Source organism: Hypanus sabinus, chromosome X1 (assembly GCF_030144855.1).
Source record: "Hypanus sabinus isolate sHypSab1 chromosome X1, sHypSab1.hap1, whole genome shotgun sequence".
Taxonomy (NCBI): domain Eukaryota; kingdom Metazoa; phylum Chordata; class Chondrichthyes; order Myliobatiformes; family Dasyatidae; genus Hypanus; species Hypanus sabinus.
The window spans coordinates 53,211,008-53,355,186 of NC_082738.1; the positions used below are offsets into that span (position 1 = coordinate 53,211,008).

General features: G+C 39.5%; 2 protein-coding genes across 4 annotated transcripts; one reads left to right on the forward strand and one right to left on the reverse strand.

Annotated features, from left to right (window-relative positions):
- Positions 1-7,734: 7,734 nt before the first annotated feature.
- On the reverse strand, positions 7,735-104,359 carry kat7b (K(lysine) acetyltransferase 7b). Of its 3 annotated transcripts, XM_059956600.1 has the most exons (17): positions 103,948-104,359; positions 89,485-89,548; positions 75,058-75,205; positions 66,463-66,639; positions 52,551-52,643; positions 48,550-48,789; positions 42,137-42,219; positions 38,937-39,026; positions 37,572-37,670; positions 36,539-36,649; positions 35,194-35,385; positions 22,774-22,863; positions 16,029-16,169; positions 13,026-13,119; positions 12,020-12,166; positions 11,005-11,111; positions 7,735-9,261 (listed from the first exon to the last, which is right to left on the reverse strand). In XM_059956600.1, the coding sequence occupies exons 2-17, from the start codon at positions 89,506-89,508 to the stop codon at positions 9,160-9,162; spliced, it is 1,938 nt and encodes a 645-aa protein (XP_059812583.1). In that variant the 5' UTR covers positions 89,509-89,548; positions 103,948-104,359; the 3' UTR covers positions 7,735-9,159. The 3 variants fall into 3 exon arrangements, with proteins under 3 accessions (XP_059812583.1, XP_059812584.1, XP_059812585.1); XM_059956601.1 differs by lacking the exon at positions 89,485-89,548; XM_059956602.1 differs by lacking the exon at positions 52,551-52,643 and having other exon boundaries at positions 103,948-104,353.
- Positions 104,360-129,427: 25,068 nt separating this feature from the next.
- On the forward strand, positions 129,428-137,505 carry LOC132384518 (glycoprotein-N-acetylgalactosamine 3-beta-galactosyltransferase 1-like). Its single transcript, XM_059955666.1, has 3 exons — positions 129,428-129,617; positions 131,534-132,201; positions 137,317-137,505. The coding sequence occupies exons 1-3, from the start codon at positions 129,428-129,430 to the stop codon at positions 137,503-137,505; spliced, it is 1,047 nt and encodes a 348-aa protein (XP_059811649.1).
- The last annotated feature ends 6,674 nt before the right edge of the window (positions 137,506-144,179 follow it).

The window sequence follows — 144,179 nt, forward strand, 5'->3', positions numbered from 1 at the left end:
GCACAGTAGCATTGTGGTTCGCATAACAGCACCAACGACCTGGGTTCAATTCACACTGCCATCTGTGAGGAGTCCGTACATTCTCCTCTCGGCCACAGGTGCTCCGGTTCTGCCCCCCCCCCCAACCTTTCAAAGATATATGGGCTTGTGGGTTAATTGGTCACATGGGTGTAATTGGGCAGTGCAGGCTCGTTGAGCTGAAAGGACCTGTTACCATGCTGTATCTCTAAATTAAATAAAATAAAATGTCATTGCAATTTACAAAGAATGGTGAACTACATAATTGAAAGGACAAGATAATGATTTAGCATTATTCAGTACTTTGAATGGCATATTATTTAATACAGCAGGGGTTCATCTCTAATCTCTTATTCTGTATCTTAAAGGATCTGAAACCTTTTATGTACCAGATTGATGGGTAGACTAGAGCTTTTTGGGTAACTCCTGCAGCCAAAGGTCACAGATCACCTTAGCTAATGGAAAGATCACATGATAATCACAGCTGAGAAAGGTTATTTGGCAAATCCATTCAGAATGACAGTATACATAGTTCTCTGTTAAAACATCATCTTGCTCTTCAGTGATTCCATTGCTTGCATTTTTACCAAATCTAAGAATTCATTTCATCTGCTATTGATCTTTGGAAATTTATTTTTAATTAGTTTGAACATAATATCCGCTATGTTCCACCATCAAGTTAATTTTCTGGATTTATTTTTCCACTCCATTTGCAATATTGTACATGCCTTTAAATTTATTTTTGAGAAGACTATTCAAGATTAGAATCAGAATTTCTCCAGTTCTTCCTCAGAATTCAAAACTCAAAGCTATGAATCAGGTTTTGATGCATTTTTCAATGAGCATGACTAAAATATAATTCAATGATGTTGAATTTAATCTCCATATATCCTTCCTCAGTACCTGACAGCCTTCTAACTCCACTCCCACACATCTCCTACCTAGTACTATTTGCCTGTCATCTTTCATCCCTCCACAGTACACCTTGAAATCCTTCCTTGCCACTCCCCTTCTCTTCTCTTTGCTGGTGATATCACTCTCTCAGTCCTAACGTAAGGTTTCAAGCCAAAATACCAGTTTCCTTCTTTGGTGGGAACATCAAGTCCCACAACCCCAGGTTCAAGAACAGTTACTACCCCTCAGCCAACAAGCTCTTAAACCAGAGGAGATAACTTCACTCACCCCAACACTGAACTGATTCCACAACCTATTGATTCACTTTTAAGGACTCTTCATCTCAAGTCCTCTATATTTATTGCTTGTTTATTTACTAGACAATAAGACATAGAAGCAGAATTAGACCATACAGCCTATCAAGTCTGATCTGCCATTCCATCATGGCTAATTTATTATTCCTCTCACCCCCAATCTCCTGATATCTCCCAGCAACTTTTAATGTCTTGACTGATCAGGAATCTATCAGTCTCCACTTTCAATATACCCAATGATTCTGCCTCAACAGCTGACTGTGGCAATTCCATAGATTCACTACTCTCTGGGCTAAAGAATTTCTTCCTCATCTCTGTTCTAAATGATGTTCTTCTATTCTGAGGCTGTGCTCTCTGGTCTCAGACTATACCACTAGACAAAACATTTTCTCCACCTCCACTCTATCTAGGCCTTTCAATATTTAGTAGGCTTCTATTAAATCCTCCTCATTCTTCTAAACTCCAGCAAGTACAGGCCCACAGTCTTCAAACACTCCTCATATGTTAACCTTTGCATTCCCAGAATCATTCTTGTGAACCTCTTCTGGACTCTCTCCAATGCCAGCCTTTATTGTCTATACCTTTATTCCTTCTACTAATGTGCATGACCATGTACTTCCTTCACTATATTTGATCTGCCACTTCCTTCCCCATTCTCCCAACCTGTCTAAATCCTTCTGCATACTCCCTGCTTCGTCAACAGTACTTGCCCCTCCACCTAGTATCTTCGTATCGCCCGCAAACCTGAACACAAATCCATCAATTTCATCATCCAAATCATTGACATCTAACATAAAAAGAAGCTGTCCCAACACCGACCCCTGCGGAACACCACTAGTCACGGAAGCCAAGCAGAAAAGGTTCCCTTTATTCCCACTCTTTGCCTCCAGTCAGTCAATCTTTTATCCATGCTAGTACCTTTCCTGTAATACCATGGGCTCTATCTTGTTAAGCAGCCTCATGTATGGCACCTTGTCAAAGGCCTTTCAAAAATCTAAGTAAACAACGTCACTGACTCTCCTTTCTCTATCCTGCTTGTTATTTCCAACATAATATTATTTTGTTTTTGTTGTTTATTTGTATTTCCAGTTTGCTGTCTTTTGCACATTGGTTGTTTGTTTGTCATTGTTGTGTGCAGTTTTTCATTGATTATATTAAGCTTCTTTATATTCACTGTGAATACCATGAGAAAATAAATCTCAGGGTACTATATGGTGACAATAGCCTGATAATAAATTTACATTGAACTTGCTACAAATGATGTTTGACCCACTGAGCTCTCCAGCAGATTGTTGTTGCTCCGAATTCCAGCATCTGCAGTCTGTGTCTCTATTGTACTAGTCCACTTCAAGGCATGCCAATTTGGAATGTGTTTTCTTTGCCTCACCTATGGGAGTTCAGTGAGACTCTCTTTCACTGATCCCTATCTATTTTAACTGCTCTGACCATATTCTTACCAAGACATGCTACTGTAGTCATGTATCCTTCCTCAGTACCCAAAAGTCTTCACATTCCTGACTAGGCACTACTTGCCTATAACATTATACTTCTCCTCAGTTCAATAATTACCTTGGAATCCTTTCTTGCCATTCTCCTTCCCCTCTATGCTAGTTATCTAACTTCTGCCCTGATGCAAGGTTGCCCCAAAAATGCCAACAATTTCCTTCTTCCCACAAATGTTGTTTGACCTGATTTCCTTCTGCAGATTACTTTTGTTCCGGATTCCAGCATCTTGCCGATAAAATTTAATATTCTGATTTATAACTACACTTCTGAATTAGCTAAATAATTGGAAACTGAAGATTATTAGATTTTTCAATGATTCTTCACTATTTCAGTATCTCAGAGGTACATTAGAACAGTACCGCACGGAATAGCCCTTCAGATCAACCTAACTCTTCCATCTTACATAGCCCTCCATTTTTTCTTACAACCAGGTGCCTATTTAAGTCTCTTAAATGATCCTAATGCATCTGCTTCTACCATCACCCACAGCAGTACATTCATGCATTTACCACTCTGTCTAAAATCCTACCTTTGGCATCCTCCCTACACTTTTCTCCAATCACCTTAAAATTATGCCCTTGTGTATTAGCCATTGACATCCTGAGAAAAAAGGTGCTACCTGTCTACTCTATCTATGCCTCTTATACAAGTCAGCCCTCATCCTCTATCACTTTAAAGAATAAAGCCCCAGCTTTCTCAACCTTTCCTCATACAACATGCAAATCCAGGCAGCATCCCGGTAAATCTCCTCTGCACCCTCTCGGAAACTTCCACATCCTTCCTATAATAAGGCATCCAGAACTGAACACATGCTTAGAAATTTTATCCAACACAAATTCAAAGTATATTTATTAAAGTACATCTAGGTCACCATATACAACCCTGAGATTTATTTCCTTATGTGTATACTCAACAAATCCATAGAATAATAACCACAACAGAATCAATTAAAGACCACACGAGTGAATCTGCAGATGCTGGAAATAAATAAAAACACAAAATGCTGGCAGAACTCAGCGGGCCAGACAGCATCTATGGGAGGAGGTAGTGATGACGTTTCGGGCTGAAACCCTTCATCAGGATATACTGCAACTAAAATGTAATTATTCATGAACAGGGTTCAAAAGAAATAAATTGTAAGGTTTGAATGTCTGTTTTCCCAGCGTGCTTGTAGGAATAGTTAAAAGTAAAATGAGGTATTGTTTGTAATCATTGTAAGCTTGCTGGGATACAGAGGGGCAATGGTAAATTAAATATCATTTTAGTGTGATGAACTCCACATGGCCAATACAATTTGTTATATCAGGGGTTCCCACCTTGGGTCCATGGACCCTCCTGATGAAGGGTTTCGGCCTGAAACGTCATCACTACCTCCTCCCATAGATGCTGTCTGGCCTGCTGAGTTCTGCCAGCATTTTGTGTTTTTCAGTTAAAGACCACACTAACTTGGGCTTTCAGTATGCAAAAGACAAACTGTGCAAATACAAAAGGAAAGTAATAATAATTAACGAGCAATAAATATCAAGAACATGAGATGAAGAGTCCTTGAAAGTGAGTCAGTGAAAATTAGTCCATAGGTTGTGGGAACAGTTCAGTGTTGGGTTGAGTGAAGTTATCCCCTCTGACCTGGTGGTGTGGGTCCTGAGGCTCCTGTACTCTCTTCATGGTGGCAGCAGTGAGAAGAGAGCATGTCCTGGATGGTGGGGTCCCTAATGATGGGTGCTGCTTTCTTGTGTCAGTGTTCTAAGTAGATGTATTCAATGTTGGGGAGGGCTTGTAATTGCACTTGCATTTTGGGCCCAGGACAGGTCCTCCTAAATAATAACAGAGGAATTTAAAGTTGCTGACCCTCTCCACCTAATTTGCCAATGAGGAATGGCTCAAGGACATCTTGTTTCCTTCTCCTGAAGTCAATAATCATCTGAAATTGAGTAAGAGGTTGTTATTATGGCACCAGTCAGATTTTCAATCTCCCTTCTATATGCTGAGTCATCGCCATCTTTGATTCAGCCTTCTTACAATGGTGTCATCAGCAAACTTGAATATGACATTAGAGCTTTGCTTAGCCACAGTCATAAGTGCAACGTCAGTAAAGCTAAGTACACAGATTGTCCATTGTCCTGTCCAATAATTTCACTGTCATTTGTAATTTACCTAATTGTTAATATCTCTGAATTTAATGAATAATCTAACGTGCCTAACAATTAAAAGTCTTCAATTTTTTTTAAAATTATAGAGCCATACAGTACAGAAACAGGCTCTTTGGCTCAACTGATCCATGCCAACTTGTAGTCTTGCCATGCCAAGCAAGGTATGGTTTACTCAAAGAAATCAAGGCTGGTGAACCAGTATCATTATCTTCTGAACTAGTGCAAATTAACACATTTAGAAACAACTTAATATTACTTAAGGTTCCCAACCTTTTTTTAAAAAAATGCCGTGGACCCCAAGGTGGGAACTCCTGACATAACAAGTTGTATTGGCCATGTAGAGTTCATCACACTAAAATGATATTTACCATTGCCTCTCTGTATCCCAGCAAGCTTACAATGATTACAAACAATACCTCATTTTACTTTTAACTATTCCTTCAAGCACACTGGGAAAACAGACATTTAAACCCTACAATTTATTACCTTTGAACCCTGTTTATGAATACATTTTAGTTGCAGTATATCCATTAATTTTGCAACAAAGTGATAACATCACACAAACTTTTGATTTGTACATTTGTCTCCTCTTTCAATGCCATTAATATACATTATAGCTGTTAAAATACTGCTGAATATGACAGTAACTAAACTCGCATTATTTCATATCTTTAATTTTGTTCAATTTTCTTAACATTTGCATGTTTTTATGTACCCAAATGAACCTCATTCCTATTTTTAATACAGGAATCAAAGAATATTTTTTCTACCTATTAATTTAAAACATTACTCTATTTAGAGCTCTGCCAGCTCATTCCCTCACTCAGCTGGAAGAAAACTAAACCCTGCAAATAACTCACTGGATTCTACCTCAGTAGCTATTAAGCATTAAGTGTTAACAAACCTATTTGAGACTGATGAAATGTCATGGCTGGACTTCAAATGTAAACACACGACTTTCACTCTACATCATACAGAAGTACCCAAATCTCAAAAAAACTTATGGGATTGCATGCAACAATTCATATTATGGATATAACTGCATAATTATGTATTTTATCAACTTACCCAAAAGCATAATAGTTCCAATAAATGAAGGGGTTTGTTAATTTACAGTGACTTATTGTTCCAAGATTCTATTTTAAACAAATCCTCAATACACACAGCAACCAGTTAAGTTCACTTAATGCCAATATCCTCACCTCTCTAGCTAATCAATTAAATACAAGTTATCTTGCATAATATTTCCATCCATCATCCTTTGCTCCTCTGTGATTGAACTATTGCTTGGGTGCTATTCAATCTGCTTCTATTTTTTCCACGACTTTCTATACGCTTCTTTCCTATGGCATTTTGTCTCCATATAATAAATCGTGTGACTGAATTCGTTAGCTAGACATGGGGAGGGAGGGGTGGAAATCGCATATTTACTGACAACTCAGCCACTCTAAATCATGTCTGAGGCACAGGGGTCTAGTAGGGAAACTGGTAACTGGTCAGGCGAAGCTGGGCTTTTTCCCTTCACCCCGCTCCAACAACGCCCAGGGCACAAACACAGACACAAACTGGCCCAGAAAGAGGTGCAAGCAGCTGTTGAGGATGTACTTATCACCAGGATGCACTGAAGCAGAACTGGTCCAACATCTGGCATGCAGAACTTCAGGTTGTGTATGGTATCTTGCCTTGCCTGGTGAATCTTTTTGCTTGGGGGCAAAAGTAAGGCACCATCATATCCTCTCTGCCTTGGCAGAGGCATCCTAGAACATATCCTCAGTGGCTGTGCAAAAGCCCTAGAAGGGTGCCAATGATCAAGTGCTGAAGGCAGTGGTAGCAAGCATCTCCACAGCCATTAACAGTAAACACATCCGCAAACCCAGAAAGCCCATAGCCTTTGTCAAAGCTGAACACAAACCACAGCCTGTGCCCAGATTTCCAAGGTTTGCTTGCCATGGTGTCTGACTGGCAACTGAAAGTCAATCTTAGCAATTAAAAGTTCTCTGACTTCATCCCATCATCACCAAGGCCTGACATGGTCATTCTGTCAAAAACTTGAAGCAGGCTGTCATAGCAAGACCAGGTTGAGGTGTTAGAGCATAAGAAAGTCAAAGACCAGTAGCTGATAGAGCAGTTCCAGAGACAGGGTTGGGGGGCATGATGCGAGCCTATAGAGGTGAGGTGTACAAGTTTTGCTGGCTGCTTACTGTGCAGAACCTATTCTCTTGGCATTACAGAAACTGCAAAGAAGAGAGCCTTCAGGACCATTGGATCCTGCTCAGCAAACCTTCAGATGGCTATGGATCAGACCTGTGACCCATGGATCAATGCTGCTGGGACCTGATCAACCCTGGCCGGGTCGTCAGGGTGAAGGTGTCTGATGCTGAAAGGCCCAGAACACCCAATAACCCCAGGTTATATCACTGATGATTTGTCCCAGTACATCCTGGGATGTATCTCAGCATAATGTTCCTTCTTTTGTCCTGGTTGGTAGCTATTTCCTTCTGCCTTCATTTATGGCTTTCAAGCTGTTTTAATGCAATGTATTCCTGCTGTTACCTGTAAAGTTTGCATGTTCTCCTGTAACTGTGTGGGTTTCCTTTGAGTGCTCCAGTTTCCTCCCACAATCAAGAGACAGTTAGTAGGTTAATTGGTCAATATAAATTGTCCCATGATCAGGCTAGGATTTTTGTAAATTGGGGTATTTTTGGGCGGCACAGTTTGAAGGACCGGAAGGAAGGGCAGCCACTAAATATTTGAATCAATCTGTTGAAAACTAGTGAACTTGGCAATAACATCTTTCATTTCAATTTATAGGTTATTTCCATACAACATAAAGTCATTAACTCTTGAAAACACACTGTACAACATGCTTTATTTATAAGCAGGTACAGAAGGCATTACATCACATTTGGTACAACAAGTAATTAAGCAATGTTCCTCAACTCTAACTTTGGCACAGCAATGTCAGCTGACTAATTGCGTACCCTGGTTCAATTCTAAAGGGCAAAACAGGTTCCCTTCTATTCACACCAAACAAGGCTCCATTTACAAAGATGTCAAGCTTTTGTTTAGAGCTAAGTTAGCTGCCAGTGATATAACTTTTAAAGAGTGTTAAGACACCACGTGACAACTGTGCGTACTACATACCAAATACAGCTTCACTTGAAAGTTTATATCTTTTAAGAGTAAAATGGGCCAGTTTTATTGAAATCATGAACCATTCAATACCTTCACCAGCAAAGTATTATTGTCTGCAACAATATTTTTCCATTATAAAGTTTCACATATATAACATGCATTCCCTCATTTGGATTAAGATTTGTTTTCATTACTTAAAGATTTTAATATACATATTCAAGTAAGGAACCATGATTTTTTTTTAAACAATAGCCAACCTTTCAATTTTTCTTTCCTTCCCATGGATGTTAAGATGACCACTCTGGTATTGCATCAGTTTACCAAGGGCTTTGAAAGAGTCGAATTATTCAGGTGTTTGAGTTTTGAACACAAAGTTATTAAATTGTGCTTTTTACTGTAATATGATACAAGGCAAATTTTGGGGGAAATTAGTAAGTACAGTTCCCACCTTGAAAACATGATTTTACTTTACAATTCAAATAATTGAAAATAAACAATTTGACAAGTAGCCTCCATACAAATTTGAATGATATTTACAGTACATCAGTTGAAGGTGAGAGCCATGTTGATGTAGCTCCTCTGGTTGATGAAAGGAGTGAACATTATTGTTTTCCAACCATTCAGAAATGTACCAATTCATGAAACCCATTATTTTTTAAACAGCAATCCAAACTTTTAAAACAGACAGCAAATTAAGAACATTTTTATTTAAAATCCTAGTAAAAACTTGGTGACACAGACACTCTCTCAAAATCCAAAAAGGGATTGCACCACTCTTATTTATTCACCTTTGACATAAAAATCATTTACTTCCATCATTAAAGCTGAACATTTCAGAGAAAACTTTAAAAACACCAACGTTTAAACAAACAGAACTGATTGTTTTGATACATTTCAGATTGTACAACTAAAAAATTCAAGCCCATTTGTTTCTCCTAACATGAGTCAAGCTGCATTGTTGGAAGTGCTACCACAAACAACAAATAGGAAAAAAAGCACAATTCTATATTTGCTGGGGTAGTACGCTTTACTATGCCCTCTGCAGGATAAACAGAGGTAAGGCTAAAGATTTGCTATTGGATCTTCTGCTTTGCATTCACTAGCTGTTAGGTGCCTTTTGCTGAGTTAGAACTAATATCCAACTAAGTTCCTTTCGGTGGTGTCCACTTCAAACAGCTGGAGTCTATGGTTTTGTTTCCATTCGTTCGCTTTGCTTCCTTGGCCAGCCATTCATCTATTAGATCCTAAAGTGAAACAAAAAAATGTGAAAACTGAAGCAGCAATTATTATCAGAGGGTTGTTGTATGGCAAGCAACAAGTCAAAAAAAATTAATTATTATGAAAATCAAGTATACTGCACAGTTATCTGCATCCAAAATTCTCACCTAGCAAGCCTAGAGCACACAAAGTGACTAGATATTGCTCTTCTTCAAATTGAAAATGTGCTGCTTGGGACTCAGTTCAGGTCTTTTGGTGCTCCTGGGGAAGACAGCAAGGCAAGAGATAGGGAGGGTGGCCAAGGAATTGAAGACCAGCAGGGTTTTAAGACTAAGACCAGTAGTTTTTTTTTTGGGGGGGGGGGGGGGGGGAATTCTAGGCAACAGATTAACCTCACCAACATTCTTGGCACAACCATGCTACCACCATGGTTTATATATCATTGGTGTCTGTTCCCAAATATGTTAAGTTAAAGTTCATTCAAAAATGCTTCAAAATAAAACTTTTGATATTAAAAAAGGTATCAAGTGCACAAGGATGTGCCCAGGTGCTGAGAGTGATGTTAATTACTGGGAAATGTTTGTTATTACATTTTCCAATATTTCAACATTGTAAACAATGTGCAATGCAATTAAAACCACAGACATCTATGCTTAATAGTATTCCATTGGGCATTTTAAAGGTTTGCTCAAAAAAAAACTAGAAAAATTAACATTATGCAGAATAAAATATGAAACCTATCATTTTGGCATCACTCTAGAAATCCAACTTAGCATTAGTGCAGCAAATCATATAATACATCATTCAGCCGACAAGGCCCTCTGTTAAGCAAAGTAGCTAAACTCGGGTCACCTTGGTTGAGGAACCACAATTGTTGGGGATTAATGATTTAGATTTTAGTAATATAATACTAGATTGGAACTGTTGTAAAGCAATTCCTCCCCACACCATCACCCACTCCCTTTATTACACAGAACACTGTTGTCGTTGATGCCACCCCAAACCTAAAAAGACCAAGGCTTGCGCCCATTCCCATTCCCTTCCCCAGTTATACCAAGAACTTTTCTCAAACCTCAGACATTGCTCACACTTGGAATAGTGGGCACGCGACAAAAACCAATGGCCAAATATTTTACTCGCTTGAAGATTTTTTTTGTCTAAGTTTGTTTTGGGCTGGATTCTGAATCAGAATATTGAGTTCAACACCATTCTATAACCGGGTCACCCAAGCCCATGCAATACCATTCCTGAATTAACCTTTCAAACAAAACTTTAAATTATGGATCCCATTTAACAAATTAAGCAAATCTTAGACAAAACACAATATTTAAGAAAACTGTAGGGGCATTCTTTTGATCTCTTGGCCAACAAATCTAATTAAAAATAAAAGTTTAACAGAAAACCATTATCTCACTGCTCTTTACAGGAAATCGACTGCTATATTCGCTTACAATGAAGTGTTTACTTTGGGGCATCTGCAAAAGGCACAAAATAAATGCAAATTCAATCTTTCCTGATAAGCATTTTAACATTAAATATTAATATAAAGTACTTAATTTGCTATCAGGGTTTACTCTAATGAGAAGCAGAGAAGAGGTAGAGTGAGTTACCAAATCATAAATTTGTTAATATCCATCATTTATGTTCAATTAAAATTTAGTCTGCTGTTTATCAAAATATCAGTGATAAAAATGCCATATTTCAGCATTGCAATTGATAAGAAAAAAACTAAGATGAATGTATTCTATTAAAAGAACTTCTTTAATTACCTGCCGTTTTAAAACCAAATGTTTTCCTTTCCAGTACTTCAGCATCTGTAATGCCTGAAGGGTGCTGACAATGTCCACAGGATTGACAGCTGTTTCTTGACTTATTTCTGGAAGAATATAGTTTAGCAATTAGAGTAAATCATTGCATTATAAAAGTGGTACTTTTACAATGTATAAACCTTGTTGTATAGATTGTGTGCAAGTTCAATGTAACCTGCTGAAAGAAAATGCTACTCTAATAGCATCTGCCAGCAGCTACACCTTCCAGATGTGTCTTTGTGCTCTGCAATGAAAACAGATTTGCATTGACTCAATACTTAACTTGCCAAGGTAAATTAACTTGCATTGAATATGTATTTTAAGTGCATGATTATTTACATTAGCAAATCTCTGTTCAGTTTTTTGAGAATGCAGTACTTCAGGGTATATTACATGAAGCTCTATTCACTGAGACAAAAACAAAATATTACAGACATTGAAATCTGAAGCAAAACAGAAAATGCTAGAAATATTCACATCATACAGAAAACATTTGAGGTTCTGCAGTGTTTTCTATCTTCAAAGATGTTGCCTCTTCACTGAAAACTGTTTCACTAATCTGAAATGAAACGTCTACCTTTATCAAATATATTTTCTAAAAAAAAATTCACATTTTAAGCTTTACACAAACAAAATTCCTGAAGAACATAGACAATTCAACACATCCAAAAAATGGACAAAGGCAATAAAACAATTGCAAATATACTGCCTATTCATAAGTTTCTAAGTTTCCCTTATTGATAAAGGGCCAGTCAATGAATCATATTTGATATCAATGTAAATCAGTTAGCTAACTGCAAGTAAGGAACTACAATTATCTGCAGTGTTGCTGGACTAAGTATGGATCCAGATGGGGGCAGTTGTGTCACAAGGCACCAAGAAAATTATTTTGTTGTCTTCAGCAGAAAAAAGGAAACAAGACCTAAAACAACAAAACACAATATCCTGTTTAAAAATGTCCACAGATAATATTCACCTTTGATAGAAATTTCTTTGCCCTGGAAGTTATGCAAATAACGTAGTAACACTTCCTTCCAATAGCTGCGGTAGCTGATGAGTCCCAGGTCCGACAGTGGGCGCTCAGGGGAACCAACCTTTTCTTCTACCTTAGACAACAAATAGCCTTTTTCATGAAAGAAAAATATAAATGAATTAAAAGGATGCATTCATTTTGTAAAATGTGCAGTACTTTTCAAATTCACATGCATTGTACCACGAGTAATTAATCCTCACCTCATATTTAAAGAATCAATGTTATTTAATAACAATGACTGGCATTAAAAAGTCATGTATCCTTAAAAGCAAGTTTATTTTTGTTATGTATGTGCATAAAACATGTGGAACTTTTGACAATCTAAGGAATTGTCAGCCTCTACCACATGATGAAACATAATCTGAATTCATTTCTGATTTCACTGAAAAAAAATCATCCTTGAAATAAACAAGAGAATGATTCAGATACTTCATCCAGAAAAATCAAAGGTATATCTCCAATCTCGCAATGGAAAGGGGAAATCAGGACCAAAATACCTGGCTCATATATTGCAACCAATCTATAATAACTTGCACAACATATTCTAATGTCACAACAAAAAAAAGCATTTCCCCACTTTAGAGTCAACATTCGTTGGACATAATGGTTGAGTCAACCAATACAGCACGAAGTACATCAAATCACTGAACTTTTGAAGAATTTACAGTAAGCACTATGCGCTTAGGAAGAAATCCATGAAATAATTCAATACTACTTGCAGTTATTGGCATATTGGTACAAAGGAAAATAGTAGAAATGAACTGAGCCTGCAACTAAACAATTTATTCCCTACTCCAGAGGTGAGTGTGCTCATTGTAGTCACAAAGCTAGATAAAATATCAATTTACATTAAGCTTTTGCATCAAACAATGCATCTATAATTGGAATATAAATCAGAACATTTAACTAATAGTCCAAATAGTTATTGTTATTATACTTCAATACATACTGAAGTCAATAAGCATTTTTCCAAATCCTTGTCTCATATACTGTGGCATTGTCAAAATGCATGACACATTATAGTTGAGGAATGAGTTCTTCTCCTGAAATGAAAATCAAACACACCAGATACTGGTTACTTGAATATTTTCATAGCAGTATTCTTCCAACTTCAATCTGTTAATGGGAACATGTGTGAAAACAACCAATTTAATGATTCAACACTACAGCAAAATTGTTTCCTTTTATCAATATCTCATTCAGATATATGGTATTGATGAATCTTTCTTTTGGCAGCTTAATAGTTTTTAAATTTTAAGAGCAGCAGAACCGACTAAAGCTCTTGCCTTTTTTTGAAAGTGTATTTCATACTCATGGTAAAAAAAAAACACCATCTCTACCAAGTTTCTGGTTATTGAATTCAGCACAAGAATAACTGTAGTCCCAGATACCTGTAGTGTTGCAGATCAAGACTTCCTGGAAAAAGGCTAGCATGAATTGAAAAAATAACTGCAACTTTCTGATAAAATAGCATGGTTGGAAGGCAGCCCTAAAACATGGTAAGCTTTATGAAATGAAAATCTTGAAACAAAAGCAGAGATTGGAGATATCAGGAGGTCAGGCAGAATTGCTTGAGAGAGTAAGAGTTTCAAGTCAATAACCCTTAATGGATAAAACCTTGACGGGGTAGATGCAGGACTCATTTCTCCTGGCTGGGACCTCAGTAACAATAGTTATTTTCTTAAGAATGGCATCAGCCATTTTGTACAAACATGAAAAGAAATGTCTTCTCTCAGTGTGGTGAACTTTTGGAATTCACTAACCAAGATAACAATGGAGGTTGTTGTTTACTATATTCAAGATAGTTTGGTATTGAGATACTGGGAGAATCTATGGATATAGATTGAACATAGTAAAGTAATGCTGAGGCAAAAGAGCAGCCACAATGGTATAAAATGAAAGAACAGCACAAAGGGTTGAATGGCCTATTCCTGGTACTATTTGTTATGTCTTTACTGCATCAATTATCCTGAGAATGCAAATCTAAATCCCACTGAAGCTACTAAATAAGTACTTTTTCATGTAAATAGTGCCATTAATAATGACAAAGCTACTGGATTGCAAGTAATAATTTCTTCTTTATCCAGTTAGCCAATATATGACTACAGCTCCATAACACAGATGACTTTTAGCTGCCTTTTAAATCATGTCCAGCAAGATACTCAGTTACACAAAAAGAAACAAGACTACAGCCCAGCATAATTCCAACAGCACAGCAAGAGTTATGCAATCATTCCATTCTTCCCATTTTCGAGAAAGAGTTCTTAAAGCTGTCAGATCTTCAACAGTCCAGATGTATTCAAAATAATGCAATAAATTTATGAAGGATACTCAAACAAAAATACATTTGTTACAATGACAGAACTAAGATAATTGATGGATGAACTATGATAAGCAGGACTTCCTGCTCTTTATTCCTTTCTTCAGAAATTTCAAAGCTGAAATAAACCACTATTTTTGCTGTCAGTGATGAGAGTAAAAATAATGCACTGGATTCTTTCAGAATACAAAGCCTATACTGGCTTTAGGCATAACATTCATGCTATTATTTCCCAAATGGCTTGAATAAAATGTGCAGAATCCATTCATGTGAAATGTTTACTCAATTTGCACAAGGTCTCCTGGGTTAGATGTGCTCTGTATGAATCCCCTGATTATGAATCTGAGATACTGTGAATGCATTGACAACAAAAAAAAACATCTCTGAATGAGCTTGGATAGATTTATTCAACATAAATTAAATTCTCTTAGAGATCCTTAAGCTCAACTGTCCTGAGGGGGTTTGACAGTTGTTTCAATTGCTTATGAATTCTATGCTAATATTACAAACACTAAAAACTATTTGAATATATCAAAATGCTTATTTAGATGCTCCCTTGGTAAATAAACCTATTATGCTTGGATATCTTATCTTCCAAATTGCAGATTAATTTTATTATTTATTGTGAAAGCTGGGTAAGATGCAGTAAAGAAACAAAATGAGTTATGAGGCAGTATAATTTCCTCACACACATCACCACATAGTACATTTTTTAGATAGTTATATAATCTAGGTAGCAGATGCTTTAATATCGATATAATATTAATCTACCTAGTGCGTTCTTCAGCCCAAGATCCATCAATATTCATGTATAACCATAAACATTGCATCAATAACCAAACTTAAGTGAAAGGCTGGCATTAAAATAATGCACAGAAACAACACATCTTACAAACATTTCCTGGAAGGAAGCATTACATGGCTGTCTGATTAGATTCCCCCCCCCTCCCCCCATCGCTTAAACATTTAGTTGCTTAAATTACTGAGAATGAGCTCACAGCAGGGAAAGTGGATTCAGAAGCAACATTAGGGCCAATAGTCTCAGTGATAGAATTAAAAGATGGAAAAGAATCAGAACTGTATTATGAGACAGAAACAGAAATAAAGGGAGTCGGTGAACGAGATTGTGATTTTAAAAGGATATAAAGAAAATATGCACATTAAAAAAGAGAAATTCTGAAAATCTCCAAGACTAACATGATACATAATGGAATGAAATAGAACAAGTTTCAATAGCACCCCTATGCTAGAAAGATCAAGTGGCATTGCTGATACACTGTAGAAGTCTTGATTTACATAAGTAGCATTATAACTTATTACAGGTCATTTCATGTGTTTTATTTCATTAAACATAGGGAGATTGATCTGAAGGTGTCACTTTCATGAGGTCAGCAACTAAGCAATTTGGAACAATTTATGATTTATGGGGTGCTTCTGTTTTGTCTCGAAGACTTGAATGATTTTATGCATTAATAATGATATGGAGATTCAAACTCATCATTGATCACTACCAAATTTCCAGCACATTATTTATCCAATATTTCATTAGCAGTATGCCCAAATCTTCAACATTTTCTGCAAGTTCATTCAAATTGATAAAATAAAGACACAAAAACTATTAACATCCTTTACCTTGGAGAAATATCCAACAAGATGACATCCTGTATTATCAGCTTCTGTCATCACATAAAACAAGAAAGGTTCTACATCATAATATAATGTCTTGTGGTCCAAAAATAGCTTCGCCAGAAGGCACAGGTTCTGGCAGTAGATCTAGAATAGAGAAAAAAAATCATTATAACATTTCATTTAAAATTCAAAAAGGCCTACAAGAGACCAAAACTTTCTTCAGCAAGACAGCAATAAGTAAGTTTACTTAGAGGAAGTTCACTGTAGAGGAATTAAAAGCAGATCACTTTAAGTTAAAGGAAATGAAGACAAATGCAGGGATCCTACTATTATCAGATCATTCAAAACTTGCAATCTTTCATACAGGACTTTGCCTTTGCCCAAAGAGCAGTTATGAAGAGAGAACACATTAATTTTTTGAAATTTTTATTGGATGGAAAGAAAGGTTTAAAGTTCCAACAAGAAAAATACTTACACTCTTACCAGCTCCTAATCAAAGTAAAATTTATTTTATTTTTATTTTATTCAAAGAAAGATGTTCAACTGTAAAAATATCATAGTGTAGCGGTGTGCTACACGCAGCGCTAAAATTATGACACGGAGTTGGTAACTGCAGTCGAAGGAAAAAACTTTATTCGAAATCTTCAGCCTCACTTTTAAGCCTCCCTCAACCTGCCCCCCATGGCGCAGAGGCTCCAAAGCTCTGTGCTCGCAAACCCCCGTAGGCTATCTAATTGTGAGTCGGTTCGGATGTGCCAGGAAATGGGTCGCCACATAACCCCCCCCCCCCCCCAGAACCGGCAATACACCCCCCAATGTCCACAGTCTGGGCCAGAACCTGCTTGGGAGGTCGGCCTCTGCGCCGAGGTGCCGGAAACTCGGCCGGTTGCACCAGGTCCACATGGGCCGGTTTGAGGCGGTCCACCGTGAAAACCTCCTCTTTCCCCCCAACGTCCAGCACAAACGTGGACCCGTTGTTCCGGAGTACCATAAACGGCCCCTCGTATGGCCGCTGCAGCGGTGGCCGATGCCCGCCCCTTCGTACAAACACAAACTTACAGTTCTGTAGGTCTTTGGGTACGCAGGTCGGGTGCCGCCCGTGCTGTGAAGTGGGTATGGGGGCCAGGTTACCGAGCTTCTCGCGTAGTCTGCCCAGGACTGCTGCGGGATCTTCCTCTTGCCCCCTTGGGGCTGGTAGGAACTCCCCGGGGACGACCAGGGGCGCGCCGTATACCAACTCGGCCGACGAGGCGTGCAGGTCGTCCTTGGGCGCTGTGCGGATGCCGAGTAGGACCCAGGGAAGCTCGTCCGCCCAGTTGGCTCCTCGCAGGCGGGCCATGAGGGCCGACTTCAGGTGACGGTGGAAACGCTCCACTAGCTAGTCGACTGTGGGTGGTAGGCAGTGGTGTGGTGCAGCTGAGTCCCCAAAAGGCTGGCCATAGCTGACCACAGGCTGGAGGTGAACTGGGCGCCTCTGTCGGAGGTAATGTGGGCTGGTACACCAAAGCAAGATATCCAGGTGGCGATCAGGGCTCGGGCGCAAGATTCGGAGGTGGTGTCGATGAGCGGGACCGCCTCTGGCCATCTTGTGAACCGGTCCACAATAGTCAGGAGGTGCCGCGCTCCGCGCGACACTGGCAGGGAGCCCACAATATCCACATGAATGTGGTCGAAACGCCGGTGGGCGGGATGGAACTGCTGCAGTGGGGCTTTGGTGTGCCGCTGCACCTTGGCCGTCTGGCAGTGCATGCACGTTTTGGCCCATTCACTGACCTGTTTGCGGAGTCCATGCCAAACGAAACTGCTGGAAACCATCCGGACAGTTGTCCGGATGGAGGGATGCGCCAAGTTATGAATGGAGTCGAAAACGCGGCGCCGCCAGGCTGTCGGGACGACGGGACGGGGCTGGCCGGTGGCGACGTCACAGAGTAGGGTCCTCTCACCCGGGCCCACGGGGAGGTCCTGGAGCTGCAAACCGGAGACTGCGGTTCTGTAACTCGGAATCTCCTCATCCGCCTGCTGCGCCTCTGCCAGTGCCTCAAAGTCTACCCCTTGGGAAAGGGCATGAACGGTAGGGAGAGAGAGCGCATCCGCCACGACATTGTCCTTACCCGAGACGTGCCGGACATCCGTCGTGTATTCAGAGATGTAGGACAGGTGGCGTTGCTGGCGGGACGACCAGGGGTCGGACGCTTTCGTAAACGCAAAGGTAAGCGGTTTGTGGTCCGTGAACGCGGTGAAGGGCCGACCTTCTAGGAAGTACCTGAAATGCCGGATTGCCAGGTAGTGCGCCAACAGTTCCCGGTCGAAAGCACTGTGTTTGAGCTCGGGTGGTCGCAGGTGTTTGCTGAAAAACGCCAGGGGTTGCCAGCGACCTGCGATGAGTTGCTCCAGCACCCCACCGACTGCCGTGTTTGATGCGTCCACTGTGAGGGCGGTAGGGGCGTCCATTCTGGGATGTACTAGCATTGCGGCATTCGCCAAAGCTTCCTTCGTTTGAACGAAAGCGGCGGCGGACTCCTCATCCCAGGTAATGTCCTTGCTCGGACCCGACATCAGGGCGCACAGGGGGCGCATGATCCGGGCAGCTGAAGGGAGGAAGCGGCGGTAGAAATTGACCATACCTACGAATTCCTGAAGGCCTTTGATCGTGGTGGGTCGGGGAAAGAGGCGGACCGCATCTACCTTAGCGGGCAGAGGGGTTGCCCCGTCTTTAGTAATCCTGTGGCCCAGGAAGTCAATGGTATCGAGTCCGAACTGGCATTTGGCAGGGTTGATTGTAAGACCGTACTCACTCAGTCGGGCGCAGAGTTGACGGAGGTGGGACAGATGCTCCTGATGACTGCTGCTGGCTATGAGGATGTCATCCAAATAGATGAACGCGAAGTCCAGGTCCCGTCCCACCACGTCCATTAACCGCTGGAACGTCTGTGCGGCATTCTTTTTTTTTTAATAATTTTTTATTGCATTTTTAAATGATTACAAAGTATGAAAAAACAATGTATATAACCCATACCCCCTCCCCTTAACCCCTCCCCCCTAACTGCCCCATAGAAAAAAAAAGAAAGAAAGAAAGAAAGAAAGAATGCCTGGTGGTTGGAAGATCTCCACATGCTCCATGGAGTTCGTAATAATTTTAATATGTATATTTATTTCTTTCCCCTAATAACCAATTGTTTCATCTTAAAAGCATCTATATATTTAATCCTATCTTTTGTAAATAAGGGCTCCAAATTTTCAAAAATGTTTCATATTTATCTCTTAAATTATAAGTAATTTTTTCTAAAGGAATACAACCATAGATTTCTTTCTTCCAAGAATCTATACTTAAATGTGTATCCGATTTCCAAGTAACTGCAATAGCTTTTTTGGCTACTGCCAGTGCAATTTTTATAAATTCTTTCTGATACTTATTTAGTTTGAGTTTCGGTTTTATCCCTTCAATATCACCTAGTAAAAATAATATTGGATTATGAGGAAATTGTGTTCCTGTAATTTGTTCCAGTAAAAATCTTAAATTTGTCCAATTATTAACCAAAATTGCAACTCCTCTTGCCTTTGAGTTAAATGAAGCTGCAATAACATTTCCAACCCAGTCTCTTTTTAATTTCTGATGTTCTATATCCGTTAAATGAGTTTCTTGTAAGAAAGCTATATCTATTTTCATTTTTTTAATGTATGTTAAAATTCTTTTTCTTTTTATTGGTCCATTAAGCCCATTAACATTAAAACTTAAAAAATTCAATAAATTAGTCATTATTTTTATTTATGTTACTCCAATCTATAATAATACCTAATCTTTCAACTCTCATTATATCCTGGGAAATCTTTTTAGAAGTCTCCATGTTGCTATGTGTGTCCCCACCAATCATCCAGGCAAAAGAATAGAAGAAAAATAGAAAATAAAGAAAAAAACAAAATACCCCCCTACTAATGTTGTGAAAAAAAAGAAACACAACATTACCCCCCTCTATTGTACGGGTCATGGCAATCGCCATGATTACACACGTGAATCCCGTAGTAACCGATTCAAAGCTCCCCAGCCCCCCCGCAACATGAAAAATATATATATATAAAAAAAAACATACTATTCTCAATTAATATTTCTAAAATATTACTTTTCTCCCTTATATCGTCCTTAAATGTCCATCAGTTCCATTTACTTTCTCTGTCTTCGTCTTTAACCATTACATTTAGAAATCTCCACTTTTAATCAACAAATAGATGGAAGTCTTTGTGCAAACACCTCCGCATCTTGATAATCAGAAAAAAATCTTTTTCCTTCCTTCAAAAAAATTATCAGTGTTGCTGGGTGACGCATTGAAAACTTATAACCTTTTTCCCACAAAACCTTTTTAGCTGGGTTAAATTCTTTCTTTCTCTTCAAAAGGTTATAACTTATATCAGGATAAAAAAGAACTGGTTTCTCAGCTATCATCAACGGACCTTGTCTTCTTTTAGCACCCTGGGCAGCCGCCCTCAAAATCTTTTCTTTATCCTGGTATCTTAAACATCTTATCAAAATTGATCGCGGATTTTGATCATCTTGAGATCTTGGTCTTAAAGCTCTGTGCACCCTTTCAATCTCAATTAAAGCTTCTTCTCCCATTTCCAATTTTTCAGGAATCCATTTTTGAAAAAAATTTATTGGGTCTTCTCCTTCGGTACCTTCTTTAAGTCCAACAATTTTAATATTGTTGCGTCTACTAAAATTTTCAAGTTTATCAATTTTTCCCACGAGTTGTTTTCTTTCTGATGTCCAGGCGTCATTATCATCTTCCATCCTCTTCATTCTTCCCTCCATTTCTTCCATTCTGACGTCCAAATCTATAATTTTCTTTTCCATTTTTTCCTGTTTCTTTGTCATTTTATCAAACATAGCCTCCATATTTGTTATTTTTTCTGTCATTACTTTTTGGTTACTTTTAATTACTTTTAATGCCTTTAATTTATGCATTATTTGCCTCAAAGTCTTTTTTGTACTTTCAGAGGAACTTTCGTCTTCTCCATCTTCATCTGATTTTTCCAGAGAGTCCGTCTCTGGACTGGTTTGCTGCCGGGAGCGTGGCTGGGAGATCTGTGCGATGGACGCCCCGCTCACCTTTTTGGCGTTCCACAGCAAGTCCGCCCGGGCTGCCACCTTCCGGGGGTCACTGAAATCCGCGTCGGACAGCAGCAGGCGTATGTCCTCGGGCAGCTGCTCCAGGAATGCCTGCTCAAACATGAGGCCTGTGTGTCCGTCGGCTAGAGACAACATCTCATTCATTAAAGCCGATGGAGGTCTGTCGCCCAAGCCATCCAGGTGCAGTAAACGGGCAGCCCGCTCGCGCCGTGAGAGTCCGAAAGTCCTGAGGAGCAGGGCTTTGAATTCTGTGTACTTGCCGTCTGCCGGGGACGACTGTACGAACTCCGCGACCTGGGCCGCTGTGTCCTGGTCGAGGGAGCTCACCACGTAGTAGTAGCGGGAGTCTTCTGAGGTGATCTGGCGAACGTGGAATTGAGCTTCGGCTTGCTGGAACCATAGGTTCGGGCGCTGTGTCCAGAAACCCGGCAGTTTCAACGAAACCGCATGAACAGAGGCGGCGTCGGTCATTTCTGGTCCAAAAATCGTTTGGACTGTCTGGGTCACCAATTGTAGCGGTGTGCTACACGCAGCGCTAAAATTACGACACGGAGTCGGTAACTGCAGTCGAAGGAAAAAACTTTATTTGAAATCTTCAGCCTCACTTTTAAGCCTCCCTCAACCTGTCCCCCATGGCGCAGAGGCTCCAAAGCTCTGTGCTCGCAAACCCCCGTAGGCTATCTAATTGTGAGTCAGTTCGGATGTGCCAGGAAATGGGTCGCCAACAATAGGCTTGAAACTACATTTTGCCCAAACAATCAAGAGCAAAAAGGCGAGTTTGTGGGCTAAAAGAAAAAAAGTGATTTTCTTTCAATGCATGTTGTAAAAGGGAATACAGATCAAGTGATAATTCATATCTGATCTGACAACTGAAGGCTGTGAGCTGTGTTGTTATTACTGGAGTTTTTGTTCCCCCCGGTGCAGAAAAGCCAAAAGAAGATGCATCAACAATGTTGCTGGGTTGGTCTTGTGAAGGGCCTGGTGCTGCTCTTAAAATTTAAAAACTATTAAGCTGCTATGGAATTCCCACAAAATTCCAAAGAAATCATTACCTGGTCCCTAGGTGAGTCAAACAAAAATGTTTTTCATTGGATGTTGAGACATAGTAAAACTAGAAGGTGCATAGGTTATATAGCAAAAACATGATTTGTTGATAATTAGCTGAATGAAGTTATTTGTCATCGTTTGATAAAGTATCACGTAATAGGCTCATACGCAAGGTTGAAGCCCCTAGCACAAAAGCAATAGGAGGAGGAGTAGTAGGGATAAGAAATTGGCTTAGTTACAGAACATGGTAAATAGTTTTTTATGGATTGAAAATAAATAGTGGCGTTCTGTAAGAATCAGCTCTGAAAAGAAATACTGGTGTACATCCATCTCCAGGATTTGGGCACAATTTCAACATTTGCAGTCAGCACAAAACATGTATACATAATTGCTGCGATTGCTCCAAATAGTATACATCAATTACCAATAGTTTTTGAAATTAATACTTGGTTGTTGTAAAATAATTTGAAATATTACTTGGTAGAAAAAGTTTTCAATAGATTCAAATATGAAGTAAAATGAACACAATCATTCACTTGCTGAAACTTTCATTTTATTTTTTAAAAAAAAGCACAGTACCTTATTTTTCTTTCCATCCACTTCAAACACTGATATATTTCCTTTTCTATAGATTTCATCCCCTGGAGGATGCTTCCATACACATTTTGCCTGGAAGAAATATAAAAAAGAGCAATTAAGGCTAGACACAGAATAATATATTTTTCCAGAGAGAAATGAATTAATTTTATATTTTTAAATACTTTCTGCCTAACACAAAACCCAATGTGAAATTCGATGCTTAGAGACCAGGATTCAAACCTACTTTCATTTTCAGTAATATTCAGAGTATATAACTTTCCCAAAATGAATGAAGTAAATATTTGCAGAATAGAGTACAATTCACCAGAAGTGTTCATAACTACTCAAAATTTGGCTACATAAAGCTACAGGCATTTGTGGAAAGATTGCATAGTTCTACAGACAGATGCATAAAAAAAGTAGTAAAATCATCCAGAAAAAGGCTGACAACTTTAACTTAATTGAAATATGATGCCCCATGACAGACTTAAAAATAAAATTCAAGAACCAAGTTCCTTTTGTTCAAGGGTAAAATATTAGGACAGGTAAAGTTCAAGATACTTTAAAATAATTAAAATAAAACTCAATGACAGACCACACCACGGAAGCAAGTGCAAGAGCAACCAAGAGCAAAGTTGTACAGCACAGAACAGACCCCTCAAACAACCATCAAGCACTCAGATTACATTAATCCTATTTAATTTTCCCTACACTCCATCAACATCCACCAATTTCCATCATTCATCTACACAATGGAGGCAATTTACGGTTAACAACTGATACACCAATCTGCACATTATTAATATGTGGGAAGAAACTGGAGTAGTCAGAAATCCATGTAATTACAGGGATAGTGTACAAAACCCACACAAATGCAGCAAAGAGATCGGAACTGAGTCTGGGTAAATGGAATTGTGAGGCAACAACTATACTAGTTATATCACTCTTGCAGCTAAACAAGAACAGAAGAGCAGTAGGCCTCAGGCTCTTCAAGCTTGCTCACCATTTAACACTATAATGGCAAATCTATGCTGACCTCAACTACACTTCTGTGCCATTTCTCCATAACCCTCTATTCCATGGGTCCTCAACATTTTTTGCACCGCGGTTTAATATTAACAATAAGATTAAGATTATTAAGGGATTGGACATGCTATAGGCAGGAAACATGTTCCCGATGTTGGGGAGTCCAGAACCAGAGGCCACAGTTTAAGAATAAGGAGTAGGCCATTTAGAACGGAGTTGAGGAAAAATCTTTTCACCCAGAGTTGTGGATCTATGGAATGCTCTGCCTCAGAAGGCAGTGGAGGCCAATTCTCTGGATGCTCTCAAGAAAGAGTTAGAGCTCTTAAAGATAGCAGAGTCAAGGGACATGGGGAGAAGGCAGAAATGTGGATTGTGGATGATCAGCCATGATCACACTGAATGGCGGTGCTGGCTCGAAGGGCTGAAAGGCCTACTCCTGCACCTATTATCTATAATATTATTGCGGACCGGCCGACAGGGGCCGACCGGGGGGGCGGGTTAATCACGACCGGAATATAGGTGATAAGTCAACTACAAGTGGATAATACAATTTCGTTTCTAAAAGGGCTTATCTAACAAATTTAATATTAAACACACAGCGCATATTTTCCTTGCATGAATATAGTGATCAGTCAATTCTACGTCACTTATAAGTCAATAGCATAACATTTTAAGTAACGTTTGGATATTAAACACAGCGCATATTTTGAACATATGAAATCATTGCAACACACCAATGTAGCTGAATCAGTGGGAGCCCTGGGCAAGACAGTCCCATTGAGGGGTGATGGGAGACAGCAATACTCGAAGGGAGTTCCTTATGTCCAGTCTATTCCGCAATTTAGTTTTTGTTGCATTCATTGCAGAAAACCCCGCTTCGCAGAGATATGATGTTGGAAATGGAAGCAATGTTTTCAGTGCTTTCGTGGCTATCTCAGGATATTCAGCCTCGACTTTGATCCAGAATGCCGGCAGAGATGTTATGTCAAACATACTTTTCAGCCCACAATCATTTGCAAGCTCGAGGAGTTGATCTTCTTCCCGCGCTGACATGGATGATTCACCAGGGACATTCACAAATGGGTCACAGACCCATTCCTTTGCACGTCTTGAGTCATTTGCAGTTGGGAGGTAACGCTTGAATTCTGTCGACGGCGAAGATAGGTGATCACGCACCAGCTGTGAGAAGGACGGTGCAGCCTCAGTCTCTCCCAAACTCCCAGCTAACGTTGGGAACATGTCAAATATGCCCCCGTCCACTCGCTGTCCCCACAGTTCCAGTTTGGCTTTGAAAGCAGACACCTTATCTGCCAACTTGAAGACAGTTGTCATTCTCCCCTGAAGTGACAAATTGAGTTCATTGAGCAGGTTGAAGGTGCCACATAGATAAGCGAGTTTTGCTATCCACTCCTCGTCACATGGTGACTCGTTAAGCCGTTCTAAAAGCTGTGCTTCGATGTCCTCTGCTATGTCATCGATTGTCCTTGAAACTGCGGTAGGTGAAAGAGAAACCTGTGCCATCTTGTTAGCTGCAGTTTCTCCCAACAGTTCACGGCACATGTCCTTGGCAGCAAGCAGAATCAATTCTTCACCAACAGTGAAAGGCTTCTTAGCCTTAGCAATACAGCTAGTCACTAAGTACGACGCTCTCAGAGCAGCAGCATTTGTGGAGGTGGTGGCTCTCAGCACTTGCTTCTGTCCCACTTGCTATATCCAGAGATACCGGCCACGTGACAGATGCGCTGCCACCCGGCTGGTCGGAAGACACACCACATGCCAATCAACATTTGGTCCCTCCCAACTAATCAATGCACACCTAAATTATTGGTTACCTTAATTGGGTTATCGCGCACAGCCCCATGCTATAAAAGGTGAGACTTGTCCCTGGCTCGCTCTTTCTTACAGACCACCTCACTGATGGTAAGTGCATTGATTTATGTTTGGGAAGGTCTATTGCTTGTAAGGGAGCCGCAGCTATCCAAGGTCAGGGGGATAGCTGTTGTAGTGCTTTTCCCTTGTTCTTTGTTTGTGTAACTGTACCCTGTCCCCACACTGCTTCCTGCGTATTGTAGTTGCTTGTGTTGACCCGACTTCCCCTTGTAAATAAATTCCTTATTATTAAAACTGTGTGTGTCCAGGCCTCTACTGTTGAGACTCAAAGAACCAGTTATTTTCCATCACAACACTTGCTCACGTTTTTTTCCGCTCAAAAAAACTCAACAGGCTTTTCTTTAAATGCAGTGTGCTTGGACTCAAGGTGCTAAAGCAGTTTTGAGGGCTTCATTGCCCCATTAGACAGCTTGTCTCCACATATCACACACAGGGGGCTTGGAATGTGAGAGTCACCGGTTGCATTAAAGCCATATTTTATGTATGACTCATCACATTTCCTGTTGAAGGAAGCTTTCTTTTTTTTTGCAGTCTCGGCCTCAGCTGTCTCTGCGTTATCATCATCATTAGGCCTTTTATATCCCTTACCACCTCTTCCAAAGAAACTCTCAAGAGACGTTTGTTTTTTACTCATTGAGTGTAGCTGTAGGTTAATGACCGACTGATGACCTCGCATGCATTCAAGTTCAACTGTGGGTGCAACAGGGAATGAGGAAAAGTGCAGCTGACTCACATCGTTTCATATAACCAAATCATATCATTCCCTCGCGGCCCGGTAGCACATGATTTGCGGCCTGGTACCAGTCCGTGGCCCGGTGCTTGGGGACCACCGCTCTATTCCTCTCTGAAAAATTTATCCAAATCCACTTTAAATACTGCTAATAATTCAGCTTCCATCATTCATTCCAACACAACCCATTTTCAAGTTAATTTAAAATTTAAGAAAGTATTTAAGATAATTTTCTATTTATTTCTACTAGCAGTCAATTGTGAAATATATTCTACAAAAGAATAAACTCTTCTCGGGCTTTGAGTTTATTTGTCATACATGCCAGGGAAGCACTTGATCCGTTTTCATATTCTGCAGAATATAAAATGAAATAAATTCCTAAGGTTCAACTTCGTACATTACAACTCTACTTCCTTTACTGATGTTTAATTCAACACGAACTTTTTATGACAGATGAACAAATGCAAAACTTAACTGTTTCTCTTTCCCTAGATGCTGACTGACTTGCAAGGTGTTTTCAGCATTTTCAGTTATTATTTCACATTTCCAATTTGCTATTTTAAATTTTCATTTACTGTTGAATTACTGCTACTTCTCTTCTAGGAAAGACAACCTTTCAGAAGTTTTGCTCTGCTCTGCTGGGATTTCCATCTGTCCAGTTCATTTTGTGTTCTTAAGGTTCACAGACTAAGATAATGACCATCTCTTTTCACGGATGCTGCCCGATCTGCTGAGTCCTTTCAACATTTCGGTTTATTTTATATTAAGTGTTTCTTTTTTTTGTAATTTATTTTTTTATTGCAGTTCATCAAACAAACATTTCCATAAGATGCATTTCAGACATTGTACATATATATCATATAAATCACAAAATCTCCACTAAGTATTTATCTGGGGTATATACTTATAGGAAAGAGTGGAAAGAAAAAACAAGCAAAAGGAAAGAACTATGTACAAGTAGGGAGTGATCCTTTTTTTTTAACAACAGATTCATTGATTTGTGAGAATAAAATCAGGTCTATGAAGCATTATGTAGTTAAACCATTCTTCCCAGTATGAATCAAATTGTTCCAGCTTATGATTAACAGATGCTGTTATCTTCTCCATTTTGTAAATGTCCATTGTAATTTCCATCCATGTATTTAAAGTTGGGCTCTCCTGTGATAACCATTTCCTATTAAGTCTTTTTACCAGCCACCAACAGTATATTCATTAAATATTTATCCCTTTTCAACCATTCTTGAGGTATATCTCCAAAATACATGGTCTTACTCTCCAAGGGTACTTCACATTTAAAGATGTCTTGTAGGGCATTGTGTATCCCCCTCCAATAGTTTTTGATAACAGGGCAGTCCCAAAAAATATGATAATGATTTGCATTTTGATTTCCACAATTTCTCCAGCAAACAGGGAGGTTACTATCATAATGGGATTTCTGAGAGGGTGTAATAAAATATCTTATCAAGTTTTTCCATCCAAACTCCCTCCATTTCTGTGAATTGGTACACTTCCATTGATATCTCCATATTGTTGTCCATTCTTCCTCAGATATAATTATCCCTCCTTCCTTCTCCCATTTTGTTTTAATGTATGAAGTCGAACGTGTTTTAAGATTTGACAACCCCTTATACATGCTTGAAATGATTCTACTACCATTATCTGAATTATATGCTTTTCTAAAGAGCTCTATCAAGCATGTATTACACTTTTAAGTCTTATTAACATATTGTCACATCTGTAAATACCGATAAAAATCTTGTTTTTCTAATAAGTGTTTCTCTTTAAGCATTTCAAAACTGATCAGTGTTCCTTCTTTCAATATGTTGCAAAGAACTGCTATTCCTTTAACTGTCCAGTCCTTAAATCTAGCATCCAATTTATTTGGTGTAAAATCAGAGTCATATGCACACCATTTAAGAATTGCAATATCTTCCTCTAGATTATATTCTTTTATAGTGGTTTTCCATATTTTGAGAGTCAATTTCACCCATGGGTTATCAATAGTATTTATGTACCTTTGCAGGTTGTTATCAGCCAAAATTGCTTGTATGGGGATGGGAAGTACCCGCTCCTCAATGTTTTTCCATTGAGCGTCATATGATGGGTTGCACCAACATATCACAGCTCTCAACTGTGCTGCAAAATAATAATCTCTAAGAGAAGGCAAGCCCCATCCTCCCCTTTTCCTTTGCTAATTGCAAAGTTTTGAGACAAACTCTAGGCCTTTTACCCTGCCAAATATACCTTGATAGCATCTTGTTCCATTCATTGAATTGATTTTGATTAATCTCTATCGGAAGGGGTCTGAAAGAGATATAACAGTCTATTCATTTTAATAGACTCAATCCTTGAACTAAGTCTGAAAAAAGGAATCAGGCTCCATCTTGCCACATCTTCCTTAATTGTTTTATATAGAGGCTGATAATTACATTCTGATAATTTTGCCAAATCTTTTGGCATAATGATGCCCAAATATTTGAAAGACTCCGTGTGCCACGCCCAGGAGTATCGACTTTCAATTTCTCTTGGTGGGCTATAGTAATATGAAAGTAATTAGGTTTTATCTATGTTGATCTTGTATCCTGATAATTGACCATATTGTTCAAAGGATTGCATCAATTTAGGTAAAGAGCATGTTGGTTGCCCTAGATAGATCAAAATGTCGTCCGCATAACAAGCCAATTTATGCTCTGTCCCTTTAATAGTAATTCCCCTGATATCTTCATTTTGTCTGATGTATTGAGCTAATGGTTCCAGATATAGCACGAAGAGTAGTAGTGACCATGCACAACACTGTCTCGTGCCCCTTTCTAGGGTAAGACTATTTGATAAATATCCATTGATTTTAATCCTAGCAGTAGGATTGTCATATAGTGTCTGTATATTTTTAATAATTGTGTCTTGGAAACCAAATCTATGTAAAACTCCGTAAAGAAAATTCCAATTTACTGAATCAAATGCTTTTTCAGCATCCACGCTTATCACTATTGCTTCGATTTTATTTTTTTGTATATGATCCATAATGTGAAGTGTCCTTCGTATATTGTCTTGAGTCTGGTGTTGTCGTATAAAACCTGTCTGATCATTACGTATCAATATGGGTAGAAACTCCTCTAATTGTTTGGCCACGATGGAGGTAAATAACCTATAATCTACATTAAGAACGGATATTGGTCTAAATGACCTGCATTCCATTTTATCCTTGCCTTCTTTGGTATAGCTGAGATTATCGCTTCCTTCCAACTGGGTGGCATTTGTGCCTTTTTTTTAAGAGCCCAGTTCAGTGTGGGGAGTAAAACAGGAATTAACTCATTTTTAAATTCTTTGTACCACTCTGCTGTATACCCATCTGATCCTGGTGATTTGCTTAATTTAAGCCTACTAATTGCAGCTTTTAATTCAACTTCAGTTATGTCAGTAGTAATCCTTCTATTTTGTTCTTCGCTTAAAGTGAGTAACTCTACAGAATTCAAGGTGGTGTCAATTTGGGTTATGCTTCCCCCTGGAACTTTGGAATATAGAGTTTTGTAAAACACTTCAAAAGCTTCTTGAATTTCACTTAGCTTATTTTTTATCATTTTCGTTCTTGGGCCCCCAATTCTATGAATTGTATTTTCTATCTTTTTTTTCCCCAGTTTCCACGCCAGTATTTTCATAGATTTCAATCCACTTTCATAATGTCTCTGTTTTAAGTTTTTCCTGATTTCTTGCGTAGCCAAATTATTTATTTCATTCCTAATTCTTTTAATTTCCCCTAATGTATCCTGTGCCAAATTCAATTTTTATATTAAGTGTTTCATGTGTCTTTTCTATGCTTTGCCAACTGTAAACAGCAAGATCCATATTTATAAGATGTCAAAATTACAGCAGGTTCAGACACTCCAGTTAACTTTTTTTGACCAGGGTAGCAGTGGTGTAGCTGGAGCTTTCTGCGTAGTAACTCGAGCACGACCAGGTTCAATCTTGACTATTTGTGCTGCATGTGTACGTCTAAGTGCTCTACCTTCCTCCTAGATCTCAGGGCCTTGAAGTTTAATTAGTTAACTGTCATTGTACAGGTAGTCCCCGAGTTACAAACGTCCGACTTACGGACAACTTGTACTTACGAACCGAGGAAGGAGAACACCATCCGCCATTTTAAGTCGGATCGCGACGCCGTCCGCCATTTTAAGTCGTTGCCATTGACACTGTGTTGAGTGTTTAACTTTGTATTTGGCTTAAATTTTTCTTAGTAAGATCACCCTGACCCTGCCCCCCTCTCCCCAATCTGGTCGGCTGGTGGCACAGTGAGATCCAGTGACAGACCGCTCCCGTGCCAGGTTGATATCGATCCAGTAACTCCTGTACCTTCCGTGCTGGGTTGATGTCGAGCTTGCAACTCGACCTTGTAAAAAAAAACACTGCCACCTCCAGTTTAAATTCCCACGCGGAATATTGTGGAGGAACAAATACCCAAAACCAGCACAGCCCCCACTTGTCCCATTTAGCCTGTCTTGGTGCGGTGGTCCTTAGGACCCAGCGGATATCAGGAGCTAGCGCAGCTCGGGACCTGCCGCCCGCAGTGTTTCTGTTCCATTGACGGGAAGCGATCGTGATTGAAAATAAAGTGGAAATAATAAAGTGTTTGGAAAGAAGTGAAACTTCATCGGTCATTGGAAAAGCGTTAGGCAATAGTCGGTCAACGATCGGAACTATTTTAAAGGATAACGGATAAAGTGAGAATAATGCAGCATGTGAAACACCCTGCCCTGATGAAAACTACAAATATTACTAAGTAACATAATGGTTTAATTATTGGAATACATACGTTTCTTAAGTGTTTTATATGCACAGAAAGGTAAAATGTATACTGTATACTAAGACAAATGTTTGACGAACTGACGCTAAATAATACCGGATGTACTTGTTCTGACTTGCGTACAAATCCGTCTTAAAGACGGTCTCGGGAACGGAACTCGTACGTAACCCAGGGACTGCCTGTACATTGCCTGTAGTGTGTATGCAACATAGCGACAATAGACTACAAAGAAAATTAGAAGGGAAGTGGGATTACTTTGTTAGCTGATATGTACCTAGAAACATACAAAACTTGCAGCACAATACAGGCCCTTCAGCCCATAATGCTTTAGAGATTACCTCAGGTTACCCATAGCCCTCTATTTTTCTAAGCTCCATGTACCTATCCAGGAGTCTCTCGAAAGACCCTATTGTATCCGCCTCCACCACCGTCGCTGGCAGCCCATTCCACACACTTATCACTTTCTGTGTAAAAAAAACTTACCCCTGACATCTCCTCTGCACCTACTTCCAAGCACCTTAAAACTGTGCCCTCTCGTGTAAGCCATTTCAGCCCTGGCTATCCACACGATCAATGCCTCTCATCATCTTATACACCTCTATAAGGTTACCTCCCATCCTCCACCGCTCCATGGAAAAAAGGCCGAGTTCACTCAACCTATTCTCATAAAGCATGCTCCCCAATCCAGGCAATATCCTTGTAAATCTTCTCTGCACCCTTACTATAGTCTCCACATCCTTCCTGCAGTGAGGTGATCAGAACTGAACACAGAACTCCAAGTGGGGTCTGACCTGGATCCTATATAGCTGTAACGTTGCCTCTCGGCTCTTAAACTCAATCCTACTGTTAATGAAGGGCAATGCACAAATTCAACCTGTGCAGCAGCTTTGAGTTTCTGTCCTATGGACTCTGATCCCAAGATCAGTCTGATCCTCCACACTGCCAAGAGTCTTACCATTAATACCATATTCTGCCATCATATTTGACCTAACAAAATTAACCACCTCATACTTATCTGGGTTGAACTCCATATGCCACTTCTCAGCCCAGATTTGCATCCTATCTGCTATCCTATTTGCGTCCTATCCGCTGTAACCTGACAGCCCTCCACACTATCCACAACACCATCAATCTTTGTGTCATCAGCAAATTTACTAACCCATCCCTCCACCTCCTCATCCAGGTCATTTATAAAAATCATCAAGAGAAGGGGTCCGAGAAGAGATCCCTGAGGCACACCACTGGTAACCGACCTCCATGCAGAATATGTCTACAACCATTCTTTGCCTTCTGTGGGCAAGCCAATTCTGGATTCACAAAGCAATGTCCCATGGACCCTGGCTTTTTACCTGATGGCTTTTTCGGTCATAAGGAAATAAACTTCAGAAATTCTTAATCAAATAAGCAATAGAACTTTCACATTAAAAATCATTTATGAAACGGACTCCATGGTAGTGCAGCAATTAGCTTGACTCAATTACAGCTCGGGGCAAAGTTCAAAGTTCAATTCCAGCACCATCTGCAAGGAACTTGTTTGTCCTCCTCGTGGAATGCATGAATTTTCCCCAGGTGCGCTGATTTCCTCCCTCAGTCCAAAGACATACTGGGTAGGTTAATTGGTCATTGTAAATTGTCCTGCAGTTAGGTTAGGGTTATTCGGGCTTGATGAGTGTTGCAGGATGGCGGGGCTTGAAAGGGCCAGAAGAGCCTACTCCACACTATATCACTAAATATAAATAAATAAATAAATCTCACCTGTCACTGCAATCTTTCCAATGGCAAGTTCAAATTTACCTCCTTTAGATCGAACCCACATTTCTCAAATGAATAGGAATTTTTAATAGGAGATTTGCCCAATAGGATAGTTAACTCCAAGCCATTGCACTGAAGTATTAAGGATAAAGCAATTGGCTTGTACCACAGCAGAGGCTGATAAGAGCATTTCTCACACTAATGCCCACAAAAAGATCCTATGAAAGTCTAAACAGTTGTGACTAAGCCGAGAGAGATTTAGAGCTCAAGCTCACACAAAATTCTGTGTTACAGGTTTCCCCCGCTATCCGAAGGTAGAACGCTCCTATGAAATGGTTCATAAGCCAAAATATCGTAAAGTGAATAAGCAATTACCATCTATTTATATGGGAAAAACTTGTAAGCGTTCCCAGACCCAAAAAATAACCTACAAATTCATGCCAAATAACACATAAAACCCAACAGTAACATATAGTAAAAGCAGGAATGCTCTGATAAATACACAGCCTATATAAAGTAGAAATACTTCTCTGCAATCATTGCAGCACTGTCTAAAGTAGCGAAAATCTCACTACGTAGCGTATAATCTCACCACGTAGTGGAAGCGGTCTTTCCAGTAACCTTTAAGCTATGAAGCTGCCAAATCATACCAAATAACACATAAAAATACACAGCCTATATAAAGTAGAAATATGTACAGTGTATTTTCACTTACCGGAATCGGGAAGACAGCGAACACATTGATGATGTGTGTTAGGCTGAGTCGTCGGAGGTTGGGGTGCTCGGCAATTTATTTTCCAATAAATTGCAGTTCCGTCACAGTTAAACACTTGCTTATACAAATAACCACCTTCTGTAATTATATTCTTCAGTTCTGCTGGGTACTTTTCGGCAGCTTCAGTATCAGCCGAAGCACTCTCTCCAGTAAACTTTAAGCTATGAAGCTGCCCTCACCTCAGAAACCGATCAAACCATTCGTGACTACCTTTAAATTCCACTTTCACATCACCATCGTCCAGTGCTTTTTGTTTCAGCTTATTAAAAAGACTGACTGATTTCTCCTTGAGTATAAGATAACTTAATGGAACACCACGCTTTGTACACCCATCAATCCACTCAAGCTATAGATTTTCCATTTTATCCATTATTGGATGCCGACTAAGAGAGGACATTTTGCTACGAGCAGAACCAACAGTAACATCGGCAGCTTTCCAGATTCTTTCACTCCGTGTATAAATAGTGTGAATGGTTCAACGTGCCGACAATGTCCTTACTTCGTTCACCACGATCGAAATGCTTAATTATGTCTAGTTTTACGCTAAGTGTAATACTCTTATGGGCTCTTTTTAGGCTTTTCCAATACCTTAGAACTCATCTTGCTAATGGATGCACAAAATAAATCGACATAAACCACAGATGCTCAGAGGCACATGTTTAAGCAATGGCAGCTAGAATTCAGTTCCGGGGAGGAGCTCGGCTGCTCGGGGCACACTGTCTTTTCTCATAACAGTGAAAACACCTTCTGTTAGCGAAAACAGGTAACTAATGTAGGTCTTTCGTAACAGCAAGGTGTCATAAAGCGAATGTTCGAAAAACAGGGGCAACCTGTATTTACACTAGAGATTGCTACAATAGGGGGAAAATTCTGCAGTTGTACGATGCTTGCGTCCAAATCTATAGCCCAAGGAGTGGGGCTGTTGAAGTCACTCTGCCAATGTTGTCATGTGCTGCCCAAGTCCAAGAAACAACCTCAATGAAATACCAACCATACCCACAGAGCAGCTAATTTTATTAAATTCTACCCTACCTATACGAGTTATTTGCAATAACCAAATTGAAATAACATTTAAAAAAAATTGAGATGGCATGCTTTTTTGAAAATCTACACTTTTAAAGTCTGACATGACATCTAGATAGTGCTCAATGTAAACGAGAAAGTTACATGAAGATAGAATATTAAAAATATAACTACCATATTACATGAATCAACCATCACATTTAGTTACATACGAAAACTCATTTATACTGAGACTAGGCTGTAATGAAAGTCAACATCTTAGGATACAAGTAATTTCCGAATTGCTTACTGAATTGTATTCAGTTTCATTCAGATGTTATTTTCATGCAGCTTTTATAACTGCAGCAACACTCCAAATTATCAAAAAATTATCTAATAATTAATCACGATGAACTTTAAAAAAATTTTTGCTACCAAATGACCTACCATATGCCGCCGAAGGATGGTCTGACTTTTCATGTACTTAAGACAGAACTCACACATGTATAGCCTCCCTAGACGAGCATATTCTTCAGGATATGGAGAATGGTACCAGGTATCCAGTTCATATCGGCCAAACACAATGGTCTTAATCATGTTACTGCCTTCTGTAATTTGCCCTTGCAACCTCAGTTTCTCCTACAGGATAAAGAGACAATTGAAGCAGTATAATAATACTCAAGTAATCAGAGTGATCTACAACATTGGTTTCATATTTTATTTGAAAAGGAACAAAGCCTAATCTCATTTATTCATTATATTGCAGCAACAATTATTAATAATTTTAATGTTTACAACATTTTAACTCCTTTCTGATTTCAATTTCAGCCTTGTTTTTTTTCTAGGAATAAAGAGCAGTGTTCAACCAACTAAATACGGACCAACATATATTATTACATCAAATACAATTGTTCAGCCCAGAAACAAAGAAAACTACTGTTCACATGTCTTTTCATCAATGCTGCCATCCAGTGTTAGTATCAAACTCTCAGGCTAAAAACACTTGGAGACTAGGCCCAAAGTGCAACTTTGTGTATGTCACATCTTTATCATGAATCATTTTTGATTTTGAGCATCATTAATTTAAAACCAACCAGTGTCATATTATGGGCACCCATAGTGGCTCGGAACTGGGCAAAAAAATTTAAACAGTTTACAAAAAGTAATGACAGCACTAAATGTCATTAGATGCAAATCATAGTCCAGAGAGTAAAAGGACACCTGTTTTTGTGATCATGCTCTGAAATTTCTGAGAATATATTTTAATATATGTGCGAATAAGAGGTCCACATTGTTGCAACATTAACAGCATAAGTAACCTTTAACAGGCATTACATCTTTAACCAAGACCATTTCAACAACTGCATGAAATGTTATTGCTGAAATTATATTTTTCTCAGCTTTGACTTGTTATTTTGTATAATTTAAACTAAAATACTTTTTTAAAAAAGAAACCATCAACAGCGAAATAAACTTATAAAAAAAAAATCTTACTCAATTGTTTTGTTGTTAACTCTTCACCCCATCTCAGATCACTAAAAATATCCCCCCACCCACCCCCAGAATAACTCTTAAATTAAGATTTTTGAAAACTGAAGTCTGCAACATCAGAATAGTTTCAATTTTTTGCATTTTAAGAATAAATTTAAGCATCAAACTAAAATTCAAACATTGAAATGATACTAAATATATTTCAAATGCACAATACTACAGTTATTATTTTTATTTATGTTGTTATTCTACTTCAATATACCACAGATAAAGTGCAAAATAAACTAGAATCACATCATACCAGATCCTCTGAGGCGCGTGCTTGAGCTTTACGGAATAATTCCAAATCAAAATCAGATGTAAGATTGTCCAAAAGGGGCTCTCTTGTATTTCCATGTAACTGCCGGTGCTCCTATAGAATTAAAAATAAACATTATCAGAATACTACTGCATGTAAAGAAAATAAAAACAAAGCTGAAATTACAAATATTTCTACAAAGTAACATACAATACATAATCTTGAAAGTATATTCTACAATTAAGGTAGCATCTTTGATTTCCTTGGGAGCTGTACACAAAAAGTTGCCCCTCTCTAGCACCATTTTGAGATAATGAAGTATAAAACAAGACCAAGGAATTCTGCAAGTATAGAAAACCTTTCAAGTTAATGTACATGTGCTTGTCTAACAAGAGTGAAACTTGTGATGGACATCAAAGGTAAAAGGGCAATTCACAAAGGATGCCACTAAAACCTCTTCTTTCTTGTGATTTCAGAAAGCAGACATGTCCCAGCATAGGCTTTTTTTTCCAGTGCTGAAGCCCAGACTGTTCTCTGGTGCCCAAGTCCAGGCTAGCTTCTGTCAGCTTGTGTAATTGGCTGCAAATCTCCAAAAGAGATTTTGGAGAGCCTAGGTCCTGGTCAGAAATCAGAAGTATCAAAATGTATCCTCATTCGCTCTGGTTAAGAATGCAATTCAGGAGTGGCTGCACAATAGATGTAGAATACCAATTTTTTAATAATTTACTGGTTGAGGTAATAATAACAGGGTAAAGCAAAACAATAAAAAGGAAAAACCATCAAAGCCATGCATAAACAAATTAAATTAGTCCAGTTCATTCTGAGTATGGTTAAAGTTACATAGTATTTAACTTTCGCATATAATTATCTCAACCACACCAGAAACATACCCAGGTCTCATATATAGAAACAAATGTGACCCTGCATCAGTCCTGATGGATGGTTTCATTTTGCTTCAGTGTGCTGCCTAGCCCTCTTACACCTTTCAGTAGCTTGCTTTTTTTTCCACTGTGTAAGTTTGGAACAGTAATTTTACCATATATTTTTCTTTTTGCTCTTTGGTTAATCCTGAATTTCGTTTCTTCCTAAGTTCTGCCACCTTTTCTTTGTATCTCAATTGTTTCTCTGTCGGAGCCTGTAGACAAGAAGCAAAATTGAGAATAATATTTATCTAAGCCTACCTTCAATATTTAGTGCATCAACACAAGGTGAAATTCAATTTCTAGACACCATATGTACATGGATGTCCAAGAGTCATAAAGCACTACAGTACAGAAACAGTCTCTTTAGCCCATTAGTTTATGCCAAACTGTTAAGCTATCTAGTCCCATCGACCCATGCTTGGACAATAGTCCTCACCTCCCATCCACGTACTTATCCAAACTTCTTTTCATTGTTGTAATTTAACCTGCACCCACCACTTCCGCTGGCAGTTTGTTCTGCACTCACAGCATGCTCTGAGTGAAGTTACTCTTCAGGTTCCCCTTAAATACTTCACCTTTCAACCTTAACCTATGAACTCTAGTGTTGGTCTCACTCAACCTCGGGGGAGAAAACCAGCATGCAGCTACCCTATATATAACCTTCATAATTTTATATACCTCTATCAGATCTACCCTCATTCTCTCCCAGCCAGCAAAGATCAATTTTTATTCCAACTTCTAATCCTGACCCTTGACACACCTCTCTTTCAAACCAAGATCAAACACACATCACCCATCCTTTATTGTCTGTTCCCTCTGCAAATTCCCCCACAGATATATTCTCTTTCTCTCCAACCATTTTATTTGCATTTGTTTCAATTTCTAGTTCAGTCTCAACTAAACCTAATTTTCAATCATGACATTGTTTTCCTACTTTCAATCCTACGGTCTGAAATTTACAAATTCTGAACTGAAAATACCCCCAACTCATCTCAGCAAAAACTTCCACCCCTTCATAAATATCCTGACAACACCAATCCCCATATTAGCAGTATTTCCCAACACCCAGCTAGGTCATCCTTCCATTCTTCATTACAGTATATGGATTTTCCATTAATTACATCTATTTGTCTGGACTTCAATAATTATTTATTTAACTCTTGCCTTTTCACTCTATTACTGCCTACTTGTACTTTTTTTTACCATTTGCTCTTCTCACCTAAGTTTGTTTCCCAAAACTTGAACCCTCTAGTTGTTCCTCCTTATCCAAGTTTCTCCAATCTCATTCACCTTTAACTCAAGTTGCTTACAAATATTTCCTCTCCTTCTCTTCCCAATCTTTCTTCCTTGTAGAGAAATCACCAACTAAGGAGAGGAGTTCTTAATTGTAACTTCCCGATTACAAATATCACGATTTGTAAATTTGTTGCCATATGTTCCATACATGTCTAAATGTAGTGATCACAATGAAAACTTACCTGATGTCTGGTTGCATGTCTGTTATTTTCATCTTGTCTTTGTGATAATGCTCTGTCATCAATCTGCCTTTCACGCTGCTGAGCTCTAACCTAAAAAGGAGAGTTAACACCAGAACGTAAACAATTAGATAAATATTGAACTTATTGAATGGGCACAGTCTACTATCTACAGTTGCAAGTAAAAAGTTTGTGAGCCCTTTGTAATTACCTGGTTTTCTACATTATTTACTCAAAATGTGGTCTGATCCTCATCCAAGTCTCAATAATAGACGAACACAACCTGGCTAAACTAATAACACACAGACAATTGTACTTCTTGTCAACACTGAGTACACCATTTAAACAATCACAGTCCAAGTTCAAAAATGTATGTGAACCTTTAGGGAGACGCCTTCTACAAAAGCTACTGGAGTCAGGTGTTCCAATCAATGAGATGAGATTGGAGGTATGGATGGTAGAGGTGCCCTGCCCTATAAGGACACATGAAGTCAAGTTACTGACAGAGCCTGCCCTTCTCAAGAAAGATTTGTTTATGTGCACCATTCCTCGATCAAAACAACTTTCAGAGAACCTTAGAAATATTGTAGAGATGAATGAAGCTGGAAAAGGCTACAAAAGCATTTCTAAAGACCTGAGTGTTCATCAGTCCACAGTAAAAGAAGTTGTCTACAAATGGAGCAAACTCAGTACTGTTGCTACTCTCCCTATGAGTGGGCGTCCTGCAAAGATCACACCAAGAGCACAATATGTGATGCTGAAGGAGGTGAAAAAGAACCCAAGGGTAACAGCAAAAGACCTGCAGAAATCTCCAGGACTTGCTAAAGTTTCTGTTTATGTATCCACTATAAGAAAAACACTGAACAGGAATGGTGTTCATGCAAGGACATCACAGAACTAATCAATGCTCTCCAAAATAAAAAACAATTGCTACACGTGTCAAGCTTGCAAAAGACCACCCTGGATGATCCACAATGCTTCTAGGACAATGCCCTATGGACAGAAGAGACGAGTTGAACTTTTTGGCAGAATTGCATACCACTATGTTGAGGAAAAAAAGCACTGCACAGCAACATCTCATTCCAATTGTAAAGCATGGTGGAAGGAGCATCATTGTTTGGGGCTGTTTTGCTGCCTCAGAGCCTGAATAGCTTGCAAGCACTGAAGAACAATGAATTCAAAGTTGTATCGAGACATTTTATAGTTGAATGTCAGGGTCACGGTCCATCACCAGAAGCTTAATAGAAGTTGGATAATGCAACGAGACAATGATTCGAAACATAAGAGTAAATCAACAACAAAATGGTTTAAAAAGAAGAAAAATTGTGTTTTGGAATGGCCAAGTCAGAGTCCAGACCTTAATCAATTGAGATGCTGTGGCATGACCTGAAGAGGGCTGCACATGCCAAGCATTCCAGAAATACTGATGAACTGAAACAGTTTTGTATGGAGGAATGGTCTAAAATTCCTCCTTGCTGTTATGCAAGTCTGACAAACAGCTTCAGGAAACGTTTGGTGGAGGTTATTGCTGCTAAAGATTGTTCTACCACTTAAGTGCAAGGGTTCACATACTTTTTCCACCCTGGACTGTGAATGATTAAACAATCTCCAATCTTCCAGCCAACTTTCCACACCCATGCTTTTTCTCCATCCTGCCTCTTCCTCATTAAATAATTACTCCCCTGAAAACACCTGTTCTCCCATTTTCACCCATTCTTTTTTTTCTGGTGAGGTTTGGAGGGATGACCAACTATGAATTAAGGGGATAAATACAATATTGAATCTACAATACTCAGCATTTATCTTCAGCCAGATTAAGGTACATTAGCCTACATTCATAGAACATAGAATAGCACAGCACATTACAGGCCCTTCGGCCCACAATGTTGTGCCGACCTTCAAACCCTGCCTCCCATATAACCCCTCACCTTAAATTCCTCCATATACCTGTCTAGTAGGTCCCTTAAACTTCACTAGTGTATCTGCCTCCACCTCTGACTCAGGCAGTGCATTCCACGCACCAACCACTCTGAGTGAAAAACCTTCCTCTAATATCCCCCTTGAACTTCCTTCCCCTTACCTTAAAGCCATGTCCTCTTGTACTGAGCAGTGGTGCCCTGAGGAAGAGGAGCTGGCTGTCCACTCTGTCTATTCCTCTTAATATCTTGTACACCTCTATCATGTCTCCTCTCATCCTCCTTCTCTCCAAAGAGTAAAGCCCTAGCTCACTTAATCTCTGATCATAATCCATACTCTCTAAACCAGGCAGCATCCCAGTAAATCTCCTCTGTACCCTTTCCAATGCTTCCACATCCTTCCTATAGTGAGGTGACCAGAACTGGACACAGTACTCCAAGTGTGGCCCAACTAGAGTTTTATAGAACTGCAAACGTGAAAAGAGATTATAAGGTCAAACTTATAGGAAGAATCTTCAATAACTAAAGGAAAATTACTAATGCAGACATAACTGCAACTGTTGTAAACCATACAACAGTTAAGTGGACCCAACAAACTTCTGCTTTGTTTCTACAAATGGTTGCTACAAGCAGCAGCAAAGTTTTAGCCCTCCCACATAAGAATCCTGAGTTTGTTTTGGCAGTAATTTTCTAGTTCTGAGAAAATGGAATCCAAATAATGTTAGCATCATTTCTACCACTGACTCAAACATTTTGGATTAGCTGAACTGTTCATATTCTTGAAGTCAGCCTGATACTCTAATATATGCATAATTTATTAACTGCAGATGTCCCAGCAAATAGTTTCCTTAAAAAATATTGTAACATACCACTTGCAGAACTAAAGAAGCTCAAATCATTCTTTAGCATTTGCAAAACTAGCCATTATACACTCCATAGAACTTTAAATATTACACACAAATTTTAAAAACAAAGCCATTTCCTAAAAGACAAAAAAAAGCACCTGTTCAAAATTTTCATTGCGCAACACAGATCTCACAGAACTTAGTTTTGGCATTAAACTTCACTAGACTGCTTAAACTCCAGATATTTTTTTAAAAAACTGTGTCAGCCAGTATGCCAGATGAAGTGCGATCATAATACAAACCAGGAGCAAAGGAATTAGAAAAACTTCAAAGTTACTGAAATGAATTGTCTGAACACCCCCTTATTACCAATCAAAAAGCAGTATTTTCTTTAAGCAGCATTATCTGAATGTTTCACAATATAATGTGGAATCTACATTACCTTACATTCATCTGCAGATAAATTATGGTACAATGGACAGCCAGATATGGAGAAGTGTCTTTCATGTTTTCCAGTCAAATGGCCTACGTTTAACCAGATGAGCAAAATGATAATCATATACAAGAATGTACTTCAAACTACATTTTCAGATTTTAAAATCACCTACAAATTAAAAAGCATTTGCCTTCCTATTAAAATTACACCAGCAGATAGCTATATAATCAGGAATATTGTCAGTTTCAGATCAACACCTGTGCAGAATTCTCTTCCAAAACAGTAAAGAGAATGATTCCCATCCACTCTCCAATTTGTTTGTCAACAACAATTTTTTTTTAAATTACACTCGTATCGAAATCAAACATTAAGTGGCTACAATATTTGAGCACATAATCTAGACCAATACTTCCAGGTCATGCAGAGCTGAAGAGGAGATATTCTGGAAGCAATATTCAACAGCTGCCTCTTGGAATAACTGCAAGAGGCCTTATGATTATATGTGAAATGCAAAGGAGTTCTCATTTTGTCCTTTCTCAACTTCAATAGAATAAATTACTTGATCAGATATTGCTTTTTCCCATTTATTGCACAAATGTCACAAGTAATTTGACTACACCAGTAATTATACTGCAAAAGTAATTATTTGTTACAAAATAGTTTGAGATACCTCAAAGATTGGAGAATGTTATTTTAATATTCAAAAATAGAACTATTCCTAATCCAGAATGTAATGTTCAGGAAAATTAAATCACTATATTCAATTCTCCCAGATCATCTGTTGGAAAACATCCTGAGTGGGCTTGTTCCAAAGTTGCATAACTTTACATATACAATTAACTGTACAGAAACTGACATCAAACAAGAAATGAAAACATAGCTGAGGCTCCACCAGGTGTCAGTATAGACATTAATACAGATTGCAGGCTACAAAACTCAACTGGAAAGGAAATTTTCATTAATTTCTTGCATTCATTTCAAACACATCATCTTTGCCATTAGTCACACTAAATGCATAGCCAGACTTAGTACACTGCTTTTAAACATAAACAAGTCCAAAAATCTGGGAGCAATTCAAAGGCACAGGATAGATACCCCCTAAATTAGAATTCTAAAGGCAGGATTACGACTGTGGCCGACAGAAGTCAAAGTCAACATAAAAGCCAAAGAAAGGGCATAAAAGAGAAAAAATTAGTGGGAAGTTAGAGGATTGGGAAGCTTTTAAAAACCAATAGAAGGCAACTAAACAAAAGTCATAAAAAGTAAAAGATGGAATACGAAGATACACTAACCAATAATATTAAAGAGGATACCCATAGTTTCTTCAGGCATATAAAGTGCAAAAGAGAGGAGACAGTAGTTATCAGACTGCTGAAAATGTGGGAGAGGTAGAAACAGGGACAAAGAAATAGTGTACAAACTGAATAAGTATGTTGCACCAGTTTTCCCTGTGGAAGACACTAGTGGTATGCCAGAATTTCAAGTGTGTCTGGGGACTGAAGTGTGTGAAGTTGCCATTATTAGGGAAAAAGTGCTTGGGAAGCTGAAAGATCTGAAGGTAGTTAAATCACCTGGACCAGATAGTTTATACCCCAGGGTTCTGAAGGAAGTGGCTTAAGAGATTGTGGAGACATTAATAATGATCTTTCAAGAATCACTGGATTCTGGAGGACTTGAAGAGTGTAGTGACATTTGCAATTTTCAAGGGAAAGAGGCTAAAATTATATGCCAGTTGGTCTGACCTCAGTGGTTGGGAAGATGTTGGAGTCATTTGTTAAGGATGTGGTTTTGGACACTTAGAGGCACATGAGAAAATCGGCCAAAGTCAGCATGGTTTCCTTAAGGGAAAATCTTGCCTGAAAAATCTGTTGGAATTCTTTGAAGAAATGACAAGCATTTTCAGAAGATCTTTGACAAAGTATCACATGAGGTTGCTTGACAAATTGAGAGCCCATGGTATTACAGGAAAGATACTAGCATGGATAAAGCAGTGGCTGACTGGCAGGAGGCAAAGAGTGGGAATAAAGAGAGCCTTTTCTGGCTGGCTGCCAGTGACAAGTGGTCTATATGTTGGGAACATTTCTTTTTACATTATATGTCAATGATTTGGATGACAGAATCTATGACTTTGTGGCTACATTTATGGACAATCTGAAGATTTCTGGAGGGGCAGGTAGTGTTGAGGAAGCAGAGAGGCTGCAGAAGGACTTAGATTAGAAAAATGGGCAAAAAAGTGGCAGATGGAACACAGTATCGGGAAGTGTAAAGTTATGCTCTTTGGTAGAAGAAATTAAAGTATAGACTATTTTCAAAATGGAGAAATTTAGAAATCTGAGATACAAAGGAATTTGGGAGTACTTGTACAGGATTCCCTCAAGGTTAATTTTCAGGTTGAGTCGGTGGTGAGGAAGACAAATGCAATGTTAGCATTCACTTCAAGAGGACTAGAATATAAAAGTAAGGATAGAATGTTGAGGCCTTACAAGGCACTGGTGAAGCCTCTCGGAGTACTGAGAGTAGTTTTGGGCCACTTATCTAAGAAAGGATGTGCTGACATTGGGGAGGGTCAAAGGAGGTTCATGAAAGTGATTCCAGGATTGAAAGGCTTGTCATATGAGAAGCGTTTGATGGTCCTATACCTGTACTCAATGGAATTCAGAAGAATGAGGGGGGAATCTCATTGAAACCTATTGAATGCTGAAAGGTCTCGATAGAGTTGACGTGGAGAGATTGTTTCCTATGGTGGGCGAGTCTAGGACCAGAGGGTACAGCCTCAGAATAGATGAACATCCATTTAGAATGGAGTTGAGGAGGAATTTCTTTAGCCAGAGTGGTGAATCTGTGCAATTCATTGCCACAGGTGGCTGTGGAGGCCAAGTCATTGGTTGACAGATTCTTGATTAGGCAGGGCATGAAGAGTTATAGGGAGAAGACAGGAATTTGAGGCTGAGAGGGAAATGTATCAGCTGTGATGAAATGGCATAGCAGATGATGGGCCGAAAAGCCTAATTCTGCTCCTACATCTTATGGTCTTATAGTCTAACATTTTTACTGAATAAAACAATGTGTAAATCTTTCTTATCATGGGACATGGAGAAATAAGCTGAAAGACAGTTCAATCACATCCACTCATTGTTGCTGCCAGAAATCTGAGGAGATCCGAGGTGCACTATATTTGATAGACTAATTTAAAGTCGGCTAGTTAAAACAGGAACAACAAAACTTTTTAATTAAACAAAGATTTTATTCTTGGCCTGGCTGGTGGTGGCAAGAGAAAGGACTCTACAATGGCAGAGGGGGCCTTAAAACCATGCAATGTGAGTGCAAGTGCTCAAGCACTTAAATTGACTGAATAAAATTTCCTTGTTAATATTCCAACAGTGATCATGAATTGAATGATTGACATTAACAATCTAGAAAGGTCCAGTTATAACTATAGCTAAGCTGAAACAATTGACAACTAGGCCCATAGACAATAAAATTAAGGAATAATTACTGGGTTTGACTTCCACCCAGTATCTGGTTATCAACATTGGAAGTATTCAAATAAGAATATCAGATAATGAAGAATTAAATAAACATACAGTGGATTCAGTTAATCGGGAGATATCAGGATCAGTACATTTTGGCCGAATTAAGCGGCTGCCTCAATTAGCTGAAGTTTCATGGAAATAATTAAAGGTATAAAAACTATAAGCCACTGTTTAACTGAGTAATGAATTATGTATTTAAATGAAATACAGAATAAATTAGAACACTATCAATACTTATTCATTCGTGATTTGCCATGTTGCATGATGTGGGGTTTCCATGACCATGATTATTCTCGGCAATTTTTTCTGCAGAAGTGGTTTGCCATTGCCTTCTTCTGGGCAGTGTCTTTACAAGACAGGTGACCCCCAGCCATTATCAATATTCTTCAGAGTTTGCCTGGTGTCAGTGGTCACTTAAACAGGACATGTGATATGCACCAGTTGCTCATACAATTATCCATCACCTGCTCCCATGGCTTCACATGACCCAGATTTTTGGGGGAGGAAGGTGCTAAGTAGGTGTACACCCAGCCCAAGGATGACCAGCAGGCTAGCAGAGGGAAGGAGCATCTTGCACTTCATTTGGTACAGATGTATCTCCACCCCACCACCCAGTAATACAAGACTGCATTAGTTATCGAAGAGAGGAATTCATACAGTGTGTGCTGCCATGCTCCTTTGATTGATTGTAAATAAACAAAATCAGCACAAACACCTAGTGCAGATAATGGACTGCCTTTGTACAATGCTATAGAATGCATCCCCCAAACCTTCACTTTCATTGTAACAATCAAGATGATCGTCAATGCCTTTAAATTCTTCGTCATTCCTAACTTGCTGAAGTAGTAAAATTGTTTCAATTTTCACTCCAGGCTTTTTGAACACAAGTACATGCAGCTTGTGCTATTTAAAAACTGTTCACTCTAAGCATGGTGTAGAGTCTAATGGCCACACAAGTGCATGCGTTTGGCACAAGTTAGAAACCGTTCAGCAACAGTAAGCTGCCCCAATTAAGCAGCAGTGTCCCAAATAAATAAAGGGCATCCAGATTGCTGTTTGTTCTGTAAGAGTTGTTCCAAATAAGTGGCTGCCCCAATTAACTGGAATTCAGTGTATGGATTTGGTTAATTGGGACACATCAGGGTCAGTACATCTTGGCCAAATTGAGCAGCTACTCCAATTAGCGAAAATTTAATTGAAATGGTTAAAAAAGTAAAAAAAAAACACAAAGTATCGCTTAACTGAGTAACAAATTATATATTTAAATGACAAACAGAACAAATTAGAACACTACCAATACCACTAAACTACTATAAAATCGTATTTGTTCCTAATAGGCAAATTCATCTCCTGTACACTGCACTGTTCTTTTGATTGACTGCAAATGAACAAAATTAGCACAGACGCCTAGTGCAGATAATAGATTGCCTTCATACAGTGCTATCAATTGCATCCTACAAATTTTCATTTTCATTATAACATTTAAGATGATTGTTGATACCTTCAAATTCTTAACAGTTCCTAACTCTCTGAAGTAGTGAAATCACTTTATTTTCACTTCCGACCATTTCTGGTATCTCCAAGCCTGAATGCTTGAAACCACAGTGAGCAGTTCTCAATTGCTGTGCTGCTTATTTCTCGTAAACTATCAGTGACAAACAGACGCAAATGGCGGTATTTAAAAACTGTTCACTTTAAGCACGGTGTCATGCCTAACAGCCACAGAGGTGCACATTACTGACGTTTGTCAGAAATTGTTCAGGAACACTCTCCTGTCCCAATTAAGTGACATAGCGCCCCAAATGAAGGGAAACCTGAATTGTTTCTTAACACACACAAAATGCTGGTGGAACGCAGCAGGCCAGGCAGCATCTATCTGGAGAAGATCTATACAGAGTGCTTCTCCCTTGAATTTCCAGCATCTGCTGATTTCCTCATGTTTAGTTTCTTGATTAGTTATTTTTCCTTTAAAAAGATTTGTCCCAAATAGCGGCTGTCTTGATTAACCGATAGTCCAATTAACCGGAATCCACTATACTTAAAAGGTGCATTCCCAAAATATCAGCAAACCACACCTACCAATAATTGACATCAGCTTAAGTAACAAATATTGGATAGGGAAGCACAACTGGAAATCAGTTATACAGTACAGAAACAGACCCTTTGGCCCACCAAATCTGAGACAGCATTCAAGCACCCACTTACACTAATCTCATTTTTATTCTTCCCACGTTTAAAAAAAAATCTATGAAAGATTTTAAAATCGATATTATATGGGCCTGTATAAAAAGATCAAGAACATCAAGTATATATCCTCACAATGGCAACCCAATATCCTTTACTTGAAACAAATTGAAAACAGATGACAGATCAAATGAAATATATATTTGGAATACAAAACATTTATATCTAACCAATTCTATCTCATTATAATCTAACCAATATTCACTTCTGAGGCTGGAGTTTACAAATAGTAGTTTTATTTGCATTAAGCAGTGATGTTTCAACTATTTAACATAAGCTCATAGACCTTATAAATATCAAACACGACAATTGGAGGAGAATGAGATGCCCAAAATGTGTTGCAGGATTCCAAAAGTGGGTAAGAAACAGATCAGAGAGTAGATATTAATATTTCACAACCATCCTTCCAAGAGTGGGGAAAATGTCATTTGAGTTAGTTATCCATCTAAAGTGAGAAAACATTTATGAATAAGCCTCTTGTGAATGAAGCTTAAAATGGGAGCAGATAAACATTTCACAGTTACACAACAGAAGATATTATCCACTCGCTATTTGTAACCCAGTTATTCCATTCATGGAGTTTTCAATCAATGCATTGGGAATATTGTTTAAACACTCAATATACAATGGAAGATTTCTTACCTAATGAATTACAACCTGGAGTAGGACACTTCATATTGAAATTATAACTCTCATGAAAACGCCGGCGCTTCGGCCTATGTGAAAGGTCACTTCCAGAGTCTTTCATAGAAGCATCTTTTGCTATGCTTTCATCATGCGATGCATTTGGACTTGAAATATCAATATCGGACTCAGATGATGGAGCATTTCCTGTAGGTGTACGTGGGGGAGATTCATCTTGGTCAACTGCAGTTTTGGTATCTAAAATAGCAGTTTCAAAAAACACAAATTAATAAGAAGTCTCTAATATTTCATGCATCCAATTTTGAAAAGCACTGGACTAATATCAATATAAATCTTTAAAATTATTTTAGAAAAATAACATCAGGGTATTAAGACATTATCGAGACTACTAAGTGTAAAAGAGGGGAAAAAATATGGAGGTAATATCCTGCTTGTCATCTAAAAGCTATTCTAAAGGATATACTGAGAAGGAAAAAGCAGTTCCACAATTCAGAAAAAACTCAAGAGCAGAGAAAAATATACAGAATATTTTTTAAGAACTGCGACAGCGAAATAAAACTTCTAAAGAAAATTAGAGCAGAAGTTACGCAATTTGGAAGCAACAAGATGAATAATTAAAGGAACACGAACTACCAACATTAAAAGAATGAGAAAGGTATTAACGTTTCAATGAGAGTTTAGATACTTTCTAGCTTGTGTTCACCACTTCAACGTTTTTGCTTCAAGCTGTGTAACTTTCATGAATACTCCTGGAACACAACATTCCTACCTCAGGGAATTTCATTCAAGTTTTAGTTAAGATGTCAGACCAGCAAGTTCAGTTCAGTACAGTACATTCGTAAGCGGGATGGTGAGCAGCCAGAAGTTGTGGTACACGTTGGTATTAACAACGTAGATAGAAAAAGGGATGAAGTCTTGAAGAGAAAATATAGAGAGCCATGTAGGAAGCTGAAATTATTTTGTGAAGGTATTGTGCTTTAGTGTAACTATATGTGCTGTATTGTAACTACACTCAGTGGCCATGTTATTAGGTACAGGAGTGGATCCCGGTGAAGTGTTCTGCTGCTGGAGTTCATCCACCTCAAGGTTCAACACATTCTGCATTCAAAGATGCTCGTTTGCACAGCACTGTCATGAAATGTGGTTATTTTAGTTGCTGATGTCTCCCTGTCAGCTTGAACCAGTCTGATGGTTCTCCTCTGATCTCTCTCATTAATGAGGCATTTTTGGCCCACAGAACTGGCGCTCACTGGAAGTTTGTTTTGTTTTTCATACCATTCTCTGTAAATTCTAGAGACTTGTATGTGAAAATCCAAGGAGATCGGCAACTTCAGATACAGGTGTCCCCCGCTTTATAAATGTTCGCTTTACACCACTTCGCTTTTACAAAAGACCTACATTAGTAACCTGTTTTCGCATTACAAAGAGGATTTTCGCTTTTACAAAAATTTTTCCCATATAAATTAATGGTTCTTCGCTTTACGCCATTGCGGCTTAAGAAAGGTTTCATAGGCACGCTCTACCCTTGTGGGGGGGGGGGGGGGGAGAGGGGGGAGAGAAGACACCTATACTCAAATCACTCCGCCCGACATCTATCATTCCACAGTTAGTTACTAAGATCACACTTCTTCCCCATTCTGATGCTTGGTCTGAAAAACAACAGAACCCAAAGCATGCTTTTATGTATTGAGTTGATGCCATAATATTAGCTGATTAGATATTTGCATTAACGAGGTGCACATGTACCACAAAGTGACCACAATGCATGTGTGTTGTAAATAATGTCACACAGCACATATACATGGTCTTCTGCACGAGAGGAACCATGTTTCATTTAGCTGTGTATATGTGTATGGGTTGAATGACTATAAACTTGAACTTGAAAAGTAGGGTAGTAACTTCTGGATTGCTTGGTTTGCTGCCCATGCCATATGTTTGAGGGCAAGAATCAGATGTCCTGGCATTTGAAAAATTGGTGCAAGGGGGCAGAGGTTCAGATTTGTGGATATTGGCATCTCTGATGAAGCCATGACCTGTTCAAAAGAGTTGGGTTACACCTAAACTTGAGGGGAACTAATACCCTTGCAGGCAGATTTTCTCAAGCTGTTGGGGAGAGTTTAAACTAGTTTGGCAGGGGAATTGGAACTAGAGTGATAGGTTTAGAGGATGGAGTAGTTGGTGTAGAGGTAGCCAGAGGGTAGAGACTGTGGAAAATATAGACAGAGGATAGCAGAGAAATTGCAGTCAAGTTAGAAGGGTTAAAATGTATCAATTTGAATGCCAGAAGTATCAGGAACTAGGGTGTTGAACATGGATCAGTATTTGGAACCTCGACACCATGACCATTAGAGACACAAGGGCAGGAATGGTTGCTGGATTTAATAGAGCTTAGATATTTCAAAAGGGACAGAGAGAGAGGTAAAAGTAGTAGGAAAATTACATTGCTAATCACAGTACCACAGCTGCAGAAAGGGAAGATGCCATTGAGGACTGTCCACTGAGTCAGTGTGGGTGGACATCAGAAACAGTAAGGGAGCAATCACTTTATTAAGAGTATACTACAGATCTTCCAACATAACAGAGACACTGAGGAGCAGATCAGGAGGCATATTCTGAAAAGGTGGTAAAATAACAGGGTTGTTGCCATGAGCAAGTTCAACTTCCCCAGTATTGATTAGCACCTACTTAGTAAAAAGAAAAAAGTATAGATGGAGTAGAAGTTGTTGGCTGTGTCCAGAAAGGATTCCTGACACAATGTGTAGGCAGGCTGACTAGAGGAAGTAGCCATACTGGATATGGTACGAGGCAATGAACTTGATCGTGTGACAAGAAATTAATCTAGAAAAAAGTATGAAGTGATACACTTTGGAAAGTCAAATTTGAAGGGAGAATACAGAATAGAGTTAATGGCAGGATTTTTAGCAATGTGATGGAAACCAAGGGATCTTGAGTTCACGTCCTTAAATCTCTCAAAAGTTACCTCACAGGTTGACAGGGTAGTTAAGAAGGCAAATGGAGTGTTGACCTTCAATAGTCAGGGGACTGAGTTCAAGAGCCATGAGGTAAATGGTGCAGCTCTAAAAAAACTCTGGTTGGATCACACTTGGGAATTTAGCATTGAGATCTAGTCCACTCATTAAAGGAAGGATAAAGAAGCTTTAGAGAGTGTGCACAGATTTACCAAGATGCTGCCTGGATTAGAGAGCGCATTCTGTTAGGATAGGTTGAGTGATCTAGCATTGTCTCTTTGGAGACAAGGATGACGACAGGTGACTTGATAGAGGTGTAGAAGTGGCTAATATGAAGGGACATAATTTTAATGTGATTGAAGGAAAGAAAGGGGGATGTCACTGGTGAAGTTTTTTAAAAAAAGTGGTGAGTGCGTGGAACTGTCAGGAGTGGTGGGTGGTTGTAGAGGCAAATATATTAGGTTCATTTAAGAGACTCCTGGGCACATAGATGAAATATAAAATGGAGGACTATGTAGGAGTGAAGGGCAAGATTGACCTTGGAGTAGGTTAAAAGGCTGGCACTACATCATGGGCAAAAGTGCCTGTACTGTACTGTTCTATGTAAAACAAGGAACTGAAAATAAAAGTATTTGGAAAGAGAAAAGTATGTGTTGCTCTTGGCATGTGCAGGCTAAATTTGAGACACCAATGGACTGAAATTTTAAAAGAACTTTAAAAGGTTCTGCACATGGAACCTGTACTAGTTTGGTGCAAGAGTCTCTTTCAGTAAAACTGAATTGTGTACAACACCAAAGCACTAAACACAATGGACCAGAATTACCAGATGTGAAAATATCAGAAGTGAAAATGCCATGAAGGCATTTCCTTCTGCCATTCCAAATAGTAGTCATACACAGATGAGTGACCAGGCTGGGTTTAGGTTAAGAGGCCCAAGGAATTTTTTGTGAGGTGCTGAGTGTGTCTTCTCATCAATACTTAGTACATCATTTATACAATCACAGTCTAGGTTCAAAAAAGTATGTGAACCTTTGGGGAGACGCCTTCTACAAAAGGTACTGGAGTCAGGTGTTCCACTCAATGAGATGAGATTGGAGGTGTAGGTTGTAGAGGTGCCCTGCCCTATAAAGACACACAAAGTTGGGTTATTGTCAGAGCCTGCACTTCTCAAGAAAGATCCACTAACGTACACCATGCCTCGATCAAAACATCAATCAGAGGACCTTAGAAGAATTGTAGAGTTGCATGAAGCTGGAAAAGGCTACAAAAGCATTTCTAAAGAACTGATTCATCAGTCCACAGTACGCGAAATTGTCTACAAATGGAGGAAATTCAGTACTGTGGCTACTCTCCCTGGGAGTGGGCACCCTACAAAGATCACACCAAAAGCAGAATATGCAATGCTGAAGGAGGTGAAAAAGAACCCAAGAGTACCAGCAGAAGACCTGCAGAAATCTCTAGAACTTGCGAAAGTTTCTGTTTACGTACCCACAAGAAAAACTGAACAAGAATGGTGTTCATGGAAGCACATCACTGCTCTCCAAAAAAAGAAAAACAATTACTACACGTGTCAAGTTTGCAAAAGAGGACCTGGATGTTGCACAATGCTTCTGGGACAATGTCCTGAGGACAGATGAGACAAAGGTTGAACTTTTTGGTAGTAATGCATACCACTATGTTTGGAGGGAAAAAGAGCACTGCACAGCAACATCTCATCCCAACTGTAAAGCATGGTGGAAGGAGCATCATGTTTGGGGCTGTTTTGCTGCCTCAGAGCCTGGACAGCTTGCAAGCATTGAAGAACAATCAATTCAAAATTGTATCAAGACATTTTATAAGAGAATGTCAGAGTCACGGTCTGGCACCAGAAGCTTAATAGAAGTCGAATAATGCAACAAGACAATGATCCGAAACAGAAGAGTAAATCAAGAACAGAATGGTTTAAAAAGAAGAAAATTCGTGTTTTGGAATGACCAAGTCAGAGTCCAGACCTTAATTGAGATGCTGTGGCGGAGTTTCAAGATGGCGACGTAAACATCTGCCTTTTAGGCGCTCTTCACTTTTCTAACTATAATCACCCTTTAATCTAATCTTTTCGAATTTAATCAAATGAGTTGATATTTTCGATTGACTTTTTTTTCTTTTAAAACTATATTTGATCTAACTTTGCCGAACTTAAAATGGCTACAAGTAATAAATCGTCTAAGGAGCCTTTATCTGTTGAAACAATTTCGAATCTTCTGGACACTAAACTTGCAGGTTTGGATAACAAGCTGCAAAGTAAAATGGCAAGTTTGGAAAGTAAAATGGCAAGTTTGGAAAGTAAAATGGCAAGTTTGGAAAACACGTTTACCACGAAAATGTCTGAACTTGAAGGAGCTGTTAAATCGCTTGATACTAAGTTTCAGTCGCAGGCATCGGTTATTCAGCGGCATGAAGATAAGTTGGCGACTCTTGAAAAATTAATTGTTGAAAAAGTACGTACAATTGAAGTGTTGGATAAGAAGGTACAATCGACTCTTAAGACTGTAGATCAGTATAAGTTTAAAATTTCTGATCTCGAAAATCGATCTCGCAGACAGAATTTGCGTATTATCGGGTTTTCCGAAAAAGTTGAGTCCGGTGATTTAACTGAATTTTTCTCTAATTTACTATGGGAAATTTTCGGTGATGAAGGTTTGCAAACTAAACCTGTTATCGACCGCGCTCACAGAGTTGCGAGGTTTTCGTCTGTGCGTGATAAACCACGAGCGGTGATTGTTCGCCTTCATTATCCTCGTGAGAAAGAGCTTTTAATTCGATTAGCTCGTAAAAAAGGTATGATTTCCTACCAAAACTTTCAATTTCGAATTGTTGAGGATTATTCTTTTGAAGTAATGAAAGCCAGGATCGCTTTTAAACCAGTGATGGCAGAGATTCATTCGATCGGACTTAGACAAGCTTTAATGTATCCAGCGAAGCTTAGAATTGTGCTGCCCGACAACAGTCAACGATTTTTCAACACTCTGGAAGAAGCGAAGAAATTTGTTGAAGAATTTCGATCTTCTACTGCAACTTGAACTATGTGTTATGTGGAAGATTTTTCGGAGAGAGGATATCTTTCTATTTTAAGTTTTAACCTATGAAGTTGGGTTATAACTTTTTATTTTTTTGATCTATGGGTCCGGTTTTTTTTTTACTAGCATCATTGTTTATAGATGGTTTTTTTTTAATTTTGATAATATTCCTTTTTTTTCTTTCTGTTTTGGTTATATACGTTTATATTTTGCATTAATGATTTATCTTTTTTTTTAAGATGTTTATTTTTCCCGTAAGATTCTGTTTTTTACAAGCATTTATCTGTTTGCCTGTACTCAGATATGGGACGAATGTTTTGGATTTTTAGTTTTTTATATATATATGTTGTACTGTTTATTATATCCTTTTTTTTTAAATGTTATTTTGTCTTTTAACAGATCGCTGAACTCACTTTTGTATTTAGTAATATGGCTTTTTCAAAATGGCGTTTCTTCTTCCCATAAGTCTTTGCTCTTGAAACGTCATCTTGTATTTGAATATGGGATTTTTTTTTTAAAGGTATATTACACTTTTAAATTTTGACGTTTATACCTTTTTTTTATTAATGATTGTTGTATTATATTAGTTTTTTTTATTATTCTGATTGATATATATTTTTTTTTGCAACTCTATATTTTAATTTGGGTGATATATAGTTTTCTTCTAATCTTTTTTTTTATAGAGCTGCCATCTTGAAATGGGGGTAATATTAGTATTAGATTATGCGCCTGCCGCTTGGCTTTTTTTCGAAGGGTGGGGGGAGGGGGTAGGGATCTTTTTTCACGCTTTTGCTTTTTATTTTTTTGCTTTTAGTTTATGGGCCGACTTTAAATTACTAATATTGTTGAGGTGTCATGTTCTCCGGCTGCTCCTGAATCAATTTTCCTCCTTCCTGAATTGTGGGTTATGTGTCTTTCTAACCTTTTATGATACACACAATTAATATTGGTATGATGGATAGATCTGTTAACTTTATCTCCTGGAATACTAATGGTTTAAATCATCCGATTAAACGCAAAAAAATATTTAAAGTATTCCATAGACTGAATGCTAATATTATCTTTGCACAGGAGACCCATATCAGGAGGGAGGATAATCAACGTTTTTTTAGGTTCTGGAAGGGTCAACAATTTCATTCGAATTGTACCGCCAAAATTAGGGGTGTGTCTATTTTTATAGATCCCTCAATATCGTTTACACATCATGAAATTATCTCTGACCCACAGGGTAGATTTTTGTTGATAACTGGTTTACTTTTCCATCGGAAAGTTGTTCTAGTTAATATTTATGCTCCAAACTTTGATTGCCCTGAATTTTTTAGACGTTTATTTACCTCTCTTCCTAATCTAAATGAATATATGTTGATAATGGGTGGAGATTTTAATTGTTGTTTGAATCCTTCGATGGATAGATCTAAACCTATTCGCACTCTTCCGAATAGATCAGCCCTACTTATTAATTCATTTTTGGTTGACTCGGGAATTACAGAAATATGGCGGTTTTTGAACCCTAAAGATAAAGAATTTTCTTTTTTTTCACATGTATATCATAGCTACTCTAGAATTGACTATTTTCTTATTGATCATCGGTTATTAACGGATGTTATTGATTGTAAATATGATTCTATTACTATTTCGGATCATGCACCTTTGAAGTTATCTATTAAGATTTCGGACTATTCCAATAATACCAGATCTTGGAGACTTAACGCTACTTTGCTTCAAGACCCAGAATTTATTACTTATATAAAACAGCAAATTGACTTGTTCTTTTCTACAAACTGTACTGAAGAAATCGACAGAGGAATACTTTGGGACTCTTTTAAGGCTTTTATTCGTGGTCAAATTATCTCATATTCTGTTGGTAAAAGAAAACAAAGATATTTAGATATTGCTTTATTGGTGGATAAAATTAAGGAAATTGATAAGATTTATTCCGTGACTCCTACCAAAGAACTTTATAAGAAGAGAGTTGAGCTTCAAATGGAACATAGTTTACTATTATCTTCTTCAATTGAAAATCAATTAATTAGGACCAGGGCTCAATTTTATATTCATAGTGACCGTACTGGTAAACTGTTAGCTAATCAATTAAAGGCTATCTCGACTAAGCGACAAATTATTAAAATTCGCAAATCAGACGGTAATTTAACTACTGATCATAAAGAAATTAATAATACCTTTCAAGATTTTTATAAATCTTTATATCATTCAGAATTTGATGGTGACCAGTCCATGATAGATAATTTTTTTAACAATTTGAATATTCCTAAACTGACTGATGAAGATCATAGTCTGTTAGATGCTCCTATTTCTATAGTGGAAATAGGAGAGGCTATTTCATCAATGAACTCAGGGAAAGCTCCTGGTCCTGATGGTTATATAGTAGAATTTTTTAAAACTTTTTCTTCTTTGCTTTCTCCTTGGTTATGTGAAATTTTTAATGATGCGTTTGCTAAGAAGAGATTACCTCAATCTTTTTATGAAGCTAATATTTCTCTAATTCTTAAAAAAGATAAAGATCCTACTTTATGTACATCTTATCGCCCTATATCATTATTAAATGTAGATTCTAAGATTCTTACAAAAATTTTAGCTATTAGATTAGAAAAAGTACTGTCTCAGATTATTTCAGAAGATCAAACTGGTTTTATGAGGAATCGGTATTCCTTTTTCAATGTTAGAAAATTGATTAATATAATTCATACTTCACCACCCACAATCCCAGAATGTGTTATTTCATTAGATGCTGAAAAAGCTTTTGATAGAGTTGAATGGATATATTTATTTAATACATTGAGAAATTTTAATTTTAGTTCTAATTTTATATCATGGATTAAATTAATATATCATAAACCTGTTGCTTCTGTTTTTACGAATAACCATAGATCCTCTTTTTTTCAATTATCTCGTGGTACGAGACAAGGTTGTCCCTTAAGTCCTTTATTATTTAATATTGCATTAGAACCTTTAGCTATTGCTATTCGTGAATCTCCTAATATTTTTGGTATTACCCGTAATGAAGTTATATAAATTATCTCTTTATGCTGATGATTTGCTGTTATATATTTCTGACCCTGATAGGTCTATTCCTGCTATTTTATCCTTGTTGGTTCAATTTGGTACTTTTTCTGGTTATAAACTAAATTTAGATAAGAGTGAATTATTTCCTTTAAATGCACAAACTTTATTGACTGATAGGATACCATTTAAAGTTGTTACTGATAACTTCACTTATCTAGGTATAAAAATTACCAAGAAATATAAAGATTTATTTAGACTGAATTTTTTACCTATGCTTCATCAAATTCATCAACTTACTACAAGATGGTCTCCCTTGTTTTTATCATTAATTGGTCGGATTAATGCTGTCAAAATGATGATTTTACCGAAATTTTTATATTTATTTCAAGCCCTACCAGTTTTTATTCCTAAATCATTTTTTGATAACATTGATTCAAAAATTTCTTCATTTGTGTGGCAAAATAAAAACCCCAGGTTAAGTAAAAAGCAATTACAAAAATCAAAAAAAGATGGTGGTTTAGCTTTACCTAATTTTAGATTTTATTATTGGGCAAATAATATTCGTAATTTATTGTATTGGAAATTAGATTTGGATTCACCACTGTGCCCACAGTGGGTAAATTTGGAATGTAATGAGGTAAAGGGATATTCTCTATTCTCTGTTCTTGGATCTTGTCTTCCTGCGGATTTAGTTAAATTTAATAAACAAATATTTAATCCTGTTATTAAACATACATTACGAATTTGGTTTCAATTTCGTAAGTTTTTTATTTTGAAAAACTTTGTTCTTGATAGCCCTATCTTATTTAATTTCTTTTTCAAACCCTCCTGGACAGATCAAGCTTTTAACATATGGAAAAGGAAAGGTATAAAATGTTTTCGTGATCTCTTTTTTGAAGATACTTTGATGTCATTTGATCAACTTTCTAATAAATTTGAATTACCTAAATCTAATTTTTTCAGATATTTACAAATCAGAAATTTTTTACATAAAGTTTTACCATCTTTTCCTAATTCAACTTTGATGGACACTACAGATTTGATCTTTACCTTAAATCCTTGTCAGAAGGGATTAGTAGCTTTTATTTATAATATGATTATGAAGATACAACCAGAAATATCAGTTAGAATTAAACAAGAATGGGAAAAAGAACTTCAATACAACATATCAACAGATAAATGGGAAAAAATTTTGCAAATGGTTAATTCTTCTTCTATATGTGCTAAACATGCTTTAATACAATTTAAAATTGTACATAGAGCTCATATGTCTAAAGATAAACTTGCTCGATTCTATTCTCATATTAACCCTCTATGTGACAGATGTCATTTAGCAGTGGCCTCATTGACCCATATGTTTTGGTCTTGTCCCACTTTACATAATTATTGGAAGGATATATTTACTACTATTTCCTCAATTTGGAATATAGATTTACAACCTCATTTTATTACTGCAATTTTTGGCATACCAAATGAAGATGGCAATCAGTTTTCCCCCTCAATCAGACGAATGATTGCTTTAGTAACATTAATGGCCAGAAGGTCTATACTACAAAATTGGAAAGAAGTAAATCCTCCTACTACATTTCAATGGCTTTCTCAAACTATTTCTTGTCTGAGTTTGGAAAAAATTAGAAGCACTATTTTTGACTCATCAATTAAATTTGAAGAAACTTGGAGACCGTTTATTCGACATTTTCATATGAATTAATTTGGCCTTCTCCAGACCTTTCTGCTTATTCATGTTCAGGTATGGAGTTCCGGAGTTCTTTGACACTATCTTATACTTGTAAACTGTTATTATTGCCTATGTTAGTTTAGTTTAGTGTTTTATTTTTTTAATATATATTTTTTTTTCTTCTCACATATTTTTTAATATTTTTTTTTTCTTTTTTAATGGTTATTTTTGTTTTTTTTTTCATATAATCATGTGGACTTGATTAAGGTATTTTCTTTTGTTGATGTTTAGTAGGATATTATTATCTTATTATCAATGTGATTTCAAGTCTATTGTATTTATAATTTACTTATTACTATGTTATTTTTTTTGTGTATATGTGAAAATCAATAAAAAGATTGAAAAAGAAAGAAAAAGAGATGCTGTGGCATGACCTGAAGAGGGCTGCTCATGCCAAGTATGAACACGCCAGAGTCACGGTGTTCCTTACAGAAAGCAGAAAAGGGTTGTGCGGGGAAAGATGTGACTGCTGACGGGATCACATAGCTGACGAAAATTACAAACAGATGGAATAGCCTTTTTTAATTCTTCCAGAGATATTAGTAAAGTAAATTAATGCAGTAGACAAGTTTCAAAAGATCTAGCTGGACCAGTGGCTTAATCAATACAAGCCAATGTGGGGAAAGTACAGCACGAATAGAGCATTTTAAAATCAACATGGAGCACTAGATGATTTGGACAAATATGGTTACCATGACACCATGAACCTTTTCTACACAATGAAAGCATAAGGTAGATAGTTAGATGTACGCTGCAGGCAGAACAATAAGCTACATAAACCGTTACAGTGAAAGCACAAAAGAACAAAACATTTCTTTGACAAGGATGGTGACTCTTAAAATAAGTTTTTAATTCTCAGATAACCCAAGTGTAAACAATTCTCTGAAAAGGTAAGATCTGAATTTGTAGGCAGCTGAATTAATGGAACCTTTTCCTTTTGAAATTACAGTACAAAAAGCTATTCCTCTCACTGCATTGCCTTGATTACAAAAGGCAGTACATTTTAAAGTGAGCCTGAAACAAGATTAAACATTTCAATCCACCTACAATAGGAGCAGAACAGAGGAAGAAAACAAAGAGGTACAATGGATCTGCATGCTAAGTATTTTAATAAAATTATTTTATGTTCACCTGCAATTCAAAAATTATATCCTTGATATACAGGTAGTTCCCGAGTTACGAACGTCCGACTTATAGACAACTCGTACTTACGAACTGAGGAAGAACACTGTCCGCCATTTTAAGTCGGATTGGAACGTCGTCTGCCATTTTAAGTCGTTGCTGTTGACACTGTGTTGAGTGTGTAACTTTGTATTTGGCTTAAAGTTTTCTCAGCAGGATTCACCCTGACCCCGTCCCACCCCCCCCGCCCCCATTCCAGTCAGCTGGTGGTGCTGGGAGATTAGCGCCAGGCTTGAGAACGGAGGTTCCCGAGTTCAATTTAGTGACAGACTGCTCCTGTGCTGGGTTGATGTCGATCCAGTGACTCTCATACCATCTCTGCTGGGTTGATATCGAGCGCGCCACTCAACCTTGTAAAAAAAAACACTGCCACCTCCAGTTTAAATTCCCACGTGAAATATTGTGGAGGATCAAATACCCAAATCCAGCACAGTCCCCACTTGTCCCATTTAACCTGGCACAGTGCAGTGGACTTTAGGACCTGGGGAATTCAGTGCGGTGGTCCTTAGGACCCAGTGGACCTCGGGAGCCAGCGGAGGTCGGGTCCTGCCGCCCGCAGTGTTTCTGTTCCGTTGATGGGAAGCGATCGTAATTGAAAATAAAGTGAAAATAATAAAGTGTTTGGGAAGAGGTGAAACACCATCAGTCATTGGAAAAGCGTTAGGCTACAGTCGGTCAACGATCAGAACAATTTTAAAGGAAAAGGATAAAGTGAGAATAATGGAGCGTGTGAAAGGCCATGCCCTGATGAAAGCTACGGTGACGAGGTCCTGAAAGGCAGGTTTAGGGAGGCAGGCACCAAGCTAAAGTACAGGACCTCCAGGTTAGCAATCTCAGGATTGCTACCAGTGCCACGTGCAGGCGGGTTTAGAAATAGTAAGATAGCACAGATCAACATGTGGCTGAAGACATGGTGCAGGAGGGAGGGCTTCAGATTTATAGTTAATTGGACAGTTTTCCCGGGAAGGTGGGACCTCTTCTGGTGGGACGGTTTACATCTGAACTGGAGGGGGACAAATATTCTTGCAGGTAGGTTTGCTAGAGAATCCAGTGGATTTAAACTAGATACAAGGGGGAAGGGGAACCAGAGTGCAGGAACAGATGTATGGGAGAAGGAAGAAAAAAGAAAATAAAGTTGTTTGCACCGTTAGGGATAAACAGAGAGGAAGAGATGGAGAATTTCTTAAATGCATTTATTTTAATGCTAGGAGCATTGTAAGAAAGGTGGATGAGCTAAGAGCATGGATTGATACCTGGAAATATGATGTTGTAGCTATTAGTGAAACATGGTTGCAGGAGAGGTGTGATTGGCAACTAAATATTCCTGGATTTCGTTGCTTCAGGTGTGATAGAATCGGAGGGATAAGAGGGGAGGTGTTACATTGCTTGTCAGAGGAAATATTACAGCAGTGCTTTGGCAGGATAAATTAGAGGGCTCGTCTAGGGAGGCTATTTGGGTGCAATTGAGGAATGGGAAAGGTGTAGTAACACTTGCAGGGGTATAACTATAGACCACCTAATGGGGAGTGAGAATTGGAGGAGCAAATTTGTAAGGAGGTAGCAGATATTTGTAGTAAGCAAAGGGTTGTGATTGTGGGAGATTTTAATTTTCCACACATAGAGTGGGAAGCTCATACTGTAAAAGGGATGGATGGTTTGGAGTTTGTAAAATGCGTGCAGGCTAGTTTTTTTGCCAACTAGAGAAGGGGCAGTGTTGGATCTTCTGTTAGGGAATGAGATAGGTCAGGTGACGGAGATATGTGTTGGGGAGCATTTCGGGTCCAGTGATCACAATGCCATTAGCTTCAATATAATTATGGAGAAGGATAGGACTGAACCCAGGGTTGAGATTTTTGATTGGAGAAAGGCTAACTTTGAGGAGATGCAAAAGGATTTAGGAGGAGTGGATTGGGACAATTTGTTTTATGGGAAGGATGTAACAGAGAAATGGAGATCATTTAAAGGTGAAATTTTGAGGGTACAGAATATTTATGTTCTTGTTAGGTTGAAAGGAAAGGTTAAAAGTTTGAGAGAGCCATGGTTTTCAAGGGATATTGGAAACTTGGTTCGGAAGAAGAGAGATATCTACAATAAATATAGGCAGCATGGAGTAAATGAGGTGCTCGAGGAACATGAAGAATGTTAAGAAGAATCTTAAGAAAGAAATTAGAAAAGCTAAAAGATACGAGGTTGCTTTGGCAAGTAAGGTGAAAATAAATCCAAAGGGTTTCTACAGTTATATTAACAGCAAAAGGATAGTGAGGGATAAAATTGGTCCCTTAGAGAATCAAAGTGGACAGCTATGTGTGGAGCCAAAAGAGATGGGGGAGATTTTGTATAATTTCTTTTCTTCGGTATTCACTAAGGGGAAAGATACTGAATTGTGTAAGGTAAGGGAAACGAGTAGGGAAGTTATGGAAACTATGACGATTAAAGAGGAGGAAGTACTGGTGCTTTTAAGGAATATAATTGTGGATAAAGCTCCAGGTCCTGACAAGGTATTCCCTAGGACCTTGAGGGAAATTAGTGTAGAAATAGCAGGGGCACTGACAGAAATATTTCAAATGTTATTAGAAACGGGGATGGTGCCAGAGGATTGCCGTATTGCTCATGTTGCTCCATTGTTTAAAAAGGGTTCTAAGAGTGAACCTAGCAATTATAGGCCTGTAAGTTTGAAGTCAGTGGTGGGTAAATTAATGGAAAGTATTCTTAGAGATGGTATATATAATTATCTGGATAGACAGGGTCTGATTAGGAACAGTCAACATGGATTTGTGCATGCAAGGTCGTGTTTGACAAATCTTATTGAATTTTTTGAAGAGGTGTTAATATTGAAGTAGTAAAATGGATTCAACAGTGGCTGGATGGGAGATGCCAGAGAGTAGTGGTGGATAACTGTTTGTCAGGTTGGAGGCCTGTGACTAGTGGTGTGCCTCAGGGATCTGTACTGGGTCCAATGTTGTTTATCATATACATTAATGATCTGGATGATGGGGTGGAAAATTGGATTAGTAAGTATGCAGATGATACTAAGATAGGTGGCATTGTGGATAATGAAGTAGGTTTTCAAAGCTTGCAGAGAGATTTAGGCCAGTTAGAAGAGTGGGCTGAAAGATGGCAGATGGAGTTTAATGCTGATTAGTGTGAGGTGCTACATTTTGGTAGGAATAATCAAAATAGGACATACATAGTAAATGGTAGGGCATTGAGGAATGCAGCAGAACAGAGTGATCTAGGAATAATGGTGCATAGTTCCCTGAAGGTGGAATCTCATGTGGATAGGGTGGTGAAGAAAGCTTTTGGTATGCTGGCCTTTATAAATCAGAGCATTGAGTATAGGAGTTGGGATGTAGTGTTAAAATTGTACAAGGCATTGGCAAGGCCAAATTTGGAGTATTGTGTACAGTTCTGGTCACCGAATTATAGGAAAGATATCAACAAAATAGAGAGAGTACAGAGGAGATTTACTAGAATGTTACCTGGGTTTCAGCACCTAAGTTACAGAGAAAGGTTGAACAAGTTAGGTCTTTATTCTTTGGAGCGTAGAAGGTTGAGGAGGGACTTGATAGAGGTATTTAAAATTATGAGGGGGATAGAGAGAGTTGACGTGGATAGGCTTTTTCCATTGAGAGTAGGGGAGATTCAAACAAGAGGACATGAGTTGAGAGTTAGGGGACAAAAATTTAGGGGTAACACAAGGGGAAACTTCTTTACTCAGAGAGTAGTAGCTGTGTGGAACGAGCTTCCAGTAGAAGTGGTACAGGCAGGGTTGATATTGTCATTTAAAGTAAAACTGGATAGGTATATGGGCAGGAAAGGAATGGAGGGTTATGGGCTGAGTGCAGGTCGGTGGGTCTAGGTAAGAGTAAGCGTTCAGCACGGACTAGAAGGGCCGAGATGTACAAATCGACGTACAAATCCGACTTAAAGACAGACTCAGGAACAGAACTCGTTTGTAACCCGGGGACTGCCTGTATTTTCCAAGTTTAAAAAAAAAACAAACATTTACCTTTAAAAGTAAATGTTATGCTGCAGCTGAAAATAACTCAAGCCTTTTTGGATTCCTCTTAACCACCATTACAATAGACATTTAATATATGCTTTTTTAAATTAACAAATAATGAAAAGAATCAATTCTGCTTTAACAATATGGTCTTAATTATGATTATTGTGTGGGATAAGCTTGCATCAAATGCCAGCAAATACTTTTAAGCAAAATGATGGAAATGAAACATCATAAAGAAATGGCACTTGTCTGGACAGTTGTACTTATATTTTAAGTGCAAAAATACTTAGTGTTTAGCATTATCACTGAAACAGGTAACCAACACAAAACTGGCCAAAATCCATTGTGGACACAGCATTAGAGTGATTTGTACTCAGAAACAAGTGCAAAAAAAAACTTAACATGATTTTGTATAAGAGCTTAGTCAACAGCAATCAGAGGAGTCATCCCTTAATGCAACACTCTGCAACATGATGAACTCTTTCTTCCATGGAAACTACATATGCTCAAAAGGAGGAGAGAAACAGCTCCAATATGCACTCAAAACTACATTACTTGTCAATGAAATCCATAACAAAAGGGAGATCCTGTGTCAGGAGGGATAGTTGTAATGAGGACAGGAGACTCAAAGGGTCAGAATTAGAGGAAAGTGTCAGAAAGTGGTTGCTTTACTAGCAAGAATCCCTGCAAAAGAGAGCAATGCAAGAAATATAGCCACTTGCTCACAAGTGTACATAGGCTTACATCCAAGAAGTAGAGACTATCCCCTTCCGATAGAAGAAAAAAATATTTTAAGAGAAGGTCTGAGATGCCACCAATGAACAACTATAGAAGCAAGCCAGTAAAGTATTTGAAGTAGGTATTATTTATTCATTTATTTCTTTGTGTGATGTCAGTGAAGGTATATTTGCAAAACAGAATGTGAGAAATATGTCAGTCATCTGGACTCTTCTCCTCCTTCCATGTGTTTACTAGTTTGCAGTATTGATGTTAACAATCAGTTATAGGTAAAAGTGAATGTCATGTGGTTAGCACCTAAAAACAGGTGCTTTGCTATAATCTAAAGACTGTCCGTTCATCTCTTCCTACTAATCCCCCTCCTGGCATTTATCCCTGCAAACAACAGAAATGCTACACTTACCCATTCACCTGCATTTAGTGCCTCAAGAGGTCCTTCCAGCTAAGGAAACATTTCACCTGTGAATGTTGTCTATTTTATCCAGTGCTCCAAAGCAGTGTTCTCTACATTGGTGAGACCAGACATTGACTGGAGGACCGTGTTGTCAATCACCTCCACTCCATCCACCAAAAGCGGAATTTTCCATTGGCCAACCATTTTAATTCCTATCCCCATTTTGACATGTTGGACCACAGCCTTCTCTTTTGATATGATGAGGCCATGCTCAGGGTGGAGGAGCAACACCTCATATTCCATCTCGGTGGCCTCTAACCTGATGTTATGAACATTGATTTCTCCTTCTGGTAATTTCTCCCCCCCCCCCTTCATACCTCTTCTCACCTGCATATCACCTCCCTTTGGTGCCCCTCCTTCTTCCTTTTCTCCCATGATTTATTTTATCATTAAATTCCTTTTCTCCAGCCGTTTATCTTTCCCACCCACCTGGCTTCACCAATCACCCTCTAGCCGATCCTGCTTCCCCTCCCCCCCACCTTTTTATTCTAGCATCTTCCCCCTTCTTTTCCAGTCCTGAAGAAGGGTTTCAGATTGAAACATCAACTGTTTATTCATTTCCATTGATACTGCATGATCTGCTGAGTTTCTCCAGCATTTTGGCTGTGCTGATCTAAAGACCATTATTTGCTATTTAAGATTTTTTTTAAAATAACAAAACAATGGAATTGTGTAAAGTTAATTTTTTCCACTCACAAATATGGACCAGGAATCATTGCATGCAATTGTATCCCTTATTTTACCTTTGTCTGAAAACTCAACTGGATGCTCCGTTTCTGATCCGGAGGAGCGAGTCTGTCGCAGAGGGTATTTCTTCGGTGTAACTGGAGTTGTCTGCTGTTGGCTACGTGTCACCCTTCTTGTCGCATAAGCAGGTTCATCTGAGGTATATGATGGTATCTGGCGTACTGGACTGGAATCTGTCATGAGTTTGAGATTTAAAAAAATCAATATTTTAGACTTAGATTTCCAATAAAATACAACCAGCCCTTATAAATTAATAAATAAACTGAAATAGCCGATAAGTGTTTTACTTATCACAATAGAGTGATCTGAGAATTTTTAAAAAATCTACCAATTTTAAGCAAAAAATTGAAGGAACTCAGCTCAGTGGATCATACTGCCGCCCCATAATTGACCAGTTTGAAAAGAAGTTCAAAGTATCTTGCTGACTGAACTTATGCAAATTAGAACACTGAAGAGAGTGCTTAATTTGCTCCAATTTCATCTAGCAAACAGTTGCCATGCTATACATTACTTTGAAATCCAGATTACTGCCACAAGATTTGAGGATATCTGGTAATCAAACGACTTTATGCAACCACAAGCATTTGTTTCTTGTTATTCTACATGTTACAGTAGTGTAACATTGGTTTATCTTTTTTTAAAAAAAGCTGAATAATTCCAAAACATTTGTAAGCAATCAGTTCTCAAACTACTGGTACAGTATTCCCAATGCCTGCTTTGAAAATCTGCTTTCCCCAAAGATACCCACTTTTCGCCCTCTTCGCAGATAATGATAACATCCACAAATATATGCTTTTTGCCACTTCAAAATCTTCCATCACACATAACATACACTCAGTGACCACTTTATTAGTTACACCTGCTCATTAATGCAAATATCTAATCAGCCAATTATATGACAGCAATTCAATGCATAAAAGCATACAGGCAGGGTCAAAAGATTCATTTGTTGTTCAGACCCAACATCAGAATGAAGAAATGTGATCCGTGTCTTCGACCATGGAATGATTGTTAGCACCAGACGGTGTGATTTGAGTATCTCAGAAACTGCTGATCTTCTGCAATTTTCATGCATAACAGTCTCTGGAGTCTACAAAATTAAAAAGAAAAAAAAAACATCCTTTGAGGAACAGCTTTGGGGCGACACTGCCTCAGTAATGAGAGAGATCAGAGAATGGCTAGGCTGGTTCAAGCTGACAGGAGGGTGACGGTCACTCAAATAACCACACGTTACAATGGTAGTGTGCAGGAAGTACCTAATAAAGTAGTCACTGAGTGTACACAAACAGCCAAAAGGTATGAAAAATAAATGAACAACTTTAATGTCACTGTCAAGAATTTACACAGCAAAATTATGCCAATTCATGCCGACGATGAAGAGAAATTAAATTATTTTATAGAATATTTTTCTCTCAGCATGGACTATGGCGTCGAAAGGGCTCATTTCTGTGCTGTAGTGCCCTATGACTCATCTTCCCATTAGATACTGCAATAAATATGGAAATGCAAAAGATACATAATACAAATAAAAGCTTAAGATACCATGACCTCATTACTGTGGAAAGGAGGGCAAATGGTACAAGCGTGAAATTAAAAGAATTAGAACGGGAAAAGGTGCATGAAAAACTACTGGCAAGTAAAATCAAGAAAAGCAGTTATTTTATATATTGACTAAGGCAGAAGGATAGCAGTTGCTTGCCAACACTAAACAGGATTGATAAGTCCAAAACAGGGCACACCCAGCAGTTTACTAAATTGGTGGAATTACTTGAGAGCTCTCTAGTTAAGGTATGTGCAAAAAAGCAGTCTGACATTTTAAAAAATATACATATTAGGGCTGAAGATGATAACCCAGAGAAGCACAAGAAAAAAAATTAAGAACTGACCATTACTGACCATTATTTTGCAAACATTGACTATAAACTAATAGTTATAGAAAGATGTATATAAAATTGTGAGCGGCTAAGATAGGGTAGTTAAGTCTTCCTTCCCCCCCCCCCCAGGGTGAAAATGCCAAATACCAGAAGTCATAGGTTAAAGTGAGAGGGGTTAAAGTTAAAGGAGATTTGCAAGGATAGTTTTTTTTTCTCTCCCAGATGGAGAGTTCAAGTGCCAGGATCACATTGCCAAGGGATATGGTGGAACAAATACAAAATCAAGATATAAGCGGCATTTAGACAGGCATAGGAACAGATACGAAATGGAGGGAATATAGATAGGACATGCACAAGCAAATGTGCAGTTTAAATTGGTGTCACTCCAGCACAGAGGTAGTAAGTCAAAGGGCCTATTCCTGTGCTGCACTTCTGTGTTCTATGACACAGTATGGAAACACAACTTTAGCCTAACTCGGGGGTCGGCAACCTGCGGCTCCCGAGCCATTTGTGGCTCTTTCACCTCTGTGCTGCGGCTCCCTGTGGCTTTGGGAAATAATTGGTCAGTATTTAATTAAAATGTATTTTATGTTAGTTTGTTAGCTTTTGAAATGTAATTATGGTGATCTTGTACATTTCCTGCCACATCCGAAACGGCTCACAATTAGCCAGCATTCCGGCTAAGGGAGATAGCCTACGGGGGTTTGTGAGTACGCGTCTTTTGCAGCATCTGCGTCCATGGGGGCTGGGTTGAGGGAGGCTTAAAAGCAAGGCTGTTTAGTTCGAATAAAGCTATCTTTGACTGCAGTTTACTGACACCGCTACAACGTGTTTTTATCGCTGGCTGTCCAGACGGAAGGTGCTGAAACGCTTTGTCGCGTGTCTGGAAGAAGTGAAAACTTTCCTGGGCAGCAAAGGGCTCACCTTTCCTGAGCTGGAACAGCCAGAGTGGCTGGAAAAGCTACACTTCATGGTAGACATGACAGCGCACCTGAACACGCTGAACACAGCTCTTCAGGGGAAAGGACGTACAGCCCTGCACATGTTGGAGGATGTTTTGGCATTCGAGCGCAAGTTGACAGTGCTTGCCAGAGATTTACAGAAAGGCACTTTGTCTCACTTCCCCAATTTGAGAGAGTTCAAACAAGGTCACGACATGATAATTTCGGAGTATTTACATTCTGCAATCATCGCAATGCAAACATCGTTTGGGAAACGCTTCTGTGAGTTCAGAGAGGAAAAAAACACATTATCCTTCCCGGTCACTCCCTTAAGCATCGATCCTTCCCTACTGAATACGACTGCATTGGCAGGTGTGAGTCAACCTGATCTTGAGATGGAACTGGCTGACATAGCCGACAAAGACATATGGGTGTCCAAGTTTAGACGCTTGACAGCAGACCTTGAAGATGTTGCCTGTCAGAACGCCGTTCTTGCTCAGAAACACAAATGGAGTGATATTGAAAACCTCACAGATGACAGCTTGCGATCCTGTGTAAAGATGAAGGTGACATCATACAGCCCTGATGTGCAGACGCTGTGCGCTGAGGTCCAGGAGCAGAAATCCCATTAACCAAGTATGATAAATATTTTAATTGCCTATTATTTTACTTATATTCATATTTTTTCATAGTTCAGTGAAATAGTCCTTTCATTTTTCAGGATGACAGCTGGCTGACGTTATTTTTGGTTTGCTGCTGGCGGAAAATTTAAGTTCGGCGTTTTTCATAAATACAAGAAGGACTCAAATAGACATTGAATATTTTACTTAAAAGTAACTTTCAACCCAACGTCTTTTTTTCGGAGTTCAAAATGTTTTTGTTGCATGCAGAAATGTAATTTCGTTTTCTCTGCAGGAGTTCATCAATTTCATAAATGCAACACATTATAGTTTGTTTATACATAGCATAAAGGCAAAAAAAAACGTTGTATGCAGTGTTATTTCATTTTAAATGTCAAACGGGTTTTGCGGCTCCCAGTGTTTTCTTTTCTGTGGGAAACGGGTCCAAGTGGCTCTTTCAGTGGTAAAGGTTGCTGACCCCTGGCCTAACTAAACCACACCAACCATCCATTTACAATCAATCCAACATTAATTTGTTTATTCTTGCTACATCTGTTCAAAATGGCACCAGCAGCCAACGCAACTACTGGTGACGTCCTGCAGAAAATTCATAAAACTGCCTCTACTTCTTCTCAAAATATACCTACTATTAATTGGTGTGCAATTGGAGCTCATAATTTACATTCTAATAATGGCTTTTTGGCACTTTTGCTGTCTCCGAGGGAATTTGGTGTGGTTGAGAACGGAGTTTACGGCCTAATGGCAGAGCACAAACCCACAATCAGCTCCATTACTCACCAATCTCACAATCAAAGCGTCAAGCGAGATTAAAATCAACGAGGATGAGTGCGGAAGGCAAGCAGGTGTTCAGCGCCATCTGCCTGCTTTTCACCAGTCTCCCTCTCCCTCACTGCTGCTGGAGGAAGGTGCAGGAGTCTTGGGTCTTGGGCAAGGTTTGTGGATTGGGTTCATTTTTTGAAGACTGAGCAGTTCATGTTATATGCATTTCTGGTTATACCTTTTTTATTGCAATTTTGCGCAATTTTGATCAGGGCACTTCGACGCGAACTGGCTCTGCGGCCTGCAGTCAACAAATGACAGCGCTAAATTGAACTGTATTGAACTACACTAGACATTCCAAGACTGCTCCAAGGACTTTGCAGTTTGATATTGAATATATTGTGTACTATCCGCTTGTTTTTCTTTGCCATTTGCGCAACTTATTCTTTTTTTGCGCACCGGGTGTTTGATGTTTTCTTTGAACAGGTTCCACGTTGTGTTTCGTGGCTGCCTGCAGAGGACAAATCTCAGGGTTGTATACTGCATACATACTTTGATAATAAATGTACTTTGACTTTGATTCCCATCAACTCTCTCCAGATTCTACCACTACGTACATACTAGGGGCAATGTACAGCAGTCAATTACTCTATCAACTAGCACAACTTTGAAGCCACCAAAAGAAACAAATGCAAACTGGAGACAACAGCTAAAATCTGGATTGAATCTGTATCTAGTGCTGAGGCAGCAACTCTTCTAGCTGCACCACTTTTCCACCCAATATGTACATGGCTGGAGAACTGGAAAATGATCATCAGTGTACAATTATTTAAAAGGAACGAATGAAGCTAACTGAACAATTGCAGTTTTGTCAGCCTAACAGAGGCATTAGGAAAATTCCTGAAAGAAGTTTGAGAGACAATACATGCCTGCCATCATTTAGAAAGATACAGAATAATTGCACAAGGTTGGGAAATATTTGTTATCCCAATCAGATGGAGCTAGTAGGGGCGAGAATAGTTGAAGGTACAGATGAACAAGTGGTTGAGGAAGTGTTTCAGATTTCTAGATCATTGGGATCTCTTCTCGAGGAGATGTGACCTATTGGAAAAGAATAGGTTAAACCTGAATCTGAGGGGATCCAATACCCTTGCCAGCAGATCTGCCAGAGATCTTGGGAGGGTTTAAACTAAGTTGGTAGGGGGATGCGAACGGGAGTGACAGGGCTGAAGATGGGGCAGCTGGTATACAATTCGATGCAGTGTGTATTGAAACCAATGATGAACAGGCAGAGGATATGGCAAAATTGCAGTTAGTGGGATGAGGTGGCATTGGTGGGATGGTTTTTGTCACCTCATTAGTGGGATGAGGTGACAAAAACTTGAAATGGGTGATGAATACAGAACTGACGGTGTGATATTTGAATGTATGCAATATATGGAATAAGTTAGCTGATCTTGTAGCACAGTTAGAGATCGACAGATATGACATTGTGAGCATCAACAAGATGTGGCTGAAAGAAGATCACAGTTGGGAGCTTAACATCCAAGGATGCACCTTGTATCAAGAAGACAGGCAGCTGGGCAGAGGGGGTGGGGTGGCTGCTGGTTAAAAATGAAATCAAATCCTTAGAAATAGGTGACAAAGGATCAGAGGATGTAGGACCCTTGTGGGCAAGAGTTAAGAAATGGCAAGGGTAAAAAAAGACCCAGATGGGAGTTATATATAGGCCACCGAACAGTAGCCAGGATGTAGGATACAAGTTACTATGGGAAATCGAAAAGGCATGTAAAAAAGGCAATGTTACAACAGTCTGGGGGGTGGTGGATTTCAAGATGCAGGGAGATTGGGAAAAATCAGGTTGGTACTGGATCCCACAACAAAAGAGGCAAGAATGGATATTGGACCACTGGAAAATGACACTGGAGAGGATGCAAGGAAATGTGGAAGACACTACCAGTATGCCAGAAATTTGAGAACATCAGGAGGTAGAAATGAGTGTTGTTGCTATTACTAAGGAGGAGGAGCTTGGGAAACTGAAAGGTCTGAAAGTAGATAGGTCACCTGGACTAAATGGACTACACCTCAGGGTTCTGAAAGAGGTATCTGAAGAGATGCTGGAAGCATTTCAAGAATCACTAGATTCTGGAATGGTTCTGGAGGACTGGAAAATGGCAAATGTCATCCCACTCTCTAAGAAGGGAGGCAAAGGAAGGAAATTGTTGGCCACTTAGCCTGACTTCAGTGGTTGGGAAGATGTTGTAGTCCATTGTTAAGGATGAGATTTCAGGCTACTTGGAGCCACATGCTAAAATAGGCCAAAGTCAGCATGGCTTCCTTAAGGGGAAATCTTGCCTCACCGATCTGTTGGAATTCTTTGAGGAAATAATAGGCAAGGTAGACAAAGGAGAGTTTACTTGGATTTTCAGAAGGCCTTTGACAAAATACCTCACGTGAGGCTGCCTGTCAAGATAAGAGCCCATGGTATAACAGGGAAGATACTAGCATGGATACAGCATTGGCTGATTGGCAGGAGGTAAAGGGAGACACAAACACACACAAACAAAATGCTGGAGAAACTCAGCAGGCCAGGCAGCATCTATGGCAAAGAGAACAGTCAACATTTTGTGTGTGTTGCTTGGATTTCCAGCATCTGCAGATTTTCTCCTGTTGTGATAAAGGGGGCCTATTCTGGTTGGCTGCCGGCTCTTCTCACATTATATGTCAATGGTTTGGATGATGGACTTGATGGCTTTGTGACCAAGTTTATAGATGATATAAAGATAGGTGGAGGTGCAGTTAGTATGGAGGAAGCAGGAAGTCTGCCCTCGGATTTGGACAGACTGGAAGAATCAGCAGATGAAATATAGTGTATGGATGTGTACAGTCATGCACTTGAGTAGAAGAAATGAAAGGGTTGACTATTTTCTAAACAAGGAGAAACTCAAAAATCAGAGGTGCAGAGGGACTTGGGAATCACACAGGGTTCTCTAAAGGTGAATTTGCAGGTTGTGTCAGTGGCAAGGAAGGCAAAAGCAACTTTATCATTCATTTCCAGAGGACTAGAATACAAGAGCAAGGATATAATGCTGACGCTTTACAAGGCATTGGTCAGACCGCATGGGGTATTGTGAACAGATCAGGGTCTCTTATCTAAGAAAGGATTTGTTGGCATTGGAGAGGGTCCACAGAAGGTTTACGAGAATGATTCCGAGAATGAAAGTGTTAACGCGCGAGGAGCTCTGGACCTGTACTCACTGTGGAGTTTAAAAGAACGAGGGGGAATCTCACTGATAGCTATCAAATATTGTAATATCTAGGCAAGAGTGGATGTGAACAGGATGTTTCCTATAGTGGGTGAGTCTAGAATCAGAAGGCACAGCCTCAGAATAGGACATCCCTTTAGAACAGAGATGAGAAGGAATTTCTTTAGCCAGAGGGAGATGGATCCATGGAATAAATTGCCACAGACAGCTGTAGAGGCCAAGTCATTCAGTTTATTTAAAGCAGAGGTTGATAGGTTCTTGGTTAGTCAGGGCATCAAAGGTTATGGGGAAGAGGAGGAAAATGGGGTTGAGAGGGATAATAAATTGGCCATGATGGAGTGGTGGAGCAGACTCGATTGGCCAAGTAGCCTAATTCTGCTATGTCTTATGGTCTTATGTTTGCCAACAACTATATTATTTGAGATAATAATAGTAGCTGATAAGAGCAGTACGTTTAACGGAGCATACATTTGACATTGTTCCATTGTCAGAATGAAAAATTTGTAAACTGTATCCAAAATTAGTAATGGGTTGCAGTATGCTTGTAAAGGGGTAGATAGTGGTAGGCAGCAAGTCTCATTATCCAGGGGAGATAGTGGACAAAACAAATACAATAGCTTGTCACAAATGAATTATCAATGATTTATACAAATATCAGAATCATAAGTAAAAATTATAAATCATGCAGATGAAAAAAAACCTATGAACTAGTTAGGTGAGCAAAAAAGTGGCAAATTGAATTTAATTCCAGAGAACTCGAATGGGCCAATAGGAAGAATCTCTCCTCCTTTGGTTAACAACTATGAACTACAGAATTTAAGCAATTATAAGTAGGATTACAGTGCAGTTGAAAAAACAAATACTTTCAGGCAAAAGGCATTTGAGGCATGGAAACTATTTTTTGAAAAGATGCTGAAAGGAGAACCGAATATCTAAAGTGCATGGATGCACTTTAAAAAGTGCACTTTTTAAACTTTGCCACAGACCGAGAATTAATAAAACTGATTACTCATTTTTGACCAGCAGGGAAATAGCAGCTACATATCTGGCCTTTCCCTCCACTGTGAATTCACTCTTACTTAATTTTCCCTCAATATCTTGCAGCAATACCTTGAGAACCCTGGCTATTCCGTAATGAAGACCTGGTTAATCTGGTAGACCTGCGTGGCTGTCCATCACTCTCAGAGCTATCTGTATGATCCAGATCAGCAGAAAAGTCTGAATCTTCTGTGCCGTCAGAGCTGCTACCCGCCTGACGCTGGAACAGAATACATAATAGATTAACTCTTAAAACCATCAACATACTCTACCAAAATACATTTATACTCAAGAGTAATTGTTAACTGTTGAAAAGGTAAAAATTTGGCAGGTTAAATTAATATTGATTTTTAATGAAAATTTTGTGCAACAATAATGTGCAAGTCTTTTAACTTTGTTGGCCCAAAGTACAATCCAGCACAAAATAGTCAGATAAAATTTTCACCTCATTTTTAAACTGTCAATCACTTTTATCACTTTCCAAAATAACTACATCATGAAAATCTTCATAATTTGACACATATTGGCAAATCTGCCCAAAAGGCTCAAACGATGAAAAATACCATGGTTTACTGTTGTGAAAAAGGGATCACAGTATTGAGAGTTCACAGACAAGCTGTTCTAGTAGAAAATTAACTTAATTTTATATTTAACCATTTAAACCTACATTCACTGTACATTCAGATCTTGATGTGTACATTAGAAGCAAATAATAGAACAACCTGTTTATTAGTACTTGTCCTCCATATGGCGAGAGCAACATTACATCCTGATGAAGAATCTCAACTGTTTATTCCCCTCCATAGATGCTGCCCTGACCAGAGTTCCTTCAGCATTGTGTCATACTCATCACTAAATGCCTCATCTTCTGAACTTCTCCAGTTTTTGACAGTTGAACTCATCTGTTTCCTCCCAAAAGCTTTCCTCTTAATCTAGCTCAATGCAATTTAACTATAAAATATCCATTAACTGGAGCTCTCAAGAGACCTATATACATCCATGTACACTGCTGGCATGATTTGTTACTTTTCTTACTGCATTGGACAGACCACTCAGTCTATGCTGTGCCAGTCTTGGTACCATTTGATACTAAATATCCTCCTGTACATTTAAGAGATATCATACAGTAACGTGCCCTTCTGCCCAATGAGCCCACAATGCCCAATTACAGCCATATAACAACTTAACCTACTAACCCTACACCTTCATTTCACACTCCTAATAATTCTATTTGAACTCCAGGCAGTTTCAGATATGCAATTATAAATATTTCAGGATAATTTCCATCTCAGTCCATGAAGAAATAACACTGCTCCATGAAGACTCCTTTCAAAACTCTGAAGATAAATTAGATCATTGCCCTGAATACCCATTACTTATCCCTAGGACAACTACCAATGGATTGCAATTCCTTAAGCAAACCCAACAACAGCTTTGAAACTACACATCCCATTCTGACCTTGTTCCTGAATACTCCTCCAACACATTCTTGAAGCCGAAGTCCACAACAGAGGCTCTTGAGCTCCATAAACAATCTCTGAATCCCATGTGCCCTGATTGTACTTAAAAATAACTGCTACATTGCTTGCATATATCCAGCCCTCTATTCCCACATATCCTGGAGCAAGCCTATCTCTGACAATTTACTTGCTAGTCTACCCAAATGCCTATATTCTTCTGCCTTCAGCCCTCACCCCTCCCCCCCACTATAGAGACTCACGCCTGCATGCTTTCCCCCAATAAAGATTGAAAAAAAATCCTCCCACTTTTAGTAAGTACTTTATCATATATTTTGCATAAATTTTAAAATGTCTTCAAACACTGTTAACAAAGGCTACTCCAAAAAAAGTTTGATATTATTTGTCATCTGTCAAGAAATTATCCACAAACTTTTGCAAACATTTTTACATCAATTTTTTTAAAAAGAGATTGATTTTAAGATAAAATAAGACATCTATGTTCTTGAATTGTTTTGCCATGCGAAGTTTTAAGGGATGACCAATACTCTTAACAATATGCACATGCACCAAGAGATACTGGCTGAATCCGATAATATCCAGACATAATGGCTCATTTTGATTATAAATTTAACTGTACTTCATTAGGTTTTATTTGTTTATTGGGATATAGCGTGGAGCAGGCCCTTCCAGCCCTTTGAGCCATGCCACCCAGCAACCCCCGATTTAATCCTAGCCTAATCACAGGATAATTTACAATGATGAATCAAACTGCGAAACAGTACATCTTTAGACTGTGGGAGGAAACTGCAGCACCCAGAAAAAACCCACGTATTCCACAGGGAGGACGGAGAAGCTCCAGACGGTGCTGCAATAGAACTCTGAACTCTGACGCCTCTGTAGTGACCATGCTATTTAAAGATGCAGAACTTTATATGATATCAGAAATGATGAATGGGGAAACTACCACACCACAAAATATTTACTTCTAGAATGCCTCAAATCAACTTGAGAATGAGGCCCAACTTTGAAATACTAACAAAACAAAGATGGATCTCTTGCTTTCCTCGTGCCTGAGTCACATGTTCACTGTGCTAAATTATTAATAAGGGAACAGTTATTACCTTTCAACCTAAAACACCACTGGGCTGGGGAGGGGAAAATATGTCCAATGCAACACACAAAAAAATGCTGGAGGAATTCAGCATGTCAGGTAGCATCCATAGAAATGAATAAACAGGTGACTTTTCAGGCGGAGGTCCTCCATCACGACTGATGAAGAGTCTCTGCCTGAAATGTTGACTGTTTATTCTCTCTATGGATGCTGTCCAACTTAATGACTTCTTGCAACATTTTGTGTGTGTTGCTCTGGACTTCCAGTATCTGCAGAATCTCATGTTTAAAAAGGCCAAAACTCCTCTTTAACAGCTGTTATTGAAAGCCCGTGTAAATGAATATTATGAAATCAATTGATCATTGTCCATTCACAGTTAAATAGCCTAATTACAGAAGTGAGCCACAGAAACGAATAATGATTACAGCAGGCATCAAGAACCCAGCAGCACCATATCAAAAGGTCAGCAACAAGGATAATTCAATAAACAAATCAAAAGAGAGAAAATTAAGATCAAAAATAACTTTGTCTCTAAAATTTTCAGATTATAGGCATTCTTAAATTAGCCATTCAATGTAGTGCCCCAATCTATAAAGCCAATAATAAAATGTTGAACTACTGCTCAGAACAGAGTATTAAAATGAAAATATAAAATGCACAGATCAGGAAACAAAGGAAATAGTTCAGTTTCTTGACAAAATCAGAAAAGTGGAAGGTGGTAGGGATAAGAACTCTGGAAAAAAATGGAAAGCTTGGATTTATACTAAAAATAATTTGGCAATTGGTAACAAGAGTCTTCCACACTGTGAGCAACATATGAAACAGACTTCCACAGAAAGCACTGGAAAATGAAAATCTGACATTTAGATATAAACTGGATGCCAAAATTAACAGACTTCATCATCCTTCTTGAGTTTCAAATTAATGTGGGTTAAATAGCCCTCTTCATCCTGAATTACTCTATAGTTTTGGTGACTGTAAGAGTATACTTATCAATGAAGAGAATCTTTGGGTAGCGGAGGAGTTTCTCTATTCTACAAAATTATTCATTAACTATTATCCATAAAATGGTTAAGATAGGCCCAAATAAAAAGCAATAAAATTAGTTAATATTGAAACAAAAATTATCCTAATTAATTTCCAAGACAGTGTAATCAAGACCACAACTAAGAACACAACTACCCCCTCACCCCCAATCAGTAAATGGTTCTGGTTTGGGTGGCGGGGTGGAGATGCATCTCTACCAAAGGAGGTGTAAGGTGCTTTCCTCCCTCCGTCAACCTGCAGGTCACCCTTGGGGCTTAGCTTCCCAATCAGGGTCACATGAAGCTGGTAATGGATGGGCATATGAGCAGCTGGTGCATAAACAAGTCCTAATTATGTGACCAGTAATGCAATGCAAGGCAATTTCTGAAGAGCATTTATAATGGTTGGGGTTGTCCATCTTGTAAAGACACTGCTCAGAAGCTGGCAACGGCAAAGCACTTCTGAAGAAAAACTTGCCAAGAACAATCATGATCATAGACAGTTTCAACGCTTATTGCAGAGTGACATCTTCAGTTAGGAAACAGTATGATAGTATTGTATGATTTTTAAAAAAGCATGAAGTTTTGCTAAATGGAATAACTCTTCTCATGTTGAAACAATTGCACACAATAAAATTACACACCTCTTCCTCAATTCATTTAAAGTCAATCAAGGAAAAAAGAGTAAATGTATAAAATTGTTTTACTTTTTCACTTTTCTTTAAGTAGTATGCATAAACTGTTCTGTTAGGATGAAGTTGACCACAATTGAGATTACTAGCTGAGACAGCTAATAACATTGTAGGAATTAATGCACAACTTTATGGATCAGAGCATAAAATCAGATAAATGCACAATACTGTATATACATTTAAACTGAGTTAAGTGCAAGGTTATCTATTGTGAACTAAAACCAATAGTTCTGTAGTTGTATTTTAAAAGGATGAAAAGTTAAGAATGTCTGATAAACATCGAAGGTGATTGCAAGTTCAAAGTCATTTGGGGATTCATGTAAAGAGCTTTCTAAGTTAATTGAGAGGAAACCAAAAATGACAACAATCTAAGGGGCAAAACAAAAAGTTTTATTTTTGCTACTGGACAATTCCTCTGTTCCACATACAGAGAAGTACACAAATTTTTAGGCACTACAGTAAAAGACATTCAGTACTGCACAGATGAACTAGAACTTTAGTAGCTGCCCAAGAGTTGGTGGAGGTTAAAAATTAGAATTGATTGAGAACTTCAGAATTTTCAAAAGAATTTATGGCATATATGAAAGAGAAAATTTACAAGTGGACATCAGGGAGATGATCCAAACCAGAGAAAGAATGAATTAATAGAAAAAGTCTTAGAAACAGTGATTAAGCTTAATTACTCCCTCCTAAAAAGCAAAAGATGTCTGTTTAAATGCACCAGCTTTCTTAATTAAAATATAAAATATTGTTAAACATGGGTGAAAACACTTTGAAGCAAAATTAGATAGATTAGATTACTGTTTGTTTCTTGCACTTATTATATAAGTGCAAGACATTATATTTCTCACTCTTTTCAGGATATTTGAAAATGCATTACATAATTAAATACTTTAGAAGCACTGTCATGTCTGATGTACAAGACATAATGATTTGTCCAAAGCAAGTTTACACAAACAATTTGATAATTAACAAATAACCTGAATCTTGGATGAATATCATCCAAGCTTCAGGGGATAACAATATAATAGGATTCTTTCATTGCCACCCAAGAGGATATGGAGCCCTTGGCTCATTAAAAAGAAAATCTTCAACAATGCAGCACTCCCAACATTACGCTGAAGTGTCCAAATGGATCTTTCACATTCAAGGCTCTGGCTTGGGACTGAATCAGATGTGAGAGTTTAAATGGTGAGCTGAATGGCAAAATAGGTTTGAGATGAATGACTTATTCATTCCGAACACGTGAAATTGTATCAGGAACTGGAAATGTAAATCAAAGGGTGAAAGAATAGATGAATCATGCATAAAACATTCCAGTAGAGCAAAATATGGGAACAGTAAAGCAGGGAAGGAAATAAATAAATGGAAAATATTCTGTAGCTTAGAACTGTTTTAAGGGGTAAGCAACAGAAATTCTACCACACCATTTGAGCAAAATGACTGGAACTGCTTTCCAAGAGGCTCTTTCAAAAAACAAAGTATTGTTGATTTGAAAATCTAAGGTAAGGACAATTCTAGAAAATGCATCAGGTAAGTAGCAGCTAAGAAAAAGAATAGAACGAACATTTCATGTCAATGACATAAATTAACCGCATTTCTCCCCGATTTGCTTAGTATCTCCAGCATTCATTTAATTGTCCTTACATCAAGATAACATGCCAAACAATGTCACATGCCACTGCACAAGCAGGTTAAAAATTGGAGCCTGATAATGGATGAAGCAACATTTCTGTATGTTCCTTTTCCTGCCACACAAATAATAATGTGAGTTACTTTCTGTACTTACTTGTAAAGATTTGCTAACATTACAATACAACTATGAGACTTTGCTGGAAGAAAATTCAGGATTTCACATCTTTTTGCGACAAGCTCATAACAGACGACTCTCTTTTTTCTCTCTCCATTAAGTGTAGTTTGCTGCTGTTAAACTAGATATGCATCTTCTATTGTAAAGCATAATTACAGTATTTTGCAATATTAATGTGCCCAGCTAGAGTATTAAGGATCAGTGATCTCCTCATGCAAGATGTCTCCCTAATTGCTACATCTTAGATACCTTCGCGCCCTTTTCATGATATCCGAAAATTGAATTACCACAGAGTACCAGTAGCTGTTCCTCTCAGGTATACTACAGTCAATAGTGTTGGGGGTGGGGGAAGAGACAAATTGCAAGGGTAAAGCTGCAGCAACCAGGGATCTCTGGCACTGAGCTTGGCTCTGCGGCTCAGAACGAAAGGGAGAAGAGAACAGTGATGATACCAACGACATAGATCAGAAAAGGGATGAGATTTGGAAGAGAGAACATAGGAAGCTATGTAGGAAGCTGAAAAGCAGGACCACATGGGTAGTAATCTCCTGACTGCTGCCTGTGCCATGCACCAGCGAGGGTAAGCATAGGAGGATTTGGCAATTGAATGTGTGGCTGAAGAATTGGTGCAAACTGTAGTGTTTCAGATTTCTGGGTCATTAGGATCTCTTCTGGGGAAGGTACAACCTGCACAAAAGGGACAGGTTACACCTGAACCCGAGGGGAACCAATATCCTTGCGGTCAGGTTTGCTAGAGCTCTTGCGGAGGGCTCATAAGATATAAGGGCAGAATTAGGTCATTCAGCCTATCGAGTCTGTTCTGCCACTTTATCATGGATAATCCCGGATCCCACTCAACCCCGTACATCTGCCTTCTCACCATATCCTTTGATGCCCTGACCGATCAGCAAACGATCAACTTCCGCCTTAAATATACCCATGGACTTGGCCTCCACCACAGTCTGTGGAAGAACATTCCGCAGATTCACTACTCTCTGGCTAAAATAATTCCTTCTTTCCCTGTTTTAAAAGGTCACCCCTCAATTTTGAAGCTGTTCCCTCGAGTTCTGGATACTCCCATCATAGGCAACATCCACCTTATCTAGTCCTTTCAACATTTTGTAGGTTTCAATGAGATCCCCACACAAAGCTGCCAAATGCTCGTATGTTAACCCCTTCATTCCCAGAATCATCCTCTTGAACCTCCTCTGGACTCTCTTCAATCTCAACAAATCCCTTCTGAGATATGGGGCCCAAAACCGTTGACAATACTCCAAGTGCAGCCTGACTAGTGATTTATGAAGGCTCAACATTATCTCCTTGCTTTTATATTTTATTCCCCTTGAAATAAATGCCAACATTGCATTTGTCTTTTTTACCACAGATTCAACCTGTAAATTAAACTTCTGGGAGTCTTGCACGAGGACTCCCAAGTCCCTCTGCACCTCTGATGTTTGAACCTTCTCCCCGTTTAGATTATAGACTACACTATTGTTCCTTTCACCAAAACGCATTACTGTATCGTACATTTCCAAACTGCCACATTTTTCCTCCCATTTGTCCAATTCAGAAACAGAATTATCATCATTGGCATGTGATGTGAAATTTCTTAACTCAGTAGCAGCAGTTCAATGCAAAACATAATCTAGCAGAGAGAAAAAAATAATAAAAATAATAATAAGTAAATCTATTATGGTATACATATGTTGAATAGATTTAAAAACATGCAAAAATAGATACACTGCACATTAAGAAAAGTGAGGTAGTGTTCAAGGGTTTAATGTCCATTTAGGAATCATATGGCAGAGGGGAAGAAGCTGTTCCTGAATCACTGAGAGTGTGCCTTCTGGCTTCTGTACCTCCTCCCTGATGGTAACAGTGAGAAAAGGGCATGCCCTGGGTGCTGGAGGTCCTTAATAATGGACACTACCTTTCTGAGACACCACTCCCTGAAGATGTCTGGGTACTTTATAGGCTAGTGCCAAGATGGAGCTGACTAAATTTACAGCCCTCTCCAGCTTCTTTTGGTCCTGTGCAGTAGCCCCCCATACCAGAGAGTGATGCAGCCTGTCAGAATGCTCTCCACAGTACAACTATAGAAGTTTTTGAGTGTATTTGTTGACAAGCCAAATTTCTTCAAACTCCAAATGAAGTACTGTATAGCAGCTGTCTTGCCTTCTTTATCTGCATCGATATGTTGGGACCAGGTTAGATCCTCAGAGATCTTGACACCCAGGAACTTGAAACTGCTCACTCTTTCCACTTCTGATCCCTCTATGAGGATTGGTATGTGTTCCCTCGTCTTACCCTTCCTGAAGTCCACAATCAGCTCTTTTGTCTTACTGACATTGAGTGCCAGGTTGTTGCTGCAGCATCACTCCACTAGTTGGCCTATCTCACTCCTGTACACCCTCTCGTCACCACCTGAGATCTACCAAAAATGGTTGTATCGTCAGCAAATTTGTAGATGGTATTTGAGCTATGCCTAGCCACAGAAGTCCTACTGCAATTGCTTTGCTTCCTCAGCACTACCTACCCCTCCCACTATCTTTGTATCATCTGCAAACTTTGCCACAAGATCATCAATTCCATTATCCAAATCATTGACAAACAATGTGGAAAGTAGCGATTCCAATACTGACTCCTGGGAACACCATTAATCACTGGCAGCCAACCAGAAAAGGCCCCTTTTATTCCCACTCACTGCCTACTGCCTGTCAGCCATTCCTCTATCTATGCCAGTATCTTTCCTGTAACACCATAGGATTTTATCTTGTTAAGCAGCCTCGTGTGTGGCACCTTATCAAATGCCTTCTGAAAATCCAAGTAAATGACATCCACTGCCTCTCTCCTTTGTTCACCCTGCTTGGCTTAAACTAGTTTGGCAAGGAAATGGGAACCAGAGTGATCGGACACGTCAGAGGATGGTGCAGGTGGTGTAAAAAGTTAATGTAGCAAGTAAAGAGACTGAGGGAGGATTGGCAGTGGACTCCGCAAAACTGCAATCAGTAGCATGGGTTGAAATGCATCTATTATAATGCAAGAAGTATCAGGAACAAGAGTGAAGAACTTGGAGCATGGATCAGTACATGAAACTGTGATGCTCTGATCTTTACAGAGGCTTGACTGTTACAAAGCAAGAATGACTGCTAGATGTTCAGGGGTTTAGATGTTTCAAAAGGAACAGGGAGGGAGGTAAAAGAAGTGGTGGAATGGTATTTCCAATCAGGTACAATATCACAGCTGACTGTCTACTGAGTTAGTGTGGGTCAAAGTCAGAAACAGAGAGGAAGCAATCACTCCATTGGGAGTATTCTATAGGTCTTCCAATAGTGACAGAAACTCTGAGGAACACCTTAGGAAGCAGATTTTGAAAATGTGGAAAATAATAGGGTTGCTTTCATTCGTGACTTCAACTTCCCCAATATTGATTAACACCTCTAGTGCAAAAGGTGTAAATGGGGTGGAATTTGTTAGGGTTGTCCAGGAAGGATTCATGACAAGATATGCAGACAGGCCAACTAGGAGGGGCCATACTGCATCTGGTACCGGGCAATGAACCTACTCAGTTGACAGATCTTTGTGGGTAAACATTTCAGAGACAGTGACCACAACTCCTCACCCTTTACCATAGCCTTGGACAGAAATAGGAGCAGACAATATGGGGAAGTATTTAATTGAATCATCATGCAACGAGACAGGAATCTGGGAGTGTGAATTGGGAACTAATGTAATAAGGGAAATGCACAACAGAAATGTGGAAGATGTTTAAGGAGCACTTGCATATGGTTCTGGATAGGTCTGTCCATTTAGACAGGCAAAGGATGGTAGGTTAAGGAACCATAGTTAACAAGAGACACAGAACATCTAGTCAAGGGGAAGAAAGAAGTTTACTTAAGGTTTCGGAAGTAAGGATCAGACAAGGCTCTTCAGAGTTACAAGGTAGCCATGAAGGAGCTTAAGAAGGGACTTAAGAAGAGAGCTAGAAAGGGACTGGGGAAGGCCTTGGCTGGTAGGATTAAGGAAACCCCTCCAAGGCATTCTACACATACATGAAGAATAGGAGGATGATTAGAATGAGTTTAGGATTAAGGATAAAAGAGGAAATGTGCCTAAAGTCAGAGGTAGGAGGAGGTCATTAATGAATACTGCTTTAGTAATCACAGTGAGATTGATGAACTGCCCTTGACAAATGACAGCGTCGAACAGGATAATATGCTGGAACATGTCAATGTTAAGATAAGACCATGTGCTGGAACATTTGAAAAACACTAGGATAGATAAGATCCTGAGGCCAGTCAGGATATACCCAGGTTACCATGGGAAGCAAGGCAAGAGATTGCCATGCCTTTCGCGATCATCTTTACATATTCTCTGGCCACAAGAGTAGTACCATTGGATGGTAGCAAGTGTCATTCTCGTATTTAAGAAAAAAAGGTCAAGGGAGTCTTACAAGATTCTTAGAGACAACATTTATGAGCATTTGGAGAACCATAGTCTGATTAGGGATAGTCAGCATGAGAGGGGCAATTCATGCCTCACGAACCTAACATTCTTTGAGGAAGTGATGAAACAAATTGATGAAGGTAGAGCATCGGATGTAGTATGTGGATTTTAGTAAGGCGTTTGACGAAGTTTCCCCATGGTAGGCCCATTCAGAAGGACAGGAACAATGGGATCCAGGGAAACTTAGATGCAGTATATTGGAACTTATTCTGCCTGGCGGTCAGTAACAAGTGGTGTTCCACAGGGATCTGTTCTGGGACCCCAGCTCTTTGTGGCTTTTATAAATGACTTGGACAAGGAAGTGGAAGAGTGGGTTTATAAGTAGCAGATGACAGGAAGGTCAGTGAGGTTGTGAATAGTATAGAAGGTTGCCCCAAGTTAAAACAGGACATTTGATAGAATGTAGAGCTAGGCTGAGAAGTGAAAACGGGAGTTCAATCTGGAAAAATGTAAAGTGGTGCATTTAAAGGTTCAACTTGAAAGCAGAGTACAAGCAGAAGGCAGTATTTTTAACAGTTGAGGAACATAAGGATACTGGAGTCCACATCCATATAATCCAAAATGAATTCAACAGTGGCTGGATGGAAGATGCCAGAGAGTAGTGGTGGATAACTGTTTGTCCAGTTGGAGGCTGGTGACTAGTGGTGTGCCTCAGGGATCTGTACTAGGTCCAATGTTATTTGTCATATACATTAATGATCTGGATGATGGGGTGGTAAATTGGATTAGTAAGCATGCAGATAATACTAAGGTAGGTGGCATTGTGGATAATGAAGTAGGTTTTCAAAGTTTGCAGAGAGATTTAGGCTGTTTAGAAGAGTGGGCTGAATGATGGCAGATGGAGTTTAATGCTGATAAGTGTGAGGTGCTACATTTTGGTAGAAATAATCCAAATAGGACATACATGGTAAATGGTAGGGCATTGAAGAATGAAGTAGATCAGAGTGATCAAGGAATAATGGTGCACAGTTCCTTGAAGGTGGAATCTCATGTGGATAGGGTGGTGAAGAAAGCTTTTGGTATGTTGGTCTTTATAAATCAGAGCATTAAGTATAGGAGTTGGGATGTAATGTTAAAATTGTACAAGGCATTGGTAAGGCCAAATTTGAAGTATTGTATACAGTTCTGGTCGCCGAATTAAAGGACAGATGTCAACAAAATAGAGAGAGTAGAGAAGATTTACTCGAATGTTACCTGGGTTTCAGCACCTAAGTTACAGGGAAAGATTGAACAAGTTAGGTCTTTATTCTTTGAAGCGTAGAAGGTTGAAGGGGGACTTATGATAGAGGTATTTAAAATTATGAGGGGGGATAGATAGAGTTTACGTGGATAGGCTTTTTCCATTGAGAGTAGGGGAGATTCAAACAAGAGGACATGAGTTGAGAGTTAGGGGGCAAAAGTTTAAGGGTAACATGAGGGGGAATTTCTTTACTCAGAGAGCGGTAGCTGTGTGGAACGAGCTTCCAGTAGAAGTGGTACAGGCAGGTTTGGTATTGACATTTAAAGTAAAATTGGATAGGTTTATGGACAGGAAAGGAATGGAGGGTTATGGGCTGAGTGCGGGTCAGTGGGACTAGGTGAGAGTAAGCGTTCAGCACGGACTAGAAGGGCCGAGATGGCCTGTTTCCGTGCTGTAATTGTTATATGGTTATATCCCACAAAGTTGGCACTCAAGTTGATAGAATGGTTAAGAATGCATATGGTGTGTTGACCTTCAATAGTTGGGGGAATGAGTTCAAGAGCCACGAGATAATGTTGCAGTTCTATAAAACACTGGTTAGACCAGATTTGGAGTATTGTGCTCTGTCTGTTCACTTCATTATAGCAAGGATGTGGAAACTTGTGAGAGGGTGCAGAGATTTACCAGGATGCTTCCTGAATTAGGGAGCGTGTCTTATGAGGATAGATAGAGTGAGCTAGGGCTATTCTCTTTAGAGAAAAGGAGAAGGTGACTTGATAATGATGTACAAGATGATAAGAAGCATAGACAGAGAGGACAGCCAGAGACTCACTCCCCCCCCCCCCCATGCAGAAATGGCTAATATGAGGGGGCATAATTTTAAGGTGTTTGGAGGAAACTGCAGTGTTGGGGGGGGGGGGGGGAGGAGTGTCAGAGGTAGGTCTTTTATTTTTAAATAGTGGTGGATATGTGAAATGTGTTAGTAGCAGATACATTAAGGACATTTAAGAAACTCAGATAGGCACATGGATGAAAGCAAAATGGAAAGCTATGAGGGAAGGAAGGATTAGATGGATTTTTAGAGTAGCTTAAAAGGTTAGCTTAGCGCAATGTCATTGGCCAAAGTGCCTGTACTGTGCTGTACTGTTTGCTTCTATGATGACAATGTCCTGCTAACAATTAAAACTGGTTCAAGGTAAACAAAAACACACATTTATAAAAACAACACACTTAAAATGCTGGTGGAACACAGCAGGCCAGGCAGCATCTATAGGGAGAAGCACTATCGACATTTCGGGCCAAGACCCTTCATCAGGACTAACTCAGGTACAGAAGGGCCAAATCTAGTAATGATAGCTCTGACAACCTTGTGTCTCTGGTGGTGAAGCTTCACAAGATCATAACCTGAGAGGACCGTTAGTCCTGACGAAGGGTACTGGCCCAAAACGTCGACGGTGCTTCTCCTTATAGATGCTGCCTGGCCTGCTGTGTTCCACCAGCATTTTGTGTGTTGTTGTTTGAATTTCCAGCATCTGCAAATTTCCTCGTGTTCACACATTTATAAACTTCCGTACAGAAGGTAGCTGATACAAACATAGTAAAATTTAGATGGACAAGAGGAAAGTAGACAAAAATAAAGACCAAGATTTAAAATTCAGCAATGTTCAAACCAGAAATGCCACCAACTCTATTTTAGATTCATGCAGGAAGCAAGGTTGGAAATTACATGTTACACATGTTTAAAATAAGGAGGGCCAAATCTAGTAATGATAGCTCTGACAACCTTGTGTCTCTGGTGGAGAAGCTTCACAAGATCATAACCTGAGAGAAAAGGAGGTAAACTGAGGAAACTGATAAGCACATGAAACCTTGCATTTCACAAATGATGGCTCTCAGTTCAAGAGCAGCATCAGTGTACCATGGTCAAAACAGTGGTTACAGATCAGCTGGACAATTTAGAGAATGTCATAGCCTCAAAAAGGATGCAAAAATTTGTTTGAATGGCATTAGGTATAAGAAGCTTTAAAAATGTAGAAAGACGAGGGGTCATATTGCCCTTTTCATAGCAAACAAATTTAGTAATATCTTCAAGATTCATGAGTTTTAATTGTGTAAATTGAAGGAAATTGGCCATGGCAGAAGGAGTGAAAAACAGATTTAAAATTGATTGGCCAGTACATTTTGCAACTTTCAAAAGGGAACCATACAAACAGTCGAAAACAGAAAAAAAACAGACCAACAGGAAAAAACATGGTGTGATCTAACTGAATAACGCTCAAGGAATGAGTGAGATATGGGATTATAGACTTCTGTGCTTGTGCCCCAAAATTCCACGGAACTAAATGCAGATGCCCTCAACACCCAAATAGTATAGTATTAATGCATTTACATAAAGAATTTGATTTGTAGCACAATTGTAAATGTAATTTCACAAAACACTTGTGAAATGAATTTACACCATTAATTCTTAATTCAAAGATATTTAGCCTGATATTCAAACAGACTGGCACAATCCTAATCAAAAGTATACATTTGGTATTTTTGGTGTTTATTTTATTCCAACAATTTAAGAGTCAGCATCATTAAGTAATTTTAGTAATAGTTCTGTTTCCAAATTACTACTTTAAAAAATATGAAATTTAATTCCTTTACTGCTGCATTTTTAACCCTGCTTCCCCCTTCCCCAAACACATAGATAGACACAATTGTCCATACCTGCCTCCTTCGATCACTGTCCATTTACTCACTAGGCTTCCACTTCACCTTGTTAGGATGCTTCCTGAGGGAACACAATCGGCATGGTATGACTGCAATAGTGAAAACATGCCCCATACATGGTTCCTAACTCTGCATGAACATATAAACTAGAGGAGCAGATAGAGGGTTATTTGATCACAGCGATGATGAGAACAGCATGAGGGAAAACTATTGGGCATATTTTAACATACAAATAAAGACTGTTCGACATCAGAACACAATTCCATTCCCAGAATATAAGAGAACTTTGGAATAGGCTTAAGATTTATATAGAAACAGTATTACATCAAATTCCATCAAGCAAGCACTGAATCTAGCTCTGACTGAAACAGAGATCGCGTCACACAAAAGATAGGTACTGCAATTCATTTTCAGGATGAGGGCAACTGCCAGAAGCAATTTTACTTTCATAAGTCCACATTATGACTGCCCAAATAACTTTGCAGTTTTCTTAAGTAATTTACAGGATCTGAACATCAGTCGCCACTGCTCTTTCTTAAGTGTCCTATTACCATATTGCTAAGATTCTAATTTCCATTATTAATGCAAAAATCACACGCTAAAGCTAAATAAGAGATTTATCAGTTAAAGCTCTCATGCTATTTCCATGATGTAGAGTTCCAACTAGCTCTATTACTAAGGAAACTGTTGTGAACACAGGTAAATAAGCATAATAAGTAAAATTGCAACAGTTTTGAAGTTTCAGTATTGGAAAAGTTTGAAATAAAATGTTCATCACCATTAACAGAAGACACAACTCATGTAATTAAAATAAACTTCATGCTGGGAGGACCAGAGAGCATTTACATAATGCACAAATTGGGGGCAAGGAGTTGGGAAATTAGAGACAGGAGAAATGTCAGAAGTAAATCAAAAATGTATACTGGAACTTTAAAGTTGATACCCCCCCCCCCCCAAAGAAGGCAAATGGCACTATAATGTCAATTAGTTTGTGAATAGTAGAAATGAAGGATCACAGACAAATGGAAAATTCCAGCAGCAAGTGCAAGAACAGTAAGATGAATGTTGCTGAGTTAAGATGTGCAAGTATTTTCAATGAGAAGGAAGATCTGCTTCAAGTATGTTGATATTCTCCCTTTATGGAATTATTAAACACACAAAGTAGAAATATATATCCAGAATCTTGCTAGGATTAGCAAAAACTTAAGAAGCAAACCAAGCAGGAAAAATACTATCAACAATCATTAAGGTAAAAAGATGAAAGAGCATTCTCAGAATATTGCAACTTCACACAAGGATGGTTGAGCAAAAAGATGAAAGAAGAAAAATAAAGATTAGCAATATCCCAAAAGCAACAGGATGGAAACAACTACCCTTTGAATAGTCCACACGGAAATAATGGCATTGCTATCATGCCAGATGTATGTTCTTAAAGGAATAACTAAACATAAAATACCAAGGATAACTACTAAACAAAAACATGCAAGGCAGCAGTTGTGATAAATACAGTCGGCCCTCCTTATCCGCGAGGGATTGGTTCCGGGACCCCTCTCGGATACCAAAATTTGCGGATGCTCAAGTCCCTTATTCAACTCGTCTCAATGCGGTGGACCTTAGGACCCGGCGGCAGAACTCTAAATCCGCACTGTTTCTGTTCACGAAAATAATCATGATCACGATTGAAAAAGTGGAAATAATAAAGCGATCGGAAAGAGGTGAAATGCCATTGGTCAGTAGAAAAGCGTTAGGCTATGTTGATCAACGATCGGAACAATTTTAAAGGATAAAGTGAGAAAGGCTCTGCCCCAATGAAAGCTATAATTATTGCTAAGCAACGCAGTGGTTTAATTATTGGGTTTTTGATCCTCCACATCAACCCGGCACGGATGGAGAGCCCACTCGGGAGTGGTCCATCACTCGATCGAACTCAGGAACTTTCGTTCCCAAGCCCGGCACTGAAACATATGTTCTTGAGTGTTTTATTTGCATAGAAAGGTAAAATATGTACTATATACTAAGACAAACGTTTGACTGACACTAAATAAAACCAGATGTACCTGTTCTGATTTACAGTAAGAGAACTTCCGATTTTTTTTTTATTCCGATGCACGATAACCCACGCACATCCTCCCGTATACTTTAAATCATCTCTAGATTACTTATAATACCTAATACATTGTAAATACTATGTAAAATGGCTGTTATACTGCATTGTTTCAGGAATAATAACAAGAAAAAAAAGTCTGTACATGCTCGAACAACAAGTGCTGGAAGAGCACTTCTGGGCTTTCACAATTTGCAGTTGGATGAATTCGCGCATGCATAATTTGCGGATAAGGAGGGCTGACTGTGGTGATAAATAGAGGTATCAGTATATTGAACAGACTTGTTTGGTGCCCAAGTTCACCAAGGATTACAATGCAGGTTTCACTATTGTTGCATCACTTACTACGTAAAAAGGATGGAACCAGGAAACAGAATACAACTTTATAACAATTTACTAGTGGTCCTCAAATTGGATTCTACAGGGTGTTACAGATATATGGTAGAGTTTACAACAAACTTCTAACAAAATCTGGGTATACAACTTAAACAAAAATATCAGAGTATGAAATTGCTAGCAAATACAGAATTTAATGTCCATCTCAAATTGTCCATGAAAAGATAATGGAGAGCTGTCTTCTTGACACTCAACAGACCTTCTGGGTAAAGTATCCCTTCAGTGCACTTCAGCCAGCAATTCAGAATTGTGACCTCACAATGATCAAGGACCAGAGATATATTCCCAAGTCAGGATGGTGTGTGTGATTTAGAAAGAAACCTGCAGTATCTGTTACCCTCATCTTTCTTGTTGGCAGAGGTTGGTAATTTAGTTTATTAATGTCTCACATACCAAAGTGCAGTGAAAGGCTTGTCTTGCATACCATGCATACAGATCGATTCATTGCAACAGTACAGGGTAAAACAATAATAGTGCAGAATAAAGTCTTGGTTACAAGTGCAGCACAAATAAACCATAAAGTGCAAGGTCAAAACAAAGTAGGTTGAGATCAAGAATCAATTTTATTGCACTAAGAAACCATTCAATAATCTTATAACAGCAAACCAGAAGCTGTCCTTGACCCTGGTACAAGCTTGGAAGGAACTGCTGGACTGCAGTTTTTTTTTAAATTGTGACAGTTCATAATATTGCCGTGGTATTCCAGATCCAGAGAAATGAATGCTTAGGGTGGTTGATGAAAATGCAAATCAAGCAAGTTTTCTCCAAAATGGCAGAGTTTCTGACCCATTATTAGTGCTGCACTCATCCACGCTTTAGGAGAGATATTCCAACAGATTCCCGACGTGCATTGTCAATGAGGGAGACTGAGGAGTCAAGACATGGATCACTCACTCATGGATACCCAGCCTCTCGCCTCCTCATAGTAACTTGCTGTTCTAGTGAATTTACTGATCAATAGTCACTCCCAGGCAACTTTTGGAGGACTTGAATATCAAGAAAATGTGGCTGAGCAGATACTCCTTTTTTCATTCAAATTTTCAGCAAACATTCCCACTTCAGCTTCATTATGGAGGCAAATCATTAATGAAGAACTGAAGACACCTAGCCAAAGATCACTGCCCTAAGGAGTTCTTGCAGTTTTGTCCCAAGATGAAGAGATTCTGCAGATGCTGGAAATCCAGCAACAAACACAAAATGGTGGAGGAGCTCAACAGGTCATGGAATTGAATAAACAGTCGAGACCCTTCATTAGGCAAAAGTAAGCTTGCCAATTGCTAATGATGTAATCAAATGTACATGCTTGCCAAGGTGAATAGAATCCAGAAATTCCCCAGACCAATTTTCTGATGGGCAGGACTTGCTCAGGAAATGGATACCACTGCATTAAAAAGCATGCACTAAATAAATTGCATGTACCTTAAAAGTCCAGTTTCTAGGCGGTTTGAAGCTTTCAAAAACCCACTTAAACAAGGTACATAAATACATAATACAAAATACTTTAAATTTCATAAATCCAGTTCAGTAATGAGAAAGTGGTTATGTATTTTTAAATTATCATTTATTATTTAAAATTGGGGAAACAGTGAGGAGAAACTGATAAAAATTATTGGTTTAAATCATTATTGATTTCTCACCTACAACTTTAATTTAAAAAAAATTAAGTATACCAAGTGTAAATACATCACAGAATTCAGTCAAGATTTTTACAAATTACATTTTGAAATACTGTCCAATAAAACTGTTTCAAAAAGGGTTGATAGGTAGCTTGAGAAAAAGAAACTCAGTAACTAAACAGTTGCAATTTGTAGCACAATGTGGCCAAATCACACAAACTACCCAAAGCAGAAATTCTTAGCCAACTTAAACTACAAAAGGAGGAATCTGCTAACTAGAGCTACAGATCAGAAGAAATTATGCTCCAACAGAAACACAAGAGATTCTGCTGATGCAGGAAACCAGTAACACACACAGAATGCTGGAGGAACTGATTAAGGGTCTCAGCCCAAACCGTCAAAAGCTTATTTCCCTCCGTAGATAACTGTCTGACTTGCTGAGTTCCTCCAACATTTTGCAAGTTAAACCATGCTCAAAAGGTCTACTACATAGGGAGTACAACATGGATAAATGCAAGGTCATCCACCTTGGAAGAAAAACAGAAGATTAGATTATTATTTAATTTAAAGATTGCAGCATGCTGTTAAGCAGAGGGACTTGGGAGTGCTGTTGCACACATCTCAAAAAGTTGATTTGCAATGCAACAGGTTATCAAGAAGGCAAATAGGATTGTGGAAATGTAGTTTACTTACAGTAACAAAATAGCATTTTTGTCTGTAACAATATGTACCAAAGGACTTCGCTGATAGTGTCTGTGCAGCACTTTGCTGCTGGAACTCAAGTCCTTGACAAACTGCAGACCAGCAGATGCATTACTGGAAGAATGCCAAATACAGTACACTGATTAAGCAGAAGGACAGAATGCACCCTTTCCTTGAACTGAGGCATTGGTAGCTACACTTATGTATAAAGGAATTACTGTGCTGTTTGTTTTGTTTTTAGGCTATCATCGGCACTTGTGCGGTGATGGGCTCCCCTTGCTGCAAGTAAAATAAACACGCTTCTAATTGATTCACTCTAAGTTCATTGTTGCTTGTTATAGGCCATAGTAAAAAGGTGCTTAACAGAACTTGGGAGGTTTCACCAAGATCACGTGTTTAGGCTTTGGGAGCTGACCAAAGGGGATTCCGGTGACTTCCTGCTCCCAGGGAAACTCTAGCAGAGGAACAATCACCAAAAAGCAAGATTACTCTTTGGCCTTTCCAGGTAAGTAGCAAATATGAGTTATGCCCCCTCTCCCATTCTATACAAAGTTCAAAGTAAATTTTATTCTCGAAACATATATAGGTCACCACATACAACCCTGAAATTCCTTTTCTTGTGCGCATACTCAGCAAATCTATAGAATAGCAACTATACAGGGTCAATGAAAGATCAACCAGAAAGCAGAAGACAACAAACTGAGCAAATGCAAATATAAAAAGCAATAGATAACTAGAAAGAGAGATAATGAGATAAAGAGTCCTTGAAACTGAGATCATAGGTTAAGGGAATATTTCACTGATGGGGCGAGTGAAGTTGAGTGTAGTTATTCCCTTTGGTTTAAGAGCCTGATGGGTGAGGGGTAGTAACTGTTCTTGAACCTTGTGGTGCGAGTCCTGAGGTTCTTGTACCTTCTACCTGATGGCAGAAGTGAGAGAGCATGAGCTGGGTGGAGGGGATCTGTGATGATGAATGCTGCTTTCCTATGACAGTGTTTCATGCAGATATGCTCAATGGTGGGGAGGGCTTTACCCATGAACTTGCTGGGCCAAATCAACTACTTATCATAGGATTTTCTGTTCAAAAGGCATTGGTGTTCCCATAACAAGCAGAGATGCAGCCAATAAATATTCTCTCCATTACACATTTATAGAAGTTAAAGTTTTAGATGTGATGCTGAATCTCTGCTGACTCTTAAGAAAGTAGAGGCGCTGCCGTGCTTTCTTCGCAATTGCACTTACATGTTGGGTCCAAGTCAGATTCTCTGAAATATTAACACCCAGGAATTTAAACCCTCTCCACCTCTGATCCTCCAATGAGGACTGGCTCACGTCTGGTTTCCCTTTCCTGAAGTCTATAATCAGTTCCTTGGTTGTATTGACATTGGTGTCATAACAACCCCTCACTCACTCAGCCAGATTTTCAAACTCCCTCCTACATGCTGATTCATCTCCTTTGATTCAGCCAACAACTGTGGTGTCATCAGCAAACTTGAATATAACATTGGAGCTGTGCACAGTCATAAGTGTAAAGCGAGTAGAGCGGGGGGGGAGCTAAACACACAGTGCAGTGGTGCATCTGTGCTGATGGAGATCGTGGAGGAGATGTTGTTGCCAATCAGAACTGACTGGGGTCTGCAAATGAGGAAATCCAAGATCCAATTGCAGAAGGAGGTATTGAAGCCAAGGTCTTGGAGTTAATTAGTAAGTTTTGAGGGGACATTGCAAGTTGTGCTGTCTATTGAGCATATCAGTTTCTCTCTCCGCAATTCCAATGCTTTTGGCACAGCAAACAGAAATGTATGGGTATCAATAATTAGATTTGACTAGTAAGAGCATTAGGGACACACCAAATAAAATCTAGCGTCAGTGACACACTAGTAAGGATAATAACTGGAATATGTGGATAGTCTACTAATGTCCTGAAATCAGGCCCAGTGGAGGTTAGCATAGGGGATTAGGATTTATGTCATAATTTTCTACTTTCTCCGGACATGCCTGTAAACTTGCGTAGAAGAGATTCATTGTGTAAAATAAAAACTACTATTACCTACACTACTGAGGGACTTAGTGTGTGTATACCAGAGAGCCATTGTGGATTATTCCATTTCCGGAGTAGTCAACCTATTTTGCATAAGTGGCAGGTTACTCAGTACCCACTTATCAAAGAGTCCGAATTTTTTTTTATATGAGAGTGCTTTAAAAGCGTCCAGAGATTTCTCTAGATCCTGTTTAGACCTACAACTTAGTGACACTGTTATCTTCACAGTATGGGTTATTATGACTCAGTTGGAAATGACCATTTTATGCATCAGAAATTAGACTTTATATTGCTAAGAAAATTGGTCTCTATATTTTTGAAATGTACATGGGTAATTCCAGTATTGCAGCAGCAAAGCAACTCCCCCACAAGGTTCAGTTGAGAATACAAGATTGGGAGAACAGGGAATCACACCTAACTCCAGCAGTTTCTAGAGGTAAGGCAGCAAAGGACCTTGGACCAGTGGTCAAAGGTCTGCAAGGACTGCCACAAAAGACCTAAAAAAAAGCTGTAACCAACATGATGGTCTTTGGTGCCAACCAGATGGACGGCCTGTGGCTCCTTCAGAATTGTTACCATGGATTGCCTGCTGTGCTCACAAGTTCACACATGCAAGAGGGGATTGATAGATCATATGAATCAGACATGTCTCTAGTTTATCGCAGAATGTATTTTACAGAATCCAGGGAAACTAGTGAAGATGCAAGGATCTCATACACCACCCTTTCATGTTTTCACAGATGGATTTTATACAATTACCTCCATGTGAAGGCCATACAGTGCCTATAAAAAATATTCACCCCTCCCATCCTTGAAAGTTCTATCGTTTTACAACATTGAATCACAGTGGATTTAATTTGGCTTTTTTGACACTGATCAACAGAAAAAGACTCTTTCATGTCAAAGTGAAAATAGATCTCTACAAAGTGATCTAAATAAATTACAAATATAAAACACAAAATAATTGATTCACCCCCTTTTTAAAATAACACCAAATAATCACTGGTGTAGCCAATTGCTTTTAGATGGAGATCTGTGTACAGTCAAGCTGTTTCAATTGATTGTAGTAAAAAATACACCTGTATCTGGAAGGTCGAACAGCTGATGAGTCAGTATCATGGCAAAAACTACACCATGAAGACAAAAGAACTCTCCAAGCAACTTTGTGAAAAAGTTACTGGAAAGCAAGTCAAGAGGTGGATACAAGAAAATTTCCGAGCCACTGAATATCCCTTGGAGTACAGTTAAGGCAATCAAGAAATGGAAAGAATATGGCACAGCTCTAAATGGACAAACAGGCAATCCTCAAAAACTGAGTGACCGTGCAAGAAGGGGACAAGTAAGGGATGTCACCAAGAAACACATGATAACTCTGGAGCAGTCACAAGCTTCAGTGGCTGAGGTCAGAGAGACTGCACAAATAACTGTTGCCCGGGTGCTTCACCAGTTACAACTTTATGGGAGACTGGCAAAGAGAAAAGCACTGTTTAAAAAAAAACTCACATGAAATCTCAGCTAGAGTTTGCCAGAAGGCATGTTGGAGACTCTGAAGTCAGCTGGAAGAAAGTTCTATGGTCTGATAAAACCAAAATTGAGCTTTTTGGCCATCAGACTAAATGTAAGCCAAACGCCACACATGTGGGGATGCTTCACTGCAGCAGGCCCTGGAAGGCTTGTGAAGATAGAGGGTAAAATGAATGTAGCAAATTACAGGGAAATCCTGGAGGAAATCCCTGATGCAGTCTGCAAGAGAACTGCAACTTGGGAGAAGATGTTTCCAGGAAAACAATGACCCCAAGCATAATGCCAAAACTACATAGGAATGGCTTATAAACAACAAAGTTAATGTCCCGGAGTGGCCAAGTCAGAGTCTAGACCTGAATCCAATTGAGAATTTATGGCTGGACTTGAAAAGGGCTGTTCACTCATGATATCCATGCAATCTCACAGAGCTTGAGCAGTTTTGTAAAAATGCATTGTCCAGATGTGCAAAGCTGTTAGACTTATCCAGACTCAAGGCTGTAATTGCTGCCAAGGGTATAGCTACCAAATACTGCCTTGAAGGGGGTGAATACTTATATAATCAATTATTTTGTGTTTTATATTTGTAATTAATTTAGATCACTTTGTCAAGATGTTTTCACTTTCTCTGTTGATCAGTGTCAAAAAGCCAAATTAAATTCACTGTGATTCAATGTTGTAAAAGAATAAAGCATGAAAACTTCTCGGGGGTGGAGGGGGGGGGAAAGGTTTGAATATTTTTTAAATAGGCACTGTAAATATGTATTGGACATTATTGCATTATTGATGTTTTCCATGATGGGTTGAAGCATTTCCTTGTAGAAAGAATGATGCAGTTATAGTAGCTAAATGTATATTAAGGGAAGTCATCCCGAAAATTCAGCATCCCTTAGAAACTATCCAACGACTACAGTACCCACTTTACTGAGAAGGTAATAAAAGCTTTGCTGATAGACCAACATTTCCATTGTAGCTACCATCCTCAGTCATCAGGCTTAGTAGAATGAATAGAACCACCAAAAACAAGGAAACTAAATTGAGATGGGAACAGATACTACCTTCGGTCCCTATGACAATCAGGTCCAGAGCCAATAGGACTGCTGGATTGTCCCCATACAAAATCATAATGGGGCAGCCATCGTGCCTGCCATTTGATGCACCCCTGGGAGTTAAGCAAATGGACATACATAATTTGAATGAAAGCATGCTGGTTTATTGTGAATCTTTGACAAAATGAATTACCAAGTATCAACAACAGGTGAACGAAGCACAACACATGATGGAAGACACTATGTGTCTCGACAGAGAGCCTGGAGATTACGTGGTTGTCCGGATATTTAAGAGGAAAAGTTGTTTACAACCTTGGTTTGAAACACCATTCCAGGTACTGTTGGTGACTAATACAGCTATCAAGGTCAGAGAGAAAGTATTGTGGATACATACCTCACACTGTAAAAAGACTTCTGAGCCAATAAAAATGCAAGACACCTCAACACTGCCCTGCTAGCACTGGCAATGCTGGAACTGACAAATGCCCCAGCATATATAAACAATGCCCATGCGTGACTGGTGCAAACAAGTAGTATGGGAAAAAGAGATTAAGTAGGGGATCAGTATCACAACTATTACACTCTGGAACACTGGGAAGATGGTGGACAACTATTCGGCATTATATAACAATGGCAGTTATTCTTTTACAATTTTTTTGTGAAATGACAGGACGAAGAAAAAGATATTAAGGAAGGGATGGGTACTCGTTGAGCTGGACGGATGAAAATGGAATTCTGGGTTGGGATTTGAAACTGCATCACTGCATTATATAAATGCATATGCATATTTTAATTACTGTATTTGGTGAAATGTAGTGTTGTCATCAAAAGGAGGGAATGTGGAAATTTACTTTACTTGCAGTAACAAAATGGAACCTGTATTGTACCAGTACTTTGCTAATAGTGTTAGTGTAACATTAATCCTATGGAACCAAGTCCTTAACAAACTGCAGACCAACAGATGCATTACTGGAAGAATGCCAAATACACTGATTAAGCAGAAGGACAAAATGCACCCTTTCCTTGAACTGAGGCGTGGGTAGCTGCACTAATGTATAAAGGAATTACTGTGCTGTCTGTTTTTTTGGAGACTATCGCCAGCGCTTGTGTGATGATGGTCTCCCCTTGCTGTAATTAAAATAAATGGGTTTATGATCGATCCACTCTAAACTCAGTGTTGTTTGTTAAAAGATGCTGCCAAAAGGTTTTCAACAGAATGTTGATCTTCATTGCCAAAGGGATTGAATTTACGAGCAGGGATGTTATAATGCAGCTGTACAGGGTACTAGTGAGGCCACACCTGGGTATCGTGTGTAGTTCTGGTCTCTTTACTTGTGAAAAGATATACTGGCTTTGGAGGTGATACAAAAAAGGTCAACAGGTTGATTTTGGAGATGAGAGGGTTAGCCTATGAGGAGAAAATGAAATGAGTCACTTGGAACTATACTTGTTGGAATTTTTTAAAAAGTTACCTGGGCAGGGGAGGGTTGGGGGAGAAAATCTTATAGGAACATAAGATTAAGAAAGGGATAAATAAGAGGTAGAAATTGTTTCAACTGGTGCATGAAACTACTACTAGGGGACATAGCCTCAAGATTCTGGGGAACAGATTTAAGACAGAAATAAGAAGAAACCACTCTCCTCCCCCCCCCCCCCCCAAAGAAACATGAATCTGGAATTCTCTGGCAGAGAAGCTGAAGACAGTTAAGACAGGTTTTTGCATAGCAGGAGAATTAAGGGAACAAGGCAGGTAAGATGGAGCTGAGTCCACAGCCAGATTAGCCATGATCTTTTTGAATGGCAGAGTAAGCTTGACAGGCCAGATGGCCTACTCCTGCTCCTATTTTTTTTACATTCTTATGCATCACTCTCGAAGTTGGTGTTTGACTGCAGTTATCAAAGCACACATTCAAATTCAAGAAGCAAAAAGGGTGCTAAGACATGATACATGTATACAGGGCCAGGTGAAAACCAAAATCACTGAATCATTTTAGAACTGTCAATTTCCATAAACATTGGCTCATCCACAAAACTGGCTCACCCCATGGCGGTGGCTCACTAAATCTTTACAAACTTACACACATGCACCAACATCTTAAACATCAACTTACTAGTTTAAATATCTTCACAGCATTGTCATATCCCCAATTTAAGGTTTTCTGGCCTTGACCTTCAGTTCAACCTTCCCACTTTCATCCCACCATTGGCATGCATCTTTCACTTAGCCACATGCTCTGAAGTTCAAACTAAAACTTATGTGCCTCCCTTTTTTTGAATTAAAGTTCACCATTATGACCTTCTAATTAGTTCCTGTCTTTGCATCTGACTGTCAGATTACATCTAAATGACTTGCTGCTGTAAAATACAATGAATAGCATGTTGTTGAAAATGAAAGGAGGAAACAAGTACTGTACAAATCCCAAAAATATTAGAAAGATAACAAAAGATTTATATTAGCTAGCCTTAAAATAAGGATTCAAATTAAAGTGCAAGGATAGTTCAGGTTTAAAAATGGTTCAACCCCTGAAATCAAGATTTATTTTACTGGGGGAAATTATATATTGTTGCCATATGGAGGTAGAATTTAAGAAAAAAAAATCTGATACCTTACTCTAATATACTGTACAAAGGAATACTAGAATGAGATAGTAGACAGCATTCAGGCAAGAGAAAAAAAAATCAAGAATGAGGACTGGTAATGAATTATAAACTTAAGTATATGATTTTGTTAGAGTGTGGGGTGGGAATCTGATTTTAGGTTGACTAATTACATAGTCTTTACTTCAGAGAACTGGCATTACAGGGAGCAATCAGCTTGGCACTTTCTTTTGCATTAATCAGTTTGATGTCTGGTAAATACTATGTAAATCACACTGTTTCCAAATTTTGAAAGATATTGAGAAATAAAGAAAAAATGCTCCTAACTTTAAAAGCATCCCCCTATAGCTTAAGATTGTAAAATTACCTTGTCAAACTGTCTTTCAACAACATATCCTGACTTGCAAGAGCTTCAGAAATATCAATCTGTTTCAGTTTAAGCAATGTCTGTTCTTGTTTTTAACACACTGAGTTTTGGGCTGAATCACTGGGAACTTTCACAATGTTGTTTGCAGTAAAAAGTGTTACTCCATAAACAGAGTGAAAGCATCTCAGTTCTTCTCCCAATCACCCTTGTAATTTAAGTTCAGCCACTAAACTTTTACGGACCAGATTACCTAACCCACAAGCTTGGAAATAAAATCAGGTTTTAGATCCATTCTGAAACAAGTAGCACCAAGAAATCCTAAGATCGGCAGTATTATCCTTCAATAAAAATTAAAGCCGTAACAACTTGACTTAAATCACACCATGACAAACAGTAATACATTCCATGGTAAAATATCACATCCAAGTTCATAAATCCAGAACCAAAGTTACAACACACAAATGACATGTGCAAAAAGGATGAATTCCAAACCAATGCCAAAGGTAACCATTTACCAATCAGAGAATGGCAGCAGTCTAGAAACCATACTCAAGAGACTGGCAGAAGTAGAAACCTTCAGAAGTCTTTACTTTTTAAAGCAGTTCTTAGATGTATTGTTGAAAAGTCCTGACAAACAGGGCTATGAACCTGATGCTGGAAAGCGAGAAGAAATTGTGTAGTTTTTGTTTGTTAAATATTTTTGATTCCATGAAACCATGGCTTATTCCTTCTTCAAAGCACACTAAACACCTGGAAAACCAAGCTCCTTCACTAATCAACCCTTAATGTCTATGAAGTGACACATTATCCCATATTCTTTGGTCCACCTCTCAGTAAGCATACACAGTGACGAAAGAATTGTTGCCTCCATCACCTTTGGCTATCAATAGAAGAGTGCACAAAGATCAAGACCTCAAAGCCGTCCCAGTCTCTCACTCTTACACACAGTTCAAAGAATATTAAAAACACACAAAGAACAACATGAGCAATGCTGCTACAAATTATTTCATAGATCATGAAGCATAATCAAGATTGCTTAGGGCAGAACTGTAATAAAAATATGGCTGATGCCAAAGATGAGAAGCAAATGCAAAGTTTGCAAGAAAAATCAGTGGAGATAATTGTCCAGAATTTATTTTGCTCATCTACTTCATGGTATCTTGAACTTCATCTTTTAAGTGGGACAGGGTATATGCAGAATGTGCAACCAAAGGGCTTTTAAACCTACAGTGCCTTCCATTATGTGCGAACGAGTAAAAGAGAAAGAATGCTACACAAAAGAACGCTAAAATTAGTGGCAGAAATACATCCACTGATTGCCTATGTATAACTGCATTGAATTAAACATCGGATAACATTGATAGGTAAATCACATTAAAACTTCACGGTCACGAAAAGAGACTTATCAACTTGCATCAAAAAGAAAGTTCAATGTATTAAATGTTAAAATAACTCGAAACCTGGATCCTTGTTTTAAATTGCAAATTACCGGATGCTCGTCGCTGACAGCCTTACTCCAAGGTTATCAGCTCATAATGACTACATGCACCAACCGCAACGTCAACTGCACGCAACAAAATGTCGCATTCTAACGCTTTGCGTTGCTCAGATTCGGGAGCTGCTTCGTGCACCGCTCAGGCCGCCCCAGCCCCCACTGTTCAGCAGCTGCCACTTTTTTTTGCACGAACCGCTTTCATTCCATCAAAGCCCGAGGACGGAACAAATAAACTTCCCCCGAACCAATCAGGTGGCGAATTCCGCGCCGAGAGACAGCTGTCCCACTAATCGGGAGAGAGAAAGGGCGGGATTGACGGCAGCAGCACATTCGCGGGCTCAGGACGCAAAGGCAGCGCTTTCTGGTGTTTTCCGTGGGCCTAGAGGCTGCGAGGCCCAGGGATCCTACTTTCCCACCGGCGGCTGGGCAGCGCGGCGAAAGCACAGAGGATTCCGCAAATCGATAATGCGCCAAGCCGAGGATGGGTGGGGAAACGCAGCGCTCGGAACGGCTGGGGTGCCCATCGGCAGGGCGGTGGTGTGTTGGACGCGATGGCCTGCGCGACGCCCACCTTCCTGCGCGGCATCCTCTGCTGCCGCTTCCACTCGCACACTTGGCCACCGCTCACGCCGTTGACCGTTGTTGTTTTCTACCACTTCCGGCACACAAGCGGAAACCAACCACCCCGAAATTCCGGGTGATGTATTTTGCCCTGAGCATTTGGTTCCTGTTTCACAATCAGGTGACGGAACAATGGCCTGGGTCTGTTGCAGAAATCTAAATCAAAAATTAAAATTTACTTTCATTTAGTATGCCCATATGTTGTAATCCATTATATATTAAAGGAGCAAGTTTGAATCCTGCAGTGGAGAATGTTGTTCTTCTGCTGGTTATGCTTTTGATCATGAAATACCAATTTGCAAATTAGTCACTCGTTTTTACTGTTAGACCATATTAATAATGTGTCATTTATTAAGTCACAATCATTTATTTTGAATAAAAGCTACATTCTTCCTATAAATGCTGCCTGGCCTGCATTTTGTGTGTGTGCTTAGACAAAGTGTGCAGGGTACCACAGAACATAGAAATCTACAGCACATTACAGGCTTTTCGGCCCATAATGTTGTGCCAACCACATAACCTACTCTGGAAACTGCCTAGAATTTCCCTACTGCATAGCCCTCTATTTTTCTAAGCTCCATGTACCTACCTAAGAGTCTCTTAAAAGACCCTATTGTATCTGCCTCCACCACTGTTGCCGGCAGTGCATTCCACACACCTACCACTCTCAATCAGAAAGAGGAGGGAATCCCAGAACAGATCCCTGCAGAACACCACTGGTCACCGTCCTCCATGCAGATTACAAACCATCTACAACCACCCTTTGCCTTCAGTGGGCAAGCCAATTCTGGATCCATGAAACAAGGTCTCCTTGGATCCCATGCCTCCTTACTTTCTGAATGAGCTTTGCATGGGGACCTTATCAAAAGTCTTACTGAAATCCATATATGCTACATCTACTGCTCTACCTTCATCAATGTGTTTTGTTGCATCCTCAAAGAATTCAATCAGGTCGTAAGGCATAACCTACCCTTGACAAAGCCATGCTGACTATCCCAGATCAGATTATGTCTCTCCAAATACTCATAAATCCTGTCTCTCAGGATCTTCTCCAACAACTTGCCCACCACTGAAGTCAGACTCACTGGTATATAATTTCCTGGGTTATCTCTACTCCCTTTCTTGAACAAAGGAACAACACTTGCAACCTTTCAATCCTCCGATACTTCTTCCATCCCTATCGATGATGCAAAGATCATTGCCAGAGGCTCAGCAATCCCCTCCCTTGTTTCCAATCACAGTAGCCTGGGGTATATCTCATCTGGTCCCTAACTTAATTCTTTTCAAAAGCTTTAGCACATCCTCTTTCTTAATGTATTTACACTAAAGCATTTCAGTCCTCTGTAAGTCATCCCACAATTGCCAAGATTCTTTTCCCTGGTAAATACTGAAGCAAAGTATTCATTAAGTATCTTTGCTACCTCCTCCGTTTCCATGCACACGTTTCCAATTGGTCCTCTTCTTACACAGCTCGTCCTCTTGCTCTTCACATACTTGTAGAATGCCTTGGGGTTTTCCTTAATCCTGTTCACCAAGGCCTTCTCATAGCCCCTTCTAGCTCTCCTAATTTCATTCTTAAACTCCTTCCTGGCAACCTTGTAATTTTCCAGAGCTCTAACAGTACCTAGTTTCTTGAACCCTTGTTAAGCTTAACTAGCTTTTCTACATATTTTGTACACCATAGTTCTTTTACCTACCATCTTTTCCCTGCCTCATGGAACATACCTACGCAGAACGCCATGCAAATGTTCCCTGAAGATTTGCCACGTTTCTGCTGTGAATTGCTCTGAGGACATCTGCTTTCAAGTTCCTACCTAATAGCATCATATTTCTCCCTACCCCAATTAAATGTTTTTCCAAATTGTCTGCTCCTGTCCCTCTCCAGTGCTATGGTAAAGGAGATCAAGTTGTGATCACTATCTTCAAAATGTTCTCCCATCGAGAGTTCTGACCACCGACCAGGTTCATTTCCCAATACCAGATCAAGTAGAGCCTCTCCTCTAGATACATATTGCATCAGGAAACCTAATGAACTCTACCCTATCTAAACCCCTAGCTTTAAGGAGCTGCCAGTCAATATTAGGAAAGTTAAGAATCACCCATCACAATAACTCTATTTTTATCGCACTGTTCTAGAATCTGCCTCCTATTTGCTTCTCGATGTCTCATTACTATTGGAGGGGGGGGGGAGTGTATAAAAAAAACACCCAGTAATGTTGTTGCCCCCTTCCTATTTCTGACAATACCTTCATTACTTCCACCATTTCTACAGCAGTGATACTATCCCTGATTAGCTATGACATGCCCCCATCTCTTTTGCCTCTCTCCCTGTTCTTTTTGAAACATCTAAAGCCCAGCATACTCAGCAGCCATTCCAGCACCTGAGACACAGTTACATGTATTGATCCACGCTTTAAGTTCATTCGCCTTGTTAATGATACTCCTTGCATTACAATAGACACATCTCAAACCATGAGGCTGAGTGCATCTTTGCTCTAACATCTGCCTATCCTTCCTCACAAACTCCCTATCAAATGTAAACACAAAATACTCTGCAGATGCTGGGGTCAAAGCAACACACACAACACGCTGGAGGAACTCAGCAGGTCGGGCAGCATCCATGGAAACGGACAGTCAATGTTTCAGGCCGAGACCCTTCATCAGGACTGAAGGAGGAGGGGGCAGGGGCCCTTTAAAGAAGGTGGGGGGAGGGTGGGAAGGAGAAGGCTGGTAGGTGCCAGGTGAAAAACAAGTAAGGGGAAAGATCAAGGGGTGAGAGAGGGAATAGGCAGGAAAGGTGAAGAAGGAATGTAAGGGGAAAGCACTATGGGTAGTAGAAGAAGGTGGAACCATGAGGGAGGTGATAGGCAGCTGGAGGAGGAGGCAGAGTGAAAGTGGGATGGGGGAAGGGAGAAGGAGGGAATTACCAAAAGTCGGAGAGTTCAGTGTTCATGCCAAGGGGCTGGAGGCTACCCAGACGGTAGATGAGGTGTTGCTCCTCCAACCTGAGTTTGGCCTCATCATGGCAGTAGAGGAGGCCATGTATGGACATATCTGAATGGGAATGTGAAGCAGAGTTGAAGTGGGTGACAACCGGGAGATTCTGTCTGCTGTGGCAGACCGAGTGGAGGTGCTCGACGAAGCGGTTCCCCCAACCTGCATCGGGTCTCGCCGATGTAGAGGAGGCCGCACTGGGAGCACCGATGCAACAGATGACCCCCAACAGACTCACAAGTGAAGTGTTGCCTCACCTGGAAGGACTGTTTTGGGCCCTGAATGGTGGTAAGAGAGGAGGTGAGGAGGTGCGGCCTCCTCTACATTGGCGAGGTAGTGCTTTCCCCTTACATTCCTTCTTCACCTTTCCTGCCTATCCCCTTCCTGCTTCCCCTCACAGCCCTTGATCTTTCCTCTGATTGGTCTCCCAACTGGCACCTACCAGCCTTCGCCTCCCCCCACCACCTTCTTTATAGGGCCCCTGCCCCCTCCCTCTTCAGTCCTGACGAAGGGTCTCGGCCTGAAACATTGACTGCCCGTTTCCATGGATGCTGCCCAACCTGCTGAGTTCCTTCAGCGTGTTGTACGTGTCTTCCTATAAGCTGTCTCTACTTGTGCTCCAAACTCCCCATCCTTGGCCTCTTTACTTCAGTTTCCAAACCCCTTCAAATCTAGTTTAACCCTCCCCAATAGCATTAGCATACCTCCTTCCCATACTCCCCTCCAGTTCAAGTGCAAACTATCCCTCTTGTACAGGTCACTCCTTCCCCAGAAAAGGTTCCAATGAAACCCTGTCCCTAGCACCATTCCCTCAGCCACTCATTCATCTGTGCTATCTTCCTGTTCTGACCTTCACTGGATCGTGGCACTGGGAGTAATCCAGAGATTACCATCTTGGAGGTCCTGCTCTTCAGCCTCTTTCCTAACTCTCTAAACTTACTGCGCAGGACCTCTTCCCCTCTCCTGCCTATGTCACTGGTACCAACATGCACCATGCCCTCCGACTGCTCACCCTCCCCTTCAAGAATATTCTGCAACCGCTCAGAGATATCCTGGACCCTAACACCCGGGAGGCAACACACTATCCTGGTGTCTCTTCTATTGCCACAGAATCTCCTGTCTGTCCCCCTAACTATTGAGTCCCCTAATGCTCTGCCTGAATTCACCCTACCCTTCTGAGGCTCAGAGCCGTCCACAGTGCTATTGGACTGGCTGCTGCTGCCTTTCCCAGATAGATCACCAAAGGGGTATATCTGTTGCTAAGGGGAATGGCCACAGGGGGACCCTGCACTGACTTCCTTCTCCCTTTACCTTTCTCTGTGTTCACCCATCTACTCCCTGAATTCTGCACTCTGGGTGTAATCACCTGCTCAAAAGTCATATCTAGCAATTGCTCTGCCTCCCGGAAGATCCTTAGTTCATCCAGATCCAGCTCCAGCTCCCTTAATGCAGACTTTCAGGAGCTGGAGTTGGCTGCACTTCCCACAGGTGTAGTCATCAGGGAGACTATCAGGTTCCATGAATTCCCACACCCTACAAGAGGAGCATTCCACTGCCATATCTGCTATCCTGTCTGCACTGTTCTATGGGCAACCCTTCTAAAAGGTTAAATAAAGGATAAACCTACCCTTTTTACCTGTTTCTTTGAACTAAGCCTTTTCTCGTTGAAGCCTTGCATCAAAAACTCTAAGTTACCACTCTGACGATGGCTGCTCCGCTAGACCCTCTCTCTCTCTTTTATGGTTTAAAAAAATTAAGAGAAACCTCCACACAAGGAGAAAGAACTCACCGTGTTTTCCAATATCAGCTGTGTTGGCTTGAATGAGGTTGCAAAACATTACAGAAATATTGACTCAAATTCCTTTGAAATATCATATACAGTTATTACCCAATTTACAGATTTTTTGAATTTTTCACTCTAGAGTCATTTGTCCTGCCGTGCCTCTGGTGACGCCAAATAAAAAAAACTATATTCTCAGTCCTATTGCCCTTGAGAGGGCCTTCCATTTCTCATGAGCTTTGCTCCTATGGTCAAAATATCATCTATACTTACTTGTTCTGTGATGTGGAATATCAGAATCAAATACAATGACAATATAAATTGTATACCATAATTTGGCCGGGTGATAGTTCTTCTTCAGCCTATCTCCCCTACTGGGGCATAGCTTGTCGACAGTAACTCGCCAGAGTCCTCTGTCACGCTGTCCACAGGTGTTGCCAATCATTCCTCTCCCAGGGCTGAGGTCTTTGGAGTTTCTGTTTGTAATTCTGTAGCACTGGGTTTTTACAGGATGGGTTTGTTAGCCCCATGCTCAGCCCTCCTCCTGTCAGGGCCAGATTCCGGACCGTCCATGGCAGAATTTTATTTATAGTTCGAGAAGGTCAAATAACTTTTTATTGTCTTGGGTTAAATCATTTTAACCAGGCCTTTTTTATTGAGCTCTTTTAATTCATTTTCCTATAAAAATAAAGTGTGTGGGATATACACTTTCATTAGCAAGACAGATATTATGGTACAACTTTGTAAAACATTAGTTAAGCCACAACTGGAGTACTGTGCAGTTACTGCTCACCACACTTCCTGGAGATTCACCAGGAATTGCCTGATCTCAAGCATTTTAATTATGATGAGTAATTGGATAGCTTGAATTTGTTTTGCTTGGAAGCTGAGAGGGGACCTGATAAATGCATACGAAATTGTGAGGAGCATTGACAGGGTGGATAGTGGGAAATGTTCCTACTTAGCAGAGCATCAAAAGCTAGACGGTATAGGATTAGAGTGAGGTTCAGAGGAGTCAAAGGAAGATTTTTTTCCCCTCAGTGGGTAGTTGGGGTCTGGCATACACTGAGGAAGAGATTTAAACATTCAATTGACTCACTCAGAGATAGAAGGCTGTGGACCAATTGCTGATTTGTGAATTTTACCTGTTCAGTCCATGTTGCAGGTCTGAGCTACCACACCAAACTCCAGCTTCAACAAAAAAAACAATTATACACAGTGGATCCCTTAATATCTAGATTTAATAATGGACTAAAAGAATGAGCCATGTCTTAGAAGACGCCATTTTATGGCTTTGTGACAGATTGATTGTATCTTACTCTGTTGTAGGGATCAGTTAGCTGTGTATATAGCATAACTTCCACCATCGAGTATGCATGTCTCCTGCATTGTCGTGTCATCAGTTGGTCACCTCATTTTAATTTTACCTGGTTCTCCTCCCATCATTGTCTTTCACACTTGTCACTGACCCTGGATTGGTCCCCCTGACATGATTGTAATAACAGTACAAGTAAAATGCCAGGCTATATGTTTGCTAATAGTAATGAGCTAATGATCTTGGGCCATGAAGCCATTGTGCCCAGAAATACCCAGAATTGAGTAAGAATCTATAAATATTCTGAATTAACTTAGTGCCCTCAGAAATGTGAAGACATCAGCTTTATAAGGTGATAATCACTCGTCCCAATATTATTTTGGTTGCATGTGTCAGTGACAGGAAGACTAGTGAGGAGGAGGTCCAAAACATGTTTGCTCTTTCCATCTATTCCAAGCCGCATCCACTGAGTCAAAGTGCAACTTGTAAAGAAGAGGGTAGGCCATTACACCTAATATGACTGCTCCAACATTTAATAAAATTGCAGCTGAACTTTTACCTCAGAATTACCTTCCTGTACAAACCCCACATCCCTCAACCCCTTAATATCTAAAAATCTACTGAACCACCTGTGGTGAACTACTTGTGCCTGTCTGGACACGGCCCCTGCTGACTGCCCCTGTGGCTCCTCCCACAGACCCCTGTATAAAGGCGTTCAGAGACTGGGCCCAGCCTCTCAGTCTCCAGGATGTAGTATGGAGGTCACTCACTGCTGGTTCCTTCTTCCAGTCAATAAAAGCCGATATCTCGCCTCACGTCTCAGAGTGAGTTATTGATGGTGCATCACCACCCCTTCTTAAAGACATTAATGTCCCCTCATTCTGTGATCACACCACTCTTGGTGCTTCTGAGAAGTGTTCAGCATGCAGGAGTGCTGATTCACCAGATCAGGGAGGACTGAGGGTGATAGTTAACAGATTTCCTTGGAAATGCTTGACCTGACACATAGGATACAGAACTAAGTTTAAGGACTCCCAGGACCACTCCCACACAAATGTATACTAATCAGCTACCCACCTCCGCTGGGTAAATACTGTCTGTGCAGCAGATTGAGGGTTGCCAATGGAAGAGTTTGTGACTGTAACCTCATCAGGCTGGTTCTTACCAGGCACATTGGACAATTCTCCCAATTTCAACAGGTTTTTATATGTGAGGAGAACCTCACGGGGCAAGTGGCCTGTGTGCATTTTTGTCATTTCAGTTTCCAACAGTATGGCTGCATTACATCCAGTTTTACTTTTTTGTTGTATGTTATATTTAGTTGTCATATTTGTCTCAGTACTGTGACTTTTTAGTCCAGATTAAAATCAACCACTGAGTCAGGTTATCAACATTTCCTGAAGAACATGTGAATCAGAGAGGCATTTATGACCATCTGGAAGTTCCAGCATCACTAGAGTTGATAAATGCTTTTTCAAACTCTAGGTTTATTTAAATTAATTAAATGTACATTCCATCAGCTGCCAAGGGAGAATATGATCTTGTTATTCTTGATGAGTAGCTGGCATAAATAACACAATTTTATGCCGGTTTAAAAAGTTCAAAGTTCCAAGTAAATTTATTATCCAAGTATGTATATGTTACCATTCACTACCTTGAGATTCATTTTCTTACAGGCTTTACAGGAAAAATAAAGAAATATAATAGAATCTATGAAAACTATACAGGTTATTAAGAAGGCAAGTGGAATGTTGGCCTTCGTTGCTAGAGGGATTGAATTCAAGAGCATGGAGGACATGCTGCAACTATACAGGGTACTGGTGAGGCCACACCTGGAGTACTGTGTGCAGTTCTGGTCTCTACACTTGAGGAAGGATAGGCTTTAGAAGCAGTGCAGAGGAGATTCACCGGGTTGATTCCAGAGATGAAGGGGTTAACCTGTGAGGAGAGATTGAGTCGCCGGGGACTATACTCTCTGGAATTCAGAAGAACGAGAGGGGATCTTATAGAAACATACAACATTTTGAAAGGGATAGATAAGATAGAAATAGGAAAATTGTTTCCATTGGTAGGTGAGACTAGAACTAGGGGACATTGCCTCAAGATTCAGGGGAGAAGATTTAGGAAGGAGATGAGGAGAAGCTGTTTTTCCCCAGAGAGTGGTAAATCTGTGGAATTCTCTGCCCAGGGAAGCAGTTGAGGCTTCTTCACTAAATATATTTAAGATACAGTTAGATAGATTTTTACATAGTAGGGGAATTAAGGGTTACGGGGAAAAGGCAGGTAGATGGAGCTGAGTTTACGGACAGATCAGTCATGATATTAAATGGCAGGGCAGGCTCAATGGGCTGGATGGCCTTCTCCAGCTCCTATTCCTTATGTTCTTATAAACAAAAACTGACAAACAACCAATGTGCAATGTGTTATCTGTATGCTAGGATGAATAAGATGTATAAAAGGCTCTCGATTACTGTCCTCTCCAAAATTACTATCTGATGTAAACAAATGAGTTAGAGTCATACAGCTGTTTGGGCCTTGGAGTCTACGTTGACCGTCAGTCACCCACCTCCATTTTCCTCACGTTCCCAACAACTTGTCCCAGATTCCTTCACTGCCCTACACACTAAAGGAGAGTGACAGTGACTAATTTATTTACCAACCCACAAGTCTTTAGGATATAGGAGGAAACCAGAGCACTTGGAAAAATCTCCATTCTATACAGAATGTATCAAAGGTCGGGACAGACTTAGATCTTCGGCTTTATTGGCTGTGCCATTATCAATGTGACCCACTTTCATCTCAGTGACTCTTGCCAAGTATGTTGCACTGCAAATATGAAAATCTTATTCATGTACAAACACGAGGAAATCTGCAGATGCTGGAAATTCGAACAACATACACAAAATGCTGGTGGAACACAGCAGGCCAGGCAGCATCTATAGTGAGAAGCGCTGTCAAGGTTTCGGGCTGAGACCCTTCGTCAGGACTAACTGAAAGGAAAGATAGTAAGAGATTTGAAAGTAGTGAGGGGAGGGGGAAATGTGAAATGATAGGAGAAGACCGGAGGGGGTGGGGTGAAGCTAAGAGCTAGAAAGGTGATTGGCAAAAGGGATACAGAGCTGGAGAAGGGAAAGGATCATGGGATGGGAGGGGGAGCAGGGTGGGAGTACCAGACGGAGATGGAGAACAGGCAGAGTGATGGGCAGAGAGAGAGAAAAAAACAAACAACTAAATATGTCAGGGATGGGGTAAGAAGGGGAGGAGGGGCATTAACGGAAGTTAGAGAAGTCAACATTCATGCCATCAGTTTGGAGGCTACCCAGCCGGTATTTAAGGTGTTGTTCCTCCAACCTGAGTGTGGCTTCATCTTGACAGTAGAGGAGGCCATGGATAGACATATCAGAATGGGAACGGGACGTGGAATTAAGATGTGTGGCCACTGGGAGATCCTGCTTTCTCTGGCGGACCAAGTGTAGGTGTTCAGTGAAACGGTCTCCCAGTCTGCGTCGGGTCTCACCAATATATAAAAGACCACACCGGGAGCACCGGACGCAGTATACCACACCAGCCGACTCACAGGTGAAGTGTCACCTCACCTGGAAGGACTGTCTGGGGCCCTGAATGGTGGTGAGGGAGGAAGTGTAAGGGCAGGTGTAGCACTTGTTCCACTTACAAGGATAAGTGCCAGGAGGGAGATGGGTGGGAAGGGATGGGGGGGACGAGTGGACAAGGGAGTCGCGTAGGGAGCGATCCCTGCGGAAAGCAGAAAGAGGGGGGAGGGAAAGATGTGCTTGGTAGTGGGATCCCGTTGGAGGTGGCGGAAATTACGGAGAATTATACATTGGACCTGGAGGCTGGTGGGGTGGTAAGTGAGGACAAGGGGAACCCTATCCCGAGTGGGGTGGCAGGCGGATGGGGTGAGGGCAGATGTGCGGGAAATGGGAGAGATACGTTTGAGAGCAGAGTTGATGGTGGAAGAAGGGAAGCCCCTTTGTTTAAAAGAGGGCTTCATCCTCATCCTGAGAGCAGATGCGGCGGAGACGGAGGAATTGTGAGAAGGGGATAGCATTTTTGCAAGAGACAGGGTGGGAAGAGGAATAGTCCAGGTAGATGTGAGAGTCTGTAGGCTTATAGTAGATAAGTCATCTCCAGAGATGGAGACAGAAAGATCAAGAAAGGGGAGGGAGGTGTCGGAAATGGACCAGGTAAATTTGAGGGCAGGGTGAAAGTTGGAGGCAAAGTTAATGGTCAACGAGCTCAGCATGCGTGCAGGAGGCAGCACCAATGCAGTCGTCGATGTAGCAAAGGAAAAGAGGGGGATGGATACCCGTATAGACTTGGAACGTGGACTGTTCCACAAAGCCAACAAAAAGGTAGGCATAACTGGGACCCATACGGGTGCCCATGGCTACACCCTTGGTTTGGAGGAAGTGGAAGGAGCCAAAGGGGAAATTATTGAGAGTGAGAACTAATTCCGCTAGAAGGAGGAGAGTGGTGGTAGAGGGGAATTGGTTAGGTCTGGAATCCAAAAAGAAGCGAAGAGCTTTGAGACCATCTTGGTGGGGGATGGAGGTATATAGGGACTGGACGTCCATGGTGAAAATAAGGCGGTGGGGGCCAGGGAACGTAAAATCATTGAAAAAATTCAAAGCGTGAGAAGTGTCACAAACATAGGTGGGAAGAGATTGAACAAGGGGGGATAAGACAGTGTCAAGGTATGCAGAAATTAGTTCAGTGGGGCAGGAGCAAGCTGAGACAATAGGTCTACCTGGACAGGCAGGTTTGTGGATCTTGGGTAGGAGGCAGAAACAGGAAGTGCGGGGTGTGGGAACTATGAGGTTAGTGGCAGTGGATGGGAGATCCCCAGAGCTGGTAAGGTTGGTGATGGTATTGGAGACAGTGGCCTGGTGCTCCTTAGTGGGATCATGATCAAGGGGTAAATAAAAGGAGGTGTCAGAGATTTGTCGCTGTGCCTCAGCCAGGTAGAGGTCAGTACGCCAGACAACAACAGCTCCCCCCTTATCAGCAGGTTTTATAGTGAGGTTGGGATTGGTGCGGAGGGAGTGGAGAGCAGAGCGTTTGGAAGGAGTGAGGTTGGAATTGGAACAGGGTACAGTGAAGTCGAGATGGTTGTTGTCCCATCGGCAATTAGCAATAAAGAGATCCAGAGCAGGCAGAAGACCAGAACGGGGTGTCCATAAAGAGGAGGAGGGTTGAAGACGGGAGAAGGGGTCATCGGTGGGGGTAGGAGAGTCCTTGCCAAAGAAGTAAGATCGGAGATGGAGACGGCAGAAGAATAGTTCAGTGTCATGGCGTACACGGAACTCGCTGAGGTGTGGGCGAAGGGGGACAAAGGTGAGGCCCTTACTGAGGTCAGAGCACTCTAACTCAGAGATTTGAGGGTCGGAGAGGTTGGTAAAGACCCAGCACGGATGAGAGCAGGGATCAGAGGGGAGGGAGGCTGGTAGTGTCAGTGGAGAGGGAAGGGTCGGGGTGAGAGGAAGATGGAGCCTCTGAGGGCCCAGGAGCTGACGATGGGATCTGAGGGAGAGGGGATTGCAGAGTGGTGGTGGGGGAAGGGGAGACAGGAGTCACAATCGCAGCCTGTGAAGACCCGGCCTGGAGTTCAAGGCTGTAGTCGCAGTTGGTGGTTGCGCAATCGCTTTGAAGCTGTCCATGGTCGTTGGAACACGCAGTGATGGTGCTGGAGTCCGGGTTTTCAATATGCCCTGGGTTGCAGGGGCAGCCGAGATCGACGGCCGGGCCCGGGGCCGCGATATGAAGACCATGCTCTGGGGTCTGTAGATGTTTGTTATAACTAGACCTGAATATTCCAAAGGTCACCTGCTAGTCCTCACATCTGCCAGACTCCACAAGTTTTGTTGCTCATATTCCAATTCCCTTTCACCCTGTGCTCCCTGCATAGATTGGTTCACAGTCCAAGCAGAGATCAGATTTAAATTTCTAAACTTAATTTTTTTGATCACGTCGTGCCCCATACTCAATCAATTTCCTTCAACCAACTCCCTTCAAGGTTTGAGTATCCAAATACTTCCGATTTCCTCCACATCTCCAAACTTAATCATTCCACCCCAAGACTATATGCCTAGCCCAAAGTTCCAGAACTCCCACTTAAGTTTCTTTGCATCCCTACCCCCTCTATTTGAAGACATTCCTTAGAAAATTAACCAGTTTTAATATACCCACGAGACCTGGAGTCAAACTTTGTATCATGACTTCTGTGAAGCATTGTGGGACAAACTATATGTCAAAGGCATTATGTAAATGTAAGTTGCTGTTATGAGTTATTTTATGGCAAATACTGTGAAAATTGTATCTATCTTTGTATCTATCAGAGGACAGATTGAAATGACAGTTCATCAGATGACAGAATATTTTTAAAGCTCTGGAATAAGGATACACAGAAATCTTGACAGTTTTTAATTGCTTTAAAAATAGAATAATAATAGCACCCAAATCTTTACCCAGAATTTCTGAAAGTCTCACAAGAATTACAAATTCTTGAAATATTTCAGTACCTGAATTCAGACTGGCAATTCAAATTTGTGTTTAGATGCCCTCTGCTGGTTAATTGAAATTAATGCAGACTAACATTGGTGAACATGGATGTTGGAAGCGAAAACCAACCAATTTACTGTCAAAGTGCAAATCCGAAATCCAAAGCAACTGAAACTTGACAAATGTGTTTTCTGAAATTCCAAACTGGAATTCAGCATTGCAATGACAAACTTAGGTTGTAAGCAAGCTACCATCATTTTAGAAAAATAAAAATAAAGTACTGGCATAAAAGCTAACAGAAGCAGAATCTTGTTTCAAGTCACAACAAACCATACATATTCAATCTGCTTTCACCTTGATTGGAAGTAGTTCTATAAATTACGACAAAAACTCAGCTTTTACATGACTTTAAATGAGTCCGAAACCCAGCTCACATCAGTCTGGTTTGAGTGAGTACAATGTGACTCATGTTTCTAGCAAGCAGCATTCTTACTGCTGATAGCAGTTCTTTCTTTGAAAACACATGGTTTAGTTAGTGCAGGTGTGAAAGTGAAAGACTTCCAAGCATACCAAAGTTTCTTTGACAGATTCAACTTGGAAGGATGTGTGATTGGTTTCTGATGTGCATTTTCCCCTATAAATACATTGAAATTTTAATTTATTTTTCAAATATATTAAGGAAAGAATTATTTTTTTCTTTGCTTTTAAGCTGCTACAGCTGGTACAGAGCAAAGGATATGCCCCCCCCCCCACTAATACACCCCTATCATTTTTCCCAACACCAAAAGTAACATGACATTGGATTTTCAATTCTCAACCTCAATAGGTATAACCAGAGTATTCTTGTTTACAGTACGAGTTTGTTTAACCCTTAAAACTGATTTTAAATTGATTTTCAAGTAGATACTAGCAGCTATTAAATATCCATAGCTATCCTATATTTAAAAATAATAACTGACGTAAGTTTTATATATTTTGCTAATATCTCAACTAAATATACAGGGCGATTAAATGAAAAGTCTGAGCAATGATAAGCTGCATTTTAATTGTTACACATAAACTACTCAAACCTTATCCCATGCTGCTATTAATCATAGCATCACACAGCACAGAAACATGCCTTTACACTCACCAAGTCTTCTCCAACAACCCAGCACCTACTTACACTTACCCAACACTTATCCCATTTTATTCTCCCCACATTGTAAGGGAATTAATACCAGGTTTTACCCCTCACCTGCATACTGGGACCAATTTACTGAGGCCAATTATCCTACCAAACCGGTTCTCTTTGAGGTGTGGGAGAAAACCAAATCATCTGAGGGAGTCCAGATTGTATATTCCTCACAGACAACATCAGAGGTCAGGATTGCAGCTGTGAGTCACATGCTTTATACTCCAAAGCTGCTTCAGTATACCACCCATCTCTGTAACTGCAGCTATACTTTTGTCACTGCTCACTATCGCCAATTACCATGTAACCACTCACCCTTCGAAAAAAGGGCGACAAACAGGTAATTATGAGCTTCATTTTAAGATGAGGTCACTGAGCATGTTCAGAAATTCAAATTGCTAAGAGATAATCAACATGGTTTTATGATGCATCATTAATGTCATAAGCAGAATGTTTACAGATGTACTTTTATGAACAGGAGATTCATTAGGCAGGAGAAGTAAGAAGCATGGATAGCAATATATATTCAAATTGGAAAAAAGTAATTAATGATGGCTCCAAACAATTGGGTTGAAACCTCAACCATTCAGCATATACAATATATCAGAATGTTGGACATCTCTATATCCATGTTTACCAATGGCCCAAAGTTACATGATCTTGTAACTAAGGTAGATAGCTGCAATGAATTCATGCTACAAGTGTTTTCATTATAGTGCATCTGACCAGATATTTTGAACCAATAAAAGTGAGCAGCTAATGTTTTCAATGGCAGAGAGCTAGAACTATAGCAATCCGATGTGATTTGAAAGGCTGTGCAGATACAGTACCTATAAGAAGTATTCTTCCCCCTTGGAAGTTTTCATGTTTTATTGTTTCACAACATTGAATCACAGTGGGTTTAATTTGGCTATTTTTACACTGATCAACAGAAAAAGACTTTTTCTTTCACGGTCCCGACCGTTAATTCCTCATATTTTCCTAATTCCCTTTTCCTCATGTACTCCTGGGCTCCTTGATGTGGCACCTGATTCTCATCTAAACCTGCAGCATAAATACCCCAGCTTTGCATCCACTCATCTCCAGATCGTGGTTTCAGCCAGTGTGGAAATTCATGTTCCCGGCTGCTTCGGATTGTGTATCTAAGTTTTACTTCGGTACCAAGGTTTGCCCGTGTAACTCTATCTCTCCATGTCAAATTAAGTATTGCCGGCCGCCTGCCTTTCCGTTTGCCGTTCAGCTCAGCAGCGCTCCATGTGAAGTTAAGTATTGCCTGCCGCCTGTTCATTCTCCTGTTTGCCGTTCAGCTCCAGCCACGCTCACGCCCCCGTCTGCATCCCAACATCTCTGTGCCAGTGTCCTGCGTTTGGGTTCACCCGTTCTCTGCAACATTTTCATGTCAAAGTGAAAACAAATTTCTACAAAGTGATCCAGAATAATTACAAATATAAAACACAAAATAATTGATTGCATAAGTATTTACCTCATTCAAGTCAGTGTTTAGTAGATGCTAATTACAGCCTTGAGTCTGTGTAGATAGGTCTCTATCAGCTTTGCACATCTGAACACTGCAATTTTCCCATTCTTCTTTATAAAACTGCTGAAGTTCTGTCAGATTAGATGGGGATTGTGAGTGTTTTCAAGTTCAGCCACAAATTCTCAATTGAATTGAGGATTGAGGTCTGGATTCTGATTTGACCATTCCAGGGCATTAACTTTGTTGTTTTTAAGCCATTCCTGTGTAGTTTTGGTTTTATGCTTGGGGTCATTGTCTTGCTGGAAAACAAATTTTCTCTCAAGTCACAGTTCTCTTGCAGACTGCATCAGGGTTTCCTCCAGGATTTCCCTGCAGTTGGATGAATTAATTTTACCCTCTACCTTCACAAGTCTTCCAAAGCCTGCTGCAGTGAAGCATCCCCACAGTATGATGTAGCCACCACCATGCTTCACAGTAGAGATGGTGTGTTTTGATGATGTGTGGTGTTTGGCTTATGCCAAACACAGCGTTTAATCTGATCGCCTAAAAGCTTAACTTCCGTTTCATCAGACCATAGAACCTTCTTCCAGCTGGCTTCAGAGTTTCCCACATGCCTTCTGGCAAACTCTAGCCAAGAATTCATGTGAGGTTTTTCCAACAGTGACTTCCTCTTTGCCACTCTCCGATGAGGTTGCGACTGGTGAAGCACCCGGGCAGCAGTTGTTCAATGCACAGTCTCTCCTATCTCAGCAACTGAAGCTTGTGACTCCTCCAGAGTTGTCATAGGTCTCCTGGTCACCTCCCTCACTAGTCCCCTTATTGCACAGTCACTCAGTTTTTGAGGACTGCCTGCTCTAGGCAGATACACAGCTGTGCCATATTCTTTCCATTTCTTGATGATTGACTTACCTGTACTCAAGTAAGAGATATTCAGTGACTTGGATACAAGAACATTTCCATCTCCTGACTTGTGCTTTTCAATAACTTTTTCACGAAGTTGCTTGGAGTGTTTTTTTGTCTTCATGGTGTAGTTTTTGCCACGATACTGACTCACGAACAGTCAGACCTTCCAGATACAGGTGAATTTTTACTACGATCAATTGAAACACCTTGACTGCCCACAGGTTTCCAAACACAGATCTCCATTTAACTAATTATGTGACTTCTAAAACCAATTGGCTGCACCAGTGATGATTTGGTGTCATATTAAAGGGAGTGAATACTTATGCAATCATTTATTTTGTGTTTTATATTTGTTATTAATTTAGATCACTTTGTAGAGATCTGTGTTCACTTGGACACGAGGCTTTTTCTGTTGATCAGTGTCAAAAAAGCCAAGTTAAACCCATTGTGATTCAATGTTGTAAAACAATAAAACATGAAAACTTCCAAGGGAGGGGTGAGGTCTCACATGTCGAAAGCTAGAATATAAAAGCAGGAAGGGGGAAAAGTTCAGCAATTCTTTGTATTGTCTGGAACACTGCAAAATGGGAAGAAGATATTGACCTTGAAAGAAGTGCCGACACAAAGCATTGAATTATTGCTACTCAAAAATAATTACATTATGAAGAGAGACTACACAAGTTAGTTATCTTTTGCTTGGACTATTAGATTTTTTTTAGGATTTTTAGATTTTGGCTTTGATAGATTTAAGAAAGCTCTTTGTTTTTCTTTTGCAGTAGAAGGTAAAGCAAGCTTAAACTCGATCTTCATCTTAAGGCCAATCAAGAACCATTTAGAAGATGTGTTTCTTGAATACCAAACCACATGGATCTCTAAACAATTGAAAGCAGATTATTGGAGATTTACTCTGCTTATGCCATTTTATGTTTTAACTGTGACAATGCAGTTGCAGGCTATAGTCACTGGAGTGAGTTTCTAAATTCTCTAAACTCCACAAGTATCTCAAAGTTCAAAGTAAATTTACTATCAAAGTATGTATAATTCACCGTATACTACCCTGAGATAAATTTTCTTATATAAAACAGTTTATTATATAAAGCTAAGCATCCTATATCATCAATTGAAGATGCTTACTATCAAAGATAATGTACTGGATATACAGTAAGGCCCGTATCTATAAAACATAAAGTAGAAAGATTCCTCAAATGTATGCTGCTGTAATACCTTTCATCGTAGACGGGCATATTGCCAACCATGATTACATGATAGGTACATGTTCCTGAAGGAGGAAATATTTGCATTTGTCTTCATTGTTAAGTTCAGAATGGGTAACCCATCCCAACCGCCAGTCAATGTCCCCACAGTCATAGAAGCCATTCTTTAACCAACTCAATTAAGGCCACGCAAAATAATTTTTTTTTAAATGGCTCAACCTTCAAATGTAGCCAAGGCTTCACATAAACTGTTACAATACTGTGTATCTGCAACATCAACATCCACCCAACAATGAGCAGCTTGACTCAACTATGTTGCAGTCACATGCAGAGCAAAGATGGTTCATCTAATTACTGACCCATCAGTCTTCTTTTGGTCGTCAGCAAAATCATGGAAAACCCCATAGACAATACTATCAAGTGACACTTACCAGTGTCCTGTTAACTAATGAGCAGTTAATACATTATCTGTTATTCAATGTCATAATCCACTACAATGTTTGCTCAACATGGTAAAGATGATGAATTCTGGAGGTGAGATAAGAAAAACCTTGCCATAATTGATGTCAAAGAGTCAGAGAAAATTTGTAATCAAGGGAAAATATCTCTTATAGCTGGTGTCATACTTAACACAAGATGCTGGTCTAGAATGCGTATATCCTACCCATTCAATCCAACTGTCTCAACCCAGTAATTATGTTCCTCATTAACATCCTTCCAACCATCTTCAGAAAATGCCATTAAAACAGCTTTCCATGCATTTTTCAAGTACTTAGTTTTTCAAAATGCATCCACACTATTGAACTTGACAACTCCAGTGCAAAGTTCAAAATAATTTTATTATCAAAACACCCATGTCACCATATACTACCTTGGGATTCATTTTCTCGTTGCATCAATTGTAAATAAAATAAGCACAGCAAAATCAATAAATAAAACTGCACATAACAAAGATGGACAAACAACCAATGTGTAAAAGACAAATTGTGCAAATTATATAAATATAAAATAATGAATAAATAAGTAATAAATATCAAGAACAGAAGTCATCAGAATTCCTTGAAAGTGAGTCTATAGTTTGTCAAAACGGTCCAGTGTTGAGGTCAGTGAAGTTATCCCCTCTGATTCAAGAGCCTGTTGGTTGAGGGGTAATAACTGTTCATAAACCTTCTGATGTGGGACCTGAGGCTCCTGAACCTCCTTCCTGATGGCAGCAGCAAGAACAGAGCATGGCCTGGATGGTGGGGGTCCTTGATGATGGATATTGACAGTGCTTCTTATAGATATGCTCAAGGGTGGGAAGGGCTGTGATGGACTGGGCTGTATCCACTACTTTTTGTAGACTTTTCTATTCAAGATGTTTCCATACCAGGCCATGATGGAATTAGTTAGTATACTCTCCACTGCACATCTACAGAAGTTTGCCAAAGTTTTAAGTGACTTGTCGAACCTTCATAAACTTCTAAGAAAGTAGAGGCATCGATCGCTATGCCTTCTTTATAATGGCACAGGACAGGTCTACTGAAATGGTAATGAGGAACTTAAAGTTGCTGATGCTCTCCCCCTCTGATGAGGACTGGCTCAGGGACCCCCAGTTTCCTCCTCCAGAAGTCAATAATCACTTCCTTGGTTTTGAGTGAGAGGTTGTTGCTGAGTCCCCTGAGTTTAGCTTCTATTAATCTGTTAGTGAGAAGTTTTCCTTAAACTCGCAGTTAGATTTATCGGCATCCATTGGAAATTATAAACTGTAGCTTTGTGTTCCCAGCAAGTGGTTCCATCTCTGTTCTATTAAGTTCTGAAGATACTAAAGTATCTTGTTAGGTCAAGAGCCACAGACTGTTCTACTTTCACTCTTCTGAGTTTTTTCTACTTTCCAAGTGTAGGCACCTCCTTTTATAATAAGGGGACCATACTATTCACCATACTCCAAGTATAGTCCAACTAATAGCAAATAAATATTCAAATGCTCTGCTGCAAATGAACCCTTGTTAGCCTGTATTACTTTAATGTGCACCTCTGTGGGCTGCTGCTTCTATACCAGCCGGACACTTGCTTCCACAGGAGGATATGGCCATCTTTATTCTTCCTGCCAAATCTTCCATCCGGTGCCACCCGCTTTACACCAGCAAAGGGTTTGCACTTCCGAGTTCGTTCCTGATGCTCCAAAAAATATTGTGTTCTCAAAATGCTGCACAACAATGTCAAAAGGAGAGAATGTGTGATTCAAGAATAGGAATATAGTCCATTAGCCATAGCTTCCTTGAAGCTCATCAGGTGCGCCTTTACAAGCCAGCCCGCCTCTGGTGGGGTGAGAGATAAGGACTAGTATGACTCAGCTGTCATCTATAAAATCCCCAGCAGCTGAGTGGATTTGATTACAAGTTAAACAATACCATTGAGGTTCTCCTGGTGTTGCAAGATTCCGAAGACTCTCTGTGAAAGTTTAAGTAGTAACAGGTACAATGAGGAAAATGTTCAGTAATTAATCCAATGGCATTAAGCAGAGGCTTCATTGGGAAATGTGTTTATTTCTGGCTGGAGGTCATGAATAAAACGATGGATTTGCCTAAATAACCTTGGGAACAGGGCTGGACTCAGTGAAACTAGGCAAAGGGCAGATTAATTTGGCAGGTGTGCTTTCTGCTGTATATGTTTTAATTCTGTTTCCACTAAAAGGAGGAAACAATATTTTTTCAAAGGAAATTGAAAGGATCAGGGAGAGTTACTGATTAGTTATTGCCCTGAGAGAGTGGGGTGTGCTGCTGCCTTGAACGAATGCAGTCCTACCGATGAAGGTACTCCTGCAGTGCTCCTTGACACAGACTCCCCACAGTTAGACTCATGGATGCAATTTTTTTTCCAATTCAGAATGGTTTTTAACTTGGAGGGGATTCTGTGGCTCTCGTGAATCTTTCACCCATGTTATTCCTGGTGGTGCGTTCAAACGGTGTTGTCAGAGCAGCCTAGGCAAGTAGGTTCAGTGTGTCTGGTTGACAGTACACACTGTAGTAGAGGAAATGACCCCAGGTCTAAGTCTTGCTGTAAGCTTCAACGATCAGGCGGCTTTTTAAAAAAATTGTAAGACAGTCTGAAAGAAGATTAAACAGCCTTGCATTTGTAATGTTGGTGAAACAGCTGGTATGCACAAATGTTCTGAGACCAAAGAGCCTATTCTGGCACAATCAAGGTGATACCGTTTCAACTGGCATAAATGTGGGCTTTTTAGGAAGTAGTTTTACAGCGAAATACCTTTAAAAATTATCCTTGGACTCATGATTCCTGAGTGAATTTTTCATGGCATTCTAAACACTCACTGCAACTTGGCAAACTCTGGCACCAAAACTCGATGTACGTGGATAGTAATTTCCTCTCATATGGTTTTATATATTTTGAAAAGTTCTGTTTCAGTTAATACTTTAGTCAGTTATCACTGTATTTCAATATTTATTTAGTGCTCTGATGTTTCAAAAGTGAAGTAAAGCATTGTTTTCTCATCTGCTGAAAAATTCCTTAATGTGTTTGATTACTCAAGTGTCTTTGATGTTGTGATAGCTACAGGGCACTAGGGATTTTCCATCACTTCTTGCTTTACTGCAGCAGACTTTGGAATAATTCGTGCTACAGACTTTATTAGATCCTTGTATTGATCTTTATCATGGTCTGCAGAAGCAACAGCCCTTTGCAGCTTACAACAATTCTGGTCCTTGGAGGATAAAATCTAGCCTGTTGTTGGAGCACCTGTGCCCCTTCAGCCATAGGCATTCGGAGCTCCTAATTGCCAGCCATTTTAATTGTCCTTCTCATTCTCAGATCAACCTGCCTACCCCCAGCTTCCTGCACAGTTAGGTGAGAACAAGTGTGAACTATAGGAACAGAGCCTCATATTCTGCCTGAGTCATTAACAACCCAACAGCATTGATCATTGAATTCTCGCACTCACTCTCTCAAGCACACCTCTCCCAGTCTCCAATCACTCTGTTTCCTTTCCCTCCTCCACCTACTCCATCTGCCCTCCTACACACTACTCCCACTGAGTTCCTTTTCTTATTTGGATCCGCCTTTCACTTTCCTTTCCTATCAGATTTCAATAATCCCTTCCTATTCTTTACTACTTCCACTCTTCTGTCCACCATCACCTAGTCTGAATTCTCCTGTTGTTTGCCAGCTCTTGCTTCACACCCTCCCCTCACCATTTTATATTGGCCATCTCTCCTCTTTCAATCCAAATGAAGGTACTTGACCCAAGCTGCCATTTCCCTCTACAGATGCTGCCTCCCTGCACGTTGTTACTGTTGTAGTACAAGTTGTTTATTATGATGTCTTTTGTTTATCCTACAACTCATCCTCAACATTAACAGCTTTGGTTTTCACCTACTTACCGACCGGCCAACTGAGTGGAACAGGCCCTTCTGGCACTGCTCAGCAATCTCCCGATTCAACCCCAGCCTAATCACAGGACAATTTACAATGACCAATCAACCTACTGACCGCTGCGTCTTTGGACTGTGGGAGGAAACCAGAGCACCCAGAGGAAATCCATACGGTCACAGGGAGGACGTACAAACTCCGTACAGGCAGTGGCAGGATTCAATTACCATTTATCCTCACCTCCACATCTTTCTCTCCATCTCATAATGTTTAATGATACTAGCGATTTGTTTGTTCTGTACAGTCAGATAGTTTGTTCAGTAAATAAACTGATAGTTCAGTCCATCCCAGCATTTAGCAATAAGCTATAAAGTCATTTACAGTATATTCATGGTCATGACCTGGCAAAGAGGACGTGACCAGCAAAGTATTTGGCAGTTGAGCATAAACAGCACAATAGAAGAATTTGGAGGGAGCGAGAAAAGAGGGTTCATGACTAAAAGCTAAAGTGACTTTAATGTGTTACTCTTTGGTGCAGATAAATGTACTCAACTTCATACAGAAGGACTTCTCTGTCCTCAGTTAATTTGATTGATTTATCCACTGAAAATGTTTTTTTTTACAATGAAAAGAGACTAAACTCTAGAAATCTGAAAATTCATGTCCAATTTGCATGTGCAAATATGTATAATACATACAGTATATGAGATATACTGTATGTTAATATTATATGAGGTATACTCTATGTACATGTGCTATGCCATTTAAGATGGTTGCATAAATTTGATGCGCTTGTTTTGTCAGATCTTCATGTCTCTCCATGGCTCTTCATTTCCCCTGCACCAGCCACAGTCAGAATAACACATTGGAGTTAACACATTGGATGTAGAGAACCTGTGAACTAGCAGTTTTTGGGACCAATTTGAGACCACAATACCATTGGAGCATATAATGGCATCTCACCCTGAGTGAGTACCAACAAGCGTGGACATGGGTGAGAAGATCAGCCAACACAGAAAAGGAAATACTGTGACCTGGCTGACATGGCTGAATTTGAACAGGGGTTTCTGGTTTGTTTGTCCAGGTCTTTGACACTGTGAATGTTCCCTTACAAGTGTTAATCAGTTGGGTCTTGTAATTCAGGGTAATTCCATAGCGAAAGCAGGAAACATATCTGTGTTCAGTTCTTGCATTAGCCAGGACAAAGGTTTAGCCCCCATTTGTGCTCTAGAAGCAGAATACAATGAACCCCGCTGCCTGTACGTTCTCCCCATAACCTTGTGGGCTTTCCCTGGGTGCAGTCCAAAGGCATACTGGTTGGTAAGTTAATTGATCATGGTAAATTGTCCCATGATGAAGCTAGGATTACGTCAAGGGGTTGCTGGGTGACGCAGCTCAAAAAGCCTATTCCACACTGTGTCTCGATGAATAAATAAATAAATTGTAACTTAGCTAAATGTAATTTTTTCCCCCAGAAAAGTAAAAATGGGTGGCTATAGGAGCTCACACTGATATATTTAGTGAATAAACGATCTAAACGGAACATAATTCCTGAAACAGGAATTTTGCATGTAAACTAAGAGTTAGTGTAAGGCTCAGCAAAGGAGTTGAAGGGATACAACTCATTGTATTAAATGATTTCCCATATGTACCCTGTTTATATTTTTGTTTTTGCAAACCAAGTGATGGGCTCTCCTGGCTTGTCCCTGTAACCTTTGACATCCTTACTATTCGAGAGCCTTTGTTTTAAATATACCTAATAACTTGGCCTCCACTGCTGTCTGCAATATTAGGAACATGATAAAAGAGGTGTTAATAAACATTTTAATGGAACGTAGAGTTGTTGAGAAGGTAAATTCCCAGACTCTGAGTTAACTTGTGTAGTGGTTAGTGAAATGAGGGGTTAGCTCAAGGTGTTCCAGAGATCGGATTTCAATTCTGGCACTGCTCTGCAAAGAGCACATCCTCCCCATGGAATGCGTGAGATTTCCCCGAGTTCTCTAGTTTCCTCCCACAGTCCAGTGATGTACCAGGTAGGTTAAAATGGTCATTGTAAATTGTCCCGTGATTAGATTAGCGTAAAATCAGAGTTGTGGGGTTAATGGGGCAGTGTGGCTCAAAGGGACAGCAGGGCCTACCCCACACTGTATCACAAAAGAAATAACCAGAATGTTGGAAACTTTAGATTGGCTTCAATGGTCTGAGAGTGCTGAAGTGCAAAGAAGCTGGTGAGAAATTTTTTCTACCTGCCATCTAGTATACAATGTTGGAAGGTGTATTCGTTTTCATTGAAGGTTGTATGAGCCCTGACTGATAACTTTCAAGATTAGGTAACTCTCCAGTAATAGTTGTCAAATATCAAACAGAAGGCAGGTCAATGACATTTTTTATTTACTCAATCAGGTATTTTGAGATCCAGTAAAAGTGACCACAAACCAAATTGTCCGGCAGAGAAAGCAGGATCTCCCAGTTTTAATTCCATGTCCCATTCCCATTCTGATATGTCTATCCATGACCTCCTCTACTGTCAAGTTGAAGCCACACTCAGATTGGAGGAACAACACCTTATATACCGGCTGGGTAGCCTCCAACCTGAAGGCATGAACATTGACTTCTCTAAATTCCTTTAATGCCCCTCCTCCCCTTCTAACCCCATCCCTAATATATTTAGTTTTTTTCCCCCTCCATTTTTTTCTTTCTCTGTCTGCCCATCACTCTGCCTGTTCTCCATCTCCCTCTGGTGCTCCCCTCTCCCTTTCTTTCTCCCTAGGCCTCCCGTCCCATGATCCTTTTCCTTCTCTAGCTCTGTATCCCCTTTGCCAATCACCTTTCTGGCTCTCAGCTTCATCCCACCCCCTCCGGTCTTCTCCTATCATTTCGCATTTTCCCCTCCCCCTTGTATTTTCAAATCTCTTACTATCTTTCCTTTCAGTTAGTCCTGACGAAGGGTCTTGGCCTGAAACGTCGACAGCACTTCTCCCTATAGATGCTGCCTGGCCTGCTGTGTTCCACCAGCATTTTGTGCATGTTGCTTGAATTTCCAGCATCTGCAGATTTCCTCATGTGTACAAACTGAATTTCACGATTTTAGGATTAAGCTAGCAATCTGACTTGTCAAGTCAGGCCAGGGTGTATGGAGCTGTTTACAGAAGGTAATGTCACATTGGCTTTGCTATTGTTATAATGGAGCCTTAATGTAATGAGATGATACCTTTAATTTGAATGTTTCCAGTGTCAGCATTGACTCTCCTAATGGTGAATCACAATCAAAGTAGTTAAACATGCACGTGCAAAACTCTTGTTGCTGACCATTCTCTAACATCAATCCTTCAGTTAATTGATTTGTTGATATTACATTACATTGCACACATAACTTGTCCAGTGTGGGTAAATATTACTATGAATATATGTTTAAAAGAAATTTAAATATTTTTGAATGTACAGGTACATTTTTCTTTATTTTTCCTTCCACTTCCAACTTCGCTAATAATAAAGCCTTGCCCTTTGAGTTTTAAGCTGTAACAAAGCTAACAGTTAATTGTACAATTTTGGCCTTGAGCAAGTCATATTGAAATCTATTTTGCATAACTGTCGATAAAGTAGTGCCCTGGTAAGATTAAATGGAGCTTAATTCATGGTCTTTCTCAAATTAAACAGTGATTTGTTTTTGTTGTTCTCAGAAAACGATGGCAGTTTCAAGATCCATGAGCTCCTTTATCAAATACATCGTTGGAATTGTCATGGGAATTTTCATTTGCTCTTATATCATTAACATGGCCAAATTACATATGCAAGGCAACACTCAAATTAATCACAATCGTTACAACTTCCATTATTACAGGTTCCGTGGAAAAGGAATGATGGATTATAGTTCAAGTAAGTAACTAATCTGCTATGTGTCACTGAAATAGATAAGCAGCGACTTAGCTGATCATTTTACCTCTATTAGTCAGCAAAGCTGCTGCAATTCAATTTTTATTTAATTTCTTTTTATCCTGAGCATTTATTCTTCATTCTTCTGAAACAGACACTTCCAAAATTCTCAAGTCCTCTTTGAATTAGTGATTCATAGATTGACTACAGTCAAAAGGAGGCCATTTGGCTGATCAAATCTACGTTATGTGGAACTACTGATGTCTTTTCAGGTTGAATCTAATCAACCCTGGATACTTAGTTATCTTTCTTTACTCCCTCCCTTGTCTAGAAAAGTTGCAACATTTGCTGAGCTAGCCAAAGAAAAAAATGAATAAGGAATTTTTCTGTGCTTATTCTCAATGTTTCAGTTTAAAATCACATTCCACAGAACAATACAAAGTATTTTACATTTGGACAACTCTGAGTCTCTATCGATTCCTAACTGGCTCACTCATTTCAGCTGCTTTGAGATCTCCCACAGTCTGGCATATTTATTTGCATATCCCAAATTATTATGCCATCAAAATTTATGAAGGATGAGTTGGTAACCAAGCCAGTTAGTTTCCTCTAATCAAATAATGACCAAGAAGCTTATGGTTGGAGTCTGTGAGAGCCAAGTTTACATCACTGATAACAAAAACTAAACTGCAGAAATTGAGGACAGAAACAGACAGACACTGGGGAGACACAGAAATGGGACAGAAAGGAGGTGAGAGAGATTCAGGAAGAGTGGTTGGGCTTTGTTCTTTCTCTATTTCTCTCCACCTCCCTCCCCATCTCTCTCTATCCCTACAATTCTTCTCTCCTTTATTTCTTCCATCTCATCTCCCAAGCCCTTCTTTCACCCAGTTTCTGTCTATCTCTTTCTGTCCATTTTTTTCTATTTTTACCTCATGTATCTTCTCCTTCCTGTTTTCCTCCCCAAACTCAGACCCAATCGGAAGCTGTATTCTTACTTTGCAGCTCCTGTCTCCTTGCAATCTCACCCAAAATAAAGCATATTTGTTGTGCATGCTAGGCAGTGAGTGGTGAACAAATTAGCGGATAATGGGCCATGTGACCAGTAGCCAGTGGGAAGGTGATGAAAATCAGGATCCATAAGAGGCACGATTGAATGACAAGGATAATAAGATCAGAAGAGTTTACACAAATAGGAGGAAACTGACACAGGGGATTGAAGGAGGGTCTCGGCCTATCTATTCACTTCCATTGATGCTGCATAAACTGCTGAGTTCCTTCAGCATTTTGTGTGTGTTGCTGGGGATTGAAAATTGTGAAGTTTAAATTATATTAGTCTCAATTTTAAGGTGCAATATTTTTCTGTGGACCATTTAAAACCAAAATCCAGATGTTTACTTCTGGACCATTAAAATATTACTCTTCTATTGTTGTTTCATGCAATTAAAATGTATTTTTTTTGCAAATGTATTATTATTCAAGATTAAATCATAATGTAACATTGTAGTATTAAATGTTAACAAACACAGAATTTGATGGATATTTTAATGCATATTTTAATCTTATTGCTGTATTTTAAATTTTGATTTTTTTTGAGGCAGCTGAATTTCTCAAGGTTTAAGCATTTGAAGGCTTTGAATAGGACGGGCTCAGAAAGAGATTAGCCTAAAATGTGTAAATGGTTATTAAATGGCTATTAATATCTAAAGTCAACATACATGTGCATTTTGAATAACTGTGCGATTACCACAAACTCCAGAAATTCCCACTCTCCCACATTAGTTTCTCCCAAATGATAATAGGTGGTCATCACTGAATTTCCAGCATTAGCAGCACTTTGCTTTTCAAATGACATTTATACCCACTGTTGTCAGTTTGGATCAAGTGATGGAGTTGCAATGTGTTTTTATTGTTGGCAGAAATAAATCACTCAGTAGCAGATGACTTGCATGAGAAGGTGCGCATCCTTTGTTGGGTGATGACTTCGCCTGTCAACCTGGAAACAAAAGCCAAGCATGTCAAAGCCACCTGGGGCAAGCGCTGCAACACTCTGCTGTTCATGAGCTCGGAGAGCAATCCAGATTTTCCTGCAATCGGACTGGAAACCAAAGAGGGCAGAAAACAGCTGTACTTGAAAACCATTAAAGCCTTCCATTATGTGCACCAACACCATATCAATGAGGCTGATTGGTTTATGAAGGCTGATGATGATACCTATGTCATTGTCGAAAATCTCAGATTTCTTCTTTCAAAGTACAACCCCGATAGGCCCGTGTACATGGGCAGGCATTTTAAGATGTATAACAAACAGGGCTACATGAGTGGAGGATCTGGTTATGTTTTGAGCAGGGAAGCATTGAAAAGATATGTGGCAGCCTTCAAAAATGACACCTGTCGTCATACTTCCCATATTGAGGATGTGGAACTGGGAAAATGTATGGAAATACTTGGAATTGCTCCTGGAGACTCCAGAGATAACCACCTAAGAGAATCATTTTTGCCCGTTTCACTAGAGAATCTCCTGATGAGAGGTCGTTATAACAAAGACTTCTGGTTCTGGAAGTTCACCAATTACACAGCTAAAGACGTAAGTCCATTACTCATAGCATGTCTTTATATAGCACCTATTAATGGAGCAAAACATCAAGTATAATGAGGACAAAGGACCCATTTAAGTGAGCTGTGGCTGTTATCTATCAGACCTTGCAGTCTAATCAATTTATAAACAGCTGGGGTGAAGGGCGCAACCTAGCAAAGGTCAGGCACATGTGAACATGCATACACACGCACACACGTCTGCATATATGATCAATCAAATGCACAAACACACCACACACACAGGCACTCAGATACAAATAGCCAGACATGCATACACCCAACTTGTGACCCCACAGTCCCAGTAATTTTCCTAAGTTACGTCAAACAGGTGGGTTAGAAAAGTGCAGGTCAAATCTTCAGAGGTCCCAGGTATAAATCGCACGTCAACCATATTATTAACTGAGAGTGTGGAATAAAATCAGGAAATTCTGGAAACACTTGGCAGGTTAAGCATGATAAACGGTGTCTATGTTTCAGGTCAAAGATCCTTGAACAGAACTTTGAAAGAAAAAAGTTTTAAGCTGCAGAGTGGTTTAAGAGGGGTGGGTTGGACAAAGGGAATGTCTTTGGTGTGGTATCAGGTTTGCAGCTAGTAACTTGTTGGAGTCATCTGACTGATGGATTAATAAATGCAGCTGGAGAGACAGAAAACAAAGGGAACACACAAGTACTGTGAAATACAGGTCAGATTAATAGGAAGTACCCGGACAATCAGACTGTATCAGCAGAGGGGGAGAAACTTAGTTAAATTTACAAGTGGTTAACCTATAGCAGAACTGACCAGAGCCGATCTGAACAGAGAAAGCAAGTTACCTGTGTAATTGTTAAACTCGATACCAACTCTTGAAGGGTACAACGTGCCCAGAAGAAAGACGAGATAATGTTCCTTAAAGCTTTTACTGAGTTTCATTGGAACAGAGCAGAAACCACATACAGATAGGCTATTGCCCTCATGTGAGGGAGATTTAAAGTAACAAGCTTAGGGTTGTCCCTGACGATTGAATAAAAATGCTTTGTAAAACGATCACTCAATTGGCAAGTGCGTGACTTTCAATTATTTAAGATTTCAAACATTTTCAGTTTGGTTTTATTTTCAGCCCTGACAATTTTTATTTCTTATCCCAGAGACTGCACCCATTTATCATGCCTGCTATATTGCCCTGGGGGAGATCAACAAGTGGATACAAACCCAAGATAAAAAATAGAGGCCCAGTGACCTACATAAATTATCAAAAGCCATCCCGTCACAAAAACAGCCTGGACAAGATGGGGAAAATGGCCAATTGTGGGTGCTCTTCAAATATTGGCTACCCCGTGGAAAGTTTGGATTGTGAGCTTTGAAATCCTCCTTTTTACTTTCCACAACTGGCTTGGCAAAGTGCTACAGTGACATTCTTCCCTAATCTAGCTAACTAGTTACACTTGAACAGGATGAGAGCCCGCCCAAAATATTTCAATTGGCCTGAGACCAGTGTTTTGAAATGGGTTGGTGATGTGGGCGGGCAGGAAGACCACTCCATTCCAGATTCATAAGTACACACCAGAAATTTCTGGCAGCCTCTCCTCTGAGCCATCAAAGAGGCTGACTTGACCTTGTTTATGGAACGCGTTTCACTCCTGTGGGAAGCAGCCAGCTTTCTGATTGATTTGGCATGGGAGCCTAACCTTGAGTCGCTGCAGAGTGCAGATTTTACACAGAGAGAGAGAGAGAGAGAGAGAGAGAGAGAGAGACCTCTTTAGCTTTACAGTGATGACAATCAGTTAAAGGGCCAGGCACTGGCTTTGATTGTAAAGGACAGTTTATATTTCTGTAACAGAGTACAGTATAGTGGTTACCAGAGTCCTGTGGATATACTGTGCCAGTTGTACTTCTCAAAGACAAAGAAAGCATTTGTTTCTCAATGACATCACAAAGACAGTAATTTGAATTTCAGTAAGTCCATGTATGTGAATCCAGCAAACTTTCATGCAACATTCCAATGTTGAAATGATAAACAGGTTGATTGGAAGTGGATTTATTTTTTTTTATCTGCTGGATGTATTAAAAACAATTTGCATTGTGATACCTGGCAATATCTGTACAGGCTTTGCCAGCCTTACTTTTAAAGTCGTCCATTCATGCAAAGCATTCTCCTTCAGTGTGCAGTATTTATGGCCAGCATTGGGTGTTGACCGGATATGATGCCATGCTCAGAGGTTAATGCAGAACAAGGTTGCAATCTGAATGCCTCAGAAGATTTTTAGGAATCGTTGCAGAATGTGATTTAAAATATAGCTGCTTCCTTTAAATGGATTTATCCCAGACTCTTAATGGATCATCCAATGATCTAAAATCCTGCTGGAATAATTTACTGTAACATGGCCCTGATATTTACCATTGGTGGGGGCTTGAGTTAATGGTTTATCTGAAGGATGTCAGATCTCCTTGTGACTACACTTTTTGAAGAAGATAATGATATTTTATGAAGTGAAGGACCATGGGATGTGAGGTTAATGATATAATCCAGATAGGCTAATTGGAGGTTTAAAATTCACTTATGGAAATGTTCTGCTTGGTTGCCATTGCAAAACCTGTGGAAAATAAATAAGAAAAGTTTCACAGCAGGGCTTGGTGCAAGATTAGACAAACTGAACATCATTTATACCACACCTTCATGACATCAAGATGTCCTAGATACCTACAGAACATGGAGCAGTACCACGCAGGAACAGGTGCTTCATTCCATAATGTCTGAGCTGACCATGTTGCCAAATTAAACTAATCCCATCTGCCTGCACAGGATCCATATCCCTCCACTCCCTTGTGACTGCCTCTTAAACAGCACCATCATGTTTGATTCCACTACCACCCCTGGCAGTGTGTTCCAGGCATCTAACGCTCTGTATAAAAGAACTTGCCTCACACACCTCCATGAAACTTTCTCCCTTTACTCCGTGGTATCTGTTGAGCAATGAATATGGACCAATGGTCAGCAATTCCTTGTTCCTCTTTGCAGTGTTGCCGGTGGATCCTTTGCTTTCACCAGAGAGGATGGCAGGGTCTTTGTTCCATCCTCTATTTCAGCCAGAACATCTCCGATTGTAAGGATTGTCACTCAGGATGTTGGAAATAACCAACAGACCAGGCAGCCTCTGCGGAGTAATAATAAGAAATAAAATTTTAAGTCAAGAACCTTTTGTCACACACATTGTGAGGGAAGGCGGAGAGAATAATGGAAAATCAAATGGAAGATCCACTTAGCAAAGTATGATCGTGCAAAAGTATCAAATATGATAGCAATGGAATTAATATTGTTCAGCAGAAGTGTGAAACTATTTTCATATCTGTGCAAAACAATACATTGGTCGAGTTGATGTCTATAACTTTTAATGAGAGAAGTCCTGGCTGATTTTATTGTAAAGGCTAATAAAAAATACTTAAATCAAAAATTGGACCTACATTATTTTACTAGAGTATTACAGTATTTTACCTGTGGCATGGCCCTTGTAAGAAACAGATACAATTTATCACCATCATTCTTGTTTATCCTGTAGTTCAACAAATCACCAATTGTTTATTGTATTTTATAATCTCCTGATTTTACAGCCTTCAGACTCATTTGGTGGCAGCTGGCAAACAAAGAGTTGTCAGCAAAGCAAATATTACACATAGAGGGATAGATTTGTGAGTATATTTTGGGCTGATTATGGTGTCATGACCCCGGAATGAGAATGACTCTTGGCCACTGAACAGATGTAGTGAGAGGCGTTGGTGGTACTTATCGATTTTATTTCCTTGAAAAGTTATTCCTATTGCGGAAAGTTACTGTATGTTTCACATTTAAAACTTATCATGTGAGCCATATATTTCATCAGTGATCAAAACAAACTGCACAAATGTCAGCTGTCGCAGTTTATAACTGATCCATTCTGATCAAAGGATCCAGGGTTTGGGCTGTGCCTGGAAGTTGAACTGTATATCAATTGAATACAGAACACAAATTCCTGCTGCTTGCTGTGGTGGTACCCTACATTTTCTTAGACTGACACCATCTTGGCTGCCACATTATTTCAAGAACCATTTTGATAAGGAATGTCCTCAATTTAAGCTTTGGCTTCTACAAAATTATCTAAGATCAGACAGACTAATGATGTTCAAACCCAATGAGGATAAGATTTTAACTTATTGTTCAGACAATGGAAATTAGAAATCTGCAGTAGAAATCTCCATTGAAAGAATGGGGAGTTCCCTTGATGTCTTAACCAACATTTTTCCCTTGATGAAAATAAAATTGTAATCAATGAACTTTGTCCCATTTGGGGGGGGGGGGGGGACAAAGTAAATCATTCAGTTATTCATTAATTAAGTGAAGTAAAACCTGTACTTCAAAGGAATTCTTTGTGAATAAAGAGTATCAAGATCTAAGATAAATGCAAATCTTTTTACTCATATCCAGATCTATCAATGCATGAAGGTAATGAAGCTTATTGGAATGACAGCAGTGCGGGGAGGAATGACTCGGGTCAGGAAGTTATGTGGTGATACCTTTTGAGTAAATGTACAAACCAGATTGACTGAGAATGGGAAGTTGTATGAAGTATGGGTGATAGGTTATCATGTGATTATCTCCAAACAGATTTAAAATCAATTATAAAATGATAGTGACCTGTGCCCTTGACACCAGTACAACCTGTCATCTTTATAGGGGAAAATTGTCTCGGGTTGCTCGAGACTTCCACTGTTTGTAATTCATGGGGAACTCAGTTTTGAGATGGATTGGTATATTTAAGGAAAATGTTGTGCTCAGAGTTAATAATAACCTGAAATACTTGAATATTGAAACTTGAATGACAATTGTTTAATGCTATTTAACCAATAGTATTGTAATGTATCAATTCAAGTTGTTAGTCCCACCCAATTCGCAACCTCAGCAACAAAGTTAGTAATATTTTGGAATTCAGTATAATGTTTTATAACTTTTCTTAAATTCTTAAATTCTGCTTTGGAAAAAGATTTTGGTATCTGTGTAAACATAATAAAAGTGATGTGTATGTTTTAGAAACATGTGAGAATGTTGTTTTTCTATGCTTTTGCTGGTGACTAATAGTTTCCTTTATTTCCCAGGGGCCTGAATGCTGTTCTGACTTGGCAATTTCCTTTCACTATGTAAAGCCCAAGTTCATGCATGTTCTGGAGTTTTATATTTACCATCTGCGTGCTGCAGGTTACAAATACAGAAAAAGTACTCATTTCCCAGACCCACCCAAGGTGTTAGAACTGTCCAAAGAAGGGAAGAGCAAGTTGAGAAGATAAAATGATGGCACAGTGTCCAGGAAGCATGTGCCAATGCTATTTCCATCTTCACTGAACGTATGTCCAGTTGAGGGAGTGACATCATTTTTACATAAACTTGTGACATGTCTTTAATATAGTAAAGCATTTCAAAGTGCTTCTTGGGACATCTGTCAAATAACACTTGACATCAAAACACACGAGGAGAAATGGGGCCAAACACTTGGTTAAAGAAAAAGGGAAGGAAGAGCAGCTTGAAGGAAAAGAGTGAGATGGACAAATTTGGGAAGGAAATTCCAGAGGTTGAAGCTTTGAATTGAATGCATGCTTACCAATAGTGGAGGAATTCAAACTGACATTGCATATGGCAGTTGAGCTCATTTTTGTATCAATATGAATCATTTAGATGGCTTAATTTCAGAAGCCTCTCAGATGGGATAGCTATCAGCAGGTGTCAAAACTCTGCCACTGTTCAGGGGATGTTTCATCTGGCAAAGGGTCAAAGTCCATGGCTGTGGTGCAACCACTGTCCTTCTCACTTTTGAAGATCTTGGAGCTTCCATAGTGGAGGATGTCAGGCAAATTCAGACTCTGGTTAAAATAACATCTGACTGTATTACGAAAGTACAGCAGATTATTTTACTTGCTACTGAGTGTTTCAATATTTGCAAGGAATCTCTTGGATTTGATCAGTAATTGTAAGGAACACTCAAAAGTGCTGAGTAGGGGATACAGAACAGATGTATGTTTGCACGGAGTCACTCAGAATGAGTGAGCCCATGTATTGGGTTGGTATTTGCAGGGGCCCCAATCAGAGAGGCATGATATTTGCAAGGTGTAATAGAAAATAATGGATTTAAACTTGCATTCTCACATATCTTCTTATAGCATAGATGGAAGCCATTTCACCCATCAAGTCCATGCCATCTCTTGGATAAATCCCTTCAGTTCCATCCCCGATTATCACTCATGTGCCCATCAACTCCACCCTGATTCTTCTGTCATTTAACTGCCCAGCATGGCTTTGGGATAAGGGAAGAAAATGGTGTACCCATGGGTTTTCACAGGGAGAACATGCAATCTCCACACAAACAGTACCCAAGGTCAGAATCAAACCTGGGTTGCTGGAACTGTGCAGCACCACTGTGCTGTCCTCAAACAGTCATTATTTCCAAGGTGACCTGCAGGATATCAAAGAATAAACATAAGGCATCTGTGCCCATAGAAGGCTATTTGGCCAATTAAAATGAAATACCTAGCCTAATTCTGCCTTCTAGCAGTAGATCCCATGCCCTGTAGAGATGCCATTTTCAGCCTCTTCTATTCTTTCAGGCAATTAATTTGAAACCTCCACTTTATTCTGGTTAAAAATAAAATGCATTAATCTCCTATTTAATCTTTCTACTAATTACTTCAATTTTATGCCACTTGGTTTGTTTTCAGTCCTGCCAGGATAATAGGTCCTTCCAACTTACTCCATCAAGGCCATCTCATTTCCAGGTCAAACAGCCTAAACCTGATAAACCTTTCTGTGTAGCCAGAGTTTCTGCAGTCTTTGCAACAACCTCTCTACTCCCTTTCCAGTGTGACAGCAATTGTTCTGTAAGCAAGTGACAGTCCTGAAGTTGGAAGGGAGGTTGTTGGCAGAGTGGGGAAAGTCAAAGTTACACATATTTCATTTTTAATTAATCAAAATGGGGGGGGGGGAGAGAAGCAAGCAAAAGCCATTCCAAATGGCATGTATACACATTCAAATATTTAACAATTAGAAGAAACACTGTAATACCTCAATTAAGTGTCAATTAACTAAATTACAATGACCTTTATCTCCATTCCATGATGTTAGTGCAACTAAAACCAAGATAAATGATAATGTGCGTGCATAGAGTCAGTGAGTGAGAGCAATATACATTAGTTAATAAGGATTAATTTTGGGTGGTAGCCAGTTTTGTGCAATTGCTAAATATTTATCTAGTTCCGATACTTGAGGTCTTTCTTTTAGGGCAGAGGCAAATGATCTGGTTGATGTATCTTTATTACCAATTAAACATCTTGACAAAAAACTTATTTTGCATCATCTTTTGAGCCTGCTGTCTTCTCTATAATCCAGTAGTGCATCAGTACCTCATCGTTTTATGTGAAGAATTTCATTATCTTTCTGGGACTGAAGTACACAGAAAACGTGCAACAAAAAGATTTCATCAAATCACTTGTTCATTTTGCTGAAGAATTGCATGCTATTCTGAACAGCTTACACCTTATAATTCACTCCCATCTCCATTAACATCAGAACCTTCCCTTTTGACTTGATGGTTTTGACACTTTCTGGTATTCAAGCTCTCAGCAGTTCACAGATGCCCAACCTCCGTTATTTGATCATTGAGGAATGAGACATCTCAATAGAACATAGTCCCTTACATAGACACTTACAGGACAAAGGCACATGTCTCACTCATGGTTACACTCGTGTTTTAACACTTATACTCACACTTCTACATACATTCACACTCTCATACATAAATGCATTGGCACATGCACGCATTCAGGGCTACCCACATATATACTCTGATAAACGCAGAAAAATGTACATACACATCATCACTAACTCACAACCACACATTCTGTCAGCACACACCTATATACAGACTTAGATTCACTTAAACAGGATTTACAAGCTGCAGGAATCCTGGGCAGGGCGCACAATTAAAATTAAAGTTATGACACATTTCATAATCCTTTCCTCTAAGTTCTGCAGCAATGATATTTCATCAGTTGCAACTGGTATTTGGCAGAAGGCGATGGGAAAAAAACGTTACCGCGTCAATTATGTTTATTCTGGAACCATCACTGCCAGCACTTTTAATTTGTTTCACATACGCTCAACTCCTGACACTCAGCAATGCATGATCTAACCCAACGATCTCTGCCTCTTGAAGAAAGTCTTTCATGATTCATCTCTACAAATCTGTCAAAAATGCTTGAAGATTGCTGCTTGTTTACTTGTGGTATGAACACAGCTTCCTGTAGACTGTAAACAAACACTGAGACACAGTTCTGCAACTTGTTCTAAAATGGGACAGTATTAAAAATAAGTCAAGCAAGGGTTTTGCAGTTGAAAGCAAACATCTAGAGCAAACTGGTTATGTGCTTCAAAGGGGTAGAAGGGCTGACTCCATAAATATAAAGATTAACTAAGTGGAATTGAAGGATAGCAGTTTTTAAAAATAGTAAGTAAAACTTGAGGTGATTCTCAATTCCCCTACTTTCTCAATGGAAAATAATAGCAGATGAAACTGATTTGGGGGATAAGCAGTGACAGTATGAAATATTTTACAAAGAAAGCAAATGATGACACTTTGTTCTCACTTTAATAAAATACACACATGATATTTCCCTAAGACTGGGTGTGAATCATTTCCCAATATCTTCACTGTTGTAACCATTTATAAGAATCAGAATCTGATTTATTATCATTGGCAATCTGTATGTCATGAAATATGCTGTTTTGTGGTAGCATAAACATTGCTATAAGTTATAGAAAGTAAATAAATAGTGCAAAAGAGCAAAAGCGGCGCAGCATTCATGGACCATTCAGAAATCTGATGATGGAGGAGAAGAAGCTGTTCCTAAAACATACAGTGTGGGTCTTCAGGCTCTTATACCACCTCCCCGATGGTAGTAATGAGAAGCGGGCATGTTCCCAGATAGTAAGGGTTCTTAACAGCAAAGATAATGATTATAACACTATGGAGATGGCAGAAGACTAGTTAAGTTGCTAGACTAGTATCCAGAGTTTTGGAATGGAGATTTAGGGATTTAAGTTCAAAACCCTCATCAATAGCTGGGAATTCATACTTAAGTAAAATATGGAATTTTAAAAATCACTACTGAAGCTGCCATTTGCTGTAAAAACCCATCTGGTTCAAGGAACAAAATCTAATGTACATACTCATCTGATCTCCAAATCCACAGCTTTGAGGTTGATTCTTAACTACCCTTTAGAATTGGCCTTGGCAGAGATGTCCTATTCCATGAACAAAATTCAGTGATCTAGGCTGGAGGCTTGGGTTGGTGAAGTGATGTTCAAATATTTGCTGGAATTCTTTTTTCTTTATTGGTATCTTCTTGTTTTGAAGGAAGATGTTTTAGATCACTTGTCAGAACACATTAACAACAGATCTTAATACCCAAATAGTTGGGTTTGTCCTTCTAAATACTCCACAGTGAATGGCAGAAATATTAGGGAAGCATAGCCATCACTTGAATTCCATAGCTTAGTTTGTGTCTGACAAGGCTGGTGCTTTTTTTCATTGATTTATTGTCTTGTTAGATTAATGGAATTAAAATACTATAGTTATTTGACATTTCGTGAAATTTCTATTTTTGATAATCACCACTGTGATTATAAATTCTTCAGCACATCAAAACACACATCATCTTGACTATCTGGCATTCTACTGCAATGTCAAGGGAGAGAAGGTTCACAAGTAGTTAAAAAACAAAGCCGCTGGAAATCTGCAGTAGGAACAGAAAGGAAACATCCAGTATTATCTGTGGTGAATCTTAACAAGAACTGTTTCCAACATTTTCGATCGTTTCGTGAACTCGAGCTAGCATTTTGCTTTCATAATAATAATAAACTACAGTTAATAACAATATTATAACAACAGTGTCCATTCTAACTTAAGAAACAACAGGTAACATTATTGATGGATGCTCGAACTCCCTTTTACTATTAGCTCAGATGAATTCTTCTTCCTTTCTTCTTGTCCATTATTTTATGTTTTCAGGTTTACGTGCAGTTAGTTCACCTTACTGGTACACATGGTTGATGGTTGAATGTGTTGTATTATCTAAATATCTGTAGTTCCCATTACTCTCACTTGGTGGAGCACAATTACATACAGTGGATTAAATATTGTACCCAGCATCTCCAAACTAAATCTGCAGTCTGCTGTGTCTCAATTTCTGCTTTTTCTGGCTGAATATGGAACAATATGTTTTCTTCATTGTCCTACCCTGAGGGATAATAGCAGAGGAACATTATTGGAGACACAGGAGAGTACAGATGCTGGTACTTCAGGTTCTCAACCTGAAGCATTGACAATTCCTCTCCCCAGCCCAAGCCCATCACTCATTTTCTGTTGCAAATGAATATAATTGATCAGAGAGAGAAAAAAATCCCAAAGAGAATCAATGACAGACTCTTCTTTAACTTTTAACATTTTCACACCAACTTTTATTTATTAACCTCCTTCTAAGTAAGTTAAATCGTCAAAAGCTCAACTCCCAATTGCTATTGCTGCTCCCGTTCAGGTCTCCCTCATATAGCCCACTCTGGGAGGAGTCAATCCTTGTAACCTGCTCTGGCTCTAGAAGAGTTTGGCATAGAAACTGTCTGCACTTCTCACTGCATCTGTAAAGCAGCCAATATAATCAAAGACCCTGTTCACCCAGGCATTCTCTCTTCTCTCCCCTCCCATTGGGCAGGAGATACAAAAGCACGTTCCATTCTGCTCAAGAACAGTTTCTATTACACCGTTAGAAGGATATTGAACAGTTCCCTAGTATAATAAGATAAATTCTTGACTTGTCATGGCCCTGCACCTTATTGTCTGTCTGCACTGCGCTTTCTATGGAACTATAATACTTTATTCTGTATTCTTTTATTGTTTTTCTCTTCTACCTAAATGTATTGATGTAATGAAATGATTCGTATGGATGGCATGCAAGATCAAGTTTTTCAGTGTACTTTTGAATGGACAACAATATGGAGGTATCAATGGAAGTGTACCAGTTCACAGAAATGGAGGGAGTTTGGATGGAAAAACTTGATAAGATATTTTATTACAACCTCGCAGAAATCCCGTTATGATAGTAACCTCCCTGTTTGCTGGAGAAATTGTGGAAATCAAAATGCAAATCATTATCATATTTTTTGGGGCTGCTCTGTTATCAAAAACTGTTGGAGGGGGATACATAATGCTCTACAAGACATCTTTAAATGTGAAATACCCTTAGAGAGTAAGACCATATATTTTTGATATATACCTCAAAAATGGTTGAAAAGAGATAAATATTTAATGAATATACTGCTGGTGGCTGGTAAAAAGACACTTACTAGGAAGTGGCTATCACAGGAGAGCCCAATTTTAAATACATGGTTGGAAATTACAAAGGGCATTTACAAAATGGAGCATCTGTTAATCATTTGCTGGAACAATTTGATTCATGCTGAGAAAAATGGTTTAACTACATAATGCCTTATAGGCCTGATTTTATTCTCACAAATCAATGAATCTGTTGTAAAGGAAAGATCACTCCCTACTTGTACATAGTTTTCCTTTTGCTTGTTTTTTTCTTTCCACTCTTTTCTATAAGTATATGCCTCAGATAAATACTATGTGGAGATTTGTGACATATATGATTATAAGATATATATGTACAATGTCTGAAATACATCTTATGGAAATGTTTGTTTGATGATGAACTTCAATAAAAAAATAAATTACAAAAAAAAAACTTACATTTGCTTCTACACAAACTCCCAATGAAATATAGCTGGTGGATGCCTTCTTTGTAGCTGCATCGATATGTTGGGTCCAGGACAGGTCCTCAGAGATGTCGACACCCAGGAACTTGAAATTGCTCACCCTTCCACTTCAGATCCCTCGATGAGGACCGGTGTGTCTTCC

What these genes read in the sequence shown, in the direction of transcription:
- LOC132384518 (XM_059955666.1), top strand. Translation starts at nt 129,428, where the DNA reads ATGGCAGTTTCAAGATCCATGAGCTCCTTTATCAAATACATCGTTGGA. An exon ending in AATGATGGATTATAGTTCAA is followed by an intron (nt 129,618 to 131,533) that starts GTAAGTAACTAA and finishes TATTGTTGGCAG; the next exon opens with AAATAAATCACTCAGTAGCA. An exon ending in CCAATTACACAGCTAAAGAC is followed by an intron (nt 132,202 to 137,316) that starts GTAAGTCCATTA and finishes TTTATTTCCCAG; the next exon opens with GGGCCTGAATGCTGTTCTGA.
- kat7b (XM_059956600.1), bottom strand. Translation starts at nt 89,508, where the DNA reads ATGGACAGTGATCGAAGGAGGCAG. An exon ending in GAATAGCCAGGGTTCTCAAG is followed by an intron (nt 66,640 to 75,057) that starts GTATTGCTGCAA and finishes AACTCATGACAG; the next exon opens with ATTCCAGTCCAGTACGCCAG. An exon ending in TCCAGGTTGTAATTCATTAG is followed by an intron (nt 42,220 to 48,549) that starts GTAAGAAATCTT and finishes GGTTAAACGTAG; the next exon opens with GCCATTTGACTGGAAAACAT.